This window comes from Pararge aegeria, chromosome 6 (assembly GCF_905163445.1).
Source record: "Pararge aegeria chromosome 6, ilParAegt1.1, whole genome shotgun sequence".
Taxonomy (NCBI): domain Eukaryota; kingdom Metazoa; phylum Arthropoda; class Insecta; order Lepidoptera; family Nymphalidae; genus Pararge; species Pararge aegeria.
Window position 1 is genome coordinate 14,008,688 of NC_053185.1, and position 144,179 is coordinate 14,152,866.

Below are 144,179 nucleotides of genomic sequence, written 5' to 3' on the forward strand. Positions count from 1 at the left end.
TTTAAATAAGTTAAGCAATCTAGCAGTTGTTGCATTTTCTAGTAAAATGTCGACATTGAAATCGCCACATACAATTACTTTCATTCAGATACTGGACTTATACATGATTATAATATACATATTTCGTTTAACTACACTGTATTGATATTAACTTAGAACTGTCAATCAGCTGTCAATTGTCATTCATTTGTCAAGTGTGGTGGATTGGTCGATCACTGCCCAATACGTTTTAATGTTTATTTCATGTTTCTTAAAATTCCGTGACGATGAGACGTGATTAAGTAAGCCAGCTATGTGTAGCTATGTTACATATTAGTCTGTTTACTAACATTTAAAATGTGGGTGAAACCTCAAGAAGTATTTCTGAAGACCCCTTTGTGGTAACAAAAATTGTTTATTATACTTTTGCTTATCTCTTGTGCATTGTAATTGCTTTGTATTTATTTAGTGTGGTTCGATTTCTAATACATAGTATTGTCAATAGGGATAGTGACGAAACGACGTTGTATTTCGTTCTTCAAAGGCGGAAAGGACATGGAAAATCGAAAGGTCTTTCGTCGTTACTTGTGGGTACATTGGATAGCGTACGTGATACCAAACCAGCGCCTTACCGGATTTTGCATCAGACACCAAATTCCGAAATATACTATGGTACATTTTGTTATTTAAATTTTTTTATGTTTACATGTAGAGAGTTAGTGTTTTAATCTGCTTGAAGAAGCAGCTATGTAAGATTTAAAGTAGCAGTGCCAAATTAAATGATACCGAACGAATGTAATTGCGACACTCTAGTTTGCGAACAAGTATAGATTGCTATAGAAACAAATCCAATTTTTAGCTGGAAATCGTTTAGCCTCCTCAAGGCATACATGTGATTTGATAGATCATATGAGTTTGCTAAAGTATTATATCAGTGTGTGGTGTTTTACCACAGTATGGGAATTTAAATACTCATCCAACTAATCCCAGGTTTGAGATCAGGTTGTACATGACTTGTATTTAATCTACACATCCTGTGTATTATTTATATAGACCAGCTTAACAAATAATTAAAATGTTTACCAACCAACATAAGAATACAAAATTTCTGTATCTCGATCAATATTAAAATCATACTGAGTGTGGAATAGTTATATGTTTGTGCCATAAAGCCTGCATGTTTGAAACCATTTACATTGGTTGTTAAAAAATGCATTGTAAAGTAAATTAGTGATTTTAACGGGTCAATACATGCTGTCTTAATTGACTAGACATTCTAGACACTAGCTAGGTTGTGAAAAGTACATGCCGAGTAGCAACTGAGATATCTACGAATGAAAATGCACCCTTATAGTAATTAAAACTATAAATCTAGTACATATATTATGAATATAAATTTTTGTATATCTATTCTATACTAAACCAGTTGCTAATACACTAATCAACTTGTACATGACTCATAGATTTCACCTCTGACTGCAACCAATTAGGTTAAACAAGAGTACAACTGTATTATACCATCATAGGTGATTGACATTCCCATCTGTATCTGAAACATAATAGACTTAACATTTACTTAATAATATTATAAACATTTCTATTATATAAATAACAAACACTACAGTCCTTTACTTTTCTTTAATTATGTAGAGTAGCATTTGACTGTATTTGCAACTTATGTTGTTATGTGTGTATTGTAAGTGATGATGCAGTCTAAGACTTGGGGTGCTTGCCTAGATACCTAATCACTCTTGATTTAGAGATACCTATATTATAGGTATTGAGGAAGATGGTAGCGGGAAGAGTATTACTAATCTATGTTGTGAAGCATTCATACAAGTATCTTGTTAATGTTGCACAATATTATAATAATGGCTTAAGAATGCTTACTGTTGGGTGATAATTCGGTTTTACAAATCGGTTATTTTTGTCAAGAAATACTTTTTTGGATTCCGTCAATTTAACTATTAGTACTTTTAAATGGTGCAAAACGAAGTTTGTAGTCAGTATCACTCAGTTACAAAAAAAACCCAATTTTGTTAATTAATATTTATTTAAACATAATTTAATAATTTAACAAGATTTTAGCTCTTTTAATTTTTATCATCTTTCTAATCCTTTGTTTGTTATGTGCTGCTATTATGATGATGCTTTGATTATTCAATTATGATGTGATAAAAAAAGGATTTTCTTACCATGCATTTGAGTGGCTTATATAAATAAAATATGTGAAAACAATTGTGACAAACTACTTTATTTGTGAAGAGTTTCTATGCTTATGCAAGCAAGCTACAGGAAAATACTTAATTTCCTCAAAATCTTAGGATTTTTTATAAAACTGTCCATTTACCAGCATTTTATTTCCTTGATAGAGGATTTTGGTAAAATTGAATCTTAACAGATACCTATTTCATTATACCTTTGTATACGTCATATGTCAAGCCAATCTGTCCCATGGTTTTTTAGCTATGTGTTCATAGATTAATATTAATAGAACTATCTTATTTTTATGTAGTGATAGCAACAGCGCTAACTGAGCAAGAGATCCGTCAGGACTGGCAATGGCTATTTGAAAATGTGAGTCCTACATTACACTCTTTTGACACTGAGGAGGAGATAACAGAATTTGTCTGCTGTAAGATCAACTCTATAATTGCTACAGAACAAGAAAATTTAACTGAAGGTAAGCACTATGAAAATACATATACAGTCCATTTTTTCTAACAATGCAACTTATTTGCAAACTTTGTTTTAAAAATAAATAAAAACAAGTGTGTTGAAATAAATGAAAAACTTTTTAATTTTATGCAGATTTTAGATATGAATGTATGTGTATATTATTGTCTAAAATTTTATTTTTTTAATTTACAGATGAAGACACATATAAAAATGTTGACTACGATTTTCATCAGCGATTTTCAATGCCAAAAGATGAAAAGTTGGTGTGCTATTATTCATGCAGGTCAGTGTAAAAACAGGTTCTTTTGTTAACAGATTATCAACACACAGTGTGCTAGGAAACCCAAAACTATGTATTGCAACATAATAATGTCTTATCAATGAACATACAATGAAAGTGGCATAATATACGCAGTGCCATATTTTTCGTACTATAATGGTGAGCCAGTTGATCTTTCCAATATGTACTATTTATTGGTAAAAAATAATAAACAAAGAATTAACAAAATTAAATTAATAGTTTGGTGTTTATGCAGCATCCTATATCGAGTATAAGCGGCGCGGTGCGACGTCGGTATCAATTGCTGTCGTTTCATGTAGCCGAAAATAAACATCAAATATTTTTTATTTATAACTCAAGAAAATAGTTTAATTTAATATAGTACAGTTGTCTGAAAATAACAGAAGAAAACATACATTTTATTAATTTTTACATTTGAAATTGGAAAGTTAACTGTTTTTAAATTCTTCCTTGCTTACAGTATTGTAATATGTTTGTTTCAGTTACTGGAAAGGCAAAATGCCTCGTCAGGGTTGGATGTACCTTTCCGTCCACTATATGTGTTTCTACTCCTACATATTTGGGCGCAAAACCGCCATAAAGATCCGATGGGCTGATGTTACCGAACTAGCAAAAAGCAACAGCCTTCTGTTCCCGGATTCAATAAAAATTGTGACAAGGGATGGAGAGCATTATTTCACTATGTTCCTGAAGAAGAATGAGACTTTCGCTCTTATGCAACAGCTTGCCAACATTGCAATGAAAGAGTATGTTATTTTTTATTGTGTATATATATATATACACAATATATATATATATATAGTTATTTATATAAGCAAGACAATTAATAGTTCATTTGTATTCAATTAACTGTAATACACGAAAACCAGAAAACTATATGGCATAATCTATAATTTTATTATTCACGCAATTCTGCAAACATCCAAAAATCGCTATTGTAAGAAAGGTACCTACCTTTTTACGAGTGATTCAAAGTGCATAATTGCACGTGACAATGTATAGTGTGGGTACAACGAACTGCTTCGTGGAACGTACTTCAAATATTTAAGTAAAAAATAAAACATTGTTGCTCATAAATTAATTTTTAAAACTTAATTTTGGAGACCTTATAGTTCACTAACAATTTTCACTTCATTTTTAAATTGAAGCCCCGTAATCCCAAAGGGAGTGTTTACGTGGAATTTTAATTTTTTTTGGATTTTTTTTTATTTAATATAGTTTGAGGTAAAAAAAAAAAAATTGTATGTTGCGTAGTTGACATCTGTTGTTCATGCTCCGGTATATTACATCACATACGTACATCTTTTATTATACGTACATACGTACATCTTTTATTATCTTAAAATAACCTCTGACAGTACATCTTACAACGTCTGACATCTTGAGTGACCATTCAATGCTACCAACGTATAACAACAAAAAAATAAAAACTACCAATTACTATTATACACATATATATCCTTATTAGGTTGATTGATGATGATTGGTTGATGATGAAGATAAAACTATTTTATTCTGTTTAAGGTTAATCGACGACAAATCTGGCACATTCAACATAGACAAAGACCTACTAACAAAACTAAGCAAGAATGTCCAAAAGAAGCCATCCTTCCTTAAAAGAGATTTGGATGCTAGAAAACAATCTAATTTATACACGCTCAGATTTCGCTTGCCCCACTCTGAGAAACTCGATGGAACTGAAGAATGTACTTTATGGACGCCGTATAATAAGAAACATAACTGGGGAAGGCTTTACTTGTCACAGAATTTCATCTGTTTCGATAGTCGCGTATGTATTATCAATCAATCCTACCCTACTAATGTATGCTAATTTTATCCAAGTGGAGCCTAATTTTGTATTTGACATTCCGATATCGCGTACTCTCATCTTATATTTATTGACGGACGATTGGCGCAGTGGGCAGCGACCCTGCTTTCTGAGCCCAAGGCCGTGGGTTCGATTCCCACGACTGGAAAATGTTTGTGTGATGGACATGAATGTTTTTCAGTGTCTGGGTGTTTTTATGTATATTACAAGTGTTTATATATATTATTCATAAATATATTCATTAATCTTAGTACTCATAACCCAAGCTACGCTTACTTTGGGGCTAGATGGCGATCTGTGTATTGTCGTAGTAAATTTATTGTTATTTATACTCTTATACTTATATATTAAGCTGAGGAGTTTGTTTGTTTACTTGAACACGATGATCTCAGGTATTACTGGTCCAATTTGATAAATATCTAGGCTATATATCATCACGCTAAGACCAATACGAATATTTCAAAATCGGGGTGTTTTTTCCTTGAGAGCTTCCGCTACGTTCGCTGCGTAAAGTTTCGATAAAATCATGGATCACAAAGTAGGTCAGTTAAAAATTTAAAAAAAAAAGTCAGCGACAGCATATCTCAATCTTTTAAGGTTGACCTATACGCGGACAAAGACGCGAGGGACTGCTAGTTATCTATAAACATAGAACTAAGAAATTAAGATTCAATTAATCTTTCAGCTAGCTATACGATAGTACATTTATAACAAAAATAAACAAAGGCCAGGATTGTGGACTAAAGCCGAAACCCTTGTAATTCTGGGGGGAAATCCGCTCTCTAGTGGGCCGGCTATTGGTTGATAATGCTTATGACAAAATTTATTGGTGGTGATTACTCTGACTGAGAAATTAAATTGTCAATTTTCAAATTGTTACCTGACATAAATACATTATATATGAGATTACCTTACTCGTGTTGTACATTACATGAAGTGATTGCGACAATGTATTAAGACCATACGTAATTTAATGTTTCTATTTAGTGTCACATTAAAGATAATGTACATGACGACATTATGCCGACAAGCTCCAGCCCGTATTTCACACTATATATTGCATTTAAAAAAAAAAATAGGTAACATTGAGAACAATTGCATTTTTGGCCTAATGGTAGGCATGTTTAACTACACGAGGTCCCGAGTTAGATTGCCTGGTCGAGTTTAGACTAACTATAGTCGTAAAAATTTAATAGGCCCGTTTTGACATTTGTGCAAGACCATAGAATATAACTTGGAACAAAACTGAAAGAAACAATAAAATAAAAATCAATTACATACAGTGTTTTAAAAAATACGTAAATTTTTTTGGGACGTTAAATAATATGAAAGAATATATTGCGAGTATTCTTTTTGCGCTTACTTTATAGTAGCATGCAATTTATAATTGATGCGAAACGTACGAAAACAGTTACGTTCTCAGTCTTTTTTTTTTTTATTCTAGAGTTGTAACCATTTTTTTACTGAATATCGAAAGCCGCCGCGCTTGGTTCTCAAAGCCGCAAATAAAATTTTGAATTGACGACACTGGGTTCTAAATAATGAGTCTGAGTTGATGTATCTGACCAAGCGGCACATGACTGAAGCGTCCCCGCGCGCACTGCGCAGTTTTTCGTTCCCCATCTTGTAAAGTTGACTGTGCGCTCGTTTGAGTTTGATAGGTATATACTGTTTACTATTACTTGTGTTCTACTTTGGATATTGATTTAAACATAGTGATTTGACTCGATTTTTGTGTTTGTTGTTATATAGTACGAAATCTGTTTCAACATGTTGAAAAGTGGACGTATAATCATCAGCCAGTCACGCGAATTGGTTGTGAAGTTAAAGGAATACTTTGAACGAACGAACACTTTACAAAACATAATCATATCAATCAAGTACTGATACAAACTTGAATTGATTTATCGTGAGTATCGAGTACCGAGTCTTATGGTTCCATAACTAGTTACGTCGCGATGACAAATGTCAAAACGGGCCTATTACTTTTTTTACGACTATAGGTATTGTAACGGACTTAGTTCCTACAGTCCTTAGTTCCTACAGTCCTTAGTTCCTTAGTTTAAACTAGATGGCGCCACTCGTTCTTTGTCTCGCGCTATCGTTGTGTTCAACTCAACATAGTGTGAAGTAAATTTAACTCGTGCGTCATGTAACACAATGTGACTGTGTACGTTTTAACGGACCTATCACCATATATTGGTTGCTGCCTCTGAAAGTTTTTTTTGTACAAGCAATAAGTACTACTGAATAGATTAACATTCATTGTAACTGTTAAATAGTTTACGTTTTGGCAGGCGGACCCCCCTTGTCGTGAACGGACCGTTAACAGAGATAAACAAGTACTAATATACTGTGTTATTACCCACTGGTTTACGTTTTTCCTTTGACATTTGCTGTTACCTACCTACCCACGACTACAGTATTTAATTTTTTGGTAAAAATTCTGAGTCGGCCAGCCGGAAATAATGGTGTCTGCCACCGTGATTCATTTGATATAGTAAAAGTCGTTAACCCACCAATCCGCATTGAGGCAGCGTTGTGAGTATACGGTCTAGAACCCTATCTACTATAAGAGGAAGCCTGTACCCAGAAGCAGAACAGTGGGAATATTCGACAGTAGAAGTTTTCATAACAAAGTTGTATCAAGAATCTTATTAATTTTTTTATTATTTATTTACTGAAGAAAATGGTCCCTTAAAAAATGGTAGTCTACAAGCTACAAGAATAAATAAGAAATAAAGGTTGATTTACCCCAAACATCCTGTTATATTTATCATGCATATATGGCTTCACTTTTTAATATTAATATACAGATAATTGCTTTTTGTTTATTTGTAACAGAGTGTAGATTGTTTTCCATATTATCACACAGTTGTCGAACAGTGTAAGTCATACCTATTAATTTAGCTATTATCAATATTATGTGTACTACAATGACTCATTATGTAGAACAGATTGCAAATATCACATAATTTATAGCCTTACGTGCACTGACTGGGTTTCTGCTTTCCTTCATCATCATCATCATCCGAAGCCTTTTAACGTCCCAGCTGGGCACATGCATCGTCAGAGAATAGAATAGACGTTTTTAGAGCATAGACCCACCACGTTGATCCCATGCGGGTTGGTGGGCTCCAACGACTATTAGAACAAGCAAGTGATAATAATCTGGAATATAAATTTCCTTACTCCGGTCTGGTACTGAAGATTCTTTGACAGAAAATACACAATAACATTATTTTTAGCCCAAACCGAGACTCGTGATCTCGTGATCCGTAGTTGGAAATGCTAACGACTAGACCAACGAGGCAGTTATAAAGTTTCTTGCAATACTTACAATAATGAAGCGACGGGATCGGAAGAGGCGGGATAGTGTCAACTGTATTTTTATCTACCATTACCACACGGCAAAAAATCTTATCATATTCCAACCAAAACATTGTCTCGTATTCACTTAACAATAACAGTAATTATAAATTCAATATAGTCTATATTATTGTCAGTGGCGTGCATAGAGGGTAGGCACAGGGTATGCAGATGATGGGAAATTGAGAAAATCTTCAGTAAGAGTTATAAATACTTAAGGGTAGGCTTTTTGTAACTCTTACAATGCCTATCCTTGAGTATTTATAACTCGTACTGAAGGTTTTCTTCATTTTATATCATCTGCATACCCTGTGCAGAGACTCTATGCACACCACTGATTATTGTACTAGTCAATCCCTTCCATTTGATACCTATATTTAGGAAGTTTTGATTAAAAAATGAACTGAATGAACTTTTGGCAGCCAAGCCATTTTGTGATGGGCCTAATTTCAACAAATATAGATAAGTCCTCTCCTCACTTATTTAACTTTCGAAAAAAAACACAAAATCAACATCCGTTCAACCGTTTGGAAGCTACGAGGCCACAGACAGACACGTGTAAATTATAACACCCGTTGATTAATAAGAGTTTCAGCATACTTAAAGCTGTTAATTGATTCCCTTAAAAGTTAAATAATAAAACTCTTTCTAGGTCTCGCATCTTGTACGTTTAACGATACCGCTCCGTAACGTTTATCAAGTGGAGCGGGCGGATTCTGGGGGCACGGGCAGTTCGGTGGACTCCGGCAGTATCCTGATCACAACGGCACATCACACCAGCTTCTTGTTCGGGAATATATCCGATCGGGACTTTCTCTGCTACAAGATATCCGAGCTGTTGGCGAAGCTACCAAAGTAAGCTTTTCTGTTTTCTGTCAATCAAATTAAACTGTTTTATTTTCGATTTCATCTCTAGAACCTTATGTTAATTAACTATATATTAATTATACGAAAAATGTTAAAGTTTAATTGCATGGCTACTAAAATATCAAAAGCATGATAATTTTCTTTTTAATTTGCAGTGGCCACGTTTAAAATATTCACATTGAGCAAAAAATCATGGCATGCCAAAAAATTAACATCTGTAATTTGCATGCATGCATGCATAATACAAAAATAGTGATTTTAAAATGAATTTGTGTTTTATTCGCCATCATTACCTATATTGTGTAGTGACTATATAGTGACTTAACTTCTTACTACGGTAAACATTGAGATTATCGGCACGCAAGTATAGACGCGCCGGCGTCGCAGCGAGGGGGGGTGGGGGGGGGCATATATTTAATACCAAGTGGTACAGCCAAGATGATTCACTATAAACTTATTACACACGATAGAACTTTTTAAACAGATTTGAGATAAAATATCAAAATATAAGCCTAATACTCTTTCATATTATTATTCTTTTCAGTAGAGTTTCTACATCTTAACCTGCCTGCAACTAACGGACTTCTATTAACGTTCACTGGATTGGCTACTAACGATTTTGGGAATATTCATGTGTTTCAAATGTATTTTGCTAATAGTTTTCTTGAACAACAGTGATGTGTACAGGGAGAAGTCGTCGAAGGCACTGAACCGGCCCGAGGAAGGGGAGTGGACCCCTCAGCCGCCACTTATGACCTTGTTCAAGACGCACCAAACATCGTCCATAAGGCAGATACAACAAAAGAAGGTAAGTTCCAGCCTTCTCTTGGTCGTGTTTTAATTTAATCGTATATATACATTTGACGGCCGACTGGCGCAGTGGCCAGCGACCATGCTTTACTTTTATAACCGGAAAATGTTTTTGTGATGAGCAGGATTGTTTTTCAGTGTCTGGATGTTTATCTGTATTTTTATAAGTATTTAGGTATATCTATATATATATAGAAGAAAGTTGTGTTAGTTACACCATTTATAACACAAGAACGGCTGGACCAAGTTTTATGATATTAAATTTTTTGGATTCCTCTTAGACTGAAATAGGATAATAAGTATTAAAATATAACATTCATAAAAAAAATGATCCGCTGTACGAAGTTCGCCGGGACAACTAGTTATTCATAAAATTATTCATAAGTCATTTCAGTATCCATAACAAGCTACGCTAACTTTGGGGCTAGATGGCGTTGTGTGTATTCTCGTAGTATATTTATTTATTTTATATACCTAGCCTAGCTAGATAGACTATAGAAGTCCACTGCTGGACAAAATGCCTCTTCTAACGGAAGGGTTAGTCCATTATCCCCACGCTGGGCAGGCGGATTGGTGATCGCAGATGGCACTAGTCGCACAGAGGAGGACGCTGGTGCCCGTTTTCCATTATACTGCCTTAGTCGCGCACGACACGCGTAGGAAGAAAAGGGGTGGTGACAACTGTATTCCGATTTACCTTCACCACATGGTACAATAATCGGTTAATGTTGTTATTATTTTAAACATAGGTTCACCTTATGGCAATCAGAAGTAGTAGCTTATAGCGAAAGAATTATGTCCAGAGGTGGATGAATAATGAACTTAAAATTGTAGCTTCGTTTTTCCAATCCAAGTTAAACGTCACATTACCTTACAAGAGATTTCAAACTTTATATTGTCAATGTTTGAAATCTCTTGTCCTTTATAAGCAAGCGAGCTCTTTATAGTGAATGTTTATAAAGAACTCGCTGTTGCTGTTATTATTTTGTTATAACAATCCCACGGGCATCCCAGGATAAAAGTATCCACTTTCTATCTATTTAGTGCTAAGATTAGTGAAATGGTTCAGTAAAATTATAGTCAAAATTAAAACTGTTTAATCGTTCATGTAACCCTTAATATTATAATAGGATTAACGGACACACATTCGCATTTATGTTTTCATATTGAATTTATAGGAAAAGCAATGGGAAGACCATATGGCCGAAGTGGGTCGAGGTGTAAGCATGTACAGAACAACTGAAGGAAGTGAACTGGTCGTTAACGGCATTCCGGAATGCCTTCGGGGCGAACTTTGGGGTGTTTTCTCAGGATCTATACTCCAAAAAGCTCAGAACAAAGGGTTGTATGAGAAATTAGTAAATGACGCATTGTCCTCGAAGAACCAAGCAAACGACGAAATTGAGAGGGACCTGCACCGATCACTGCCGGAACATCCCGCCTTTCAGAATGATGTTGGTACGTTAAAATTAATATCATGAAATATCACACTAAGAATATGTAAACTACATAAATTAATTGATTATTTCGGTACCATGCTGCGTAGGTATATTGAGTTAATTTGTGGGTAACTTAAATTTAACTTATCACATTAACGATCTGAATTCTAAATCCTTTTACATGAAAACAAACAGGTGATTTGCTTTTGTTCCTATTAAATTATCGACCCGATTCTTTTATCGATAATTTCAAGAGTAACCTCTATTTAAACATAGAATTCCGATAGCTTTCTATCAGAAATAATAGCTGGGTTAGTTAAGTTACTAAATAATTGGTTGATTTGCATTTGTAAACCCCCGACGCAAAAACGACGGGGTTTATAAGTTTAACGCTTCTGTATGCGCGCGCGTGTGTGTGTGTGTGTGTGTGCGTGCGTGTTGGTGTGTGTGTGTGTGTGTAAATTAATCTGTCTGTCTGTGGCATGCGAACAGACGAACCTTTTTTGTTTGAAGGGTGGATGATGAAAATATGCCCAAGATGGCCGCTGCCACAAAATGCCGGGTTAAATATTTTTCTCTACTCCCCAAATATGGGTATCAAATTAAAGGCCTTGACTAGTACAATACTGTACACTTAGTTAAAGGAGAATGAGGAATATACCTATATAAAATGTATACCGGTGTTGTAGTTTTTTTTGAACTTTATTTATTTTATTGGTAAATTGTCTCCTTAGAATAACACTAAATAATATGCAGTTACATTAATTAAATCAACTTATTATCAAGGGTTTTCTCATCTTCTGTGTAGGTATATCGGCTCTACGCCGAGCCCTTTGCGCGTACGCTCTGAAGAATCCCACAATCGGTTACTGCCAAGCGATGAACATAGTTGCTTCAGTGTTGCTGATATACTGCCCCGAGGAACAAGCTTTTTGGTTGTTAGCAACTATTTGTGAAACATTGCTCCCGGATTATTATAACACCAGGGTCGTTGGTGCTTTGGTAAGACTTTTTTGTTATAATAAAGTACGCTACAGACAGCAGAGATTTGTAGGCAAATTAAAAAGTAAAGAGAGAAATAAAGTATCTTAATAATAATAAAAAAAAAATGTGTGAGTCGTCATAAGACGCCTGGCAGATGTGAAACACAGAAATTTACATGCATAATGTGTGCGTAATAGTTATATGCATAAAATAACAGATTAAGCTAGGAATCAGATATGGCATAATGAAAAGATAAAGCATTACAAATTAGTTCTATAAAATAATGGCTATTTATTTTATAAACACTACAAACCACAAAAACTAAACACTATCTATACTATAGGTATGCGAGCTCAGTATTGCGCACAGCCACTTGCGCATGGCATTGCAGCGCCACGTCTAACACGCTATTACCTATAGACTACGTATAATACATATATTCTATCATACAGCGTGGCGATGCGACGCCACGGCCTGTGTCGCCACGCCAAAAATCAGGTTTACCCTCCGCCAATAGATGTTTCACGCCTTGCACCTAAGATGCCACCCAGCGCTTCCGCAAATTTAACTCAACTCAATGATCAACTAGCAGAAATGCCAGGATAACGCTTGTCATGTGAGGCACAATCAAGTAAATGGTTCAAGCTCAGAATTACGCTACATTGCCAAGAATGCAGCGCTGATTTTCAGCTGGAACCTCAAGCCAGTTGACGCCAAGGAAATATAATGGCCATCTATAAAACTAGACACACAAAAAAATAAGAAAACAAAACGCAAAATAAAAATAAATAAAGAAGTACAACTTGCAACATATTATATAATTAATATTATATAAAAGCCCAAGCTAGTATAATAACCATGCAATATGATACATATAAATACAAACATATATGCAAAACGTTTAAGGATTAATTGAAAAGTCAATTTTGAGGATCGAAAACTTTAACAAATTCATATATTTATTTCTCTGCATTTGCGTAAACTGAATTGAACGTCACTTTAATTCAATCCGCAGGTTGATCAGGGAGTTTTAGACGAGCTGACTAAAACTCATTTGCCAGAACTACACGCCAAGTTGGACGAACTTGGCATAATGAAAATGATCTCATTATCCTGGTTCCTTACGCTCTTCATAAGCGTAATGCCTTACGAGTGCGCTGTGAATGTTATGGATTGCTTTTTTTATGATGGCGCCAAGGTCATTTTTCAGGTAAATTTAATTACTATTTTTAGAATGTGAACTAAGCTTAATTTGCTACGGAAAAAGCAGGAGAATCTGTAAGGTGTCTTTCATAATTTCTTCAATCTTTCTATCCACACCAAACGGAAATCTTCTGCGCACTTTTCGCTCCGACATCCGGCATCCTCAGGAGATGTTGCCTTTACAATATTTAAATCCAATCGGATCTGAAACATGGTAGCTTACTATGGGCTTCATTACTTCTTATGAGGCCCATAGTAAGCTACCATGATGGCTCAGAGCCACTCAGCGGATTATGGAAGGAGCTATGTTAGAAGATTTCCTACGTGACCAAATCAGAAATGAGGGACGTATATTAACGAGTCGCGAATCTGAAGTGGCAATGGGCGGGTACATAGCTCAGAGAACCGATGGAAGTTGGGGTCCCAAGGTGCTTAAATGGTGACTCGCATCATAAAACAGCGTTATTCGGCCCCCGCGAGATGTACAGACGAGATAAAATGAGTCGCTGGGGGCCGCTGAAAACAAGTGGCCCAGGAAATCCCTACAAAAGACCCATTTCCAGCAGTCGGGTGTTGTGTTGATGATGAAAGCAAATCCATGATAAGAAATAATAAACATCCGACCATTTTTGTATGCATAAAATACAACCAAGGGTTCGTAAAATGTATTTCCTTGAATTTCATTTCTTTTTGAATAGGTGACCTTGACAATTTTGGATATAAATCGTGAGGTATTACTGAACTGTGCGGAGGATGGACAGGCGATGCAAGTGTTGAACGATTACCTCGCTGGCATTTATAACGACGAGGCAATGGCTTTGTCGACAGAACCGAGGACTGCGGATAAGGTAAGATTTTTTAGTAATTGAATTATTTTCCTCGACACGTCAAAATATAGATTATTTTTGTAGTAAAACAAAGAAAACATCTTTAAAACTCTTTTCAGCGATCAACTCTTCTAAAACGCTTAATAGTCAACTTTATCGTATTTTGATGACCTCCCTGGTGTAGCTGTGGTTTCAGGTGGGAGGTCCCGGCATTTGGGAATTTATAATTTTCTCTAATCAGCACTGTTGGGACGATTCGGCCGTGGCTATTTACTATCTTATCGACAAAGACATGTGCGTCGCTTAGAAACCGATTAGGGGAATGAGTTTAATATAACTGCCATTCCCCTAAAATGTTAGCCCGTTACCTGCATCATACCAGCAGGTGAGATTGCAGTCATGGGCTAACTTGTAGTAGAATAAAAAAAAATTTTTGAAGGGGCTTCGAACAGTGGCGTGCATAGAGGGTATGCAGATGATATAAAATAAAAAAATCTCCAGTATGAGTTATAAATACTAAAGGGTAGAAGTTTAATAACTCTTACAATGTCTATCCTTAAGTTTTTTATAACTCGTACTGCAGAATTTCTGCATTTTATGTCATCTGCATACCCTGTGCATACCACAGGGTATAAAATGTACGCCACTGGTTTCGAAGTTTTGTAAGCGTTTCTGTCTGATGGTTAATTTTGAAAGTTTTAAATACTGAATATACTTTCAGACGATAAAAATCCAAGAGCTAGTGTACCAATCTTACCGTTCGTACGGCGGTACCGTCAGTAGCGAGTGCATTGAACACTTACGATTGAAGCATCGACTACGCGTTGTTCGACAGTTGGAAGACAGCCTCGAGAAGAATACGCTGCGCGCTTTACAGCAGGATAAACTTTTGGATGCTAACGAATTGCAGGTAATATTAGGTTCTATATTAGTCGCATTACGTATTTCTCGAGCTTTCTAGCTCAGTTATCTTATAAGTGGGAGATTCCGGTTTGTATCCTTGGCAGGGTAACTTGGGAATTTATGATTTCTTTTTTAATCCGGACTTTGGCCGTGGGTAGTTACCACCATGAATGTGTGCCACCACCACCACCATGATGAAGATGTGCTTAGAAACCGATTAGGTGTGTGGGATTAATATAACTGCAGTATCCCTAACCATCTCAGACTTTATTATAACTTACCACTTTATGAGATTTTCTGAAGAAATGTATATGAGATATATTATTTTGTGTAGAATAGAATAGGTCTTAGGTAGATGTCATTTCAATATCATTTACGAAATTAAAGTTCTCAATTCCACTCTTATCGATGATTTTCTGCGGGGAAGAGGTGGAGACGAAGTGGCGGTAGCAAAGTTGTTAGGACTTCGGCGTCGGCAATCGGGGGGCCGAGTTTGAATATCAGCACGCACCACTAACTTTTCTAAGTTATATGCGTTTTACGTAATTAAAATATCACTTGCTTCAACGGTGAAGGAAAGCATCTTGAGGAAACCTGCATACCAGAGAACACGATGGAGACATCGTGTTCTCAAACGCGTGTGATGTCCACCAATCCGCACTGGGCCAGCGCTGTGGACTACGACCTGGGTCGATATAATGTTGATATGATGAAGCCAAAATTTCTTATTGTAATGTTTGGTATTTTATTCAAGGAACTATTGAGCATAATTCGCGAGGAACTTTTCTGGGCTAAACGCGTGCCGTGCGAGCGCCTGGAAGCGCCCTACGAAGCATATCGACTCGACTACGGGCAATTTAAGACATTGTTCTCGGCTTTATCACCATGGGCGAAAGGGGATTATGCTGATGCGATTACTACTAGGATGTTTAAGGTATGTGTAAAATAATCACGAAAGATACTTTATTTGTTCATAGATTCATTTTATTACAATCCAAAGCCTAACATTGGGCCATTGGTAAAATGCACAGTGACCGTGTTTTCTGAGTCCAAGGCTTTGGGTTAGATTGACAAATGACAAACATTTTCCTGTTGTGGGAATCGAACCCATGGCCTTGGACTCAGAAAGCAGGGTCGCTGCCTACTGCGCCAGTCGGCCGTCAGAAAGTAAATATAGAATATAGTAATCATACTTACATTGTTAGATAATAATTCTTTAGCCTATTTGAATAGAGAAATATTTGACTTGACTTTGATTTAATGTTCTCAATGGCGTGTGAAGTCTATCTCTCTTGGCTATAGTACACTTTACTCTAAACCCTTTTCATTCTGGTGGGAGACCCGTGCCCTGTAGAGGTCTGGTAACGGGTTGATAATATCGACGCATACGAGCAGAAATTACTGAGAGAGCTATATTCCAGCTGATGGACCACGACGATGACGGGCTAGTCAGCGCTCGGGGCCTGAGCGTGGCAGTGGGGCTGAGCACGAGAGCGGATGCTCAGCGGAGACTGAGGGCGCTCTACTGTGCGCACGCGCCGCCACTGCTTTCTCCAATAGAGCTCCGACCCACTCACTTCACCGAAACTGGAGAAGAGCTGGCCACTGATGCAATCACCTTTTTTGATAGGTTAGTTGAGTTTTACTAGCTCTAAGGCTGCCTTTTCAAACTCAAAATTCATTTATTTCAAGTTGGCCTAATATAAGCACTTTTGAAACGTCAAGTCTGTCTGTTTGTAGTGACTCTACCGCCAGTTCGGAAGGCAGATTCTACCGAGAACAAGCCGGCAAGAAACTCAGCAGTTGCTCTTTTCCAACAACAACAATTTACATTTTACATATTAACACATCACACCGCCACATCTCTCGATAGATTATCCCCAACTAATAAGTACCATACTATTGCTTTTTTTGTTTAAAAGGTTAATAATTCGGGAGTATTCTTAGTTAAGAACACCCCCGAATTATTTACCTCATAACATTACTCATAACACGATTCCTCATAACCTCATAACACGAGTTTCATATTATGTTTCATGAAAATCGTCACAAAATGGCAGCTAATATTTTTTTTCACAACTCTCTCAATAAGGGTATCAAATGAAAGGGCTTGACTTGTAAAATACTATACACTATGACCACAGAATTAAGAACATACGAAAACCGTGTACACGACTAATATTGAAGCATCAACTTAAGAGTTGTTTCTCGAGCAGACGGTTAATTACTTCATACCATATACCGTATTTTATTTATATATATTTTTATATTATTAAATGGGAAAATGAGAAAATGTTTATGAGCTAGCAAAATTCCGCGGGTTTAAAGTGAGACGAGCGCGGGGCGTTTTCACTGTTTTTGGTCACGATGCACTGCATACAATATAAGCCGAATGAATATTCTGTATTTTCTTAATTCTGTCACTATGACAAGTTTTAAATACAAGATGGCCGCCACCAGAAAATAAGGAATTAATTTTTTTTTACAACTCCCTCAAATTAAAAGGCTTAACGAGTAGAAAATATCAGTATCAAACTTTGATATAATTAGTTTTTTTTAATTGATATTATTAGTTATTTAAATCGTTGTTTTCTATTTCAGTATAGAAAATCCGTCCACACCTGAACCAAATATGCAGCGGTCGATAAGCGTAGTTTGCGGGGACGGAGGTCACATGGACAAATCCTCTGACAGCGCTTATAGCCAATGTCGTAAGTTATCATCGTCACCATCACTAGAAGTCTAATTTACCTTCTATTTATGGATACAAAACTCGTCTCAAAAAGAGATATATACAGAGTTAAATTTTGCATCATCGTCATCTCAGTAATTTTTGATCATCGTCAACTTGGCTCCTCAGTGTGAGAATGAGAGGCGTGAGTATACCACATGCCACTAGAAAAGTACTGTAGACATACTAACGAAACAATCCGGCATTCCGTAGTAGTACTAGAGCTTTTTTTTGACAGAGCTCGTCCGGGGAAGTACTACGTCATGGTTATTTCCTTCGTTAAGCATTGTCGGTTACGGCGCATGAGGCTTAACACCTACGCCACAAGTTGACGGTACACAAGGGACAATTTGTAGGATGTTCTTTGCATGCGGACTGTTAATCTGTTTGAAAAATCATTGTATTTAGCTATTTGAATGTAGGTTTATAATAAATTTACAACACCTATCTGCTCTCGCTCATCTTATCCTAATCCAAAGGTTGCCTGGCAGAGATCGCTACTAAGCGATAAGGCCGCCTTTTGTATTCTACTTCTGTCTTTGTATTTCTATTGTTTTTTTTATTTTCCTAACTTCATAGTGGTGTTTAAATAAAGAGTTAAATTAATAAATAAATAAAAATCGTTATCCGTAAGAGCAAGACATAAATACCATTTCAGACTTTTTTTTAACCTTTTTAATAGTGCGAGATCCGATATAAGAAATTTATACCCTCTTCTGTTATTTATAAGTGATAAGAAATAATACATAGATAATAAACTTATTGACATATCGCGAACAGGTTGCTTAGTCAAATCGCGTGCGGATAGTATTATTTTTTTATTTATTTTTATTAAATTTATTAACTCTACTTCCCTCGTTAGTTATTTAAAAAAAGCGCACAATAGTTGAGAGACATATCCTGAAGAGTTTAAAAAGTTAGGATAGGTTTTATTTCCCCTGTGCCCAACTCCACAGGAGTTGCCATATATATACACTCTTATCAGTTTATTGATGGTATGTTATATGAATAAATAATATAAATATACTACGACAATACAATACAATACACACATCGCCATCTAGCCCAAAAAAAAGCCTTGCTTGTGCTATAGGTACTAAGATGACTGGTGAATATTTTTAGGATTATTATACATTATAAATAAATACTAATAATATAGAGATAAACACCCAGACACTAAAAAGCACACATGTTCATAACACAAACATTTTCGAGTTGTGGGAATAGAACCCACGGCTGTGGACTCAGAAACTAGGGTCGCTGCCCACTGCGCCAGTCGGCCAATCAACCAATCAATCAATGAAAGCTTATTTTAGTATATATACCGGATCTTAGACTATAAGGTGTGCAATACTGTAGTACATTATTTGATCTATGTTTGTAGATTCAGCCAGCGTTTGCAATTTATTGTATGTAGACATTCGTATGTATATACTAACTAGTGTACCCCACCTATTCGTTTTTGTTTTCAGTTTTCCTAATCCAAAGGTTGCCTGGCATAGATCGCTACTTAGCGATAAGGCCGCCTTTTGCATCTGTGTGTTTGTTTTTTTTTCTTGTTTTTCTGTTTTATCTACGACATCACATTAGTGTATAGGTGATTGTTTTTAACTTACCGTTAATTATTACTACAAAAAAAAAACTCATTCAGAATCCTGGCAACCGGCGGATTGCGTGCGAGCTTGTGCGTTGGCTGGTATGCCCTCCCCGGCCGCTTCCACTCCGGGGACTCCCCCACCGCCCCGGTCTGCGCCGCCATTGCCGCGCCCGCACTTTTTGCGGTTGCTCGCCGCACTACACGATCTGACGCAACACTCGACACCGTTGTACGAAGCCGTCGCGAGAGCAGGTATAGCCTTTCATCACCCATTATTTATAAATACTATACAACTTGTAAAATAAAACCGAAATAATACTTCAGAGGCTTTAGAGGTACTTTATTTACTGTCTCTGCGACTTATCTGTGAAACCGAAACGCTAATAGTTTTTGAGTAAACCACTGTCATAGTTTTTTACCAAAATAAATCAGATACAGCCCTAACATCACATGCATAAGTAAAATCGGTCGTGTCGCGTAGCGTAGGTACTATGCACGTGACGGTATGTTAACTTCAATAGGGTTGTCATAAACACTTAAAATGTTTTAAATTAGGTGTAAAAAAAAATATGCTTCTTTTGATTTAATATTTTTAAAGGGTGATTCCTTATGAAATATACTTATATACCATTCAACAGTATTTCGTAATTCCTTTACACGTTGTAGATTTATACCTGCATATATACATAAAGCCACAAAATTAAGAAAATACAGAATCCTCATGCAGCCATTATTGTATGCTATGCATTGTGTCCAAAAACAGTGGAAACGCTCCGCGCACGTCTTTCTTTACACCCGCGGAATGTTGCTAGCTCACAAACTTACGAGTACGTTAAGCGAACGGTGAAATAATTACTTTCAACTGCTAAATGGATTGAGTGACTAACTGTTTGTCCGAGATAAACTACTAAATTGGAGTGGTTTTTGATGCTTCAATATAAGTCGTGTACACGGTTTCTGTATGTTCTTAATTCTTTGCATAAAACATATAAAAACACAAAGTATTGACAAATTTCCAGTAGCAAATAGTACTGCCTAACACGACTTTTAAAAATAGCAAGGTATTTAGAGCGAGGAATATCATCTTCTCTTACAGTGAAGCATTCCGAGTGGCTTTGAGAGTTATATTTCACCATACTGAGTTTATTCTCCCTATATCCTACCAGTGATACTTAACAATATTGAACATAGACCTTGAGGTCGACTGTTGAAGAGCGACAGCACATAGATACGGTCATTGTTATGAGTGGACTCAATTGCGCCAGAACCTTAAATACGTTTCCCAACCGACTCTCTGGTTTCCTCATATATTCTCTTAAGAGGATTTTAATCTAAGATTTTCGTAGTTAATCAACATTACTTAAAAATATTTCAATGGGTAAATACCACTGCAACTGGGTCGAAATATCGACAAATCCCATAATATTACCGTGGTAATCAGCCGTTGAAGTATTTTTACCTAAAATACATTCAAATTACTGTATACTGTTTATAACTGAATTACTTTCTGTTTACTGTATACTGTGTGGTTAACTCGAAAGATATCTCAAAACAACGCCGGCGTGTACTCGATCATCTTAAAACTGAATACAAAATAGCATTGTTTAATTCTTCACAGGCACATTACTTCTGCAATTAGGTGAACTGAATCAAAGGCCTGCTATGGATCGTGAGATTTCTCAAGACAGTCTATTTTTGGCTGCCGCAGCCCAACCGATGCCTGAGGTTAGTGAGGGGGCGTCCATAAATTACGTGAGGTGTTTTTGGTAGATTTTCTGTCTCACTCCCACCTGGTGAGATTATTCAACCCAACCCATCCCCCAATCTCACGTAAACGCGTTGGATTGTTATTGTACAAAGACCAATGGACCAAAATAGTATAATTTTTTTTTGTTTCAATGAGAAAAAAAATTATGTGGCAATTTTTCAACGAAAGATTAGATAAGATTTGACTCAACCCCTCCCCCCTTAAACGTCTCAGGTATTTTATGAACGCGCCCTAACATGAATTATGCTTAATCTCTTATATTGATATTAATAACCTTAAAAAAAATGTTATCACCTGCTTGTAAAACGAGTTATAGTAGTGTTATTATTTCGCTGCAGCCTCGGTCATAAATCATTCGAGTGTTTCGCTCTCTCGAGTGTTGGCTCTCACAGGCCCTATGGCACGGCTCCTGTTCATTACTGCAGTCGATGAGTGATATCTGTTTTTTTTGTGTCTTTCCTAACACCAAGTCACACTCATTCATGCTATATGTTGTACTTGCATCTATTGCTTAATTGTCACAGTTTAGATTTGTAATCTAGATTTTGCCTTATTTTAGTAAAACCCTTAAACAAAATAATTTTTAACGCTGTTGGATAACTAATAAATAGATGGGTGATAGAAATAAAAACACGATTAAGTTTTTTTTATTATTAATAAAATTAAAAAATAGCATATTAAATATATAAACAAAAGAACGTATATATAAAAATAAAAATTCAAAATTTAAACTCTATGTCTGACTAAAGTGTTTATACAATTTTAGTTATACGATAACTAGAAATGTATAAACACTTTAGTTTTTAATAATTAGTAAGTTCAGTACCCATTAGTTGCGCTGCATTTTTAATGAATCCAGTATGTTTTACGTCGTTACATTGATGATTCCGTTATCGATAACGACCTTGCGCGCACTCAACTAGCGCACATCCCTAGTCCGATTATGATTTATGACCGAGTCTGCAGCGAAATAATAACACTACTATAGCGATATTCACACTACAGAACTATAAGAAGAAGAAAGTAGTCTGTTTTAAGGAATACTAAAGTTTTTTTGATTATTGACCTATTTGCTGGATTTGACGACCTCCCTAGCGCAACGGTGATCGCTCCGAATTTAAGTTGGAGGTCCCCAGTTCGATTTCCGCCAGGGGCAATTTGGGAATTTATAATTTCTGAATTTTCTCTGGTCTGGTCTGGTGGGAGGCTTTTGTCATGGATAGTTACTACCCTACCGACAAAGACGTGCCGCTAAGCGATTTAGTGTTCCGATGCGATGTCGCGTAGGAACCAATTAGGGATATGACTAACATACTCGGTAACGGGTTAGCCCGCTACCATCTTAGACTGCATCATCACTTACTACCAGGTCAGATTGCAGTCAAGGGCTAACTTGTAGTTCAATTTAAAAAAAAAATATTAATGTTTCTGAACGATAAACTAGTCTCTTATATAAAAAAAATATAAGCAGCAGTTGGTTTTGAAAGTCTTTTTGCAATTATTAGAAAGTTGTTTTTTTTTTATCAACTTCAATTTATTTGTACTAGGATTGCATATTTAATAAGAGGTTTAACACTATGGTCCATTGCAGATCGACCCAAACGGCAACCCAACTGAACCAAGCCAAGAACAAGGGACACCGCCGTCTCCTTCAAAGGAAAACGACCCACCAGAGGAGGGCGTGTGGTCGATAACTCTAGAACAATTCCTAGCTACCATGCTTACTGAGCCATTGTTAGAAGATTACTTCAACAAGCAATTTCCATTAACGTACTCGTTGGAAGCCCTAAGACAAAGAGATCGACTACAGTCTGTTTCATAGCTCAAGATAAACTTGATTTCTTTAGACCTAAGCGATATTCATTATATATAAAGAGTAATTTGACAATAGGAGTACAACTTCAACTATGTACTTAGGAGTTGTGAATGATCCAAATAAATTAAGCGTATAGTCCAACCCTTTTAATGAGCAGCTTCGCATATCAGATGACGTGTAAACTTGGTACGAGCAGCAATTTAATTTAGATCAAAAATTATTATTGTAAAAAAAAAACATTGTTCCAACTGTAAAGATCATCACAGAATTGGTAAGAGTGATATACTTAATCGGAGATAAGGGTAAAAAGGAGACTCCATCGAGCGACGGAGTCTTCTTCACCCGACCTAGTTCCGATAGGTACATTTTCTATGACTTTTTTGTATTGGTCTCGGCTCCCTTGCCATGTATTCACTTCTCATCAGTGAATCCATCCTTTAGGGATAAGCAAAATTGAGTCGTGTAGTGGTCTCAAGTATTGTGACAGTGAGTCAATTTTTAATTTAAGTACCTAAGTTAATTCTTTATATTTGAATTCCTATATATGGACTATTAAGAGAAAAGGGAGGAAATGTTCTGATCACGAGCAATGAATTTAATTATTTTACATGTTAAAATAATATAACAAAAACTTTGTATGTATGTATTAAAATTAACATTCCAAATTCAAACGGATGCATCTTTCAAAGTGAGAAAATTAGGAATTTCTAGTTAAGTTACGTTTTTGCCAGAAAAATGTTAATATAGCAGATAAAATATTATGTTTATTATAAATATATTATAACAACTGTCTTGATAAGTTTAAAGAGTGAGCATTGTTTGTTTTCGTAAGGTAAAGCGACTTCGTATAACAATTAAAAAATTTTTTTTTTGTATCTGATATATTATTTTTATCATAGCCATATTAGAGTAAGTTAATATAATGCTTAATTAATGTTATTCAAACTAACCAAATGATTATTCGTTACTTTTGATTTGCACTATAAATTTTATATTAAAATATGTGTATAGAAACTGAGAGAGAGATAGAGAAAATGTTAAAAAATAAAATTAATAGAGTACAAAAAAATGTTTCGATAATTTTATTAAATTTGCATTAATAATACAATAGAGTATCCTCACTGTAATTTTCTAGAAACGTTTCCAACAACTTGACGATCTTCGTAAAAACTGATTTCTTGATGCATAATGTACATATTAAAATATCATATGGAATTACTATATCCTACGTTAAATACGATGTTAAGCTTCAATCCATAGAGGAATGTACCAAAAAATTATATAATATATTATACTTATATTTTCGTATGCTTCGTATTTTGATAACAATGAAATGTAAGTTAGTGTTGACGTTGTTAATTGCTAAGTTTGAAATCTGCACCATACTCAGCAGAAACAGTAATATGCTATGTAATAAATCTGCAGTTATTCTCAATTTTATACCAAAATTCAGGATTTGGAACTTTGGTAATAAAACTCCGCTTGTTCAGCGTTTGGCTCCATTGCCTTAGTATCGGTGGGTTCTTTGATGGAATCCTAGCGGTGCCGATTTAGATATTTCAGGGTCGGTTCGTACCTTTCTGGTGAAAGGCGATAATATCGCACAGTTATCAAACATTAAACAAATGTATTTACATTGGTCATAAGCAGTGGCATGCATAGAGGATATGCACAGGATATGCAGATTATAAAGAATAATAAAATCTCCAGTACGAGTTGTAAAATTATAGAAGGATATTCATTGTAAGAGTTATATAAAGCCTACCTTTAAGTATTTATAACGCGTACTGGAGATTTTCTGCATTTTATATACTAATCTGCATACCCTGTGCATACCCTATATGCACGTCACTGGTCATAAGAACTGCCTTGTACTTTGCAGGTGACAATTGATTAGTTTAAGTGTCAAATGTAAACAGAATCAAAAAGTCCATTTACACCCTGATTTCACCAGACACTTTGCATTTGCTTCAAAGTGTACCTAAACCAGGAAAAGACAAAGACGGAACAACTTTATATCTTGAGATATACCTATGTAAAAAGAACTTGGCCAAAGTTGACTTTGGGATTAATACAAAGTCTGTACTGGTAATTATATCTTCTAATATCAGCTATATTATCGATAATATAACTTAAAAAAAAAGATATGTATAACAAAACAAAGTTTTGTAAATTTATGCGATATAAGTGAAGCTTTTAAATTTTTAGGTGCACCTTAAAATTTAAGCGCAACTTAAAATATGACCTTAAAATTATTTCAGACCCTCACCAAATCAAACATGATGCTAAATCATAACATAAGTCTGTTTTGTAAATTCCAACCTTAGTACGTGAAGGCATAGTCTAAAAGTTCTGAGGAAACTATGATGTCGTTCTTATGAAAAGGCGACTCATTTTGCTAAACTGAGTTTCAGACTCAGTGCATAGTCTGAGATTTTCTTCCTACGTTAAATTATTCTATCCAGTGAACCTTAAGTACGATTTTTAAGGTATCGCAAGAGCGCCATCTATTGACAATACTGGCGTCGAGTAGTCAATCTACGATTGGTTCGAAGTTGATAGTAGCGCCCTCTTTCGCACTTATAATATTGGTACGGACTACCTATTCTTTATTTGTGTGAGCAATATTTTTTTTTATTAATACTAGCTATATATTATATAAACGGTAGTTAACTTACACCAGATAGAATAAGTTAACAAGACGTAGGCAGAAAATCCCACATTTGGCAACGTTTCTTTCGAAGGAAACTGTAAACGGATAAAAACGATTCAGACACGCGGTAGAACAACTTTACAGATGCAAGATTAGTTTGAAACTAAGTTTTGGCAAAACGTAAAAAAAATTGACGTCGTTCGAGCGCCAGTATGACGTTCAATAGAATTGTATCTAAGTAAATGTCTCAAATCTATAATTCTGTCAGTCTTGATGTGGCTTTTGTATGTTATTTACTCTAAGGTCTGTCTAGATATGGTTTAAGTCTTGTATATGAACTTTAATAAAACCCTTTTTGTTTAATGTTAAATATCATTTTATTTCCTTTGGTAAATCATTCACATTGTATTATTCAAAACTTAATAATTTATCTTTTATATTCTAGAAAATTAACAATTATTGTACACATTAATTAAACTAATGTGCTAATGGACGTTGGGGTTCCAAGGTGCTGGAATGGCGACCCCGCACAGGTAAACGCAGCGTTGGTCGGCCCCAACGAGGTGGACAGACGACAGCAAACGAGTCGCTGGGAGCCGCTGGAAACAAGCGGCCCAGGACCGTGGATTTTGGAACTCTCTACAAAAGACCTGTGTCGTAGCTGTGGACGTCGATCGGTTGAAGTGATGAGGATTTCAGTTTGAAACATTAAAAGGACGACTAAGGCTACATTCACACAGGATTATATTGTAGGTTTTTTGCTGAATAAATCTTGAAAAATCTCTTCAATTTTTTCTTAGAAATTTATATAAGGCTTTAACTATTGTCAGTTTTTGCTACATCTTATAAAACAATGGCTCCCAACGCACGGTCATCATTATTGTCATTACAAATATTGATTCATATATTAACAATCATATACTATTTCATATACTATCAACACTTCAATTCTTGTAAACACCTCGCGGTCACACACATCCATTATTATTATATGGAGATTATTGACAATAATATTGATGTGTGTGCGGGTAGCCGATGTCAATAATTTGGATGCTACATCGCAATCGATCGAATCGGAACTGAATTTTACAGTGTTTTATCGGCCGGAATTAATAATCTAATCCAAAATCTTAAGATGGTAGACTCTTTCCTATAGATACGGAGAATATTACTGGATTAAATCTGTAATCTAAAGATTTTGGATTCGATTTTTTGTTTTGCGCGGTAAAAGACCAGTCAAAGCTACCACATCAATCGATCCATGACTGTCGGATGGTACCTAAGACATTTATCTTAAAAAAAATATTCGAACCGAAAAATCTGTGTAGGAACCTTTACACGCAGTCTCGCAAACACTATGGACGATACTACAATGTTATATGTTGTTAAGCGTTACTTAAAGCATCGTACTCAATTATTTAGCAACGGTATCTCGAAATCGATTAAATTCTACTATATAACGTATTAAAACTTCGTGTTTGATTGACATGTTTTAATAAAGTTTCGGATCCACAGCCACAGAATTAAGAGATTACAGAAACCGCGTACATGACAAATATTGAAGCAACTAACTTAGTAGTAGAGTTTCTTGAACTGGCGGTTAATTACTTCCTTAAATTTAACAGTAAACAGTAATTATTTTACTAATGCTCTAAAAGTGTACCATTAAATAGGGAAAATGAGAACATTTTGTGATGTAGCAATATTCTGCGGGTGTGAAGACAAACGTGCGCGGGATGTTGTCACTTTTTTGGGCACACTGCACTTCATGCAATAATGGCTGAATGAGGGTTCTGTATGTTCTTTATTCTATGCCCACAACGATGATATAATTTCTTCGAAATACCTGCAAAACTAAATGATAGATAGTGACAGCCCTTACATCAAATTATCGCCTCATATCTCTATATAACTGTACATATAATATACAAATTCTAATAATTGTACGTGGTTACACTATTAACCGCCCCCCAATGTCATAAAAAAATTCCTTTTATTTTCTTCCGTGAAAAGGACTTGCGAAAGAATTTGTGACGTACCTTGCCCGTTAATTATTTTTGTGTAAATTTCAGTGTCCAAGCGTGTTTCGATTCGACTATAGCTTTATCGGGTAACGGTATGAGGGCAACACCCGAGGAGATCTTCCACTGAAAAATAATAATTAATGTTTCATCACATTTACACAGGGTCGATTCTTGATATCGATGTCAAGACAAAATGCATTTTATGACGTAAATTGTTATATATCTCTTCATGCAAGGACTGACAATTTCTACGTCACAAATTAAGATAAGAGTTTTACTGTCATACAGTAGAAATCTCAACTGTGGTTGAATGCAATTTAGATACAGAACCGAAGAGATTAGAAATAATACAAAATAATAATAATAATCTCACTGTCACTGATGAAGCTTTCCTCATCAGACGAGAGTTGTGTCCCCATTATCTCGTCAATAGAAAAAATACGAGTAACGGGTAGAGATGACTATCTCGTTGTGCGCATGCTAGCCTTACTGAGAGACTTTAGAAATTATAAATTCCGAAAGTACCACCGCCAGGAATTGAACCCGGAACGTTGCATATAAAAGACCACAGCCGCACAAAGGAGGTCGACAAACTTGGCTTGAAGGTTGCTTACCCAGCGCAATCGGTTGATATGTGCTGTCGCAATTACGACACTCGACAACTAAGTTATACGTACACTGCATTTATTTGCAAATCAAAAATTATCTCTATTCAAACAATAAATAGGTAGCAATACCCACTTCAAATACCACTTGACCCAAATGACTTACGTTCAAGGTTCCTTCATTGCCAAGCAACTGGACTTTATAAGTGCCCGTGTGTAGATACGGCGCAATATCGCGCAATTTCAGCATATTGTCTCTCGGCCAGTGGAGGAATACCGCGTACACTGATGTTATTACGTCAGACGGTTTAGGACGCGACGTAGGGCGTTCAGCGTCATACTCTTGTTTAGTGCACGTGTACCAAACATTCGCGTTGTATGTATCGTTTTGATGAATCCACGGTGAAGAACCGTATATCGCTTCGCCGTTTATCAACAGCCAGCGGCCAAGAGTCAGTAGTCGTTCTTGGAATATCGGCGCGATTGTGCCTTCCTTAGTTGGTCCTATATTTATTAGAGCGTTGCCTGAAACAACGAGTTTCTCCATTCACTGACACCCATTTAAATTAAGGCTAAAACTCTATGGTTTCTACCCTTTTAGCTGTCCATTTGACATGGTCAGTCATTGGATTCAAGCAATAAATTAAGTTCAGTATTTATAAAAATCATAGATTATTTTGAAATATCTATGTCTAGGTGACCATAGTCGTAATGAATGCACGATAGAGGTGTAATTGAAATAGAAGAAATTGGTTGATTTCGCTTAAAAAATTAATGGGCCTAAATGTAAATCAATTGGATGAAGTTAAACGAAACAGATCCAACCATCACTATCCAGAAATATTAATAAGAAGCCACTAGAAATGTGTACGCGTCACCTTGTCGCCGGGAACGAGACTCTGAGCACTCTTATTTTAAAAAAGCATTAGGTGAATATAGCGACCTTATTGTAATTGATTTAAACTACATTGCCACTTACGATCTAAAACTTGTCTACGCCTTTGTGAAAAAAAGAAATGTATGATTCTGAATGTACTCAGAATACTTAAAGTTTTATATAGCATTTCCCAGTGTCTTGTTAATAATATTTCTATGTGTCCAACCAATACTGAGGTACTTTTGAGACATTTAGGGTCTTACAAATAAACTTATCATAATGTTGTAATACAAAACAAACAAGCACTGCATTGCGACGTTACGCCACATTAATTTCAAAGACTCTCGAATGTAAATAAATTTGGGTAAGATCCTTATCGTTTAATAACATCCAATTATTGTCAGTTAATGTCCTCGTTAGATACCAACAAAAATGACGACTATTTATTACGTAGGTACAGTAACATATGGAACAAATTAAGTCTATCGGTAAATAGGCGTTACAATTTTGTGATAAAGCTGCGGTCATTGATCTTATTTTTGACATCACCCAAATTGTACTTTGATTGTTTATGATATTGATATTCATTTATTTTGCAAGAAACATCTATTTATAGGTATAGCTTGTTTTTCTTGAGTATTAATTTTTTGTGGGTTGTTTGCGAGTCTTCAATTAATTTGAATACGCGTTTTACAAGAAATACTTGCGAAAAATGTTATCTAGATAAGGATACATAGACTGGGTTGGTGGAGTCTACCCATCCCCGCTTGGTCAGTGTGAAAACCTTGGAGGTGGAAGATAAATGTTGAAAATTTGTGGGAAAGAGATCCATTAATAGATGACAAATGGGTTTTATTTGAGTTTAAATCGCGAAATCTCAAATAATAAAATTAAAATAGCAAATAAAGATCAACTCACTCAAATTTACATAAATCAAAACCCCAAAAATAAATTCAGATTTACCACGCTATAGCACTACTATTTAGCTTTTAGTATTCCTACAAACCCTTATAGAACTTTTACAACATTGTACTCTTATCGTTAACTCTTCAGTACTATTATGGATATGTTTTAGATGAACTTACCTCCACAGCTCACAGTTGATACCACTTCTTTCAGCAACTGATCAATGGAGAGTATTTCGTGCAATGCCATATTCCTTCTATAGCCCCACGACTTTGAGTCGAGCGTGAAAGCGTTCTCCCATTTATGATTCTGCAGTTTACCTAATGTTTATAAAAATAATGATGTACGAAAAGTAAAATTTTTGTACACAAATCGGTAGACTCAAATTATTGTTAGCTTTAAACCATTGTACTACTCTATATACCTTAACTATGGTAAGGTTAGTCAACGATGTAAATGAGGAACAGAAAAGGTCTTAATATAAGTCCCTGGGGGACCCCTATTTTTACAGCTGACATTACTCAGCTTGCTGTCCCCTTTTTGAACTATCGTTTTAATATCAATAAATCTGGTATCGGGTAATCTATAAACCCAGCGGTGTAGTTGCAATGATTCATGTTGAGTACAATTTCACACAAGTCCCAAAAAACAAGTATTGTAATTTGAGTAAGAGTGATTAAAGAAAGGACAAAAAAATAAAAATATAACAATTAAATCTTATACTGAGCTTAATGCAGATACAAAATCAATTAAAAATTATAAAAAATATCCAAATAAACTTACCAGGATTATATCTATCTGCACAGTTATAAAAGTCACCATGATGGCAAGGGATACCAATACCCCATCTATCGTTGACAACTATTTCATCTTTAACTGGACTCTCATTGTACAACCAAGCAAGCAAATCGGTTGAATTCCAATATGCATCAAAGGCTTCCCAATCACCATCCGACCATATCACAGAGGGCTCATAATCATGAACAATCTGTTTAAGATCAGGCCACAACTTTGTCATTGGATAGTTTTTAGTTAGATATAAGTTTTTTTTGTCTTCTAAGTAAATGGGGTTGAACCATTCATATAGAGAATGGTAAACACCGAATTTTAAGTTGTTCTTTCTTACAGCTTGCGCTATTTCACCGACTAAGTCACGCTTTGGTCCAACTTCCATTGCATTCCAACTAAATGAGCGCCTTGATGGGAATAGTGTGTAACCATCATGATGTTTGCTTGTTAGGATGATATACCTGAAAAATATTAATCAACATCATTATTAGTACCCATATTTACATGCTGATATTATTACTAGAAGGGTGTAGAACCTTCACTGCTCTACTAATATCTAGGTTTGGCAGGTGCTACATCTTTTTAAATATTATGATAAGGTTTTTAAAATGTATTTCGGAGAATATCTTAAACAATACTCTCCTATATCAAAATAAAACATTGAACTCCTTTAGTAATGCTTTTTAGAACTGGCTTTAATATCAGACTGAGTCATAATTAAGTAAGGCCAGAAACAACTTGTAGTATATCAAATATATAATCAGTAACATGAAATATGTTTTGGGGAGAATATATATTTTTAAGAAAAATTAACAATGTTAAACTTTGTTTACAAACTTTGACCAAAGGGTAAACTGGCACTTGACCCTAAAACCTTTTAGTTCACCCTTTTTTTTTTATGAATTTCATTCTTTTTTATGAATTTAATTAGCCAGAATAAATTTTGAATGACAGTTTGTAATTGAATTGACAATATTGATTTCAAGTGGTGTTAAATTTACAATGACAACAATTTTATGGTTCGCTGGTATTACTTACAAATAATAAGGGTTAAAAACTATTTCTTACTTACAAAATAATTTCTAATTTTGCCCTTAATTTAATAAATAATAAATAATAAAACAATATTCTTTAAACCCATTCTATAATATTACAATGTTATATGAAATGTTTATTAGCTTTCTTTCAGCAGCCAGAACTTTTTATATAGTTGTAATATTCATTGTATACCTACTTTGCTCCAGCTTTATAAAATAATGAAGCCCAAGCATCTGCATCAAAGAACTCTGCAGTGAACATTGGTGCAAAGTCTTGATATGTGAACCCTGGAGGATAGTTTTTGTTCATAAACTCTATCGACTTGTTGTCACCAGCTAGAACATAAAATGACAATACATCAATTCCTTAGATGAACACAAGTTGTGTTATTAAGTACCTACAAAAGACCTTGGTGCAGCAGTGGATTGTTTGAGTTGTTCTATGGTCGAGAAGATGATGTGTTTATCACATTCTGTGCCACAGGAGTCCCAGCTTTTCATTAGATTCACAAGGCAAAAAGCATGCTATGTGGATAGGAAGGTACTAACTTTTTCCAGAGATTAGAAGTTTTCATTGAGTTGTCAAAGTCAAACCCTGCTTACTGCCATTGCTTTAAACCAGCATTATTTTAATATTATTTAAAAATTTAGTGTCTAAATATAATCCTCATTTTAAGGATAGCTTCTGATGTGGCCCAGCAAAGCAACCGTCAGCACTCAGGGTTACGAGCTAGATTATAACCCCCATATGTGCCTGACTGTATTGTATTTTCAAGGATTAACGCGCTACGTAAAACCAAGCACCTATTCTACTTACATTTCCAGTTGCTCCAGAACCATTCAGATCCGAAACTCGGCACAGAATAAACTCCCCAGTGCATGAATATACCAATTTTTGCCTTATCGTACCATTCTGGTAAAGGGCGAGTATCCAAGTCCTTCCAGTCTGGAGCATAGGGTTTACCCACATGTTCAGCTATATTACTTTCCACTACCTTGTAATCCACATTTAATTTAGCGTCAGTCGTGTAAATAACGAAAAAAAGAAACAAGAGTCTCATTGTCACCAGAGAAGTATTTTCCTAAAAGCAAATATCTTTAAAATTATCTTATTTTTTAAAATATTATAAAAACAAAAATGCAAAAATATTTTAATTATAATAGGTCAAATAATAGCAGTTCTAATGTTTCTGTAACTTCTAAATTGCACCCTGTTAAGAAAAATGCTCTGTATTTACATATTTATTTTAATTTGACCGCCACTCGCCAGTAAAAACCCGCAGATTAAATATTATACCACAGATTACAGAAAAGTAAACCGAGACTGAGCCTGAACTCTGAAATTATAATTGCAACCACGCCTTACGAATCTGCAAACGAACATTTCAAATAGACGCCAATTCTGTTGTACACAAATCTCTAAACTAAATTGACTGGTCTAAAAGTAGATCTTATAACATAAATAAGTACGATACTTTTAAATAATTATGACAGTTAGACGTCGCGAAGTTAAGGAGTTCTGCAGGTATGGTACGGCTATCATCAAGGACATTTCGGGAAAATCGATTATGTATCGATTTTATCGAAACAAAAAAAAATGTCATCTTGCGAAGGCCAATGACCTACCGACCCCTAATCATTATCACATCAAATACTAACACTTAATTGTACACCATATATAAAGCAATAAAAAACACAATTGAAAGAAAGAAATTAAAGGTACAATAGGCGGCCTTATCGCCGCTAATCATACACTATTAATTTTGAAAATTTAGATAAATCTTTAAAGAAGGAAAATAATCTTGATATGTGATAAAAGGTACCTACTAAATCTACCTATTTGTAATTACAAGCAAATTAAATTGTAGTAGCGAAATTCAGCGACCGATTTAAATAATTACTTAATTTTTTAGTATGTAAGCGATACATACAAATAAAAAACTACAATTTTACCGGGATTCCCGTTGGGGATACAGATTCAATGTTTCTTAGTATGTCTAGTGAATAGCAGCAATCGAAAAGGCCGCCTTTGCGCATATTTAAATATACCTAACTATAATTTACCTTTTATTTTCCTACGACCAAAAGAACTTGCACCGTCTTTTGTACTTAATAGCTTTGCAAAAAACAAATTAACTATTTTTATTAAACTTACTGCCTTTTATCTCTAACGAATAGCAGACTAACAGCGGTGGCGGTTACCGAACAAGCACTAACTGATATAAATGTAGGATTACGTCAATATTAACCGTTAAATTATCTACTGCCTATTAAAATATTGACCGCAAATAATACTATCGTAAATATTTACAATATTAGAGTAATATTTCAGGACTCTTTCTGGTGCAGTGTTGTTTATAGTGATTTTAATATATTTTACCTTTAACTAATTATTCAGTTTGTAGATTTAAAATGTACCAAAATCCAGAAATATTGAAGTATTTATCTGCCTCAACCGCCAAGAAGTATGGAGGATATAACACAAAGGAGTTTCCAATAGGGGAGTTTGTTACTGATCGCCTACCTCCACGGAAAAACGTAACCAGAGGAATCCTGTCTTTCAAGTTCAAAAAGTACTGAATTTTTCAGCTGCTTACAAATCCTAAAAACTTACCCTGTGTAAGTTTAATCATTGTTTTTATTTCTTAATAAGGATAGGTAGGAAATTTTATTTTTTTATCGCCCGGGGAAACATTTAATATATATCTACTCTATGGTTCTGGAGTTGTGGCATATTTAGCTAAGAGGCATCATCAAGAAGTTTAAATGAATTACACCACAGATATTATGTTTGCTTGTTTAATTTATTAAGAACATATTTTAAGACAATTACTAAGGTACACTGTTTGACATACATTACTGTTGAAGTTATAATGTTACGACAACAAAAATTGTTGAACGACACCACAATTTTAAATCCATAATTATGTATTCATTCATTCTCAGCCTACTGATGACTAAGCATAGAAGTTTATGGCATAGACCCACCCAGCTCTGATGCAGCTTGATGGGCAATTGGGTGGATAATTTTTACACAGTGTTATTAAATCATCATCTATCAATCATCTACAGCAAAAGGGGAGTTCCCTTTAGCTGTAGATGAAGATAGCATACTTAAACTTATGTTAATACTTATTTATAATTTAAACATCACTTTTGTTACCAACTGCTTGTATTATAAAAATAACATGCAAGATTAAACTATTGCTATAATATGTCACATTATGGGCAATCTGGTCACTTACCAAGACTTATCATTATTGAGACCTTTGCTGTTGACTAGATACTATTAATTTATTACCTTCAAACATATCAACTCACACCTACTCAACTCAAATAAGAGCTTTAAAATTCAATCTTTATATAAATGTATAATAATAATAATAAAGCTGGAGTTTGTTTTTTTGTTTGAACATGCTTATCTCTGGAACTATCAGATGGATAAACAAAAGTTGATAGCTCAATTCCTCAGGAAGGTTTAAGGGTAATTGATAACATGCTAAGGCTCTTTGTAACCAAACAAACATAGTGATAGCCAGGTAATTCGACGCGCTGGTGGGGTAGGTACATTGTTTATAAACTTTGTTTCTTGATGCTCTTGTCGAGGCGGTTAAAGTAGCTCTAATTGCGAAAATTCAACTAATTATGGTAACTTTGCTTTACATTATTATTATGGGTGCAGCCCTTATCATTATGTGACATGTTTTAAAAATTTTACACAATTACCTTGTCTCTGGAAAGCATTAATAGAAAACACCTTTGTTATATTTTATACCCACTTGATCATCATCAATATCGTTATCATATCAAGCCACTACCAGCCGTCTACACTTGTCTCCTCCCCTATTAGACAATAGTTTATTTAGGCTGTAGTGCATCAACTTTTGTTGTAAAGAACTTCAGGCATGAAGATTGACTTATTATGTTTTCCTTCACCTACACTGTAAGTGATATTTTAATTGGTTAAAACGCACATACTCGTAACTTAGAAAGAAGCATGTTGGAATTTAAACTCTGACTTCTTAAAGTGAAATCCAAAGTCTCAACCTATCACTGCTCACTGGCTATGGTTATATAGTATAACCATAAATATCCAATATATTGACAAACTTACATCAAAAAGTAAAGTTACAAATAAAATGTTAACAATTATATGGAATTTTGTAATGCACTGTTTTTTGTATATTATAAGTCTATTAATTTCTAATATAACTGTCACTTTTGTCCACTTCCACACTGGGAAGTGGCTGACACTGCTATTGTTCATCAACTTTGAATGTTGAGTAGTGGCATGCACCGTTAATGATTATTTCACTGATCCCTGAAGTAGGTGTTGCTTGAGACGTTGCTAATGTTTCTATAGGTATAGTACTCATTACTGGAGTTGTATAAAGTTTCCCATTGTGAATAGTTGTATGTGGCTGTGTTGATGGTGTATAAACTGTGCATGTATGTGCAGTTTGCTCTACTCTTGGCTCATTTATCATACCCATTTTAACTTCAAATATAATGTCTTGTATTTTCTTCTTTGCCACAAGTAAGTTCTTTTCTCCTTTTAAAGACCTTAATTCATTGGCAACATATTCTCCAAATACTGAAAACTCATCCCTGTTTACAGATGTTGCTGGGTAAACAATTTCAGGTTTATAAGAGTGTAGCAAATCAGTCCGAGCTATTTTAGATGGTGGTGAGAGATTGTCAAGTTTACAGACTGAGTTCTCTGTTGGTTGCAAAGTGATGTTAATTTCCGGATGGTCCTCCTGAAATAAGTAATCATTGTTTGTTAATACATGATTAATTATTACTATTAAAAGTAGAATAAGTGTTCATTCAATATAATTAAATTATATAAATTAAACAAAACTAATAGGTTATAGATAGATTAAGATGCCCCTGACTCATTAATATATTTCACACATCTCAAGGCAAATCTCTAAAATATTGGCATATTGGATTGTACCTACTTTGGCTACAAACAAACCTAAATAACTGAATGGACAGGTCTGAAAGAGGTGTTTTACTAGTTTTCCTGATACCACTATTTAACGAAACATATATTTAACATCAGTGAGCCAGCCTATCTATCGGAATTGTCTAATCCCAAATAATCTCTTTTAAAGTCAAAACTTTTATGCAAATATGTCTAAGTACTGGAGGCTATTGATAATATGCACATTCTTACATACAATGGGGGAACAAGTTTGATCCCTGACATGAACCACAAATTAACAAAGTTTATGTGCAATTTAAGCCATTAATCACTTTTAAGGAAACCGGCAGTCTGAGAGTTCTCTATAATGTTCCCAAAGGTTGGAGCAGTCCACCAATCCGCATTTTGCCATCGTGGTGGACTATAACATTCTAAACTCTTCCATTCTGAAAGGAGACCCGTCTCCTAGTGGGCCAGTATAGGTTGATAATATTGACATACTTACAAACCACTATGAGATGTGATGCTTAGTTGAATTTTCAGTAAATGGTGCTACACTTTCCAATTTAAAACTATAGGTTGCAATGCACTGGAAGGAATCGATCGTACTGAAAAGAAGTCTACTACGACACGGCAGTTCTGTATAATACTCCAGCTAATATTTCGGGGATTCTATTTGCCAACTTACCGATTGTAAAACTCTATATGGTTTATTAGAGTCCTTCATAAAGTGTAGATATTCGTACGCGTACCAATTGCTAATGTAGCTTTCATTCGGGCCCTCGCTATTAGCCCGTACTTCACGAGCAGACTCCCTGTTGTATTGTGTTCTAAGATGCTGTATTTTCTTGGTAGCATCAGACACTGATATGTTCAGTAGGTCAGCTATTCCGCGCAGCTCCTCCTTACGTTTCTGTTTGTCCCTGCGGGTATCGCACAGGGACGGATTCCATAAATTTGCATTCAGCTGCAATAATTCGATTAGTTTCAAAGTTTTGTCTTTCGACCACTCCATTAACATTTCACGAATCGCTCAACCAATCAGAAACATAAACAGTGGATTTTCAGTAATACTGGAACTAGCATTTGACGACTTTGACGATCAATCGTTAGATCGTTTGCTAAACTAAACGCACTCTCCGATAGGAACAACGCCGCCTTGACGCCATATTTTAAAATGCCCGACGCGCCGATTGATTAGTTGCGCGAGCGATCCAGTGTTGCCACAGTAGGTGGAGTGTGAACATTCGGATTTCAGATTTTTTTAAAGAAGTAAATTGTAATAACGGATAATATGCATCAAAAATTGACCGCCATCTATTTGCACATATAAAAAAATTATAATTTTACGGTTTCCATACTAATAATGTGGCTGTAATATGACGCAGTGGTATTTTGGAGAAGTCTCGGGTTCTATCCAGAGAAATTTGGGAACTTATAATTTCTGAACTTTCTCTGGTCCGCTGGGAAGCTTCGCCTGTGGCTAGTTACCACCCAACTAACAAAGGAGTGCCGTGGAGTGATTTAGTTATTAATTCTTACCATGATCAGTCCTTTAGGCTTTTTTGAATTTAACCTTAAATTTTGAAATAAAAAACGTATTATCTAATTCATTCTCATTTATTTACAGACTACAATGTGTGAGGCCTATCACATTATAAAACGAGTGCTTTATTATCATAAAATATTTACACTATTTACATGTCACTATAGAAATGCACTATTCAACTCATAAATACCTAAAATAAAACAATTTCATAACTTCTAATCACAAACTCATACAGTAATATTCAATAAATAAATATTAGGTAGGTATGTATATATAATTTTTTTATGCTTTGAACTTTGAATACAGCGTTAAATGCGTTTTCGTAATATTTTGAGTGGTTATTTTTTATTTTTAAAACAATAGTGGATATAAAATAATAGCATAAGTAAAGAATTGTAGGCCACCTGCGAAGTTTGATACAGACATCTATATCATAGACTCAATAAAATTGTTTTACTTAACGTACATAAATTAAAAACTTAAAAATAAGAGTTCACGCCTCCACTTGTTACTAAATAAGAGGAACCAAATAATAGGTAGATATAACAATAGAAATTAAAGAACACATTCTTTTATTCATCGATAATATTTGTAAGTGGTTACCAAATTATTTTTAATAGATTCATCGCATGATTTCACCCATTAAAGTTTTGTTGGATTGACATCTTAAATTATGGTAACCCTAAAACAAATATTTCGCTAAAATAATTCCTATATACAAACAAAACAATTAGTTCATTTTATAAACCAACAATTATTCTGTATTTTTTATCATAGTTAAATTAAAAGGATTTTCACTCTGTCATAATATTATGTCCTAGAAATTAAAAATATTGTCGCTGAATTAATTTAAACCATTTACATCAGGATCATTGACAATTTTCACAATATAAATAACCTAAAAATACATCACAAGGTGTAATTGGAACATTAAAATGTAGTTCACATAAATAACAACAACAAAAATAAAACAAGGTTCTATACGGAATAAACATAATATAAGGTACAATAATAATTAATTATTATTTATTTACAGTTCCCTAAATTTACTCTCAACAAAAATCACTAGAGATTCGTTTAATAATTTCAAAATATCAATTTTAGAAGGATTGACATCAAATATACTACAGTCGGTATGAAACAAATATGATATTTAAAGAATTTTGATGTGTTACTGTTTGAAGAGTTGCTATTGTGATAATAAATTAGAAATTAAGCTGATATTAGTCATAATTATTATAACATATCTTATAAAAGTCAATTATATGAAAGCAGTAGAGCCATTAAACTATTGTACATTCATAAAGTAGTAGATGTACTGGGAGGTACAATAACCAGTCAGTCAATATCATTATTATCAATAATTTAACAAATAATAGACATTATATTTTTAACAATTGACAATAGTTTGTCTATTTGTTTACAAATTGGTGGTCGTATCGCCTTGAGTTTACTGTGGAAAGTCCAAACTTTTCGCATCAATCGTCCGTTTTTCTGATCCTTATTTAGGCACACAAAAGGTAAGGAATCGGTCTCACTTCGACGGTAAGTCTACGCATCAACAGCTCATGTAACAACTAAATAAATACTAGCTACCTACGCCTGTACAATGTCTATGATAAAAATTTGTACGAGAATTCGAAACTATAATTTACGTTATGTCAAGCGGTCGGTGCTCACGCGCTCTGAAGAATCCCTTTTCAGTGCGACACTCTCTGATGGTGACTGTTTGGAGGTTAACTGTGACGTCTGTTATGAAGATTTGGTCAGCGACCGGTGATCGCGCCATCCAGTATGCTGCCCCTCGTCGGGGAGGGGGAGGAGGTGGGTTCGGAGTGGCGATGGGTGCCTCACCCCAAGAGTCTTCATCTTCGGCTGGTGGGGCAGGTGGTGGGGGCCGTGCACCTTTCGGTTCGGCGGGCGCTGTTGCTGTAGGTTGAGAATCGGTTCGCCTTTCTCTTTCCGGAGGAGTATGGGCGTCTGCTTCCTCCGGGGAATGCGGGGCTCGTCTAGGTCCCGTTCTCGGTGCGGCGGCTTCGGCTGCAGGGGAAGCTGGCACTGGGGCACCACCCGGGGGCGCTGCCGGTGGTGGGGGTTGGGCATGCGTTCTTCCACCGTTCACTTTTGTGGAGTCGTGTCGCTTGGCTGGCGGACTCATTGTAATCGTGACGCCTATCTTGCCCGATTCCCTCGATAGCACTTCTGCCTTGCGTTTCCCGGGCGCGGGATGACGCTCCTCGGAGCCGCTGCGCGCTCGCTCGACGGGCGAGTGGTCTCGTTCCCTCTTGCGCCCCTGTCTTCTTATTTCCTCGCCTTTTTCGAAGCTCTGAATGAGCCGCGGGTCGAGAATGTTCTCCTCCGGCTCCCAAGTGTTGTGTTTCGGCTTCCAGCCTTTCCATTTCACGTAGTACTCCACTTTGCTCTGGAATAAAGAAAGACCGAGGTTATTTAGGTAAAAGTAGGCGTAACGACGCGGGCGCGCGGGTGCGCTAACGTGGCGTGACTGGCCGGTGGCGTGCACCGTACCAAGGGTTGCACGTAGCCTCGCTGATTATATTCGCGATTCCCACATTTTGAACGGGTTAAAACTTTAATGCTGTTAATTCAACTTGCTGACTTTGATAAGTTATGCAGTCGAGTATTTTGACTGTTAAATATATTTATAGGAGACTAGTTTTTGTCCCCGAATACGTTTGCGTGAAAATAGAGGTGTATTTTCCTGTGGTATTTATATTCTCTGACCCCTGAACCACTAAAACGCAATAAAATAGGTATGTGAAAAACCAAAACCAATCTATCCCTAGGGATTCAAAGTGGCCTATAGGCTTTTCTAGACTATAATAGATCTCTATTTTAAATTTCATACAGATCCAACAGCTGTTCTGGCGGTTCTAAGTAACAAACATACATCCAAACTTTTGCATTTATAATATTTGTATATTTAGATAGGATAGGCTTTGTGTATTATATAGTACTTAGTAGATATTGTATAAATGACAAGATACCTACTTATTTGTTATTAGTGTAGATTGCGTAATTTGAATAGAAACTCAATATAAACTTAAGATTGTATTAGAAGCAAAGCGCGGCACAATAATATTAATTTATTCCCCAATTTAATTGATAAAGAGAGTGTTGAAGTATAGAAGCAGGTATGTTTAATAACAAATAATTCAGTTAAACTCATCGATAAAGTACCTAATTTTTTTTAACTTAGCATGCACCTTAACTGCACATTCCCTTCTCACTTATACCTAACTACCACTACTACTACTACTACAAAAAAACAAAATATGTATTGGCTTTCGACAAAAAAGGCAGATACGCAGGTCGGTCCGGGTTCGCAGTTTCGGAGCGCACCTGCCCGGAACAGCTGTCGGCTATCTCCCCCGGGATCGAACCCGAAACATACTCCGTGACACCAAATGCCGTTACAAGTCTACTAACATGCAATACTTATGGACACAGCAGCTAGAAAATAACAGTAGGTAGAAAAAACGTGATACTAAACGAGCATTAGGTAGTGTATCTTAATACTAAATACCTATTATGCTTTTTTATTTAGTCTTATGTAGGCTTTGGCTATAAAATATAGCATAAGGAAACATACTAAGAAGTAGGAACATGAAATAGATAGATAATCATAAGTGGGAAAATTTAAACGTCTGGCAACATTATTTACCGTTGTCACTAGTCAATTTTTGTTTTAATCTGTTCTCGTAGGGAAATGGCAAAGGTATATCACCGTACAGCCATTTCTTAAGTGTTCAATATTCATATCTTTTCGCTTCGAAAGTTCCCGCCTTTCTCCCGTCACCCTTCAATGTTCAGTTACGATTAACCAAGCAAAAACTTGTCAACGGCTGGATGTAGAGAATTTATTTTTTAAGTTTATGCTTACACCTTTAAATTAAGACTGGTGATGTATATTATGTGTGATGAGTTAATAAAACAAACCGTTCAGAAACTGTACTAAGTTAAAAATGTTTCTGAACGCAACCCGTTTATCTTTATTGTACTTATAAGTTGTTTAATATTATCTGTGCAATTCAGAATAATATTTTAAATATAAGAAAAAATACCCTACCAACGCACTAGGTAAATACTAAAGATAAAAGAAAAAAAAATAGATACCGCAGTAGGTACCTACATAGACAAAGTTTAATAGCCGTGATAAATAACAATCCCATAATGGACACCTGTGGCGACACAAATTACAAAGAAAACTGTCTAATACTCGTATAAGCCTGATGTTTATTACGGGCCTTTCTCTTTTATCAATTTTCTATTCGCATGGGAAAAGTAGTTCTGTGCTGTTAGGTTAAAGCTCAAAATTCTTTATGGCTTAATAGACATAGGGCGTTTCGCAAGCTCCTACCTGTAGTAAACTCTCGCCTCTTATTGGTTTTAATAATGAGGGGTGAGTTGGGAGCTACCGTACGGCGTGACTTTGTAGTGACGTCGTTCTAGCTTCATTTTAAGAAGACTTTTGAAGAGTGTCTTTTTAATTATAAGCTAAAGAAGGATAAGCTAGTAAGTTAACATTAGAAGAATAGAATTGAAAAACTTTATTGCATCATCACACAATAGGGAAAACACGAGACAGAAATAGTACTTAGTGATAGGGTGCAAAGGCAGTCTTATCACTAAAAGTGATCTTTTAAAGGTAACCTGAGCGTGCGAAGACGATAAAAAAGGAGAAAGTGGATGGTGAAAGTGGATGTAGAAGTTATCTAAGTCGTTTTAATTTCCAATAAATTACGTGTTTTTTTGCTATTATAATAATGCCTTTATTACTATAATATAAGCGTTGGCTAAAATTATGTTTTATCTACTTGAAATGGTAGCTTCTTATTAGTGTAGATACCTATTATAGTACGTATGTGAAGTTATCTTTAACCTAACTGAGAAGGTAATAAAGTTATAGGACGTCAATACAGTGAATCATAGGATTCTATCTAATATAGCCATTGTTTACAATAGGCTCTTGAAAATTATAATGTTTCACCGAATGCATTCTAAACAAACTAACAAAAGGCCATGTTAAAATTATAAGATAATGTTTCACCGAATGCATTCTAAACAAAGTAACAAAAGGCCATGTTAAAATTATAAGATAGATGCCCGCTAAATCAAACAAATGGACATGCAAGAAGAAATAATGCCTACATTCCATAAAAACTACACATGATGAAATTTCAACATATCTACTTAATAAAATTTATTAACATCTCAGCAAAACCCCAAAGAAAATTTGAAAAAAAAAAAAACAAAATAACTTGCAATACTTCAACCAAAGTCCAATAAAGAAATAAATAACCATTTCTGTCATTCAATCTCCACATCTAAGGCCCTTGATACGAAAATTAAACAAAAACGTTGGGCATTACAGAAAAAATAAAAAGGATCATTGGGACGTACACGCAAGGTGAGAGCGTGCGGCTGTGCGGCGATTGGCCGGCGGGCGGGGCGAAGGGAGAGGGGCCCCGCCCCCGCTCCATCTGCCTCCACCCCCGCAACGCCTGTACCGAGCCCACCACAGAACCTATGCGGCCCGCCTACTTACTATTTACATAGGCGTAAAGTCGTTTTTTGCTTAAACTGGGCGTATATATAAAATGGTGGTTTTGTTATAGTGGCATTGCCATGGGCGTACCACGAGTCGGGAATCATAGACGCCAATTAGAGCCGATTGCTATAATTAACGAGTTAATTAAACAATTATAAATACGATACGCAGGTGATGAGTTAACTTTATTTGAAAGCCTCCGAGGCGATTCTGACATGGGTTCAGCTGGAGATGAGTTATTTGGGTGTACATCGTATCTTTTACAGGGCGATTATTGGAATATAATCTGTTAGTTAAATCAACAAACAGTTTATAATATATCCCTACTGAAGCTTCCACTTACGAGAGACTTTCATTCTGTTACATTTTTGTGATGCCTCACATACGAATACGTTTAAATTAGAAACATTATGACGTTAGGCTCTGTGAGAATAAGATTATTGCGACGCGACGTTTGTTTTAATAGGCAAGAACTTTGGCTCTGAAGATTATGACGTCACAGCCTGGTGGGAAGAGAGCGATTGGGAGACCAAAATTGCACTGAATAGATAGAGTAGACGGGAATGCACAAGCCTCCGGCATGCGAAGCTGGCGAACATGGGCACAAGATAGAGGTGCTGTTGATGCTAGTGAACTTTTGCTCTGTAAGTCATAACCTAGTTGTGATGACTATTAATAGACTGTTAATATAGGAAACTAAGGACTCGTATCTACTTATACCTACTCTGTAAGCAGGGGCGTGCATAGGATTTTTAGACAAGGGTCAATTTTTTTTTTACATTAAACTTTGTGGCTCTCCTCTGAGGCAAGTAGCTAAGTTCAAGTACCTTGGCCACATAGTAACCGAACGCCTTGATGACGACATGGACATCGAACGGGACGCCGGACATCGATCGACGGGAACGGGGAGCGCCGGGCGCTGTCGGTCCGAGGCAATATGCTTGGCTCGCAGTTTTGCACGGTGTACCACGCAAGTAAAGCTTGCATTATTTAGAGTTTACTGCCAATCATTTTACACGTGCAGTCTGTGGACACACTATACGCAGCGAACATACAGCGCCCTGCGAGTTCAGTACAACAATGTGCTAAGGGCGGTGTTGAAGAAGCCACGACGCTGAAGCGCGTCAGAGATGTTTGCGGAAACGCGGGTAGATGATTTCTACGCGATCATCCGCAAGCGTGCTTTTATTTATTTATTTATTTAAGAGCACTAACAACATGTATATTACACGTTTTTTAAACATAGCACACACACGAACACATGGACTGATATGCACGTAAATGACAAGTGCACATAGCATTGACAAAGCGTCATATAAACTTAATTACTGAGTTTTATCTACTTTGGAAATAAATGTAAATTTTTATAACGCAATGAAGAATTTTGAAATGTTTACACGACAAGTGGCGCCACCGTAGTTGCGTCAATGATGAGCAGGCTCGTCAGCAGCACCGACACCCTCCTCAGTTCACTGGCATTTAGGCTGGACAGCTCTCTCTGGGGAAGCTCGGATAGTGTGCACACGCGCTATAGGGGTGTTATAAGTTAGACTATATAAGGAATTTTGTGTATAGAATGAGGTTGTTTTTTAGTTGTTAAGTACTAACATAGGTTTAACTTTATTGTTTTACTAACACGATATGGACAAATGTCCGAAATAAAGGTTATTATTATTATTAAAAAAGCAACAATATAAAACAACGCAGAAAAACACTACTGGTTTTAAAAAATGTTTAGGTGAAGCAATGTTCTATTACACCTATCGAATAGACATATATAGCTGCTGCTTAGTCATGAATCGGTATCGTAGAGTTGGATTCATTGTTTCCAAAACCCTCTGAGGGTAGGGTATGCGACTCATTGAGCTATGTCAGTTCTTCTACGAATCTCCACATTTCTGATTTGATCACGTAAAGATACTCCGAGCATAGCTGTCTCCATCGCTCGCTGAGTGACTCTGAGCCTTCTTATGACGCCCATTGTTAGCGAGCATTTTTCAGATATTTGCCGTTTTTTTTTTGAGATATTTGCCGTGCCACTTTTAAATGATGGCTAAAGACGTTTAAAATGAGAACTCTTTATCTATCTAGAATCTTAAGGACTTGTTCAGTTTGAATATAGGTACCTTAGTTCTTGTGATGGCTAGAGGCGCTTAAAACAGGAACCTAGGGACTTATATTCTGCAACATTTACGATGTCTATTAAGATGATTGAATCAGAAACCTGAGCTTTATGACTTTTTGCTGCATAAGTGATGAATAAGATATTTGTGATTACTACGTAGATATATAGGTAGGGACGTTTATATCAGAACCAAGTACGACGACGAGTTGCGCAGAGGGCAGCGACCTTGCTTTCTGAATCCAATGTCGTGGGTTCGATTCCCACAACTGGAAAATGTTAGTGTGATGAACATGAATGTTTTTCATCAGATATGTATATTAGTACCTATAACACAGGCTACGCTTACTTTGGGGCTAGATGGCGATGTGTGTATTGTCGTAGTATATTTCTTTATTTTAAGTAAGTAAGTAACACCGAATCAAAGAAGATTCCTAGGCATAACGAAATCATTCGTTATAATATCATTTGCTTTAACGGTGCAGGAAACATAGTGAGGAAACCTGCATGCCTGAGAGTTCTCCGTTATGTTATCAAAGGCCTGTCGAGTTCCCCAAACTACGCTGGGCCAGCGTGCTACTGCCTAAACTCTTATGGGAGCCGTGCCCAGTAGTGGGCCTGGAATGGGTTGTTATGATGATGAAGAACTGAAACCCTCTCTTCTATATTAGTCTAGCCTGTCAGAGGTTTATTGATAGAAATGGTTATGATATTCAATTATTTTTATAAAAAAGACAACAAATCACAATTCAATCACACATTTACATCGTTAGCTCGGGGCCCGCATATTTGAATATCGTTACACTGATACGCCACGAACTATTGTTATAAATCAGTTCACGCTCGTTAATGCCCTTGCAACCTCCCTGGCGCAATGACAGCGTACTATAACAGCGAAGACGTAGATTTGAACCCCGGGAGGGGAAATTTGGGAATTTATAATTTCGGAATGACCTGGTGGCAGTGGCGTGCACAGAGGGTATGCACAGAGTATGCAGAGGATATAAAATGAAGAAAATCTCCAGTAAAAGTTATAAAAAACTTAAGGATAGGCATTGTAAGTGTTATAAAAAGCCTATACAGTATTTTGTGTATCATCTGCATACCCTGTGCATACCCTATACCGCTCCGCTTTTATCTCTCACAAGATAGAAAAATGAATGTTTAAATGTAAAATGTAAATTGTTGATGTTGGAAAAGAGCAACTGCTGAGTTTCTTGCCGGCTTCTTCTCGGTACAATCGTTTTGCGTTTCGAACCGGTGGTGGAGTCACTACAAACAGACAGACTTGACGTTTCAAAAGTGCTTATATTAGGCCTACTTGTAATAAATGAATTATGAATTTTGAATTTTAATTATATGCACGCCACTGTCTGGTGGGGGAGGCTTTTGCTCTAACAATAACAATTGCTCTAACCAGGTTGCTTCTTAAATATTTTCTAATGACAATTTGACATGGTAATAACAAAAAGAACACCCGGCTCTTAGTTTGTTGTGGGCTTCTTCTTAGACCAGGGCGCGTTTGGAACCCTCGTAGCTATAGTTTTAAGTTTACGATTGTAGTTATCGCTATCACTACTCACTGCTATGTACACATTTTGTATATAATCAACGCATCAAAAATGCCATCTATGTGCCTATTTGAATAAAGAAATATTTGACTTTGACTTTGCCGTGGGTTTGACCGGCCCACTACAGGGGACGGGTCTCCTTTCTCAATGAGAAAGGGTTAAGGCCGAGGTCCAACACACCCAGTGCGGATTGGTAGACTCCACACTCCTTTGAGAAAGTTTTGAAGAATTGCAGGTTGCCTGCATGCCTGAGAGTTCTCACGAAGTTTCCTTCACCGTTGAAGCTAGTGACATTTTAATTGCTTAAAACGCACATAACTTTTATATAAGTTAGAGGTGCGTGATGGGATTCGAACTTTCGAAAAAGTCCTACCGGGCCAGTGGCGTGCACAGGGTTTTTCACCAGGGTCTGCATAAAGAAGGCAGATGCCATAAAATGAAACAATCCTTCACATTAATGGGTTACTAGCTGACCCGTGCAACTTCGTCTGCACCAAATCGGTTATTACTGGAAAACACAAATAAAATGTAATTTTCTAAAAATGAAGCTAGATCGATTTATCGCCTCCGAAACCTCCTGTATACTAAATTTTATGAAAATCGTTGGAGCTGATTCCGAGATTCCAATTATATATATATACTCGTACAAGAATTGCTCGTTTAAAGATACAAGATACAAACATTTTAAAGTATGCAGAGCTTTTGTGCATGTATGAAGTGCACGCCACTGCCACTTGGCTATCAGCGCTTCAATTTGGCTTGCAACGGGTTAATAATATCTATAGTATTGACAGCATAATTTACAGTAGAACTAAATATAAAAAATCTATCTAGAAGTGACTGGTGGAGCGCAGTGGGTAGATAAAGTAGTTAATTAAAGAGCGGCGTTGGATCTCTGCCAGGCATAATAATTGATTGCCCGCTGCAGATCAGAATGCAGGGATTTTACTAGCACGGTTCAGCTGGTGAGGTTAGTTTCGTAACGATGCTTTTCTAATAAAATCAATTGATTATTTATTTATATACGCTTCGTGGGATTGAGTATATGCTTTTATAATCTTTTTGCCAGGGTAATTTTGGACCTGCCAATGCATAAGTTTAAATGTGTACACATTTATACACTATAATGTTACACATTTAATTCATCAATCTTATTTTAACCACGATTGATGAATATCTTAACGACATGGCTGCTTGGAAGCTGGCTCCGATCTCATCTCTCACAAGATAACGAGATAGAAAATGTATTATAGTAGGTATACTTATATATTTTTTCATTGTAAACTGATGTTGAAAAAGAGCAATCTGCTGAGTTTCTTGCCGGCTCTTCTCGGTGGAATCTGCCTTCCGAACCGGTAGATTAACTACAAACAGACCGACTTGATTTTTCAAAGGTGCTTATAAACTGAACCTACTTGAAATAAAAAAAAAATAATTTTGAATTTTTTAATTTTTACAGTTTAGTATTTATTAGGTTAGTTAAGGGCCTAATTCACATCTTATGTTACAGTAATTTTCTAAAGTGGGTAAATAATTAAACTTTTGATATCTCTAACTTGATATGTCCGAGATATTTAATTAAATCGAGTAGCATTTTAACAATTAATGTGCTGGTAAGTCTTATTAATTTAATAAATAGTTTTCAAGAAATAATTTAAATTATGTTTGCTTCGCAGTCAATGTTCATGACATTTTGCCGGCGGGTATTTTGATTTTTTTAACTCCTCGTAGAAAAGTATTAAAATATAACATTCATCAAAATAAAATTATCCGCGGTACGAAGTTCGCCGGGACAGCTAGTTTTTAATATTTTCTGTTTATATTGAAAGTTAAATTGTAATTTGCGTTGTACCAGGCAAGCATGACTTGGTTGGTTTTCGCTCGTAATTGCAGTGCGATCTCAGTCGATGCCCGCTGGGGAGTTGAATAATTAATTAAATCATCATCCGCCTAATAATCCACATCCCACTGTACCAGACCGCATCTGTCAGTATAGAAGAGGGGTTTGGAGGTTAGACGAACCACGCTACTTAAATGTAGGGCTTTACAAATCATTTTTAAAATGAATCTGTAGGTACCAGCGGATGCACTATGGGGCTTCATTGTAAGATCAAATTCAAATTAAAAAATATTTTATTCATGTAGACCTTATTACAGGCACTTATGAAGCGGTCATACATTTAACATGTTAGTGTTGGTGATAACTGCATTCGTTAACTTAAAACTAAAGCTAGGAGGGTTCCAAACGCGCCCTGGTCTAAAAAGAGCCCACAACAAACTTAGCCAGGTTTTTTTTTGTTATGACCATCTCACAGTCTAGTTTATGTTGAGCCATGAAGTTAGAGCATTTCATACCCAATCTTTTCATTTCAGACCCAAAGATTGGGTCCTTAATATTATAATAGGATTTTTCTATAAGCTTAGGTTTTATATAAACTTTGAACTTATTGAGAGACATCTCAAGGATTTCATCTGGTAATTTGTTATAAAAAGTTATACAATTATCCTTAAATGAATTTCTAATTTTATGCAGACTTGTAAACTGCACTAGTTTATTTTTACTTCTAATACTTATTAATATTGTTACAGTCCAGTTTATATTTAAAATTTGTTATATTTTTATGTAAGATCAGAATTAAGAATATGCAGAATCCTCAATCAGCCATTACTGCATGCAGTGCATGTCTCCAAAAAACGTAAAAACGCCCCGCGGACGTCTCGCTTGACATGTTGCTAGTACACAAACTTTTCACCTTTTCCCATTTCCCCATTTTATGTTAAACCTTTAGTAGGTACATTTGAGGTTTAAAGAATTACTGTCTACTGCTAAATGGAATGAAGTGACTGACCGCCTGTTCTAGAAAAACTACTAACTATCTAAAGTGAAGTGGTTTTTCATGCTTCAATATTAGCCGCGTAAGTACACGGTTTCTGTATGGCCTTAATTCTGTGATTGTAAGTAACGTTTGCGAGGAAGGCTACAACGGGAGAGGAGAACGTTAAGGATTCGGCATGCCTGAGATCTCTGTGATGTTCTAAAAGGACCGTACCCTATAGTGGGCCGGTACCTACTGTATTTATAATTATAACGAAGGTAGGTAAACAGAAGGGGCTCTATTGGGTATAAAGATCCTGCCTACTATTGAATAAGTTTAAACAATGTGTTAAAACACATTTATTTATTACAGCGAGGTTACTGTTACATTTGATGAATTTCCTTAAGATAAATGATAACGACTAAGACACCGGGAGGTATCTTTGCATCGTTCGAGTCCATGTAGGACTGAAGTGTATCGATAGTGCAGTCGTATTTTCATCGAAATACCCGCAAACTCAATAATAAAAAAAAAGAAAAAGTTTCTTGAAAACTATTTATAAATTAAATAATACTAATTATAAACGTAGCTATTTGTAAAAAACCTAATCAAATGTTAAATTTTATTTACCCACTTTATAAAATTTCTGTACCACTAAGTTGCTTGGAAGCCCATCATTCATCTCTCTCAAGAAAGAATACCTAATGATTGTAAACTGCTGAGTTTAGCGTTGGCTTAGTCTCAGTAAGATGAGCCTTAAGATAAGTCTGTAGTAATTCTACTTACCACCAATCCGGATTGGTGGTAAGTAGAATCACTACAGACATACTTTCAGGTTTCAAAAGCTACTACTAGGCGTACTTGCAACTTTGAAGTCTTTTTTTTTTGGTTATTTCGTGTGATATAATGGCTATCCCAAATATCTATATCGCACCTAGGAAATGTGTCTCCATAACCTAGTTCTATCTATACTGTGTGCGTGTGTATTATTGCCCACAACTGTCGATATTCGCTGAACGACTGCAATAAATACGGATATTGTGTGTGACATCGCTTCACTTTATCGGAACGAGCACATTTTGTCGTCTATCAAGGCACAAATTGCTACCCGGCTCTAGCTGTGGGCTGAATGGGAGGGTAGGGCGAGGGAGGGAGGGTAAAAGAGGGTGGGAGATTAATGGTCCGGGAGCGCCCGAACGAAGGCGCCAAAGGTTTGTAATTTTGGGGACAATCCTGACATTTAAAGTAATTAAACGCAGAAAAGTGCTAATGTACTAATTTATTGTACCTAAAGTATATTACCGATATCAAAAATGTTGTCAAACTTACCTTACTAACTTTATAGCGATGATGATGATGTATGGATGCCACAAATGTACATTTTTGGAGATACGTCGTGATAATATAGAAAAATCAAACCAACAAGTATATATCTTCAAGTTCAAGTCACGCTGAGCCGAGTGCCGACCCTAAATAACGTGTGTTGGGCAAGAAGATTCTCCTTGTTGAAAGTTGGTTTGCTCTTGACATATTTTTTACATGAATTATCATTCATATTCGCAGGGTCTCTCCCAAAGCAAATATACATAATTGTTTAAAAAATGAAATGTATAAAATACAGCTTCCGGCATCAAAATGTCTTAGCACCGCATCAGAGTGCAGCGTATAAGTAGCGGCACTTAACTCAGCAGATTGTACCTATACGTATACAATTGGAATAAACTGTGTTGCTGTTCACGGTGGATCCAAATACGCATGGTCTAATGTATGCATATAAACATACAAAAATAAAAGTAGGTATTCCTCCTGTATAACAAAACTCCATGATCTCTATAATCAAATCAGAAATTAGGAGATCCGTAGAGTTACTGACATATTTCAGCGAGCCGCGAAGCTGAAGTGGCAATGGGCGGGGAACATAAGAACCGACGGACGTTGGGGGTCTGAGGGTGCCGGAATGGCGACCCCACATCGGTAAACGCAGCGTAGATCAGCCCGAACGGGATGGACAGACGATATCAGGCGGGTCGCTTGGAGCCGCTGGAACCAAGCGGACCGTGGATTTTGGAACTCACTACAAAAGACCTGTGTCCAGCAGTGGACGTCAATCGGTTGAATTGATGATGATAATACTTCCTATCTTACCAAGAAAAAAATGTTGGGATGAAATTTTTAATAAAGTCCTTGAAAATGTGGTCGCTTGGTAACCGTAGACTCTGCCCACGGGGACCGATCGTGCGTTTAAACACGGATCCTCTCAAATTGCCCGAGCCACGGCTGTGAAATGTCCGCCAAAGTGTTTGTTTTGTAATTGTGAGTCTGCGAATACGAATATGACATATTAAAGTGTGGAGTGCACGTAGGTATGTTTAAGTTTAATTCTCATCCTATTAATATCCCTGGCGGGCATTTCATCGTCATCATCTTTTTCAACCGATGACCGGTTCAATACAGGGACAGTTCTCTCAGAATAATGAGAGCTTAGGCCGTAGTCCACCGTGCTAAACAAGTGCGGATTGGTGGACTTCTTACACCATTGTAAACTTCAGGCGTCCAGGTTTCCTCACGATGTTTTCCTTCGCCGTTAAAGCAAGTGCTATTTTAAATTAAACGCACATAACTCCGAAAAGTTAAAGCTGCGTGCCGGGATTCGAACTCGGCCTCATCCAAAAGGAAGACCGAACCTCAAAACACTAGGCTATATCCCCGCTACTATAGACAAAGATAATTCCTACGACTTATTTATGACTTCTTTGAAATTGAAAGACAGTTATCTAATGTAAACTGTTCAAAGACGCTAGAATAAACAACTGCTTGGGGATCCAAGAAGCGTTGGTATTTGGAGAGGCAATAAAAAGACTGGTGTTAATTGACAATGTGTCGTTGACCGCTCGACACAGCGACGCGATGGAGATAGCTTATTACTCATTATAACCAAACAAACGGTTTTTTTAGTAGACAGTCAGTGAAAATGCTATCAATTCTTGAGGAGGGTTGTCGCCAGAAATTAACACAATTTCTACAAACTCAAAGCAACGAATCAGTCTGGAAGTTTGCAGCATACAATATGTCGTTAAATATTATGGTCGTATTAAATATGGCCAAACCAGCAAGTCTGTCTTTAAGTTTGAAAAAGACTCTTTTAAAATGAAAATGGCGTACCTATGCACGCCCCAAAAACAGGTTCTTAGGGATCTGCCATTTCTGCTTAGGATTAAACTGCGCCACCTCGGAAAACAGTCTATACGTTTAAATGCTACATTCGCAAAGAATGATTATATTTAGGGAATTTTACGTTGGTATAGTTTACATTGTCCACCCCACGTTTCAAAGAGCTAGTTTGTTTTTAGACACAACGCAAATATTCAGTCATACCTAACGTAACCCCTGTATTCGGTATACCAAACAAGTAGGTACCTACGCTGTACACTTTAATTATATTTAGACAAGATGTATTGAAAGCAGACAAAAGGTAACTTGTCGGTCATGGTTAATGAAACGTGAAAACTTTGATTCTGTTGCGTTGCCTCATGTCTGTTGGAAGAGCGATTTGGCTTTGATCTCACGTTTCACTTCCGCGGTTTATATTTCTGTATTGTCTATTCTTGACTATTACGTTTTCGCTGTTCGAAAACGTAAGTAGGTATATTAATTAATAACTTGTCTTTCATAGCAGGTATTGAAATTCCTTAGCGTTGTCTGATTTTGCCTTTGTTCTGTTATGAAGCGGTCCGTAAGTACTTATTTTAAGGTCCGTAAGGTTACTTTTTCTTTATTTTCAAATTATTCACCGGTCTGTATGATATTAAAATCGTAACTGCTGAGCGCAATTTCATTCTGTAACGCCAATTTAAAGCACCTTACAGAAGTTTTAAACTTAGTAATTTAGTAGATATACTTCATATTCCCGTTTCCCATCCAACAAAAATAAAGGTTTTGCTTGAACTGGGTAGCGTGTGAAATGAGAATTTCGGAGAATTCAATGAAAATATTCTAAGTGTTTCGATTTATCAAAGTTAGAATATCTGGGAAATAAAAGTAGAACGTTATATAACAGCACGTGTATGAAACAATACTAATAAATACACTTTTAAACAAGGCACGTGTAAACACCTATCATAACCATACTCTTCATAATTCCAATCAGAGCATGTCACTTTAATAAAAGCCTCCATTTCAAGCAATGCACAATTTCATATCGGAGCGAAATTTAATATTGCAACGCTCAATGTATTTACCAAGCAAAAACGATCTCTATTTGTATTGTGTCAATGCACAGATTCCGATTGCAAAATGATGTGGAGTTTAATTTGGAACCCTCCAGAGGCGCTAAAAGGGTGGAGGCAAGAGGGAGGGAAAACGGATGGCTCTCGGGCCTCCGGCAATTGATGTAATGATCGCGTGATTAATATTCCCGTGAATCCGATGACTGTTTATATGGATATCGACGTCGCTAGAGGGATAAATAAGAATAACTATTTATGTTATTGAATTTGGAATGACTTGAGTTTTCAGGACCGATAGCCTAGTGGGTAAAACTTCGGCCTCGCTTTTGGGGGCACCGAGTTCGTTTCCCAGCACGCAACACGTTCTAACATTTTAGCTGGCGTCACACTTAGTTAGATTTCCGGTCGGTGTAAAAACGCGAGCAATTACGGCAGTCTACGATTAATTTCGAACTTATAAATATAATAAAATATTTTATTTACAGTTATAGGTACTATATATTTATATTTATAGGTATAGGTTGAATAAAATTTTATTCAAGGATTGTCTTTGTTGTTGGGCAAATTCTCAAATCTTTTGACTGACTCGTAAAAAATTGTAGATTTCCTATTAAATTACTGTCATTACGTTCAACGTAATTTTCTGCTTTAAATATTTGGCAATTAAAATTATTTTAATTGCCGAATATTTAAAGAAGTTTACAACAACAATTAAAAATGTAACACATATTATAAAAATGAAAACTCCAAACGCAACAAAAGAGATAATAAGAAATAGGTACCCTACTTAATAACATATTTTAGTCCGACACATTGCACATAAAAATCTAATTAGGAAAACAAAGCTATCCTCCTAGAACGAAGATATTTATTCTGTACACGCGCGGACCACCCCGGAGAAGTCGTCTTCGGAACGTGACGTGTCTCTATCGACTTTTCACAAACTTTTTGTGCGAATGATAATAAAATTCTTATCAATTAAAAAATACCATTGAAGCCGTTCATGTAGGTTTTATCAATATTAATTATCACATACGCACCTTTCATTTAATATTTTACTTGTATGTAATATTAATTTTTCCTTGGGCATGTTTGGTTATTGGTAGTTTGTTACCAGACACACAGTAGGTAGTTATAATATGAAGGTAATGCATTTAGAATAAATATTTCCGTCTGGCCGCTTAAATACTTCAAAGTTAATTTACATAAATTATCTCACTTATAAATAAACAACACTTTTATTTAAAACAAAATAACATTTATGAAAAAAAAAAAACTTTAAACCCAGGGCGATATCCGCGTATTCTTTTGTAACATAAATACTAGGAGTGCAGAAATTGTGAGGAGTTGTTGTTAGGTATCGAGAGAGGCATGCCACGCGGTGTGTGCGACGAGTAAATTGATATGTCAGACAAGGTAAGCGAGTTTGTGGGACGGCGAGGTACACTCGGTTTGGCGTTATGCAGACTTCGCAGTGCGCACGTCAGTCTTGATTCAACTGTTGTTGGGGAAGGATGTGTTTGGAATCGATTCGCATGTAAATGCTACAGACGCGGTTCATATCAGGACGCAATTAATTTATGTGCGTTTTCTCCGGTAGCTGTTTCACTAGGAATAAATGCATGTTTAACAAAAATAATTATATATTCCTAGTTCAAAAAATTGTTAAAATTAAATGTCAGAACATTCTATTATTATTGATAGGTTTTATGTTTGATTGTTACTGGCCCAGTAAGCAGTGGTAATGAGAAATTGTAAACAATTTAGTGACGGTGCGTGCACTTAGCGGTCCGTATCCACGGTCATCGACTCTGCGACAATTAAATCGATGCACTGTCAAGCGACGCGCCATACTTTTATAATTATTTGAACTACTGAATCGATGGGGACTGTTGAGATTCGTGTTTATTTCTTTGTATATTTTATATACGTAGGTCATTATTAGCTACTACTTTCATTTTCCATAATCACACATCAACAAACCGTAAGTCACTAATATATAAAATTGAGATTATTTACCTATTTAATGGGTGAATGAAAACATAGGACATAATTTTCGAACACGGTTGATATCTAAACAATAGGTATAACTTTATAACATAACGTACCTCAGACATGTATCTAATCAATAGTAAATTCTGAGGCTGATATTGTCAGATACCTACTATTGATTTCAACTGCTACCGTTTTTATGCTCTACTAGTATTTTTTAACCTCTATTTAGGTCGTATTAAGTGTATTTTTTTGACCCAGATAATTTTTATTTTAGTCAGTCAATTTGTTTTTTTTTTAAATAACAATGGCCTTTTTCTGGATATGTCTATGTGTATGCGCGACTGTCGGTTTAGAAGTTTAAATCAATTCGCTTTCGCATTTATAATATTAGGTAGGTACCTACTAGGGATTTCATTGGCAATCAATTCACAGAGACCACAAACAAACATTCGCGTGTAATACTTTTTTTCGCTAATATAATTCTAGTGGTAGGGCCCACTGGCACATTGCTACTGATAAAAAAAACCGTATTTATTATGTTTAATGCTATACTTTATATGGAATAAAATATTCATTTCGAAGTTACGTAATAGTAGTTTTTCCACAAACCTATCTAGAATCTCGAACAGGATATCCGAACAAAACGATTCCACAAGGGCAAGGTAAGTGGTACGCTTGTTCAAGACACAAAAGGGCTCCGGACCCTTAGCTTCCTTCAGTCGGAGAGCAAACACTTGTACAAACTAATTCCCCTTAAAGGTAACAAAATAGACACAGAATATATATTATAATAGCTAAATACAATGACAAATCGTATTTTTTTTCGTACAATCCTTACAACATTATGAATGCGCAAGTGTGTATGTTTGTTTATTTGTTTGTCCTTCCTTTACGGCCTAGGTAAGAAAAACTAGCACCAGACAATTATTGTCCCACCCAGGGTCTTGAAACCAGGACTTTATGATCCCTCATCGAAAACGTTTACCATTAGACCAAGGCAGCCTATTACTCGTGAAAGATACTTGTCTATAAGCACCCAATTAACTTGATTTTTGACAGTTAGTTGAAAGAAGGATCAGTACCTAACATAGACAACTTTTAATCCCACGAAAACGAACGGTTACCACAGGATTTGTAAAGAAACCCGTAATAAATGTAGGAGGGGAACGCGGGCAACAGCTAGTATTAAAGCGATTAGCTAGGTAAAGAGCTATCCTTTAAATATAATATTATAAATGTGAAACTGTGTTTCTCATTCACGCAAAAACGGCTAAACAGATTTGCATGAAATTTGGCAGGCATCTAGCCTTTGACATGGAAATGAACATAGGCTACCTTTTATACAGACTCTTTAAGTAGTTCCCGCGGGAAAATGGAAATGGAAAACGATTTTTCTTTCACGTGAATCAACATCTGTTTAACACCTATCGATTAAATGAGACCATTTTAATGAGCCAATGTATCGAAATAACAGTACACAAATCTTCAAATCAATCGGACCTGTGACACTTCTTGGCCCCTTTTGTAAAGTAGCATAAAATGCTATGATGCCATAGACAAACGTTGTTTGGCGTCGAGGGTAAACAACTTATGAAACGAGTCAACAACTTTCTTATACCAAAAAGACAAAAACCCTTTAAAAAAAGGCAAATAAAAACTTTGAATAAAAGCTATGAAATTTGCATCTCCAAATTGTTCGTCTGTTTATGATAATCCCAAAATAAAATAGCTACCATGCAATAACGAAGTCATATGGCTGTCGAAAGTAGAATCGTAATTAAAACGAAGTAAGTAGGGTATGGAGTCATCATATAAATAGGCTAATAACAAAGAATTGAAATGTTTTGCTCTATAAAACTCTCTTCTCTATTCTTAGTCGTGCACTCTTGGAAGAGTGGTCGTAGCGTGACCTCGTGACCAGTTGCCAGAGTCAACGATTTCACCGTATATTTCCAACGAGTAGGTGACCGCCCGCTAGCCCTTTTTCCTTCACAAAACTACTAAGCTCAAAATACCCGTTTCCTATCATGAAAAACAGTAAGAGACCTGTGAATTTTATACTCTAGTTTAATCATAAGTACTATAAAAAGGCTTGTTACTTGTTACCCGTTTTTAGGCTAGTTTTTACTCCCCCAAATCTGGCAACCCTGGTAATAACTCAATTAAGGGGATAACAGCCCGCGGCGGGATGTGTGCCCGTAGTTGGGTCGGGGCAGATAAGAAAAAAACACAATGCCGAACGGGTGGCACTGACACGGGCGCCGGGGGAGACATAACAAATATTTCCCGATAGCCTGGACCCTCGTCCCGACCCTTCATAACAGCGTTACTGATTACATTCCATTGTTATTTAGTATTAAACAATGTACAAACATTGTATTTATGAGATTGTTAGTTAAGGTCGCCACACATGAGACACGTGGACAATGGCTATGCGTAAGTGGTGGTACGTACATTAGGTAAGTTTTCGTTAACTCTTGTTATGGCAAGGAATTTTTACCACCACATATTTTCATTGCTCTGAAATAAATATGCTAGCATGTCTTTTTAAGCCTTAGCAAAATTGCATATGATCACGACTAAGATTTTGTCATATATAAAGGGAGATGCTAAGAATGAATTATGGGCTCTGAATGAGAATGTTCTTATTATACGAGGCTCTGTGGCAACGGCTGTTGGGAATACCGTTGCCACCACCCCTCCTTTTTCGACGGGTGTCGTACGAGGCGACCATGGGACTGTAATGGAGAGTGGGCAGAAGTCCTCTGTGCTACACTACCATCTATTGCGATCACCATCTTAGATTTTGGGATTATGGGTACTACATATGTTTTTTCAGGTACCTACTGATATCAAAATATATGATACAATACAGGAACACAATAAAATTTTGTATACGTAATTTGATTTTGCAATCACACAAATTGATACGCATGCGTGACCACGGTGTTTCAGCCAATAGAAAAACACAGTCATAACCTCAACGCTCACAAGTGGGTGTTGTATGAGCATGAATCCACACAGTAATATAACGGTCAATCCATTGAAATGTCACCCTAAGCCATTAAAGAATGTAGGTTACAAGATGACGCACTAACCGTGCACCGGAAGTCCGACGTCATACATAATAATGTGACGTGGGAACTAGCATCATCTCTCTCACCTTTAACGTGCCTACGCCACTAATTACAGTCCCTATCTAAATCAGATAAGGCGGGCAATAAAAAAATCCAACCTTTCCATTCTATATTTACATAATAATGCACGGGACATAACGACCGCCCGCACTCGGCTACGTCTCGGCAGCCGGCAGCGTGGCCAAGACTCAAGAGGTGCATTATTTTAATGACGGCAGAACAATTCTGGGAGGGATACTATGATCGCTTAAAGCTGTATTATTTAAAAAAAAAATTTTTTGATTTATTTCACTATCAGTTAGTCCTTGAAAGCTCACCTGGGTGTTAAGTTATGATGCCTAAGCCTAAGATGGTAACGGGCTAGCCTTTTAGGGATAAGCAGCAGGGGTATTATATTAAACCCCATAATCGATTTCTGTGTGACATCGTACCGAGATGCCTGATTCAATTGGATTTTTGTCTAGTAGGGTTTTAACTAGCCAACGCCGAAGCCTCCCACCAGACCAGACCAGAGATAGTTCTAAAATTATAAATTCCAAATTGCCCCTGCCGGATACCGAGCCCAAAACCTCCCAATTATTTATATTAATGAGCTTTCACGCAATTTTAATAGGACCAATTCAGTAACAACATATTTAATCAATGGACTTAACAGTATGCATGCCCTGCCTATAAATCGGTGTACGAAACCACAAATTGAATTGAAAACCCTCTACTAAGCGAACGGTTAAAACAAACAGATTAACTGGTTATAAAATACCCAGTTATTGTAAAATAAAATATTGTAGTATTACGTATGATATATCAACTTATATCTGACGGCCGACTGGCGCAGTGGGCAGCGACCCTGCTTTCTGAGTCCAAGGCCGTGGGTTCGATTCCCACAACTGGAAAATGTTTGTGTGATGAGCATTAAGTGTTTTTCAGTGTCTGGGTGTTTATATGTATTTTCTAAGTATTTATGTATATATAATTCATAAAAATATTCATCAGTCATCTTAGTACCCATAACACAAGCTACGCTTACTTTGGGGCTAGATGGCGATGTGTGTTTTGTCGTAGTATATTTATTTTTATTTTTTTTATTTATTTTATCTCATATGTACTTATTCGTCAATCAGTTACCTATAGGTAACTATTATAAACTTAGCCATTTCTCATGGGAAAGCTGGTTATAAGTTATACTCGTCTAACCGTGTCGATACTTTGATGTTGCAAAGAAGTTTCGAAAGAAGCGAAATATAAAAAAAAAAAACGAGATCAGTATCACGGATAAAGGTGTCGTGTTTCAAATGCATTATATTGAGATTAGTCGTTTTAATATCCACCTTAATTTTATTATATTAGGATTGAATTTGCGATGAAAAGCTGTGATCTGATCGTTAGTTCCCAGCGGTATCTGCGCGCAGTAACGGAATGTCTCATGCGTCAGTGTGCGTGACGGACAATGACGTTTGGTGTTGTCAGCTTTTGGGATAATTACCACATTTTGGAGATAAATCGAAGAGAGACTGAAATTCTATTATTTTGCCTAATAGTAATATATGAATCTTCAAATTATTCTTAACTGCAAATTATTTAAATGAATCTAACAAGTCTAATGATAGTAACTGTATACACGTCTGGTTACAGAATATCCCTTCCCCGCCAAGCATATTCTAAGAATATTTGTAGCTCTTTTTCCAGGCTTAATTTAACAATACCAGATAACGATATTTTATATTAGGCAACTTATTTTTTATCTTCAGCGCTATTACAGGTATGTTTATCAAGATTCCAGGGTAATTATTGTTACGTAGTCGGCATCACCACATTAATTGTGCGGGGCTTGCAGTTTCCCCATTCACCACTTTAATATTCGGAGCGTACACGTATGCGATTAAGTATGCTTTCAATAAATATAGGGGGACCTTTCACATAGAAAAAGTTTTTATATCGCGAAGGGTGGCAAAGAACTGTACCTACCTACGCAACGTGTACATAATAAGGCCCTAGTAATAATTTATCGTGTTGAGCGTAACAGGGAAATGTGTAGAGACCTTCAATTCGACTTTAAATATAAGTTCGAACTTGGCTGTCAACAGTGGATGGCAAGATAAAAGCTGATCCAAGTGGAAGCGTACACCAAGTGCTTCACCAAACTGTGTCTTTTCACTCTTATGATAGTAAGAAACGAAGAAGCAAAGCGTTGCGCGTGTAGGTACGTATCTACCTATATGTCACTTTTAGACACTACACAAAGTTCGTGATGGTGCCGGTTATAGATATACAATTTTTGTTTACGAGTTACTTTATTTTTTATCTATCTAGTGAACTTTATGGATTTTAGAATTAAAAATGAATATAGGTGGATCTTTTGTTTAGGTATCTAGATATCAGTATACCAAATTCGCTTACCGTTAAAAAGGATTTAGACTGTAATATTATAGTTTGAAACTTGTCTGTTCATTTCATTTCAATCATATCAAGAAAGAGGACCTAATTCAATTGTTTATGTAGGAGCCTGGAAAAATTAAACCAGTTTTATTTAACAGTGTTCTTTACGCAGATAAGAAAGAAGAGAATAAGGTCAATATGAACATTTTTCAAGATATATGTTGCCCGTAGATAGTCGCTTAAATAAAGGAAATATTTTAAAATTAACTATTAACCTAAAGTACCTAAGTAGGTAATGATTTAAATAAAAATTAAAATATATGGGACGACTCCATTCATTTCTCTTTGCCCTTCAAAGTTTTTTACGCCATTCTAATACAGGGATGGATAAAATTACGCCGAGGTATTGTCAGGCGATTATTTATAGAAAATTTGGTGGCTTTGTGTTCGGCTTCCAAGTGCAGCTATTCGTGTCAAATTGTTGATATCCTCGCGTCGCGCGTCACTGCCGTTTCTCTTTTTTATAAGATGTTAATAATAAAGACCGTTAGGTTTAGGTTCTTTCTTATATCAAATTCGTTTTAACTTAAAAATAATTATGTTCCTACAAATTACCGCAGCCTTTAAGTTGGCTCTGAGACGTTCGTAGGTAAGTAACATGTAGGTACAATGTCACTATCGAAACCCAAATCCCATATCTGTCAGTTAACTGAGTTTTTTTTACATCATACAAACTTGCGTGAAAGATGTGTTCCTATTTTAAGTATGTACAACAACAGTATGTACAATTTACAATAGAAAGCTTCAAAGTTTGTTTACATTATAAGACAAGTGAGACCAAAATACACTAAACATAAATCGTGCGTAGGTTATCGTGAGGGCACACACACCTACTTCTACTTAAGGAAACCAGAAGGAAGGAACTATGCGCAGTCGCAGTGGCTGTTGTGAAAGTCGCAATACCTCGCGGAATCCTTTGATGTTAAGTTCCTAAAGTGCTGCAGCAAGTCTAGCACGAGACAAACATGTTAGCCCCAGAATACATTTACTCTGGAATTAACTTTAACTTTTTCAAACTGCCAAAGCACGGCATCTCCGTTTGACACTATATATATATATATATATATATTTGAATATTAGTGCCCATTCTCCGAGAGAGAGATAAGAATGTCTCCTAGTCGTCTAGCAGGGATTTCACACTTAGAAACGACAGCGTCGGTAGACCCCTTAATGACCCAAACCCAACAATTACGTATTAAAAAGCACAGGACCGTCACTGGCGTGCAAAGAGGGTATGCAGAGGATATAAAATGAAGAAAATCTCCAGTATGAGTTACAAATTCTTGAGGGTAGGCGTATTATAACTACTTCTGAAGATTTTCCTCATTTTATATCATCTGCATACCCTGTGCATACCTTCTATGCACGCCACTGAGGACCGTTGACTGTGGAAATTTGTACAAGACAGTTCAGCTGTGGACGTCAGTGGCGTGCATAGAGGGTATGGGGATGCACAGGGTATGGAGATGATATGAAATGAAGAAAATCTCCAGTAAGAACTATAAAAAACTGAATAATAGGCATAAGTATTTATAGCTGGTACTGGAGATTTTCTTAATTTTATATCATCTGCATACCCCGTGCATATAGTGTTGCCCAAATTCAGTCTTGGTCTTGCAGTCTTGGTCTTGTTCTTGCGTTTTTGCAAGACCAAGACCAAGAACAAGACCGCGTATTTTTAGCAAGACCAAGACCAAGACTGACCGTGCAAGACTTGAGCAAGAACAAGACATAACCTGCAAGACTCTTGCGTCTTGCAGCTAGGACTTAGCGCTATTTCACGGAGTAGTTAGGTGTAACAGTTCGGTGTATAGGTAGGTAGGTACGCTTAGGAATTCTATGAGACGCAAAAAACTATATCAAAGAATATGAAAAACTGGACCTATGCGCATTACGACTAATACCATAAACATAGCGAATAAAAAAATATCTATTAAAATCAAACTGAGTGCATGCATAGTTATGTTTTAACCATCGGCACTTTGATAATGCGGCATCAAAGGTTTTGTACTTACTTCTCAAAGAAATTTGCCGCTTTTCGGAAGTACATGGTTATGATACACGCGCCGGCGGCTTCTTTTGAAATCTAAAACAATCGTTGCCGCCGCGCCGAAATCATAACATTTGACACTATTCATGCAAAATAATTTCGAATTTTAAGAGTACCTACAGGTGTTCCAAAGAATAAATAAGTTTCAGAGTGCTTAGAATGAAAATGAATACATTATACTGATCACGCAAGTAGTATTATGATTAGGATAAAATGGTGAGGATAGGTAGTAGATGTCATAATAATTCATTCTAGTAAGTAATTATAATATTGATTACTTATATGGTTTTAAACTAATTACTTAGGTACTATTATTGTACATTTAGTCATTATATTTCTTAAGTTTTTACAAGTTGTTTTAGCAAATGTAAGCTTATAAATCATAAATGTTTATTAAGAAACAGTTACTTCCATGGAGAACGACATATAGGTCAGTTGATTTTTCGAATTTCTTATCAAATCTTCAGTTATTTATTAATCTGCTTGATCTTTACTATGGCTATGTTAATTCAAGCTCACAATGTTCCAATTCTAATACGTTTTTCTAAGATTTAAAGTAAACTTTAATAAATAGTAATAGACTAATAGGTAATTGCAAGACTTGCAATATGAGTGTCATATTGAGAATATGAGTGTCATATTCTCAGGATATGATATTTCAATGAATGCAATTTTTTTAGGTACTCAAAAATAATTGAAATTGATAACCGCTGATAGAAGAGTGATCGGGGGATCAAGTTCTATCCCTGGCACCGGTTAATTGTGTAGCGTAATCAGCCAGCGTGGTGGACTACGAACTAAACCCTTCCCATTCTGAGACCTAGGCTGAGACCCGTGCCTTGTAGTGGGCCGGCAATGATGAAATTAAAGAAACTACTTTGTAGATACGTAATCATGAGGCTGGTAGCTTTTTTAAAGTTATTCCGTAGATAAATCTACACATCTACAAGGTCATATTTTAGCTTTAAGTACCTACCTACCTTAATACTTATCCAATCTGTATGAAGTTTGAAGTTTGAGCTCAAGATTTGCCTTTACGGTGCAGAATGGAATTTTATTAGATTCGATATCAACACGACATGAAAAGGCTGTTATTTGTCGTTATTTATTGTGTAGTCGTTCATTAGACCAATATTTTTTAGAATTCAATATGTAGATATTAATATTATAATATCATTTTGCGCATTTACAATAGCGCCATCTAACCAGCGTTTCCTGAATTATTTCGTATCCAGTTTGGTGGTTTGGTCAGTTATCGTAGTAGCAGCGGTATTTTAAACCGTTGATAGAAACAAAACGATAAAATGTCTCGTAAACCTAATTACTTTTATTATTTGTTTAAGCATCGTATAATATTAATATTTTGATGTTTGTTTACAAGTGTGTGCGTTCTTACGGCGCATATTCGCTCAACAAGTTCTAGTCTGCGCTGATTGGCTGACGATAATGGCGGGGCGCATGCGCACTCGACGTGGGTTCGGTCTGTGCCGAATACTGGCGCGTTTACTTCGAGATACCAGGGCCACAGCGCTCTGAAGGAGTTTCTAAACTATTGGCATTTCGTGATTGAAATTTAGACCTTACGACCAAGGCGTAAGAATTTTTATTGTATAATTGCAAAGTCTCGTTTATGTTAAGCCGTTCTGACAGATAACAAAGTAAACCAAGAACACTGTAAAATGGTCTATATAAACAGTCGCAATAAGGTTTTATTTAGACTTATAAACTTCTAGTACGATTATTAAAAGAAGTTTCCTAAATTTGACACGGGCGCTAGAGAAGCGGCTTTTTAGCTGTGAATGGTGACACTGAATAATGAAGCAATGAATGAAACAATTCACAAAGGCATAATAGCGCTTACTAATTATAATGTTCGCTTTTGTACTAATGTCTAGACTTGGTATAGCAAAGATTTTGTAAAAAAAAAAGAATTAGGTTATCGTATGACCAAATTGGTAAAATGTGACTTCCGAACGATTGTTAGGTATTTTAATAATCTGGTGAACATTTACCACGGTTTTTTTAGTTTGCTTAAAATATATTTCGTCCCTTACAAGATTTGGTGAGAATATTTGTTGATAGAAGATACTGAAAGTAGTGCCCCACCACCGTATGGTAAAAGAAAAAAAAGGACTATGATATCCTAGTAGAAGATATATAAAAAGATACAATACAGTGTAGGTAGGTTTTAGAAAACAATAGTTCAGTCAATTTTTCAATAATACATAATACAACGTCAGCACTAAAATAAAACTTATTCCCATGTCAAAATCTAAGTATTGAAACAGCAATACAGAAACTATGACTTCGACTGTCGATAATTTTCTTTATTACCACAAAATTGTATTACACCGCAGATGGCGCTATTTCTGCATTTTTACATCCCCTTCAATAGATGGCGTTAGTGGTAGATTATTTAGGACTAAAGCAATGTCCTACCAAGTAGGATGGTACATCGAATATACTGCAGTCATAAATGAAAACATTATTTTTTATTACGCTAACAGAATTACACTTTGTCGCAAATCACGTGCTAAACTTCACACTCCGTAGGTACCTAGGATGGAAGCAATGTTATATTCAGGCTACACAAACATCTTTTTAGTAGGTACGTTATAAAACTGTATTGGCTTAATTTTGTTCCTATCACAAATTGTCAAAGTTTGTTATAGGACTTATGAGTTGGTATCCTAATATAGAACAATCACTAGGTACATAGATAGCATAGCTAAGATTTATAGGTAGGAATTAGCTAGGAATTCTTTTTAAATGTTATTTCCCACTTTGTCGCATGTAATATCGGAACAGAATGTTAGAGGTTCCATCAGTTAAAATTTGAGACTCGCTCCCAGGTTTCAGACAGGTTGCCAATCAGTTTTCTAATTACATAATTTGACACCATAACGCAACTGCTACTTTCAAAAAAGTTATAGAGTACGAGCCGGAAACTTGGAAAGTCCTGACTTCTGTCTTATTTATGAGGAAACAAGATAAAATCGTAAAGAAACTAGATGAATGCCGTCTGGATCTTGCTTTGCAGTGCTAAGGCATTAAGTCCCCATCGAGGGTTTTATAAAATATTATTATTAGAGATAGAATAGGTACGTAAACTATAAAGGGTTTTAGTTACTAACCACTATTACTAACCTATAATTATTACTGTCTATTATTCTATTGTGTACCCTTTAGGAAGGTGTTACAAAAAAACCAGCGTAACAATATCTATTCATAATATATCGATTTCACACGAATTGCTGACGATTTTAATCTATTTATTCTATTGAAATGGTTGCCGTTAAATGTCAGGTATTCTGTCTCGGAAAAAAAGTTTTTGCCGGTCTTCATCTATCACAATAAATTAACGAGGCTCACGGCTATGCGTTAGGTTAAGTTCCAGTCTAGCACAAAAATTAGGTAAGCTGTTTTGATACCCCTTCAAAAAAACAAAAAAACTTTCGTGAAAGAGTGATGGCTTATGTTACAAAATTTGTAACAATCGCCAAGCATTCTGTATCGTCTTTAAAGAAGTAAAGAAGTCATGCTCTACTTCTTTGTACTAAAGGAGAGTATAATAAATTGTGAGAAAGACGATAATGTGCATTTAAAAAGGAAACGAATTGTTTTACCCCACAAAGTGTGGAATAAGGGCAACAAGGTGTGTGTGTGTTTCTATCTTGTAGCTTAACCCGATCAAGGACGTTACGGACGACGACTCATTTTACACGTTAAACAGGATTAGTCTGAAAATGAAACGCAAGTTAATTTCCAAAGTAAAAGGGAATTGAAGCCCATAAGCTAATTTTTTTTTACCACCCTATATGTCAAAAAAAAATGTTGATAAGTTGGAAACAAGATCATGAAAGTCACTGCTTTTATTGAATTAGCTTTGAATCACAGTTCATAAATTATGTTAAAATCTCAGCGCAAGGATCCCTAGGAGTGAGATGACAGCATCCAAAGTGGTAAAGTGGCGGATTCTTAACCTAACAGGTTTCATTTATTCTACTCTAGATGTTGCCCGCGACTTCGTCTGCGTTTGTTTTTGTTTTTGATGTGGCATTAAATTTAGTAGTAATTTAAAAAAAAATTAAAGTATTCAGTAGGTATCGCTAAGCCTTGAATGAGGGGTTTGCTGTTCTCCACTGAGGAGTTCCTTCCTCTATATCCAACTACAGTTTGGACAAAATTAAACACATATTATAACCTCTATAGTACAAAAATAATTACTCTCCCAAAGGAACCGAGCTTAATGTCGGGATAAAAAGTATCCTATATTACTTCTAACACTTCCAAGAATATGTGTACAAAGTTTCATGAGGATCGGTTAAGTAGTTTTTGGCGTAACAAACAAACTTACATTTATAATATTAGTAGGGATTAGTTACGTAGTATAAATGAAAATCACGCAAATAACGTGGTTAAAATTTTAATACCTGAACGTGTACTGTAAAGGCCGAATCTTCGCGGTAGGAAATTGTGCCTATTTTCACATTTATGTTATTGCTTTGGTTATTCACAAAACATCTAGCTGGGTAAAGATGTTGAATTATAGGTATGGCTTTTTGGCAGTGGCGTGCACAGAGTTTTTGACTAGGGTATGCTTAAGTAAGGAAGATGCCGTCAAAAGGAAAAATCCTTAGCATTTATGAGTTGTACAAAAATATTAGGGCAGGCAGTGCTTTTGTGGATGTGTGAAGTACACGCCAATGCTTATGGGCCATATAATATGAAAGAATCGATTTAGTTGGTTGATAAACTACGTTGCCAATCTTCTCTTACCTTGACTGCACACGGGATTGGCTGAAAAGTAGGTAGCTACACGACATGCTCCTTACGCTAAATGAAGGTTTAAACTTAGATTAGTATAGAACGGTCTCCGCTTGTCGGAACTATAGATACCTAGACATCAGGACCTTTTGAAACCATGAAGAAACATATCATTATCTAATCGAAAAGCTCTTTTATCCAAAGCAATTTAAATTAATAAAATTATTTTTCTGCATATAGTAGAATAGTTGATAACTTTTAAGCATATGGTTCAGAAAATATAAATACGTGAAATCAATCATGCAATTACAAAATCAATCATTTACAGTGTAATAAGTAAAACCCCATACCGAATTAAAAACGTGCTGTAGCGTTGGTGTAGTTACGCAGTGTTTTGTCCCTTTAAGACACTTTACACTAGACAACGTAGGTTTTGTCAATAGAAGTGTGACAAAACTCTAAGCCACCTTTATTAACAAGAGGAGTTATAGTGCAGGCATTCCGATTTCTTTCGATTCCTATTCTGGTAAAAAATTTGTGCACGCCATTTTAATCAAGGAAGCACTGGCCCAATTTATAACCTCAATATAGCAACGGTTACATGGGAATGACTGAAATCCTTATGCGTCAAAAAAAATCTTACCTGTTGGACTTGTGTTTTACCCTCTTTTATAATAAACAAGCTTTCGGTCTACAGAAAGCTAGAGAAAAGGGGACGTATTATTTTAGTCTTATTTAAAATTTATTTTATTTATTATTTTTATTTTTATTTTTATAGAAAATAGCCATGACTACCTTAAAACTTTTTTTTAAGGTAGTCATGTCTAAAAACTTTTAGAGAGGCAGAGGACCTACTAGATACTTTATGCAGGAGGATTATATCATTTTGTATAGGATACATAAATTGGTAGGTACCCACCCCCTAGTCATTATAGTCACATAGTCTTTGTATAATCTGTCTGTTTCACTCAAACTTTAAGGGTGTAGGTGCGTATACCTACTAGGTATATGAAGGGTATATTTTTAGATATTAAAAAAAAAATATTATTCTTGCTCATTATCTGCTGAATTTAATTCAAAAATTCCACAAACATGTCTACAAATGAATCCAAAAGTGTTTTATATACGCCTAGGCACCTATTACTGGCGTAGGTACCCAAAATTAAGTTTTCTATACCTAGGTTACCTATCTTCTTGAATTTAGTAAGCATTGGAACTAAGATCAAACAACTAAACGTAGGTCTGAATTACTTTTTTTTCTCTGTACGTAGGTAATTTCCCTGTGTTCAGTGATGATGTAGTCTAAGATAGTATTGGGATAAAATTTTAGGGTACGGACGTTAAATCGCTTGGCGGCACGTCTTGGCAGTAGGTTAACTGGCTACTAGACAACCAGACCAGATATCATAGACAATTTAGAAATTGTAAATTCTCATACTGCCCCGTTCCAGAGATCGATCCCGGCACCTCCCCCTAAGACCACAGCTCTCACCACTGCGCCACAGTGTCAATATGCCGCCAAATATAATAAAACATGTGGAGTAGGAACAAAACCTGTCATAACATAGTAACTTAGGTTAGTAACAGACACCAGTTCAGGTCACAACGCCGTCCCCTTACGCGAAACTTGTTTACTTTCAACTGAATATGATCTCGAGAACCATTCATAAGATTTGTGTTCCATGCAGCCCTCAGTTTCCAAATATAAGCCGGGGCAAGGGGAGCCCTGATAATAATAAGGGACGAAAACGTGCGCTCAAAAGGCGTCCAAAAACCCTTGCGATAATTTCTCACAGCTGCTCTCTGGATAACAAAGCTTGGATTAAAGTTCGAACGCCAAATACCTACCTACATATCATCATATCTAAACTGTAGTCCACATACTGCTAAGTAAATATAGTTTATATCTCTAGCCGAATAAAAGTATTGACAATTCGTCGGATAGAAACGCGTTATCAACGTAGGTTACTAGGTACCTACAGAGTACGTAGATAGCTATTTTCTGTGTAAGAAAGTGCCAAGGAGTACCTAGGCACTTCAGTAAGTATACTGCAAACAAACAATGAAAGCTTCCAAAAATAAATTATAGGTATGCTACCTTTATCCAACTGGTTAGGTATTGCATGTTTATTACTAACCCTATAAGAAAACCTTACTTTTTTACAAACATATCTTTTTTAATTGATATCGATTCCTATTTCAAAAAGGGTTCAAAAGTTACACAGATTAAAAACCAGCCAGTAAAACAAATAATAGTAAGTAATAATACCTAACTAATAGTGAGTTTAACTGACTGCTCATCAAACCCAACAAGATAGGTACTCCCTAGGTATTTATATTTCTATTATTTTTTTATTTCTTTAACTTCATAGTGGTGTACCAAATAAGGAGTGAAATAAATAAATAAGATATATCCCAAGGGAAGTAATTTTAATGCTTTGTTTACATACTTTATTTAATACCTATTATCTAGATACTTTCAAAACAAGCCCACGTGGTAGCTAGCTTATTTACGGTTTCCCGCGGTAAAAGTAAACATAAATACTATCACGTGTATGAAACCTACAAAGTTCAAATATTGTCTATGGTAGGTAATTCTGTGGAAAAGTGTGATTTTACTGCTACGGATTAATTTAAAAAAAAAAAAGTGGTGCATCTATTTTCAAATACCACAGGTGTAGGTACCTTTAAAAGCTTTTTTCCCCCGTTACGCAGTCATGAATCCTATTAATAAAGATCCTATAACAAACCTCAAACTCCTTGTTACTTTTCTTTAGCAGTTTAGATTTGACTGTGTTGCAGGGGAATTGTTTTGTATGGAAAGTTGAAAACAAAACAAATTGTGCATATTTTTATCAACAAAGCGTTATTCAAGCAAGCATGTTTGTTATTGCAAGCGAAGCGGTGTTTTAATTGCAACACGAATAAACACTGCGACTAAACCAACAACCAATATATTAGGCGGGCGATATGTGATCACGAACGTCAGTTTTGCTGCGTTCTCTTTCGCAAATGAAATAAGCTTACCTTTCTAATTCTTTTCTTCATAATCCGCTCAGCCGCGTAGACGCTGTCGCCGAGTTCCATCTTATGCATCCCCAGTTTGGAAGGCGGCACAAAATAGTATCAAAATCCAAAAAAGTAACACTGCAATCCAAATTATTGTGATCCGATCACTGCATCCAATTTGTTGAGCACCGCAATCCGTCACACATTTCTCTATCACGATTCACACCGTGCACTGTCACTGTTCAAAGTTGCCGCGAAACGCTTGTAACGGCGACACGCACAGCAACGTCCTCTCCCCACGAAATCGCAGAAGTAACTGAAGAAGGGGGGAGGCAGCCCCCGCCCCGCGCGTCTCGCGACCTCACGCCGCTGTACCCCGACAGAGTGCGCCACGCATCCACAAACACCCGCTCGATATCTGTAAACAAGTTTTATTTTCATCAGTGTTATGAATTTTCAGTCTACTTCATGATTTACAATAAAACTTCAATTACTAAACGATTATACGGTTATAAACAACTTATGCCTAACAATGTTGTTCAGTAAGATAGTAAATTAATTAAGTACATAGTAGGTATATAAGGGAAGTATATTAGGTACATTACAAGATCTAATTAGTAAATTACAGGTAATTGTTGATCATCAATCCTTGTAGTGTGTTATCTCAAGTAATACTTTTGTTGGCAAAGCGACAAATGAGTTCGTCATTGAAATTGTTTTAGTATGGTAGGTATACAGTCGGTGAATGCGTCTCGCTCGAGTCGTCGGCTCGACGGGCGATTCCCCACGGCGCGGCGGTGGAGGCACGGGCGCGAATGCGACGTTGCCGCTCTGCGCCAGCTGCGAGAGAAAGACCGAGCGCCTACCCTATTATTTACGCGCGGCGTTGCCGTACCGACCGGCCTACGTTGATTACGAGGACACCGCTTTTACGTTCGATCATCCGGCACTAAAACGCTCCAGTATATCACGAATTTCTCATGATATCATAAACTTTATTACATTTTACTCAAACCCTAGGTTAATATAACAATTTATTACTAGTATTTGCGTGAGTACCTGAGTATATCAGCTGAGGTCCTATTCCGCCAAATTAAGCACACATTCCAATAGATAAGCCACTCACTAGGTCCATAATAGTTAATACCGGTTATGTATATTTCTGATGAAAACGACGAAAACGACCGTGTTACAGCACGCACGTTTAGTAACTAAGGCATTTTCGGTCGTATCGAATCGGTTCGGCATTCGTGAAAGGTCGGTGTTTGGAGGCAGGGGTGCGCGGGAGGGGAGCGACGCGAGCGAATGAGATTGTGTGCTTGACTCGGGCGGCGGGAGACGCAAGATAGCGGCCAATGGCGACGCAGGAAGCCGCGCCCCGTCCGCGGCGTACTGGCCGCCACCTATCGCCTTCTCGCTCTCTTCGAGTGCCGTGCTGGATCTGTGCTTTGTTTTTTGTGACGAGCGGCTCACATAGAAAAATAAACGGACATTTTGGATTACGTGCGACGCGAAGGGTCTCCGGATGCGGGTGCGGCAGGCATATTTATTTATTCTGTCGGTATAGCGCTAGGGAGATATGCAGCGATAAATATACACAGCTTGCACCACACATCACCGCAATACGAGCGTTACAACTTTTGATTTGTCACGTTTGATTTATGTTCTTCGCAATGCTTTCATTGATCATGTAGGTAGATATCTGAACATAGCATAAGCTAGTAGAGATACCAATTTGATGTTTATACTGGTAAGATAACTTCATTTAGGATTAAATATACCTAGAAAACAGACGAAAATATTCTGAGAAGAAAACTGAATAGTCCTACCTCACAGCTACCTACCTTTGTTTTTTTCCTTTTACTCCTTTGGTTGCCGGCATGGCTAGTTTGTTCGCGTGCTTTAGCAGGTGGACTCGTTACTTATATCCCCTGACAAGGGATATAAGTAACGAGTTCAACTGCTAAAGCACGGGAACATGGAATAGGATAAGTTTATCCCCGTTTATTATTACACATATATTATTTGGATATTATTTCCACGTGTTCCCCAATGCTCTGAGAGTTGATATAGCTGTGGGAGAAGATACATTTTTATCCTTTCCCCGGGGAGATAAGATCATTGTCTCCTGCCCATGCTAGCTGGAAGTGATCGCTATATAGCGATAAGGCCACTTATTTGTACTCTCTTGCTCTTACATGTTTATGCCACTCTAGCTGCTTTTTTCTTTGGTGTAGCTTAGACGGGTCGCCGACATGCATTCTACATCTAACCTTTCGATAGAATAACTAAACAGTGTGTTGAATCGGCTTCGAGGCACGGGTGTCTTAAATTCGAAGGTTGTACCCAAAATCTTCTATTTAATTAATTACTTGCATATGTCTTCATCAGTGGCATCACAAGGGGGCAGAGGCACAACCGGCCCCAGCAGCCAGTGTCCACGCCCGACTTTTCTGCGGAGGAGCGGATTAGAGTCTACGTCGTCCTCTCTCAACCGATTGGCCTCCACCTTCTGCACAATCTTAGGTTACATCATCACTTACCACCAGGTGTGATTACAGTCAAGTATAATCGCTATTCTATTTAGGAATTAAAAAAAAACCTGATATATAAAAAATATAAACCTCGGACTTTTACCAGTTTATAATTTCAATAGAGTCTAGGAGTTTTATATGTCACAATTCTCTTTTTTTTTTTTTTTTGAAAATTGAAGTTGTGTTAGTTACTGTACAAAATCTTTTTTATAAATTTCAAATGCATATAAAAATTTTCGGAACTGACAGTATTTAAACCTGCGACTCTCTGGCAATCGCGGCCTGAGCGCTTAAGCTAAGGCTCTCTTACCGTCGATGCCGAAATTAGTATATGCCTTTCACATCAGTCTTATAAGGGCTGTATTATAAAATTGATAATTCCTCCAAGTTTAGGTAAAAACACTCTTAAAAATTATAAAAATTGTAAAAAATCTGTTATTTTTCTAGTCTGGTACGTTGAGAATCTGGTACTACGCTCTGAAGCGATCTTAAGGTGTATATGGCACTCTCTTTTATGTAACGACAATATAAAATTTCTCAAGAAACTGTAGGGTTTTTAAACGCGACGGCGATTTGTAGGTACGCCTGTGTACAGAGGAACGTAATAGAAAAACCAAATAGCTCTAGCAATTATTTACCTACTTGGCGACAGAACTCCAACGATAGTAGGTCAAACGGAAGCGCGTCTCAACGGAAGGCCAATAAATTGCTCTAACTACTGCAGCTTCTTTTTAGACCTAAAGGCTGTATTGTCTGTCGTGTTGTATTGGATAGTGCATCACAGGCTCGACACTCGCACTTTATCAGATGCGTCCACTCTCGCCTAACCTCTCGTGTAACTAACGCGGTGCGCTCGGGTGTGTTTTGCGTGTACAATGTATGTTTGCGTGTACACAATATGTTTGTGTATTGAGGTGTATGCATTGTTTGTGAATATATAATATACATTACATATTATTATATCTATTTGTTTAATAAAACTTATTAAAAACATATAAATTATATATTCACAAACACTACAAATGCGATTAGACGCTACTATGCGGAGGCAATACAAAACCGAATATCTACCTTTAGTAACTACTTGCTTAATCGACAGTAGGTATGGCCTAGGGTAGACAGCAGATCGATCGCGCCCAGCACCTTTTTATTTATTTATTCATAAGACACACCAGCAATTAATTGTAACTACATTCATAAAAAAAAATTAGTGTTAGAATTACAAATTCTGTCTAGTGCCATTACAATAATCAATTATAGGTGTACTGTTCAGACGCGAAGGCGATATCTAAGACAGTCGCATCCGCACGTTGGTCAAATCCTTAGGCAAGTCAAAATAGGCATAGTCAGGAGTTTTAGCATAGCGACTAGGGTTTTAAGTATAGATTTTGTTGCTTTTAGACGCTTACACTCTAAAAAACGAAAGCCAACTAAGAGAGATTTTTTCTTAGTTGCGTTATATAAATTATAACAATTATTATAATAAACATAACAGCAAAAGCTGATTAGTTATAGCAGCAAGTTCATTATAGATTGAGCTAACAATGTACGTATGTTCATTGATTCTAACAAATAAATACGTTGTTTCTATTATTATTTACTTCTTTGCAAAATGATCTACATTTTTAATTATATAGCTTAAACAAGTACGTAAATTGAATCAGTTAAGAATATGCCTTAGTTAAGAAACAATAATAGGAGCAATACAGTTGCCCAGTCCATTGAATTATGATAAACAATCATTATCATCTTATTTGATGTATCTATGTTCTTGTTAGGCTCGTATGGAATCAAGATGCTTGATCACAACAATCACTATCTTGTTAGGAATAACCAATTTTTTTTTAGAGTGTAGACACTTGTGCATAAAGGCCAATGTATGAATGAATGAATGAATGAATACACTTTTATTGTACACCAAAGAAACAAAAAGTAATAATAATAATAATAATAATTTTATTCACAAGAATGTAGGTACATACAGTTTTTAAAATGTAAAGTAGTTATTATAATATTTATACAAACAAATGCGTGCCTCACTAATTACATTGGTGTGTGTAATAAATGTATGTAATGGTGCCATTTAAAATCTACTGTCCCTGATTTAGGTAAAAACCTGTATTACAGGCGACAGTGCTCTCCTTAAATTGTTGTTTCGATGGTTGAGTGTATGATTGTGCGTATGTGAGTTTGCGTCGCATAGGTAATTGTGCACGCGTATATGTTTGCTTATACAAGATAGTTATTATATTAAGTTATATATACATATATAAATTTGTTTTGCAGGTGTATGTGTGTGTTTGTATGTATGTATGTATTTATATTTGTGTGTGTTTGTAAGTAGTTACAAAGATATAAATACAAATCAAGAGAGTACAATTTGGTGGCCTTACCGCTACATAGCGATTTCTTCCAAATAGAGTTAAATATTTGGTTGTTTAAGCGACGGCAGCCTATAGATAGGTAGGTATGCGAGGCCAGCCTAAAGTACAAAAAATATAGAGCTGGTATTTGGTAGGTGTAGCAAATCCGTTAAGTTGAACAGTGTTGGTGTGGTGGTGTTTCTACACCTGCCAACTGTCAACAGCGTAAACACCACACCAACACCTGTCAACCAGTGGTGTGCATAGAGGGTATGCACAGGGTATACAGATGATATAAAATGAAGAAAATGTAGTTATAAAAAACTTAAGGATGGGCATTTATAACTCGTACAGGAGATTTTATTCATTTTGGCCGATTTGCGCAGTGGACAGCGACCGTGCTCTCTGCGCAAGGCCGTGGGTCCGGTTCCCACAACTGGACAATGTTTGTGTGATGAACATGAATGTTTTTCAGTGTCTGGGTGTTTATCTATATATTATAAGTATTTATGTATATTATTCATTTAATTATTCATCAGTCATCTTAGTACCCATAACACAAGCTATGCTTACTTTGGGGCTAGATGGAGATGTGTGTATTGGCATAGTATATTTATTTATTTTATACAATCTGCATACCCTGTGCATACCCTCTATACACTCCACTTCTGTTAACAGTGTTGGTGTGTTGGTATGTTCTTTCTACACCTGTTAACTGTGGAAGATTTTTTTAAGAAAGTCCTGGAATACGGGGATACTTTTCGCATCTTGATAGGTTTGCCTGTGCAGTGGCTCTGGCATTTTTGCTGAATCAAGAGTGCCTGACTTTTATGCTGTTATAAGAACACGCGTGGCTTCCTTTTGGGAGAGGAAAAGGTTATCACAAAACAGTATCATAAAACGATTTAAGTCAAGTTAAATCAGATATTTATTTATTCAAATAGGCACATAGATGGCACTTTTGATGCGTATACTTATTACATGTAAAATATAACAAAGAAGTGAGTTAATGGCGATAACAAAAGTCGTCAACTTAAAACTAAAGCTACGAGGGTTCCAAAAGCGTGGTCTAAGAAGAAGCCCACACAAACTTCGCGGTAGTTTTTTTTTGTTATCACCATCTCACATTGTCACTTAAAATATGCAATAATTTACACCCAAGCATTTTTATCGTTGACGTAGTCCTTTATACAGTTTGTGACGGGATGCCTTGTCATATCTTTACATATTGGCTATGCGTTCACCAGAGTAGAAATAATAGATAAATATGTAGCCATGACGCCGGGGCAGAGTTCTTTTAACCTCCACAGTTAGTACTTATTACTCTAGTAGTTATGGTTTATTATTATTAAATATTAATTTTATCTTATTTTATTATAATTTATATATTTTGTGAATTTTATGTATAGTACCTACCTACTAGGTAATTTTAATAAAACTTTGCCTTTAATAAAACTTTATTACTATATTATTAATACTTATTTTGCACTTTGCTTAATAAACCTATACTTAGAAAAAATACTAATGTTTCAATAAACTTTATGTTAATAAGCGATAAAGCGTCTTACAAAAACATACAACTTATTAATAAAACTTAAAGTTTAATTCGATTGAATTGACTGAACAATTAACTTTTTTATATAACGTTCATGTAAGATTCTTTTACATTCACACATACACACTGGTAATCTAATAAAAGCGCGTTAAAAAATGACCACGTCCCGTCTGACCGCTCATCAGAAGAGATCGTTATCTCGATAGCGGACCCCCGCGTTAATGTGTTCGTGGGAATTAATGGCTTAGAAAATACGTAACGACTTCCAAACCGAATTCGAAAAAGAAATAAGTTTCGATGCGGAATATTTTTTTATTTGTTTGTAGGTATGAGGATCTGAGACTCGTAAGTAAGAACCTATCTAGATACATAATACGTATCTACCTATACCTACTTACAAATCATTAATAACTACGAACATGGGCTGTACAAAACTGCACTATTTTCATTCTCATTTTTTTTTTTATTCAAGATCCAGTTCCCTGAGATTTCTGAAAAAAGTTCGGGACGAAATTGAGAAGACACTTTCTCTGGCAAAATCATTTAAATAAGGCTTCCTTTATTGATAAATTTGGCGCAACGTCAGAATAGTAAGATATGCATATGATATGTTTTGTCATACTTCAACTGATAGCACCTTTGAAATGTCAAAACGTGACGAAACATGTTAATAAGGGTGTATAGAAGATTGTATAAGTACCTACACGAAAGCCGCCGACGCGCGGTACGGTCCGGCGGCTTTGTTGTTAGCGGTTTCACATCTTGTTGCAAGTTACGAAATTAGCAACTACCAAAATCCGCAGATATTTGCCGGCCACAAGTCGCGTGGATACTTACGCACGCTGTCGATATGCCGAGTTTGAAGACGCCGGGAAACAAGCGGCTAGGTGTGGCTCGGGCTTTGTTAGCAAGTCGGCGGCTTTGGTGTGTGCTTGTGTATGGCTGCATCAACTCCCATTCAAACAGCGTAGAGGGCTCTTATCCTAGTCCCCTTTAAAAACGGAAGCTTGTAGTTCAAACCCTCCCCCACGTGAAAAGGCAGGCCAGCGAAATAAATAGGCTGAAAACGATTAATTATACCATGCCAAAGTAAAACTTGGGCTTACCCACTGTTTATAAAACTCAGCAAAAATACTGAAAATTTTAGGACGACGGGAATTTCCGTACAGGATGTAAGATGTGCTCCAATAGAGCGGTTTTTCTAACCACTTGAGATTTGTAAAGGTTAGAAATACTCTCATAATTGCAGAGAGACCACGCGCGACGGTAATTTCTAGAGACCAAAGAAAATTCTGAATAGTCAAATGTACGACAGAACCGCGATGCTCTCGGCATTTTATCGAAAAAAAAATTTTTTTAAACACAACGGCAGCGACTTGTAATTTTCACCAGTAGTGCTGGTATCCCGGTTTTGCCGCCTTCCTAAAAGAACTGGGACTTGTAGGTATACTCTCGATAAAAGCTTGAACAGTTGAAGCTATCAGCAAAATAGTATAGCTCGACCTACCTAAGTGCATCAATCTTCAATGGGACCACATTTGAATCAGAATTATACCAGGTATGTATACCTACCTAATGAGCTATTTTTTATCCCTTTTAAGTATGTGTGATCGTTAATTATCACGCATAATGTGTGGTAGTCGAATATTGTGTTAACTATAACTAGTTAAGTAAGTAGTTAAGTTTTTTACTTCTTCATGAATTTTCATATTTATAAAAAGTGTGTCATTCGTTGCGTTCAAGTTTGCGCCTCGTACGACCAATCACAAGACTGACGATCTAACGTGCGCCGCCTGTGATTGGTCGCACGTTTAACGCATACATTAAAGTCGCTAAGGATGCAGGTTGGCTAAGTGGCAGTAATATCAAAGCGCAAAGCGGCGTAGTTGGAAGAGGCAATGTCTGAACAATTCTTTGTTTCAACCGACAGACGGCAATACCGGGGCATAGATCTCTTTAAGCGGTTTTAACACTTCTCGGTCGTTTGGCGCGTGCGCAAAGTTGTTCTTTGCAACTCGCTTGATCGATTCATTGTGCTGGTCCATACATAATATTGCTTATTCTGGAGATTCGGAGAGCTAAAATAAGGCCACCCCGCCGGCAGGGGACTAGTGAGGATTGCGGCATTCTTGTCATGCTCCAGATGACCAATTGAACAAGTTTTGCTCTAGGTACAACAACTTCGCTTTACACGCGTATTTATCATGTAAGACATCATCTAAGACAGAATTTATAAATTAGAGCTAAGCGGTGATAGTTATCGTAGCGGTTATCATAAAGTTTGAATAGAAGTTAAATCGGAGGTGATAGCCTCGTGGTTAGAGCTTCAGCCTCTCTTTCGGAAAGACCGAGTTTGATCACCGGCACGCAGCTCTTGTCTGAGCTATAGGTATGCGTTAAATTATACAAAGCAATCAAAATATGACTTGTTTTAAAGGTGTTCCTACACCTTAAATCACCATGAGGAAACCTTGCCTGAGAGATGTTGGCAAAGGCGTGTGGTGTCTACCAATCCGCTACACCATACACCCACCCTAAACCCATCTCACTTTGAAAGGTTACCCGTGCCCTGTAGTGGAGTGGATGAAAATGATGATGAAAAGTTCAAAGTGCATCAAAAGATATTCAGGGGGGTAACTGCCCTCCCTGAAAACGCTCATGCTGCTATCCTTTTTCTAATACTTAATCTTTTCCTTTTTCTTCCCTGTAGATAAGGCATTACTAAACTCAATTTGTCATCTGAATACGTTCGATTACATTGATTATTTCCTTCCATAGATAGTTCGTATTTCTACCTAGGGCTCTCTTAATCAATAGGTAGAAGGAGACTTCGTAACACTTTTTCCCGAAAGAAAAATCCACTGGCTAGATAAAAAAAACCTCTTCTCATTCTCTTCTTAGGACTACATAGTATAGGTATCTTGAAGCATAAAACACAAAAGTGTGTGAAAAAAAAAACACCGGCAGTAAATTGTGTATAATAATCACAAACAATAGCTCATTATCTGTAATTATCTGTTGGCTAATAGATCATAAATAATGACAAGGTTTTACAAACCAAAGAAAAACATAACAATAGCTTAAAGAGCGAACATAAAACTCCTTTTTGTCAAGGATGCAACGTGGTTTTGAATTTTAAACAAAAAAAAAGGTTCAGAAATTAGAAACTAAAACTAGACCAAAATTGGGAAGAACCTTTACGTTTATGGATATAAAACCATAGAAAAATATTGGTAATAATAACAAAAAAAAAAAAACGATTCGCTTCCATGTATGAACGCCTTTATCTAAGGAACTTCCACATACACAAAAATTTTTTTTAAAAAGATTAGGTATTAGAAAAAGGATAGCAGCATGAGCGTTTTTAGGGAGGGCAGGGGAGGGCAGTTGCCCCCCATGGAAATCAAGCCGAAACTGTATGGAGTTTTTTAATAAATGTATGGCGGCCAAGAAACAGACAGACAGAGATAAATGTAAAATTTCTTGCCTTCTCCTAGACTAGAAGCTGGGTACGCCCATGGATAGCTACTATATTCGATTTTTGAAAAATACAGTAAAAGTAGGTACACCAACATGCCTCGGAGAGCACGTTACGCCGTCTTATTGCATCAGTCACGGTTATTATCATAATCGAAGACAAATGATTCCTTATTCAAATAAGTAAATTTATTTTTTTAGCTACTTAGATATTTTTTTATTTTCGGAATCAAGGTATTCTATATATATCTTCTTATAAAGGATACTCTTTGCACTTTGTAGGACGCGGACGTGTTCCTTGCATGCCCTATGAAACTTTGCTCTATAAAGGCGATGGTTTTATAATTATTATACCTTCAGAAAAGGAAAATGTGATACCTACGTTGAGGTTTATACATTCACTATATACATGCGCAAAAGCATTGCCTACCCTAATTTTTGGATATACCTAACTCTTATTATATTTGGATTTTTCTATTTTATGCTTTCCTGCTTATGCATACCTACATACATACTACATAGGCAAAAAGATATATGCCTATGGGACTTTTATTTCGAGTAGGAAACGTGTTGTTCGTTGTCATTTTGAACATCTTAGATTTTGTCATGACGTCATACTAATCTGAGTTGAATAATGAGTAGTTTGGGAGACTACTACAGAAGAACGGACTTGCATAAAAACATAGACTGGCAATTTCGGAACCCTCCTGTGGTCGGGTAATAACTACCTAGCGTTCGGTCCCGATGACGAATGCGAAGGGAAAAGGTTTTAGTAACAATTAAACTGAAAAGCACCCTGTCGTCGAAAGCCCCTTTCCCTTACAATGCATTTAAAATAAAAAGCGCTTTAAAATTCACCATACAACAACGAGGAGACCGCTTCAAGAGTATGCAGCGCTTTTTTTGTATGGATTGGTTCGTCCGAGCACGAGCAAATAAACGAGCGTTTTGAAATCCCGCATTGAAAAAGCTGCGGTTTGAAATTTAACTTAATTTTCTTTAGCAATAAGATTGAAAATCGCTTGTCGCTCGTAATCTTTTGTGTTATGTCTGGCTTACATAGGGGTTACCAGTTGAACAAAATTGCGAGCCGTAATCAAGCTGACAATAGGCGTTCTGGGAAAGAGCCGGTTTTTGCGATGCCTGTGCAAATTTCTCAACATTGTGAACCTCCATGTGGTTTTAGCTTTAAGGCGCCGTACTTTGCCCGGAACGGTTTGTAAGTGTAAGTCGCGTCACGTAAAAAGTGCATTTTCTTTGTTCCCCTACAAGTCCAGCCTCAGACTGCTCACCTGGTGATAAGTGATGATTCAGTGTATAACGGGCTAACCTCAGGGGAAAATCAGTTGTGAATAACCCCATAACACTTTGTGCCGGAGATTTGAACCGGAGCGCGAAATCGATTTAAGGCACGTTTTTGTCGATAGGGTTGTAACTAGTCACGTCGATGCCTTCCATCAGACCAAATTAGCGCCCAAACTGTCTCAGTGCACAGGCCTCCTATGTTATATTCAGATACAGGTTAGCCCTTGACTCCAAACTCACTTTATGATCAAGTCTAAGATGGCAGCAGGCTAACCTGTTAGGGGAATGGCTGTATCCAATGTTCTACACATTGGACGCAACCATTCCTCAACATTATACCTGTCTGTACTGCTCAAAATGGATTTAAAACTAACTGTATCACTATAACTAACTGTAACTATAATTATAACTAACTGTATAACTGCTCAGCATATGCATCATGAACACAAATCGCGAACTGACAAAGTGCAAGTCGATTCGAACTCCCAGAGCTATTTCCGCCCGGTTGCATATTAATTTAAATTGCACCATGGCAGATGAGAATACAGTTATCACTACCCTTTCTCTTACCCTAGGTGTCGTACGAGGTGATTAAGGAAATCCTTTTCCGTCTTTGCTACTTCCACCATCTACTGCGATCAGCGGCGTGCATAGAGGGTATGCAGATGATATAAAATGAAGAAAATCTCCAGTACGAGTTATAATTACTTAAGGGTAGCTTGTTAAAACTCTCACAATGCCTATCCTTAAGTTTTTAACAACTGGTATGTGTATGTACTATACTGGTCTGTGCATACCCTCTATGCACGTCACTGACTGCGATCACTAAACCGTCTGCCCAGGGCTAAAACTCATTCTTCGGGAGAGGTCTTTAGTCTAGGCTATTGATGATGCAATGACGCATATTAATTTCTAAATCCCACGGAACCATCTATTTCCTAAGACTAAAAAGTATCCTATCCTATGCCTTTCCCTAGAATGCAATCTATCTCCTAGCCAAATTTTATTGAAATCTACTTTGTGTTTTATGCTCAAAAATTGTAACAAATATTTTATTAACTATAATAAAAAATAGACTGCAATTAGGTAGGGAGCTGTACTTTATTGTATATTTAACATTTTTGCCATTGTTTAGATTACATAATCGTTTGTCAGCGCCCTTTTTATGTTTCCCTGTATATACCTATTTAATAATTCGTTGCAATATTAAAATATGAAAATTAATGCATTAATGTTAAGATGCAGCTGATACATGTTCTACGAAAGTAATTAAAATGACAACGACGTAGGTATATTAAATTACGTAAATATGGAAGAATTCATAAATATTTTTGTAATAAAGTTCGAGAAGTATTTGCAACGAAGATAAGTACACGTTAATTTATCTACATTAAGTGTACCTTGGTAAGAGCTTAATTAGTAGTTGTAAGTGGGCATGTACTTGGCATATTTATAGAAAGCTATGTTTATCGACAATAACAATTCCACGATTCTCGACATGACCGGACCTAGGAAAGAATGTGATGAATAATTCTTCCAAAGCTTTAACATACAATCAGTGGCGTGCACCTCGTACATGCACTAAAGCACTGCCTACCCTAAAATTGATGTATAACTCATATAGGAGGAGGATTATGCCGTTGTAAGCAATTCTCCTGCTGTATGCATACCCTGGTAAGAAACCCAGGGCACGCCACTGCATACAATTCCTAAGCATTTGGCCTATTTTGTACGTTAGTTGTTAAATGCTCAGAGTGGTTGAACAACGTATTCAAAAACGTATTCAACAACGTATATAACAATTTGCATTCTGTGTACCCAATTAAAAAAAAAAACAATATTCATAATTGGCTGACAAAGCCCACCTGATGTTAAGTGAAAACCATCGCCTATAAACAGAGCGGCCCTTCGTATAGGACATGCAAGAAACGAGTCTTGCAATGTGCCCTGCGTCAATTAATCTGAGGAATAAACAGACACGGTGGTCAACTCCACGCAGATTCTCCAACTGCGCGGGAGATATTTTAGTGCATAAGTGCATGCGCAAACGCAGGTGCACTTTTTATCTGTCAGATCCGACACGACCGGAAAGAGATCTTACGCAGTACCGGAAGCTTAAAGAATTTGTTGATAGAAATTTAATAAGGTATCTACCACTCATTGGCCCGACAATCAATCGAACTCAGAATCTCGTGATCTGCTGTCGAATATAATGACCACTATACCAACAACCAACCAGATCCACCTTCTAGGTTGTAAGCGCTACGTGCCTTTAACAACACCGGCAACCAGCTGATAGCAAAACAATATGTAGGTGAGTAGAGTGCCTTTGATTGTTTCCGATCAGGAACTCCTACCTATCTATACTAATATTATAAATGCGGAAGTTTGTTTGTTTGTCGTTACTCTACGACTTAACTGAGCAACCAATCGTCTTAATTTTTGGCACAGTGTTAGTTGAAAGGACGGAGGGTAATATTCCCACTGACGGATTGTTAAGAAACCGTGATAACCGTGGACGAAGGATGCAGGCAAAAGCTAGTATCTTAATCAAACAAATATAGGTAGGTATCTACTTATTCAAACATGGGGGTAATGCAATTTCTTACGTTACGGATGCCAGGACAAATCCTAAGCGTAAAGAAGTATTTAGAGTAAATGAGTGTAACAGGTGTTGCAATCCTTATGTTTTTTTATGGTAATAATTGACGAACGCCAAATAACGCTCAAGACGAAGGCAGCCTTAATACTTAACTATTCAATGACTTCACAATAGGTAATAGGTATAAAGTTCAGAGATAAGTTTTGGAGGAAATTCTCTAGTCTATGGTTCTTCGGCTCAGGCGCTTGCTCAGAGTGAAACGGAATCATTCGTCAAAGTAAGATAGCAATCTTCTATCTTCTATATATATATATAATGAAAATGGTCTTCGTTTGAGGCTCAATCACGCCTAAACCACTGATCGTATCGACATGAAACTACCACCATTCGATGCGAAATTTTTCCTAGATGGTTTATGGCTATCTATTTTTTGAATTCCAACATTCCTTCATTTTTTTATTGCTGTTTTACTTTTATGAACATTTATCCCGCTAATAAAAACAAAAGATAAGCATTTTCTCTTGATTCTTTTGTTTTCATGGATTTCAACAGAGTGTATTAAACGGATTATGGTTTTTTACATTCAGCTAAGCATCTACTCACGGTAGTGGAGAACGGCTGGACCAATTGGGCTTTTTTTTATCTTCAGAATTGTCAGGAGAAAGTTTTGTATGTAAGAAAATTTTAAAAAAGCCCGATAAAAAGTTAAAAATTTCGATGATAATCGAAGAATTCCCATCTATATAGTCACTCACCACGAAATCTCGGGAACCATAAGACTTAGAAATGTGAAACTTGGTAGGAATATTACTTTTGCTATGAGAGGTCAGCTATGAATAGATTTTAAGAAATTCATTCCCCAAAGGGGATTGCTGGGGCGTTAACAATGAACAATTCCCGTTTTTAAACTATAGCTCCTATAGACTTCAAATTTGGTAGGAATCTTCTGTAAGAGGTGAAGAAATAGGCTATGAACGAATTTTACGATAGCTCACCCCACAGGGGGTTGCGGGGGTGGGTATTAACAATTAATATTTTTAATTTTCCAGCTAAAGCTCCTACAAGCTCCAAATTTTGTAGGAATTTTCTATAAGTGATGTAAAAATGATTTATGAACAAATTTTACGATATCCCACCCCAAAGAAGATTGCGGGGGCGTTAACAATGAAAATTTTCAATTTCCAAGCGATAGCTCCTATAGACTCCAAATTTAGTGAGAGTATTCTATATGTAATATAAAAATGATCTTCGAGCGGATTTTACAATGAATCACCTCCAATAAGGTTCGCGGGGGTGGGTGTTAACAATAAAAAATTTCTATTTCGAAATATAGCTTCTAAAAATTCTAAATATGGTAGGAATCTTTTATTATTTACATAAAGAACATCTCAAAATGGATTTCAATAAAGTCTACTTCCGACAGAAATTGCGGGGGTGGGTGTTAAAATCTAAAATTTTTATTTCTAACCTGTAACTTCTACAGACTCCAAATTTGGTGGGGATCTTCGTGTATGTAGGGATATTCGTGTATTTTCTTACAACAATCGTCTTTTTGGCAGCGGAGAAAAAGTCATTGAGAGGTTTCAAAAACTTAACTTTACATGTAGCTATCCAATCAACGGACTAAGAATTTTACATTCATTTTATTTTTGCAGACTACCTAACCGACGAATTCTTTTATTGCGGGATCGCGGAAATGTAACAGATTAAAATGAATGCATTTTCCAAGCACATGAGATGTGGAAAAGAAATTTAGTTACTTATTCCAATAGAATTCATAAAAAACATGCACAATTAATTTTCTATAAAAAATTGATGTCACGGAGAAAATTTTAGTTGACAGAAAATTCGTCGCACTTGAACCTAGACAGATTTCAACTTCACATATGAGACTTGCAATGACTTAAACTTAAACTTTCAATGCTCATTTCAAATTTTTTTCTTCATGTCAATTATTATTAATTTTTGGAAGAAAGGCACGGAAATGTTATAATGATTGCACATTGAAAGTTACAATGAATATTAGTGAGAAAAATCACCTGGATGAAAGATACAGGCTAAATCGATGGAATTTGGAATTTGAGTAAGTCTAAACAATATCGATGCTTACAGTTCTATCCGCGGGGCCTATTTACGTTCATACAAAAATAAAAAAAAGGAGAATAATAAAAATATGAAAGAAATAAATAAAAATTAAACATAAAATGTAATTTATTTCCTTTTTCAATTCGCCCAGCGAAGCGGGCTGGAAACGGCTAGTATAAAAATGTACAGAATTAAAAACACATTGAAATATGGGTTGTGCTAACTTTTCGTAACGTACTCGTAAGATATTACATAACCACTCCACTATGTTGACCAATGTATTATTTCCCTTTTATCTCCCTTTTTCTAAGTAGGTAAATAAAATTCTAAAAAACTCACCTTTAAGCCGTAGATTAGGTTTGATTATTATAGAGCTTAAGGATTTGGAAATAGTGACATAAACAACACTTGAAAATTAATGACAGCAACGAAAGAAAGAAGTTTTTTGGTAGAATAAAGTAAATTGGTATAGGTACTTACCGACCTGCTGATTAATTCGTGTTATAGTATCTTTATGTTTTTTTTTTAATTTTAATATTATTACGGAGGTAGGTATAATTATTTTAGATTGACTATAATATCCATTGTATCTACTTAGGATGGAACCAAGTGACTGAAGTATTTGTCAGTCAGTATGTCAGAAGAGATTTGACAGCAGTAATCAGTATTTAAATTTTATTCTTAATTTAAAGATTATTTATAAAGCTACTTGACACTGGCAAAGTACATTGTGCTATTTCGGCACTACGAAAAGCCATAAATCAAAAGAAGAAGATGAAGAGATTTGACAGCATTAATCAGTATTTTAATTTTAATCTTAATTTAAAGATTTAAAGACTATTTATAAAGCTACTTGACACTGGCAAAGTACATTGTACTATTTCGGCACTACGAAAAGCCATAAATCAAAAGAAGAAGAAGAATAGATTTGACAGCATTAATCAGTATTTTAATTTTATTCTTAATTTAAAGATTTAAAGACTATGTATGAAGCTACTTGACACTGGCAAAGTACATTGTGCTATTTTGGCACTACGAAAAGCCATAATTCAAAAGAAGAAGACTATTTATAAAATTGTCTTTGGAATTAAAAAATAACAAAAGTTTTTACTCGTATTTATCTCAATGGATTTTCTTATTTGACAGGTATAATTATAGCAAATTAGGTATATAGATATCGCAACAAAATATAATGAGGTACAGGTGCACTAAATTTAAAAAAAAACGTGGGTTTTTTTGGAGCAGATAGCGCAGTTCCTTTGCGAGTTTTTAAAATAAATGAAACCAATAACGTCTATGCCCCCAGAGAATAAATTTTGAACCCCTTTCGAATTTCGAATGCGAATAGGATGTGGAATGCAGCAGACTCGAACGAAGAGATAAAAATTCAGAGCGAGTCACGGTCTGTCTTTTTAATAAAATTACGTTGTGAAGACTCTCGGATGAAACGAGGGGTGAGCGAGGGTGAGCGGGAAAGGGCGCAGGGAACGGAAATTGAAAAGCCAGCCTCGGCTTCATAAATACCGTGACCCTACATCCCGCTTTCGGCGGGACAGCGCCCTGTTTTTGTTTATGCAAGAATATTTTATTATAGGCACCCTAATTCTTAAATTCATTAAATTAATCGCACTAAGCTATTATTAAAATATTCGATGAACTAGCATAGCTTTTTTGTTTGTCTTCTCGTTATAAATAGTTTTATCCCCTTTTATTATAAACAGAGTAGCAATCTCTAACTTATGAAACGTTTATTGAAATTAAAATATAAGATTTTTATTCTAGATTAATTTTCTTTTTTAATGAATTGAGATGAGAATAAACATTAATTAGGTATTAATTAGGTAGGTACATGTAAATTTTAAGCCTTATTGGGAGAAACGGGTCTTTCAACTTTAAGTTAAAAAAAAATGGTCCCTCTACTCATGTATCCACCCTCGCTTATCCGCGGAACACGCACTCTTATGGGTGCAATGAAGTGTGGCTGTGATTCATAGCTGGCGAGTTTCCATGTTTGAACGCGTAATTGGTATAGGTTGTTAATTAGTCGCAGTGTTGAACTTTTAACATTAATTAGATAGCAGTTATATTGCGTGCTGCGTGTTAGATCGACATGTATAGAGCGGAGACTAGCTTTTTAAATAAAAAAAAATATTTTGCTGCTTATTTGTAAGTCTTACGTATAAACATTGAAACTATGGCCATAACTAGATATATTTATGTTTCATGTGTAATGTACATATCTCTACTTACTTCCTTAGTACTATAAGGAATTCTGCGTTGCTGCTTTAAATAAGAGCAAAGAAAAAACTTTCTTTTACATTCACAATATTAGGGGGAGTTACCGTAACGCCGGACGGCACTTAACACCGGATGAATGATGTAGCTTCACTAAAAAAAAAAAATGTCTAACAAATGGCAATACCACTTGTTTTACTATTTTGTGTTCTATTCCATTAGGAAACTCCTCTAAACTATAACTATACACGATAAAATCAATAAAGCAAAATTATTGAAATGTGGACGGAAAAAAATTATATTTAACTCTCCCTTTGTACATTTAATAAAGTATTACGGGTGAGGATAAAAGAGCATGACGTGGTATGGTTAAACAAGCTCAGGGCGGCAGGCTCAAACCGTTTATCATAAACTTAATTAGTTCAACAGTTATGCATAATTGCGTTTAAATCAGTTGGGCATGCCGATTGACGGCCCTGTGCTTTTTTTATGTAAAAACGTATTGCGCTAGCGTTTTTCCTTTCCAAATCACACAAGAAAGTCAATTCCAGTTCAATTAAGTGTTTGAGAAGATCTCTTAGTTCTTCACAGGTACACGCGAATAACGTTAAACAAGTTCATAACAACATTTCATAAAGATAACTGTTTGGTTTACTAGGTCAGTTATTTCTGCGGAACAAATTTGGTATTTGTATCTGACAAATGCCTTGATCAATTCTACCATATAACTTGTGTATCCACATCAACACCATGATTAGACGTACCAAATATTTTGTTTGGATTAAATAACAAAACTGATCAACAAAAATTATCACCTGTTTTCGTTTAGTTTTACTATGATATCTACTTGTTAAAATCAGTGATCAAGTTAGCTTTGTTGCTATAAAACGAGTTGCCTTATTTTGTTGGTAGCGTTTTTTTAAAGGAAATGGTTGCGCGGAAAATAAACTGTAACACTTGGACAAGCGCGACACGAAGCTCGCAAGTTTAGCGCAGGAAAAATAAAAAACATGAACTCTGTTGAATTGGGTGGAAAGATAACTACATCATTTAACAAACAAGCGAGTGTAAATAGCAAGTTTCCGTTGGTTTTACTGTGATTGCCATCTATTGTAAGGTGTATTGGTGCGTAGTTCCCACAAAACCTACTGTTACGACTGTTAATTTGTGGCGATTATATTTTACAAAAATATCTTTAATTTTACAACTTACAAATGAGTTCTTAGTACCTGTACGGTACTAACATAAAGATTCCCTAACACCGGACAGTAAAAACGTTGGGTTTGTGTGTCTTTATGACTGCATGTTCTATCGCAAGTTATCTTGAAGTCATCTTTATCTCTATCTCTACATACTTAGTATTATTATAAAACAATCTCCTTCTGCATTATAATAATAATAATAATATTCACGTCGCCAAACTAAGAGTAGCTTGTGTTACGGGTACTAAGATGAGCGATGAATATTTTTTGAATAATATACATGGAAACTTATAATATACAGATAAAAACTGAAAAACATTAATGTTCATCACACAAACGTTTTCCATGCAATACCGTCCGTTTATCCGGTAGCTCCTCATTCGACATGCAACAGATTTTGGTGCTTAACACGCGTTTATGACTTGCTATTGCCTGCGTTTGTCATCCGCGTTTATTATGGGATTTTTTTAATAGCTCGCTAAAAAGTAGACTGAGTTACGCTCTGTCCTTTAAACTAACTCACTTTACAATTAGCCCGATCTAATCCTTACCAATATCTATTCAAAATTATCGTCGTCATATCAACAGATAGCTGTCCACTGCTGGACATAGGTATTTTGTAGGGACTTCCAAATTCCGCTTAGTTTTAGTGCCGCTTACTTCAGCGGCTCCCTGCGACGCGCTTGATGTCGTCTGTCGTTGGAGGTAAACCAACGCTGCGCTTACCAGGGCTGCCATTCTGTCAGGGATCCCAACGTCCATCCGTTCTATGAGCTATGTGCCACTTCAGCTTTGCGACTCTTTGAGCTATGTCGGTGACTCTGGTCTACGGATCTCCTCACTTCTAATTTGATCGCTAACTATTATAAATGCAAAAATGTGTATGTTCGTTTACGCCCTAATTAAGCAGCCATTCATCTTGATTTTTGTTATAGGGTTTGTTGAAAGGACGTAAAGTAACATACTAGGAATTTTATAATTAATTTTAATTTTTTTTTATTTAGGTATAATTTTATTTTTTTTGGGATTTTTTTATTTATATATTTTTTATTTGATGTTTAATATATATTTTTTTATTAATTTTTTTTTATAGCCCAGGAAAGCAAAGCCTTCGCACGGGATTTGTAAAAACCGTAAAAATCGAAGTAGATACGCGGGCAACAGCGACTCCTATCTAATGAATGTCCTACCAAATCTACCACCGTTATTAAAGCAGGTGTCTAATACCCGAAATTTGAATTGCATCAGTTTTCACGGCCCCTTGCCGCGTACAAAGGAACTTTCTCCACCGCAAACGATTAATCCGAAGCATTGAGGCATAGACAATCATTGTGTTGTGGAGGAATCTAATTGTCGGCCACGCGCCACATGGCCGGCATATGGCGGCTAATGTGTACCGTTTACGGCCAAATATACGGCTATTGTAGACACAATGAATGGCGCGAAGATTTGTATTTATTTGCGAGGGTAATTACATAGTAACAATACCCGGGGAATTCGTCCGTTTACATTTTCATAAGATTCCATACAAACCTTCGCTATTGTACACAATATACCCTGACCCACCGCGTCGCATTGCCAGCCCACCCTTTTACTACGTTAACTGGGCAGTTCGTATTCCATTCCATGAAAACCCAATCATTCATTCCACGTGAAATTAAGTCCTAAACTTTAATCCCCTAAAATTTTGTCTGTTATTTAAAACTTTGAAAATTAAAAAAAAAGTTGAGACTTTCTCAAAAGTTTTGCTATTAATTGGATTATAATATGATTATAATATGGATTTAAAAAATGATTTTTTAAATCCGTCGAGTAGTTAGACGAGATGAGCTTATTAATATAAAAAAAAAAAAAATGGTTGCCTGTAAAGTCGGTATACGGGCGAAAGTTTTACGTGACAACGACTTTGAGTGGTAAAATAATTTTAATGTGAATATTCATTCGTATAGTAGGAAGAAGGATGAAATAATAGTAACAATTTAAAACATTTATTTATACAAAGAATTATATTTAAAACATTAATTTATACAAAGAATCTCGCACTGAATTTCATATTAAACAAAATTTTATTTTTACCTTTACACATACATACGTATTTATATACAAATATACATACAATAACTTGCAATACATTTGCGTACAATGAAACAGCGTTTACTACAAAGGGACGCGTGCCTTTCACTTTTTATGTCTGTCACCATGCCCGAGTGGAAGGGACGCGTGCCTCTCACTCGCTCTCATTGTGAGCGCATAACGTGAGCGGAGCGTAACGCAGTTTCTTGAAGTGTCACCCGGCAAACCAATTTATAAGACGTTGTCACGTCAAAAAAACTCTTCAGCGTTTTTATTATTATAAGGTAGGTAAAAAATAACAGCTGATAAATAAAAGTCGGTTTACATAAATGACTTAACAATAAGTTTTTTTATATGAACTAGTAATACTATTAATAATTGGCAGAAATGGTTGTAGGTGTACTGTCCCTATTGTTGTGGTGGGGAGTTGCCGTGTACTACGAGTACTAGAGAATCGAATGTGACGAAGAAAATAAATCATATTACTCACATCCTAGGGTAGCTGTAAGAGATCTTTTACAGAGATAAGCTTTCTATTGTACGTTTCACGTATCATATGTTCTCATTCACAGTTTATGGTGCATTATTAATAAATAAAAAAAATACTTCATTGATTGTTAGTGGCCTGGGCGTACTTTTCCGTAGTGTAGATAGCTATAAAAAACAATAAAACTAAATTACACAGAATTATGTACATACAGAAACCGTGTAATATTACTAATATTGAAGCAAGCAAAACCACTCCACTTTAGTAGTGTTTCTCTATTAGGCGGTTAGCATTTCATTTAATTCCATAGTAGTTTACAGTAATTATTTTATCTCGAATGTTCTGAAAATTTACTATAAATCGGGAAAATGAGAAAAATTTGCGAGCTAGCAACCTCCCGCGGGTTTGAAGTGCGCAGGGTGTTTTCATTGTTTTCGGACACAATACACCTCATGCAATAGGTAGGTTGAATGAGGGTTCTATAATTCTATAAGAATTTTCCTATTTCTTTGACGAATTAATTAACTTGTATACACCTGTGAATAGAGACATTCAAACAATAATAGTTCCACATTAATAACCTTGGTCAAATCGTATAAAACGAAGAAGACTACAAAATGGTAATACAACTTAGGTGCAAGAACTTTTTGAATATATAGGCTTAGAGTTAGTTTTTTAATTCCTAAGGTTAGAATATATTAATATGATTATGCAACTAAGTAGATATATACTTTGGGCTCGAAAGTTTCTTGGTTCAGAGGACCTCAGATTAAGCGACAAGTTACAAGATTAGATTTTTTTAAAGTAGGAACGTTTGTATACAAAATGGATTATCAAAAAAACTCTAATTATAAGGCCTCAAAAATTATTTCTGTAGAAAGATACATTTTCAGCAAGTAACTTGTTTATTTTAATAGACAAAATAGATGATAGTCCAAAATTAAAACAAGTTTGAATAAAATGTGTGGCGCTCGATCACGCGATTAGGCGTTACTGGGTAAGTTTACGTCTTTGAGTACGCGGTTCTTAAACTTTTATATTATAATACTAGCTGTTGCCCACGACTTCGTCCGCGGTTGTTTTGGTTTTCAAATCAGGTTTTTACATTGTATATGCGAGAAAAAAATGGGTGTAGTTTTTAATAGAACTTTCCAATTAAGTTTTGTTTAGGTGTCCTTAATTTTTTTAATCTCACGACGATATAAAAGATTGTTCTAAAATCATCGTAGACTAAGTTGCTCCTTATTTCATCAGCTACCAGCGAAAACCCTGTCAAGATCAGTCCAGCTATTTTAGAGATTAGCCAGAACAAACATAGAGACAGACAAAAATTGCGGAAAATGTTATATAGGTACATGTAGTAAAAAACGGTTATTTCAATATTACAAAAAGACACTCCAATTTTATTATATACAGTATAGATTACGTTACGACCCTCGCGGTCTCGGCTAATGCAAGTGAAACTACGGGCAACAGCAAGGACAATATCATTCTGTAGTCTGTGTTGCTTTTTTCGGTGTTTTACACTGCGGAAACTGTTTATTTTCTCTGGTTAAAAGGTATCCTCCAAGATATTATCATAATGCGTACACAAAATCGTATGCGTAAAATCCGTACGTAAACAAGCGAATAAAAATAGTTAGACTTAGAATTCAGTTTGTGTCTCTAGAATAAAGATATAACTGAGGATATATTTTCTATAACCTTTTAAAGCTGTATTTTGGTTATAAATGATGTAATAATAAAAACACAATCAGAACCGCAGCGAGGCGCCCTTCCTCAATGACATTACAATGGACTCATGATGGATTGCGACCCTTCTCGCCCCGCTATTGTGGTGTCTGATTATTTTCGATACCTATTATTATAGAACTAACTTTTGCCCATGACTTTATCAGCTTATTTCCTTTTCTAGGGTTAACCCTGGCCTTCTGTTTTTTTAAGTACTTGTCATATGCTAAAAATCATAGCTTATATATTATTATATATATATATTGATCTGTGTATTGTGTGAACTAAGATCCGAAAAACTGAACGAACTTGTGTTTACCAATTTTGATTTAAGGTGATGGGTAGGTACCTACTGCTTAGAAAGGATGAAAGAAAATAAACTATGAAAATAATATGAGAACTACATTTTAATAAAACACCGGCATATTTAGCGGAAAACAAAAAAAAGGTCCACAATTAAAAAAATATGGTTTTATTTTAAAATCTACTTGTAGTAAGTTACTTCTTTTGTTATTTAAAGTTTCATTTGTTTTACTTAAAATGAGATCACATTAAGAACAGATTTTGCGAGTAAAGGCTATTTGTGAAAAATGGTACATTATGGAACTTTTCATGTAACCGGCACAAATGAAAATTAATAATAAAATAACACTTAATTAAATTAGAAAAATGGTGATTAATATCGCGTATTTCCTCCACGTGCTCATATTAAAGTTTCTACCCGTCTAGGCATACTATTATGTTATGGTCTCCTAGTAGTATTTAAAAATAGTATAGTATATAATATAGCAGTTAAAAAAATACAGGTATGTTATTACTTTTTACCATATTTCTGACTAAAATTGGTTTTCCACTTACAAAAGGAGGCAAATTCGCTTGGTTCGTTGTGGTTAAAAAAATATAAGAGGCTTTCTATTGCAAACAAATCTAAAAGTGTTGCTGTCCTTTTCACAATGTTACCCTTGAAAAAGGGTAGCACTATTTTTTGACTTATCAATTCAGTTTTTGAAGTGGTACTTCTTTAGCGGCGCTAGGAAAAATCATGGGAGTGAAATTATACGATGTAACGAATGCGCCATCACAAAAAAACCGACACCGATATTTTAGTTTTTCAAAAAAAGGTTTACACTTTTATTTGTCAAAGTCTGCGGGCTCGTTCCGGTGATTTAATTGCTTCAATTGTATTAATGAGAGCGATAATGAGATAACTAGATGATAATGCGTTATAATAAAACTTTCAATGAATCAAATACCTTGTTTCTATTGTTAGTGCCGTTTTCTCTACAAACGTAGAATAAAGCGTAAGATAAAAAAATGTTTGAAAATATTGCACGACTCATGATGTGAAGCATCAGAGAGTGCTTCGACGTGCTTTTAAAAATTTTTTTCGCCTCATTTCGGCGGCTATTTTTATTATTATAGCCTTGTTAGTTCACGGAATCAAGATATTTTGCATACTATTGTCGAGATAATTTAATGGAGATTAATTCCATACTTTTAAAAAATTGATTTACTGCAATAGAATTGGAAAAAAACACCAAAATAGGTCAAAAATATTTCCAGTCCGTCATGTGTGAAACCCGAAAACACTCTAACTTGTGAAAAAATCCATTATTTGAGTTAAATTTAAAAAAAAAAAAATTGTAATCGACGATTGTAGGTCACTGAATGCGAATGATTAATTAATTCAGTGTAGTTTAATTGCAAATAATAAAAAACGAAAACTGCAAGACTGTATATCTATATATATCCATGTAAAATTAACATGGATGGTGATATGTCTATATCTATTGATATTATGTACATTTTATTCCACCAGGGGCGCCTGTGCATCACTTTCCTAGTACCTACAGCTGTTTTAAAATTTTTTTTGTAATATTTGATAATTAAATGAGCATTATGAGTACCTAGTGCACTTTTGGAATTTTTTCCAAATTGTTTTTATCTGCTACGCCAAAGAAGTATAACTTCTAACGCTTGTACATAAGTAGGTACACATACGTTTTTTTTTTTAAATTTTTTTTAGCCCTTGACTGCGATCTCACCTGCTGGTGGTGGATGGTGCAGTCTAAGATGTTATGTTGTTGTAAAGTTTTTTTATTGATGTACAATAAAGTGTATTTCATTCATTCATGTTACCTAACAGGTTAGCCCGTTAAAATGAATGAATGAAACTGCTATAGGTACAGCAGTTATATTAAGGCCACACCTCTAATCGGTTTCTACGCGACATCGTACCGAAACTAGCCGGTATGGTGGTAACTAGCCACGGCCGAAGCCTCCCACAAGACAAAACTGCGTTTAGCCCAGTTCATCTATGTGCGGCACAGAATTGGCTCAATAGGTACCTTGTTGTAAAATAACAAAATGCACTAGCAGCAATAGTCCCTACTTAATATTATAAATGACAATGTATGTTTGTTTGTTACGCTTTCACGCAAAAACTACCTTACCGATCCTCATGAAACTTTGAACACATATTCTTGGAAGTGTTAGAAGTAATAAAGGATACTTTTTATCCCGACATTAAGCTCGGTTCCTTTGGGTTTGACGATTTAAACCATAACTCCGACAAATTATAACCGATTTAATTAATTATTTTTGTACTATAGAGGTTATAATATGTGTTTAATTTTGTCCAAACTTCTAAGCGGACAGCAGCAAACCCGTCATTCAAGGCTTAGCTGAGTACTTTAATTTTTATTAGAACTACAACTAAATTTAATGCCACATCAAAAAACAAAATCAAACGCAGGCGAAGTCGAGGGCAACAGCTAGTTACTTATATAAGTATATCAATTTAATAAACGAAGTGGCAAGATCGTGGCCAAGTGCAAACCTGTTATCTATTATTAAAAAACTGTTATCAAAAACCTTGACCTCAAAGTAGGCTGACAACAAATTATTCTTTATCTCAGTGAAACTAAGAATTTAGTCAATTATCGTGTTGTAGGTACCTAAGTTAACAATCGAAGGCTAATCTATAATTCCGTAGCTAATTAGGTATATATTATAACGTGCTAGGGTAAGCGGTGATAGCGCATTGGATAAGAGCTTGACTCCACTTCCGGGGGGCCGAGTTCGAATCCCAGCACGCAACTCCAACTTTTCTATGTGCGTTTTAAATAATTAAAATATCACTTGCTTCAACGGTGAAGGAAGACATCGTGAGGAAACTTGCCTGAGAGTTCTACATAATGTTCTCAAAGGTGTGTGGAGTCCACCAATCCGCATTGGGCCAGCGTGGTGGACTACGGCCTTAGCCCCTTCTCATTGGGGGGACCCGTGCCCTGTAGTGAGCCGGTAATGGGTTGATATGATTATCACGGTGATGATGGGGTACCTAAATTATCAATCGTAGGCTATTCTGAAATTCGGTAGCTAATTAATAATTATACCTAATACTAGGAACACGCCCCGGCTTCGCACGGGTGCAATGTAGTATATTCAAATGTTATTGTATTAGTATGCAGAATTTTGTTATTATTTAGATATATTAAATATACTTAGTAGTTATGAAGTATATTGTACCTTTATTTGACCTATACCACAATTAAATCATCTTACTCACATCCTGGGGTAGCTGGAAGAGATCTCTTATAGAGATAAGCTTTCCTTTGTACACTTCATGTATCTTATGTTCACAATCACAATTTATGGTACATAAATAATAAATAAATAAATAAATGTATGTAAGTGTGTATGCAATTTGAAATTGTTTTTCGAGAGCTTGAATGACACGCGCGCTATCCGCTCTGGCCCCGCTTTTTTAATCTCCGATATCCTCCAAGATATTTATTTTAATGATATGCTGTAAAGGGCAACTTTGATCCACACGAAATGTAAAACGTTTCTAATGTATTTAATTGGATAAGGAAGAATACCTACTCTATTGTTTAAAATAGTTTTGTAAATAACCCATATTTTTTTTAATTGGGTTTCCATTGCGAATTTTTTTTTAGACCTTTTTAAGGTTTACAATACCTTTGTACATTATTTTGATCCATCTTGTAGGGTTCCGTAACCGTTTGCCATGTAAGCGCATTAAAATGTGTTTATTGACGATATCACATTAGAGGCCATTCAAATTAACAATGTGTCTTTACTATACTATGTATGTTTATTACATATAAAACTTACCCTTGTATCACTATATCTATTAAAACAAACGCATCAAAATCCGTTGCGTCGTTTCAAAAACAGGGACAGACAGACATCGGGAAGCGATTTGTGTGTCTTGCCATTTTTCTCTTTTTGTTTTTGTTTTAATAGGTACTCTATCACAAATGACTGCCAATAATATGGCTTAGTATAGTCTAAAACAGTAAACGGACGGGTGCCCGACTTTGAATGTTTGAAAAAAAATTGGCATCCCTCATTCTCAACTAAGTATCCATTTTTATTTATAAATAAGTAGGTCTACTATCGTTCCATTTAGCTATGAAGCAGCGATAGCTCAGTGGGTGGGAACTCGACTTCACTTTCGGGGGCCGAGTTCGTATTCCAGCACGTCTAACTTTTCAAAGTTATGTCCGTTGCGTAGTGTAAATATATATTTGGACAGACAGACAGCGAGTAGCAACGTGTGTATCTTAACATTTTTTTTTTGTTTTTTTTTTTTAAATTAATAATTGATGGACCAAGCATATGGTACCTGATTGTCAGTCCGTATAAACCAAGAATCACTTAGCAGCAGTGGCGTGCACAAGGTTTTTCACTGGGGTACGCACAAAGCAGGAACATGGCATCAAATGGGTAAAACCTCCTTATATACGAACTTTGTAAATATTTTAGGGTATGCAGTGCTTTTGTGCATGTATGAAGTGCACGCCACTGCTTAGCCGGGCTTGCAAGAAACACCTGCAAAGTGTTGGCCTGTGTCCATCAAGAAAGACGTAAAGTAGGTACGTAGATGCAGTGGCGGTACTGCCATAGAAGCCAAAAAGCCCGGCTTTAATTATCAATCGAAATTTTGTATCATAATTCGCTTGTAATCAGTAGTGTCATTGAGTTTATGCAAGATGAGTTGATGTTTGTCATTTGGCACAATAAAAAATAGCTTATTAAATATTTTATGATGAGTCAAATAAATCATATATGTAACTGGGCTTGCTCTAAATCTAGACACTAGGAACGCCACTGCCTAGATGACCTCATTTGCCTTTAATGAAAGCAATGTAGTGATTATGATGATCGTTATCATTGTATTGTATTGCCTGTAATTAAAATCAAAAGTAGTTTCACTCCACACATCCAGTGTAAATAAATAAATGTAGTAAACGGGTGCGGTAGTGGGCCCAATTGCCCGCAATACAGGGCGCTATGGCAGGTATGTCTAAATGAGTGTACGGGCGCACGTTTGGCCGCGCTCGGAGCTAAATGCTACCCGGCTCGCTCGGCAGGATTCCGGCGACACGTTAATGAGCACTGCACACGCACCGAGACGATTCCTAGGAATTGGATTATCGAAAATTTCTACCCGAGCAAGTTGCTTTACTCATTTCTCACATTACAGTTCAATAAAACGATTGTCCGCACCCGTTTCAACAAAATTACAAACTATAACTGAAAAAAGGATTGGTCCTGACGGACTCACGGCCCAAACCGAGAGAAGAAAATACTCATTCAGAACCCTAAAGATGTATCTAACTTCAATAGTTTTTTTTTTTTATTCTAACTTTAAGACTTACTTAATCTCACGGGATATCAGAAATTCTACGCAGACGAAGACTCTGGCAAATTTGAAAAGTTTATCTACTATTCAAAGTAAAATTTTCGCATACAAGCTGTCATAAATCAAAGTTTACCTGATACTATTTCATCATCATCATTATATCAACCAATAGACGTCCACTGCTGGACATAAGTTCCAAATTCCACGGTTTTACGCCGCTTGGATCTAGCGGCTACCTGCGACGCGCTTATGGCTTCTGTCCACCTCGTTGGAGGTCGACCAACGCTGTGCTTTCAAGTGCGGGGCTGTCATTCCAGCACCTTTGGACTCCAACGTCCATCCTTTCTCCGAACCATGTGCCCCGCTACTTTAGCTTCGCGACTCGTTGAGCTATGTCGGTAACTCTGGTTCTTCTACGGATCTCCATATTTCTGATTTGATCACGTAGAGATACTCCGAGCATAGTTAGCGACTATGTTTCGGAGCCATAGGAAACTCTTTATCTTTCTCTAACTGCGTTATAGATAGAAACATTCACAAAACAATCTGGCACATAGGTAGGTACCCATGTTTCATCAAAAAGGTACTCGAATATTTTAAGCCAGTTACAAATTGATGTTTATATACTAATAGCTGACCCGCACGGATAGTAAAGATAAACATCTTTCAACATATTTCAACAAAATGAGTAGTTTGCGAAATATGTATATATCTTGACTTGAAGCTTCAAATGCCCACTATTTTAAACCTTCAATCACGTAAACATTACCAATCTCCCGAGGACCTAGACTCCAGATCCACCTGTTTTGCTTTAAATTCTCTATCACAAATTACTGTACACTACTAACAGTATATCGCGGGCTGATGGGCACCTCAGAGTTTGAAGAGTTTGAGCCCTAGGGCTCGGCGAAGCGAACGGATCGTCGGCCTGAGGACGACTCATGCGAGGCACGGCTCAGACGACGATTGGAGTGACGGATTTTGGACTGAGGCTGTGGTGTGAGCCCATGTCCGGACGTCGTCAAAAGTCGGGGTCCTCGTCTTCGCCAGCGAAGACGCTGTGCAGAGGTTGATTAGAAAGGAATAATAGTCTAAGCCTAATAATTACGATTGCAAAGCTTTTTTAATTTTTAAATAATTTTCAACAATAAATGAATGCGCCAATCGCCAAATACCTAAGAAGGTAGACATATAGGTATATGACTACGCAGACTTATTTGAGATCAACCAAATACAAAGTTTTTCAGTAGGTTATTTAAAAATTACGAAAACATATATTAGTCGGCGCAGGTATGTATTATGTCTGTATGCACCAGTGGCGTGCATAGAGGATATGCACTCCAGTACTAAAATCTCCAGTAGGTACCTACGAGCTATAAATAATTAAGGGTAGGCTTTTTGTGACTCTTATAATGCCTTAAGTTTTTTATAACTCGTACTGGAGACTTTTCTTCATTTTATATCATCTGCATACCCTCTATGCACGCCAATGATATACACGTATTATTTAAATTTGCCAACAAAATGTTTAAAATGGCAAGGTTTATCTTTATAGGTATGATTGTCATGATAATGAAATGAATGTTTTATGTCATAAATAATATTGTCTGCCTAAAATTGACTATTTAATTGAGGTATATACCTCTATGGCATAACTAAAAACTCATTATTTTAGTAGGCTTTTGTAGTAGGTATATGCTACTTTAGTACTTACGTATAGCGAAACCATTTAGTCGGCGCACGCGTATAAAGCAGCTCATTTAGGTTTTTTCTTCTGGCTTGCTATAAAAACATATAAAAATCAAATCTTTCCTCTTTAATATTACTTGATGAACTTGTTACGAATTGTATGGACTCTGAATTGAGTAACCCGGTTTTTTTCTGGATTATTTAAGATTTCAACGTGCTCTCTTTAAATAGTTGGCGATCATATTAAAAGGCTACGATGTCTCTTATGTAATATAAAGAACCGACCAAAAAGATAAGCCCACTGACCGAAATTGGAGCAGCGTGGTAGGTATATGCTCTAAAACCTCTCTACAATGAGAGATCAGGTCTGTTTGTACCTAGCAGTGGGACTTTTACAGGTCACGGATGATAATGATACCCACTTATGTTAATATGAGATACAGGTAGGTACCTAAGTACTTTCACAATATACCTATTACAAACAGACACTGAAATTTTATTTCTGAAATTTTATTAATGATTAGGTACATGCTGATTTACACTTTCCTTTAAAAAAATGATTTTAACGAACTTTTACTGTAAGGTGGATTACTATTTTTTTTCTTTCTATGAAAAAGACAAACATATATCGCCGTACAGCCATAAGCAAGCATTACCATTTAGCCAGAAATATGGTCAAAAATAACATTATTAATACTTTAAGTTCTTTGAAACTCATTTAGCGGCATTCAGCAACATTTCATAATTAAACTACATGATAGTAGGTACTTAGGTACAAAAATGGTACGGAGGTCGAACGTCCATGTTCTTTTTATGCAACACCTTAAAACTAAGACATAGTACGATGATTAAATCATTACCATAGCGTCTCAGCATCACAACCAATTAATCACAATTCATATCAATTAACATACGTCCCTATTATGATCGGAACGTCCAATACAAAGCGAGCACGTATACAACCGCCATACAACTGACAAACAATCGGGGATTAAATCTAAAATCATAAATAATAACCATCGTAAGCCGTTCCCACGTCACCTGGCGACGTCTCTATAAAGCCGTATTCACGCACTTGACCCTTTCAGTGACGAGAAACCGGGACGCCGAATAAAATTATTAAAAACCGTTGATATCGAAACTAAGATAAGCATTCGTGCTAATTCCGTTACACAATAATAATCCTTAATTTAAGCCATTTTAAATATACTGCCATCCTGTTTAACAGAGATCATTATGATAAGGACCTACTATATTTCAAAGACAGTAGTTAACACAAGATTCGCTCGCTCCCAATCGATTAGTCGTTTTCTCGAGTAGTCGAGTAAAATTGATCTTGTTTGCATTGCGCTATAATTTGCATAAAAATCTTTAGTGCTCTAGTAACAGAACGTTTGTAAAACAAAAATCAAGCGCAAAGGATTTGCAACTCTAATATGATCAATGTTAGGTCTATTTTACTTCGATACAGTTTAATACTTGATTCGATAATTTTGATTGACATGATCTTCTGATTTCATGATTTCATAACATGAATTTTGATTCGATTTGACAAAACATAAAGATTTTTCTTTGCAATATTGATGGTGCTATTTTACAATAACATATTACCTATTAGATTTTCGCATAGGTAGGCGTTTTCGTGCGTCCTGTAAACTTTGGTAAGTTATCAAAGCGACTATTTGTAACGTATAATTAGTAAACAAATTAAGTTTGTACTTACGTAAACCCTTCTTTTTTATAAAAAGTAAGAATAATAATTGTAATCAATAAGTGCATACGTACCCACTGTCTTGCACGATAACAAATCTTTTAACATTGTAAATATGTAATAGATATGGATAGTTGTTTGCAATAATTCATAATACATAACGAGTTAGAAAATCCGTAGGATCATTCTCTAATGAAAATTATTATCCTTTCACTCGGTGGAACATAGTAGGTAGGTACAAATTGAGGAAAGGCGTGCATGGTGAATATAATAGCGAATAAAGACTTACTGCAGAGAAAAAGTGTCAAGAAAATGTATATAGAAGGGGTAATTTAATTTAAGTGGGAATTCAAATGGTAATATAGATAAACCTTTATAACTTTATATTACACAAGAAGGATCTACTTATTTATTTCAATTTGTATATGATTATATGGAAAAGAGGGGCAGCCTGCCACAAGTTCTAGTAGTAATAATAGTAACTTAATAGGATGGCACTAATTTCGATGCATTATTTTTCAACTGTGCGGAAATAATTTTTGTTTTTTTTATTTTTGATAATACTGTAATAACAAAACACCCGAATGAGTGTTTATATATTTAAAGTGGCCGCTGTCGCTATAATACATCCGCGACATGGAAGAATGACCTCTACAAGGGACCACCCCAACAAATAATAAAACACATTGTTACACACCAAAACATACCTAATACATAAACAACTTATAAACTGAATTAGGGTGTAATGGCGGCCTTATCACTGATGGTGATCTTCCACGCAAACTTAAAGTGGAAGGAGAACAACAGTTTCAAATAATAAGCTAAATTTCTGGATGCCTGGTATTCTTCTACTATTCGAAATACCAGATATTTTTTACCGCGCACTTGCAAATTATGGAACAATCTCCCATCTGATGTGTTTCCTCCAAAATACAATCTAGGGTTATTCAAGGGGCAGATAAACAAACTCCTTAAAAGCTGGCAACGCATTGGTGGCTCTGGTGCTGCAGATGTTTATGGGCGGCGGTGATCACTTAACATCAGGTGACCCACTTGCTCGTTTGCCCGCTATTATTATAAAAAAAACGATCACGTATAAATCTATAAGTAAAGCTGTTGAATTATTCTGCTGATATTTTAGTTGTTCTCGAGATATTGAACTACCCAGCAGAAGTTCAATATCTCGAGGATTCTGTACCTATCCAGGATTATGAGTATCGACGATGAAAACGAACAAAACGATACCCTCTCACGGTTCACGCACACTCGCTCACCGCAACCTCATTTGGACGTATCAAATGCTGAGCGAGGACACACATACGCACTGTGTACGTATGGCTTACACACACAGGCTTGCCGTACTTCGGTGGCATTCGTATGGATTCGTTTCGTTTCGTCTATACCGACACGCCGAGGCGGGATAAAGGTGTATTAACATCGACTTTACATTCCTTGATGTTGTTTTGATGATCTGAGCTGCAGCCGTAATGTTGCCTTTTTAAGTTACAACTTCTTTAGCCGCGTTGAGTAATTTTTGCTAGCGGAAAAAGTTATAGGTTCCCGTCACTGATGACCTCGACATGCTCGAGAAGTATATTATACACATTGAATAGAAAACAGTATTATCCTAACAATAAAGATGATTCTGAAACTAAACATCAACGTTTAAATAGTTAAGTAGCAAGCGTAAGTATCTTCGTCGGAACTAAAACTTAGATTCAAACCTTGCTTACAAATTTTAGCGCTTCTGGAATCAATATTTTAACGGACCTGGGACCGCAAATATTGTTAGGGATTGTGTTTTTTTTTCTGTTTCGAACTTTCAGTACCAGCTCATTATTAGGAAGTTGGCTTTGTCAACCCCCGTGTATCAGAGACTCGTAGTGTTAGACGTAAGTAAGTACTTTTAATATACGAGGATCTGTTTGGATTGAAATAATTAGATATTACACCATACAGATTCTCCTGCAGTTAATTTCCATAATACTATACCTTCTTCATTCATTATCATCAGCCTATGTGCCAAATGCACTCAATGTGAAGGCACCTTTACTTCTGTAGTTGTTAGTATATGCTGTGATACTCTATATGGTGCGCGTATTTTTAGCTCTGATGCGGAGAACTGCCGACGGCGGGTTACGTTTTGCCGCGTTTGACGCAAAGTAGCCGTATCATTCTAACAACTTGACGCCAGACAATCGTGCTTACTACAGCTAGTGGCGCATACATACATACAGGCGAAAAGCACTGCATACCCTGTTGTCTGCTGTTATTCCTAGCTTATCAAGCGGTAAGCGTGTTCGACTACGAATCACGCGGTCTTAAATTACCGGGTCTATGGAAAATACTTGTGTAATAGGACATTGATAATGCCGACCCCACGTTTGAAACGTTAAATGTTTCTATTTGAAGTGACTTTACCACCGGTTCGGAAGGCTGATTCTTTTGAGGAGAATCCGGCAAGGAACTTAGGAGTTGCTCTGTCCTGAAATCAGAATTTTCACAGCAGACAGACATAAAACACTTTAATGTGGCATATTTATGAGAAATGTTGTGTACCTACTTTATGGTCTAACTTTTTAGACGTACTAAAGACCAGTATATTTGCAGTACAAAGTATTTTTGTATGCATTTTAGAAAGCGTAGGATATTTTATCTCTGCACCTATAAAATTTCTAAGTAATGTTCGTTTTAAGCAATTAGAATATCACTTGCTTCGACGGTTAAGGAAAACATCGTGTAGAAACCTGAACGTTTTCTATAATTTTCTCAAGGGCACTGGGCCAGTAAGTAATGTGCTGATGATGATGAAAAAAAAGATTATCTTTCCCACACACTTTCTCTTTTATATATATAGATTTATTTATTACACCTTTGAGAAAATTATTGACACTCTGACATGCAGGTTTCCTCGCGATTGTTTTGTAAATGGAGGTTATATTTGACTGCGTGAAACGAACATTACACCGGAAAGTACGAGTAAGAGGTGTGTGATCGAAAGGGAAGCCAAAGTTTTACCCACGCATCACCGCTTTTAATCATAATATAATAGATATATCACAGAAATTGTCGTCAAAAGCAATGTGCCCCAACTTTATGCAAAGTAGGTACGTAAATACCAAACTCAGCAAACGCGCCGTACTTGGTCATGTTTCTTACGCACGAACAAAGGACAGATAAAACTGGCTATGACTACTACTAACTGAACCGTGAAAATGGTGTCGAGTCTGCGATGCTACTACGAAACAGTGTTTCGTCATTGTTTCGCGTCTCTAAACACGGAACTGGATTCTCTAGTGGAAAAAATATTCATAACTTCCAGCGCAACTTCGGTTTTGTACGATATCTGATTATTTTCAACCATTTTCCTGGCGCAGTGGTGGACGCTATGGTCTTGAGTATCTTATATCTTTAAACGAGTAATTCTTGTGTATATATATATATATATATACATATATAATTGGAATCTCGGAATCGGCTCAAACGATTTTCATGAAATGTAGTATACAGGGGGTTTCGGGGGCGATAAATCGATCTAGCTAGGATTTTTCGAAAATGACATTTTATTCGTGGTTTCCGGTAATAACCGATTTGGTGCAGACGAAGTTGCACGGGTCAGCTAGTATCTTTAAACGAGCAATTTTTGTATATATCACTATATATATATATATTATATATATATACAAAAATTATATTAATATATATATATATTTGGAATCTCGGAATCGGCTCCAACGATTTTCATGAAATTTAGTATACAGGGGGTTTCGGGGGCGATAAATCGATCTAGCTAGGATTCATTTTTTCGAAAATGTCATTTTATTCGTGGTTTCGGGTACTAACCGATTTGGTGCAGACGAAGTTGCACGAATCAGTCGGTCCAACTTTCGTGTAAGCCTATATGTATGGCTGGCAAAAGAACTTAATATAAAATTTAAAAAATACAGTTTATTATATCGTGTAGAATAGCGGAAGAAAGTTTGTATAGGGAACTTATCAAAAGTTTTAAGTCACGGGGAAATTTCTCACATATTTATGAAGATTGAGTCAGCATTTTTGTTTACTTCTCCGAGTGAATTATCCAAAGAAGGGGGATAGAGTTCAAGTTAAAATTCCTGTAGACTGTAATGCAGACCCTTGTCAGACGTCACTTTTGAATAAGGCAATTTAAGGGAACGCTCATCCCTGGATCGTTTTCCTAATCCTTTGTTATCGAGGAAATTTTATACGGGGAAACCTTTTCTTTTCTTTACAAGCTCATTTAGAAATAACACCGTAAGACCGGTGAAATATGTGCATCGATTAAAAGAGTTTATTTCTAAATAGCGACCCACCCCAAATTGTCGCGAATATAAATTAGAAAAATGAGTAAAGTTACTGCCTTTGTTTACCTTATTACTTTTTTACAATATTTGCACCTGACCTTTCGTTACACAATACGAACCAAATGCGCGGTCGAGCGATTATCGGCTTCGTGAATTATATTCTCGGTTGCTTTAATACCTATGATTTTCTTTAAAGTATTTATCAAAATGTAGAACCTACTATAAAGAACTCAGTCTTCATTAATTTCCCAAAAACACTGTCGTATTCAATTGGACTCATAAATAATCATGGAAATCGGTATAGAGGAGTAATCCCGTAACAAACATACAAAAAAAACAGACATTCGATTTGAGAACCTCCTTTTTTAAAGTCAGTTTACCATATTTACAGCAGAAATATGGCTACAGTCATCATCATCATCATATCAACATATTAGCCGCCCACTACAAGGCACGGGTTTTCCTCACAATGAGACGTACTTAGGTACGTACGCCCTTAGCGTAATAAACCGGTGCTATTCAAAATTTGTAATTTGGATAACCTATTTCGTGATATCATAATAGCTACTAATGAAACTTTCAAACAATGAAATTGGCTTGAATTTGGACTGGGTTAAAAATGATTGTAATTCGCTTAGTCAATAGGTTCCTTACTAGTTTAGGTTTAGGAGCCTAGTCTGTAAAAAATAACCAATGATATGGAGATTTTCCTAGAAGTCCACTTAGGTGCAGCCAGTGGCGTGCATTTCGTGTAAGCACAAATTCACTGCCTACCCTTAAAATTTCATATAACTCGAATAGGAAGAGGATTTTTCCATTTTATACCATTTTCCAGCTTTATGCCTCCCTGGTCAATAATCTTGTGCACGCCACTGGGTACAGCTAGGATAAACATCCTAGCTGTGGCTATCTGGACCTACCTAGTTGTATACTACTAGGTACTTGTATTTTTACGTTTTCCTGTTATTGAAATACATAGTTGCATGCCATAAACACATGTCGTAGGGTTGAGGAAAATTTCCCCATTTAGGTACAATAACATACATAACTAGCTGTTACCCGAGACTTCGTCTGCGTTTCCTAAAGCATATTTTGCATTTTTGTTTTGTATTCTTTCTTGAAAATAAAGTCGGGGGTAGTATTTAAAAATAGCATTTTCAATTACCTGAGTTTTTTTTTAGTTGTAAAAATTAAGTAAAATAAAATAAATATAATTTTTTTGTTAATCTCGCGATAACTTCTTGGAACGATTGGAATGAATTGAAAAGTATTTTACTGCTCAAAAATGATGATAAAACTATTTATTTCAATAAGAATTAATACTGCGATACTAACGTAATCCACTTTTGTTTCTACCGTCCATCTAATCAAATTTTAGAACTCAAAAGCTACTCTTGCAATTTAACTATGATAGTTATTATATTTCTTCGCAGACTTTTTTGTTGCTAATAATAAATTTAATTATATATATAATTATAGAATACTTTAATTATGTACTATATAATTTTTATGTATCATCAACAGTTTTCTCAGCGCACGCCAAGTTATAAATTTTATAAGTAAAATTTTGCTACTTTGGGTATATTATTGCATTTTTCTTAAGGATCTCATTTTTTTTTAAACTTCTAACCTACTCGTATGTTACTGAGTGATAGTTGAGCTTTTTTTTGGCGAAGAAATGGTTTACACAGTTACAGCACAGTATTTTCGGAGCCTATTGGGTACAAACAAACAGATAGAAAATTCATTCATCTTTATAATATTAGTATAGGTGACATTTAACTTTAATATTCCTATTTGTTGTTGAAAGGATAATCAATCATAATGAGTTAAAATATTACTTGGGTAGGATAGTAGTTAGAAAACATTACTTCAAATAAAACTAATCTTATATATGAAACTAACGTTTTATAAGGAAGACACACTTTGATTAAACAAAAATTTAATACAGGCAATTAATTCTTCATTATCAACTTTGTTGTCCGGCCATCAACGGGGTTTGTTTTGCAGGTCTAAATTTCCAAAACGAAAAAGTTGTACCTAACCAAAAACGAACTGTGTTGTCTCTTGTGACAACGCTGCCACACATCTTTTTCCTCCAAGCCTATTCTGCCACGATGCTACTATTTACTCGTAAATAACGCGATATTTCAAGTTTTCAAAAAACCAAACGAGGAAAAAATAAACAAATTAGGGCTTTCAAGACACAAAAGCATGGGTAAATGCTGAATAAATTTGAAATTGGAATTCCTAACCAAAGAGAAGATTCTTATTTGAGATTAAAGTGGCCAGTACGACAAAATGCCAATTATGTAATGATGTAATATTTATACTTTCTTCTAAGGCTGATTCAAAAATGTGGTTTCTTCTGATTGGTCTGATTGTAATGCATTATCGCACTGGTAAGCGCAGCGTTGGTCAGCTTGGCAGCTGGACGCAAGCGGCACAAAACCGTTGAATTTGGAACTCCCTGCAAAAGACCTATGTCCAGCATTGGACGTCTATCGGTTGATATGACGATGAGGCAATGCGTCAAAGCATATACCTGCTCGCCATTGGTAATGACCTATCTATAATTTAATCTAGTTAATACTAACTATGTTTATGCATGTTAAAAGGGGTAATAATTTGATTTAGCATCGGATTACAGCAACAGTGTCTGATTTGTCTGCCTTCCGCAAGCTAAGGCAACATACTAGCAAAACCAGCGATTACTATTGATTAGGAAGATTTAACGTCATCCATCTTCGAGCGCGCAAGAACTGCCACTGTTAAATTATGTATCTCGTGTCCCGAAGCCGCGGGACTTTTAACTTAGTTGTCTCGGGTCCCGAAACTTTCGGGTCGGGGCTTGGGACATGGTTGTTGAAATTCCAAGTTTCGTTCATTCTTTTGACTGCGTTTACTAGGTTTTTTACAAATCCCGTGGGAACCGTTGAATTTCCTACGATAGAAAATACTAAATAGCCTATGTGTTACTTACTCTCCGTCCTTTTAACTAACTCTATGCCAAAAATCAAGTTGGTTGCTTAGCTAGGGCACTATGCAAGGACAAACAATCAAATAAACACACTTCAACATTAATAATAAGTATTAGTACCTACGGATTATTTTCGAAAGCTCATACATAATAAATACACACATAATAAACTTTATTAGCTTTCCACTCGCTTTCTACACTCTGTCATTGAAATTCACAATCTATATATGGATACGTAAATTCTCGTTAATCCGCTTCCCGACAACGGCTGTAATGTGTTTTATGTCATAATTTTGTATTAGAGATATTGATGATATCTATTACTCAGCTCAGCTCAGTCAGTCGTCAATTCAACTTTAGGAATCAACTTGATTTTAACCATAATTGCTTTTTTAATTGATATATCTAGCATCACATAACTTGATTAAGCTTGAAGGCCGCCTTCGGATTAAACAGAGTTAAGTTATAAGTTGTTTGTTATTAGGTTTCCTTCTCTGTTTACAAAATAACTTTATCGTCTTTGTTATTAAACCGTTTCGCAGCATTAGGACATTATTTAGCTTGATGACTATGACAACATTTCATAAAAAAGTATTTTCTAGCGTCCATAGGTTTACTTTAATTTTATTCCAAGAAGTTTCGAAGGAGGATGTCCCGGAACTTTTATTTGACTTTGATCATGGGTGGTCTCGTATCCCGGGACTTTAAAAATGTCGAGACTTACTAGAGCATATTTATGATGACCGTAGAAACGCAGACGAGGCACGTATCCAATAGTTTTGCGGTTGCTAAGTAAAAATTTTCACATATAAAAAGAAACAGTAACATATATTTTGCTTTATTTATTTTTTCTAAAATTGAAATAAATTGTTAGGAAACTGTAATTTTACTGAAACGAACTACATTACGAAACGAACTATTTTATTCGCTGTGAATTGTGTGATAGTGACAAAGATTTAAAAATAACCTTAGTTGTTTGGTAAATCAAAAATGTTTGATCCTTAGTTTGAAGTCTCTCTTATGAGTCGAAACTACTTTAATGCGATGCGTTTTGGCATACTTTTAGTGGAAACAAAGCTTATCTCGCAGTCCATGCCGCAATCACCCCTATTTAGACAGTATTAACGCGTATTGTTCCGTTTAAACCGTAAATCTCTTTGTTTGTTTTTGTTGTTTGTTGTTTAGCTGTTGGATTATGAGTCACCAACCTAATTTAGTAGCGATTAGAGAATAGGAGGAAATTAAACAGTTTATCCAATTTATTAGTGGTTGTTATGTTGGTACGCAGTCATCTGGGGATTACCAAATTTCAGATATTTAATTAAATTGATAACTTAGGTACCTATATAAACCTCAAATCAGATATTCTTAAAATTCAAATTTGTTTTAAGTAGGCCTAGATTATAAGCACTTTTGAAACGTCAAGTCAGTCTGTTTGTAGTGACTCTACCGCAAGTTCGCTAGGCAGATTCCACTATGGAGAGCCGGCAAAAAACTCAGTAGATTGCTCGTGTCCAACATTATTTTATAGTATAAAAATGTTAAAACTTTTCTGTTTTTTTGGGAGATCAGACCGGAGTGGTCTGCTTCCAAACAGCCTTGTCGTTTAGGAATTCATCAATCGTGTAGTGTTTTAATATATTGTTTAAACTTAGGTAAATTTAGATTTTATATTATTGCCTTCGGTATCATGTTATAAACGCAACGGAAACGATTTCTGTACTTTTCTCAGACGATATGCAAAGATAACTAATTTATGTCCGTTTCTAGTAAGTCGATTGTTTATATCGACTTTTTGTTTATAATAACTTATGTATAGTTTAATAAAGAATATATTAATAGTTTCCTTCAGTTATTGTTCGCAAAAGTCGAAAAGTGCTTTTCAATAATTAGTAGGTATGATAACTAACTCTATTGGGAAAGTACGCCCGTTATTTATAGAGGCTCCCTTTTCACTAACGACGGACAAGGCAATCCCTAACCAAGTACCTAACGCCTAATCTAAGGAGACTACTATTAGACATACATCTACAATTCACCAATAGTTATCACCTAAGAGTCGATAAAACGTTTTTATTTTCCAATTAATATCGCCCTTACAATTTCGCATTCTACTTAGGCGATGCCTAGATTTAGTGAAAACGGGCGTTAGGTCTAGAGGAGATCTATAATAGGCTATTGATAACATACGTTTCATTCCAAGATTCAGAAGCTTTTGAAGAGTTTTATAATTTTCCCGCGCGCATTGTTATAAAAGCACATTGCCGTCTCCAGAATGCAAGCTTTCCCTGTGCCAAAATTCAGCACACCAACTTTTTGCCTCCTAAACACTAATGGAAGGAAATACATACCGGCCGTGTTCCTTGCATGACCTGCGAAGTGTTGCTCAGTTTATAGGCAATAGTTTTCTATTTACCATTGCTTGGTTCGTCAATTGTTATTTACTATAAAATAAGAGATTATTGATCACAAAATTTCTGCTCTGACGCGCTTCTTGTGATCGATTGCACGCTGGACGCAAACTTGAAAGCCGCTAAAACGTAGCTTGGGTGCTGCGATTTGGCCCTAGGTTAAGCTGTTTTTTTTAAATCCCCGATGCAAAAACGACTGTTGGAAGTGTGACGTGTTCGTTTGTGTGTCAGTCTGTGGCATCGTAGATTGAAAACGGACGAACCGATTTTAATTTCTTTTGAAAGATGAATTAGTCGGGAGTGTTCTTAACTATGTTTGACGAAAATCAGTGCAAGATGGCCGACGCGCTGCAACAGTACGACAAAATACATATTTATTCACAACACCCTCAATATTGATATGAAATGTAGGGAATCAACTAGTAGAATAATTATAATAATTAACACTTTGTTGAAAGTCTAGGATTATTTTAAAATTATTAAATTTTAAATTTAAATAGCGAAGCAAAAAAGCGTCAAGCGTGCGGTATTTATCCCACCCTCGTACTCCGGGCGAGGTGCATCGCTCGAGCCGGACCGAGTGCGATCCAATATTTGTTTTTCCCATTAGATACCGGCCACGAGTAATTTACATTCGACCGATAAAGGGCAATACGGCAATATTGTTAGAAAGCTTCGGACATGCGTGTGAAGTTACAGCGGTGATACCTTTTTTTAAATACAAAGAATATGCCTTTTTTATTTCTGTACAATTCATAATTTATAGCACATTTATTGTATAAACTGTTTACATATAGTCTTATGAGCTAAAAAAAGCTTACAGTTTTTCATTTCAGCGAGCAGTTATTCAAGCAGCGAGCTTACAAATAGTAATACTAAAAAAGCGTATGAACCTTAACGCTCTTGTCATTTCACTAAAACTAGTTAACAAGAAAGTTTAAAAAACAATTTAAATAATTATGTCATTTATAATAAATGCGTGTTTTAGTAGATATATTATTTCCACTTGTGCGCCAAACCACTAAGAGTTGATAAAGCTGTCGGAGAAGATAAAGGAGAATGCCGGAACACGGTTTCGTTTGGTGCCTCATTCAAATTGGTATCAAAAATTAAGTTTTATTTTTTAAAAAAACCTCTCTAATCCCAACCCTTAACTTCGACAGTTTAAAAATCTTTTAATGAAATAGATTAGAGGTTCTAATATATTGTGAACAATACCATCAATAGCTAGGTACAATAATCGCATGTGTCAAAAATAACCTTGATTCACGATCTTCATTTGCATGTAACTCTGAAATCCGGCGAACCAGAGTTTTAATGTTTTTGGCAATGTTTTGTAATTACTAAACCCTTCAAAATGAGATAAATTTCACGAAGGAAATCCCATCCAGCATTCTCCTTTTTACCCTTTCCCCGCGGAGATAATTGTCTCCTGCCCATGCTAGCCGTGCAGGTCATATTGCAGTCAAGGGCTAACTTTTAGTGGAATAAAAAAAAACGGGAGCGAGCAATATGAATGGATTTTTTTCCAGAGGGGGATAAATAGGGTTTTTAAGTTTGTATCGAAGTCTGTCAAATTTTAATTTTAATCCGTGTAACATGGTGCAGTGGCTCCTAAAATTAAATTAAAAAATATGTTTACCACAGTTTTGGAAAATTCTACCCCAAAAGGGTTAAACAAGGAATGAAATACTAACACAGCCTCGACCAGCCGTTCTAGAATATGCTATCCCCATACCAAAATTCGAAGTCAAAGTTATTTCATTATTCAAATAGGCATAGAGATGGCTCTTTTAATGCATAAATTACATGTAAAATATGACATTCCTAGAAGTGAGTTGATTGCGATAACTAAATTCGTCAATTTCAAACTATAGCTACGAGGGTTCCAAACGCCTCCTGGACTAAGAAGAAGCCCACAACAAAATTAGGCGAATGTTTTTTCATCTCAAATTTAATTCAGAACACCAACTAAACCTAAACGAAAATCGAAGGAAACATTTACCGATATTCTTTATAGCTAAGTGAAATTACTCGTGCATGAACTACCCACCGTTTGGGAGATAAATCAATTGACTTGGATTTTTCGCAAAAAGTGTGGCTCAGGAAATTTAATTAAGAAGGTCATTTGAACTCTATAGGCTCGTGCAAATAAACGTGGAATAAGATCGGTATACGAGTAGTTAGTTATCCAATGACATTTTTATGAGCTCTCAGTTGAAATGTGACGAAACACTGAATGGTAACGACGTTATAATTTCCATGTTAATTTGAAAGACCTTAGTGTGATGTCAGCATCGATTTATCCACGTTGCTTCGTTCACACTTATACGCATCGTGAGTCAAAGGTATTTTATGCCCCCAGGGCACATTCCACTAGTTTGTTATTTGCACCCGCTGTTCAAATAGTTGCAATTAGTCGACTTAAACGATGCATACATTCCTTGCAAGAACCTTTTTTCATATGTTAAAGTTTGTGTGCATCCTTTAAAATGTAAATTCGATTGCTACATTTATAATATAAAAATATGAAGAATATGTGTGGAAAAACTCTGATACGTGGTCATTTTATTTTAAAATATCTATTATTTAAAAGAATTGCGGAACGATGCTGATAAATGTGACTGCTGCCTAACCAGTGCTCGTCTGGATCCAAGATCAGATCCAGTAGTCTTGTAGGATTTAACCTATAGTAATTATACTAATCTCACAAAGAATGAATCTACCTGCATTAAAATTTAGGGTTTAATGGTGAAGGCCTAAACCATTCTCAACCGAGCCCTGCAGTCGGCCTGTAATAGGTTGATGATGACGACGAAGATGACTATCAGAAATAGCAATATAAAAAGATCTTTAAAGATAGAGAAAGGAAGTCCGGTAAAACATTTGTAGGTAGCTAGTGCAATAGTTTGGTAAGATACAAATTGGGTAACAATTTACAATACGTGTATTATATAATATCCTTCCTTTTTAGGTACAAAATGAATCAACTCAATCAATCAAATATAAAAAGTCCCAAGCAATAATTTAGAGACAGATAACATATATAATACATATTATTGAGGTATGGAAGTAGGTAGATACAATGAATACGACCAACCTATCGTTTTCTAGACACGGGACTGCAACTGGAGCGATTCGTTCAACTGAGTTCCAACAACCAGAACATTTACAGCATACGCAACCTGTTGCATTGTACGCGAGTTACTAGGAACACAGACTCAGCAAGGAGATTTCGCGTTCGATCGTATTACCAGTTATGGAGATCTCTCTCGTGATATAATAAAGCTTTCGCGCTAGATGCATTAGAGTTCAAATTCAAATACACAAGAGTCTTTTTATAATGGGCTTTCAATCCACAACAACGTGCCTTGTATCGTAGCGATCGCATTCAGAACATTCCGCAAATGGAACACGATGAATGAGAGACTTGATATGTTGTTAGTTTTTTGAATAAATAAGCATATATTATATTATATCATAAAGAACCGTTGAAGTACCTACCTAATTAAAATAATTATAAGTATTATAGTAAGATAGTTAAAGAATTTACTTTTAATACCTACTTAGTACTTGGTCGTTTTTAGGTAGGTAGTGACTATTTTATTTTTACACAATTTTTTTTCATAATTCGTGAGCACTATTGCACTCAAGCTGTCTGCTTCTTTGCTTCTTAAAGAAACTAAGAGACGCCTTGACTTGTAGTAAAAAACTGGATTTAAGGTAACCAACTACATACTACGTTTAAATCGATTCGTGTCAAAAATCGTTGCTGCTTAAATAAAAGACGGATCCACGAACAAACCCAAACCCATCTTATTACTTAAATATTGGTGCAATTTTCCAAAAAATTGGTACCTTATAAATAGTATACGATATCTACTATTGTCATGACTGATTTCCTTCTGCCCAGAACAGCTAGAAGGAAAGTCGGCAGTCAGTATTTTCAGACATTATAATACAAAGTTAGTAAGTAGTTTTAAACCACGCAAAGTGAATGACAGATGCGGAAAAATCCGATTGATAGCTTTATCAATCAATCAGATGCAAATCCTGGTCCAAGTGCATCTTGTAATAGAACGGGACTGCGACTATTGTCATGACTCGTAGGTCTCATCCTGATTTTAAGGGTATGGAATTCTAAATTCTAAATTTTGAATCAAAGAACTGTTTATTGGTAGATACAAATATCAGAAATAAGTAGACAACGTGTATGTGTTAAATAAGACACGGCTTCATGGTCCATAAAATCACGAAAGAAAGAAGTGGTAGATGGTACTAACAGATGTTGGCACTTCAGTAGCTACAATATCTCACTTACCTACGAGGATAGGAGTTTGGTTTGTTGCTAACACGAAAATCCCCCTGCATCTTTCATACGAAACGCAGTAGGTTTAATCTTCCTTTAAAAAATAGGTACCTAATATAAAAATAACATCGTTTGTTTCTTTCATCAAAGAAAATCAATATATACATAAAATAAATCCGCAAATGGCGCGAGAGCTGAAACCAACCGCTTCAGACACCATTTGCCTATAAATAGAGCAACACTTCACTGAAAACACGACCTATAAAGTACCTATTGCAAAGAGCAGGTAAACATATAGCTTTTATATTTCTGGCAGAAACGGGCTATGGATGGTTGAAATCAAGAGCAAACACTCTTCAGACTCCCATACGAATATTTACGCCCGCAATTTACAAACCACTCTTCAAATCCGTCATATTCGATACGAAAGAAGGCATTGTTTCCCAGCAGTGAAAAACAAACCTTTAACCATAGTTACATGGCTGATTAAAGCCTTCTATGGGTATAAAGTGATAAGAACTGCTAGAACTAAACCGGCTACGTACGTACGTACCAAACGAAAGATAAAATATCTTGGACCTAGATTTTAGGGAAAGTATTGATATTGGTTTGTATCGGTAGCCTATGTTAAACCTCAGAACCCACAATTACTATTCTGCCGATATTTCTGAAATTTGTCGAATACGTTTGTTAAACTTAGTTAGGGTTTCAAATATCAGAGCGTGATAAAATAAAATGCCCTTACTTATATTATGAATGAATGAATGAATACACTTTTATTGTACACCAAAGAAAAAAGTAGTTACAGAGATAAACATAGAGCAAGAGAGTACAATTATGTTACAGTAAATGACGTTTCAAGAGAAATTAGACGATTCAAAAGCATCTATAACTCTCTTGAATCGTCTAATAAAGCTTTCTAGTAGATTCTGATTTCCTTCTGCCCAGAACAGCTACAGGAAGTCGGCAGTCAGTATTTTCAGAAAGTATTATACAATGTTTGTAGTTTGACACCACGCAAAGTGAATTGCATATGCGGAAAAATCCGATTGATAGCTTTATCAATCAATCAGATGCAAATCCTGGTCCAAGAGCATCTTGTGATAGAACGGGACTGCGACTATTGTCATGACTGGTAGGTCTCATCCTGGTTTTAAGGGTATGGAATTCTAATTTGTGAATTTTGAATCAAAGAACTGTTTATTGGTTACTTACTTACTTACTTAGATACAAATATCAGAACTCAGAAAAAAGAAAATCCCGAAAAAAGAAGTGATAGATGGATCAGTTGGTACTTCAGTAGCTACAATATCTCACTAACCTGTTAGGATAGAAGTTTGCTTTGTTGCTAACACGAAACAGAGATAACTTCTCGAATCTTTGTTCCAAACAAAGGTTCCAGAAATAAGAATGTCTGTATCCCATATAAAAGCACAGGAAAGAAAAGATCAGGTACGAAATTAGGAATCTTTCTAACAATGTGCGAGAAATTGGAGCTCCCTTTTCGATAACTTCCGTTGCATTATTTAGATTTGTACCTAACATCCTTTATAAAATTGTTGTTTTTCAAGGACAACACAGATTTCTTGTTGATCATAAAACTAGTGCTGTAAAGATATATTAGAGGGATTGCAATATTCAATTAGAAAACCTATACTTTGGCAGGCCACTGCTGTATTTTTTAGTAGCTCAGTATAATTTATAGCTTTTTTGTCGTCAACTTAAATCACCAAGAATCGAGATTGCAGTTTTAGAGTGAAGTGCACGCTACTGGATGGGAATTTGGGATTTGGATTCTTCCATAATTTTTCGACAAATCATTTTTACTGTCGTACAAAGTACTGTTTAGTTTCGAATATAATAAAGATCTCTATCGCACGATAAAAATAACACGTCAAGCATTTATATAAAGACCACCTACCAAATACAATACGTACAGGAATCAAATAAAGAAACTCCAAATGTCCCAACAGCCTCGAACAATGTCGGCTGTGTATGTTCAGAATGACAATTGATCTGTGTTTTATCGACGCATGATCGCGATGGCCTCGTTCTCATTGAATTTCAACAGGCGGCGATCACGAGCGGCTCATCTGCATCCCGCATTTAAATTTGTAATCAGATTCGCAGGACCCTTCATCCATCATTCATTGCTTCCACTCGTCGATGCCTATTAACATCCACACCAGTCGCCAACATCCTTTGACGGTGCCTTCCTCTAATCAATTAAAGGATGTACGAAAAAAGATGAGATCGCAGTTCTCGGTTCTCGACTCGCCAGTAACCGCTCATTATTTCTTCTCACACGTTTTTTATTGCGGCAACATTATATGTGGGTGTGGTTGTAATTTCCTTTCACCGACGTAAGGGCACACACGCAATCTTGCCGCCGGATGAACGGTTTCCGACCTTAGGCTAAGGCTGATTAGGTTCTGATTTTTAATGGCAGGGGCAACGTTGATGAGGAGATGACTGTAAAATATTAACGCAGCCATCCCTTTCCGCCCTGTAGGGCTATCTCTGTCGCTCTCGGAGCTCAGCCGACGTGAATGTTTTACGCGCGCCGGGGGGCAAAATGTTCGTTGTTTTGGCGGCAAAACGCTTCGGGGACCGCGTAACTTAATAATGTGAATGCTAAGAAGGGTGATCGTTGCAACATGTTTTATTTACGGAGTTACTATCGAATCTTGTCGGTTTTCCGAGGAGGCGCGTTTTGTTAGCCGGTGCGTCAGCATATTCGACGCAACGTGTGCGTGACAGCTCCGGCGTTATTGCTTTTATTTGCACAATAGTAATCCTACTTTGCTTTGGCAACAGCAGCTCATCTAATTAATAAATATCGAACTAAAATCTATTTTCCATGTACGCTCGCGGCTACGCCAACGTACTGTGTACCTAGAATTTGTGTTTTAAGTAGTAGCCTGAATGAAGAGACCAACCCAAATACCACTTTTACATTTTAAAACCCAAATATCACTTTTACATCTTAATATTACTAAGAGGGTTTTCGTACTAAAAATCAAAAATTTTAATAGTATCTGTTCAGACTTTTTAATAAGTATAGTATAATTAGAATTGCGCTTTAGACCTGCATCGGAAGCTTAGCATACACCCTCCGGTCTTAAAGTAATCGATAGATTAGTAACATGTATATGGAAAATATCGCGTCTCCTTTAATCTGCTGCTAAAGTACTACCAACTTACTTAATGAATAATCTCTCTCACATTAATCATTATTAGTTCATCATTATCATTAATAGCTTATAACAATTCACTTCTTAACTAAAGAGGTCTGGGAAAGACCACAGTAGATGTTAGTAGTAGCAAAGAGAACGCTTCTGTGCCGTTCCGGCCTACTACAGAGCACGAGTCACCTCCAACAATGAGAAGCGTTAAGATCGTAGTCCACCACGCCGGGCCAGCGGGGATGGGTGCACTTCACACGCCTTTGAGAACATTATGGAGAACTCAGGCATGCCGGTTTCCTTACGATGTTTTCCATTAACGTTGAACCAAGTGATATTTTGATTTGGTTCTTAAAACACTCATAATTTAGAGGGTTAGGTTTGTTAAAGACAGAGGTGAGTGCTGTGATTCGAACTCGGCCCCCCGAAAGCCGAATTCCTAACCACTAAGCTATCATACGCTACGTTATTATCTATTAATTAATTTATAGTAGGGATTAAAAGGCCTGAAGTCTCCGCAAACAATTAACCTCGATTAGTTTGTAAAAAGTTTTAATCAATTACTTAGTTAAAATGGGTTTATTGCTCCATTTTTTTTATCGATTTTTCTATTCGGCGGTTCCAAAATTATATATATAAATTAAATAAAGAAAAAGGTAAACAACAATAAACTATTAACAAGACTGATTTTTCTCACAACAAAGTATAACTATTTATGAACAATCCAAAACATGGGACGTGGAACTAAAGACATCCGTTGCCGAGCGCATTGCTCAATCTGACGTCAACTCTATTTAAACAAAATCCAATTCTAACTGAACCATTAAGATAGTGAGACGAGATAATTTGCGCTAACTAAAATAAATGGCCGCCCGGCTCCTTCTCATACAATATTAAAATGCCAAACGAAATCATGCATTACCCCAATTTAGGCGCGCAATTAGTGCACGCAAGCGCTTGGGGGGATGGGGAGGCACCCGGTTCACCCACTTTGCCCGCTTTGCCCTCCGAGGGGTGGAAGGGGAGCGGGGCGATCGGATGGCCTTTGTGCTCCCCTTTGTTCTGTTCCATTTCCACAACGATCCCCGGACAGAGGAAATGAAATTGGAAAATGATTTTGCTTTTAGCTGATTGCGGCCTTTTTTCAAACGAAAGCACTCAAGCTCAGAATAATATTAATTCGATTTCCTCGTGGATTTTTTTACCCGCTGCACTGAAATATTTTTACGCGGTACTTTCTAGTGAAAGTTCCATCAAAATTGGTTCAGACTTTCAAATACGAGCCTAGTCAGACGGCGAGACAGTTTTTTATATCGAGGCTATTCAAAAAGTTTACTTATATGCTTTCGCAAACTTAAAAAATATACCCAAATGTTTGAACGTTAACTAAACGTTTTCTGGAAATCGCATCGGGACTATAAACTCAACTTATAGGTACATTCAATCCTAAAAAATAATACTGCCAGCGCTTTTCAATCTACAAGCGTTTACTGCTAAGTTTTACGTAGGTATACCTACCTATCTTAGGTATACTTACGTTAAACATAGCACTGATAAAGAGCTACTAATGCCATACCACGTCGTACCTTGCCATGGATAGATCCATAACTACGTGACGGCAGATCATGCTACAGTTGTCAGCACCTCTCCTTTTTCCTTCCCTCCTCATCGACTATAAATGAAAATGAATATTTTTTAATTTAACAAATGGAATAATCTTATTAAATTAGTGTATAGTCATCGGTTCTTGATATATCTACAAAGTTAGAACGAAATCAGACCGTTTGAAGAGAGTCAAAATCAAGACCAAAGAAGTTGGTAACAAACATATATACAGGTAAGGCTAAAATAAGGCGTGTAAAAACAAAAAGAAGCCCAATTTGTTCAGAAGTACTATGTGCGTTTAGAAACGGTGATAGCCCAGTGGGTATCAACATCGTGAGGAAACCTGCGTGCCTGAATGTTCTCCACAATGTTCTCACAAGTGTGGAGTCCACCAATCCGCACTGGGCCAGCGTGGTAGACTACGACCACAACCCGTTCTTATAGTAATGGTTTGATATGATAGTGACGATGATTGTAGTCATCATCATCAAAACAAAACATATGTAACCTATAAACCTGGAAATTTAGATATAGAGCTAGTAAAAGTTCTACATTGATCCACCGGGAAATACGTGACTGCGCGAATATCTGGAGAATTGTGGACTTTCCGACAATAAAGCTACAGTAATATTTTAGATAGCTGAAAGCTTATTTCACCGTTCGTTTCGGTAACTAAGTTTAATTAAATAACGTTTTGCTATACGTTAAATGTTCGAAAAGCATCCAAGCAACCAGTTAAGCACTCACTGACTTTTGCTTAGTATGATCGCGTTCAGTTTCAACGGTGAAATCGGGCCCTAGTCAAAACTCCGTAAATATTCCTTGTTGTGTCTACATACTTTTCTTTAAAAGCAATTAACGTCCCACTGCTGGCCACAAACCTCCTGTCTATAGCAGACAGGGTTTGTGAGCTTAGACCCACCACGCTGCTTTAATATGGTTTAGTAGAGTTTAACCATTATAACATAACTCATGTTAGTGATAATTACAAGCACTAACGACGCAACTTACTTTCCGAGGCGCAGGGGTTTTCCCCATAAATTCTGTCCGGGTAATTATACGTAGACTTTTTTAAGAGCCTTCGTTTTCGAGCCTTACAATTCTTAGCCCATCCTGAAACTCGAATCCACGACCTCGTGATACGCAATTAAACGTGCTGAGCGATAAATCAACGAGGTGATGGGTATATGCTTTTATAACATGTACCTTTACCTAAGTTTAAACAATATATTAAAACACATTGAACATATCGTGGTTACTACACGATTGATGAATTCCTTAACGACAGGCCGGCTTGGAAGCAGGCCACTCCACTCTCATCTCTCACAAAACAGAAAAATTCTAAACATTGTTAAACTATAAAATGATGTTGGAAAAGAGCAATCTGCTGAGTTTCTTGCCGGCTCTTCTCAGTGGAATCACAGAGAAACAGACTGACTTGACGTTTCAAAAGGGATTAAAAATGGCCCTACTAGAATTAAATGAATTTTGAGGTTGATATCAAAACTATATAAATATTTTAAAGAGAAAATATTTGGATTTCATATGTTGAAGCTGTGGTAGCCTGCTAGGTACGGCTTTCCTTTCGTGGATACCGAGTTCGAGCTCCGGCACGCACCACTGACTTTTGGGAGTTATGTGCGTTTTAATTTAAGCTAATTAAATATCAATTGCTTTAAACGGTGAAGGAGAACGTCGTGAGGAAACCTGTAACCTGTGGCATACAGATGCGTAAGAGTTCTCCGTAACGTTCTCAACGGCGTGTGAAGTCTACCAATCCGCACTGAGCCCTTCTGACTCTGAGAGGAGACCCGTGCCCTGTAGTGGCCGGTAAGGTTTTCATGATGATGATGATGTTGGTATTTAATTATGTGTACCAATTGAATTACAAACATAAAATTTCACTTTCCTATAGAAGCTACATTTTCAGCGAGTAATTTATATATTTTAATACAGTAATAATAATATTACAATAAAAATAGACTAAAGTAATACCTACTTTAGTCTATTTCACTTTCCTATAGAAGCTACATTTTCAGCGAGTAATTTATATATTTTAATACAGTAATAATAATATTACAATAAAAATAGACTAAAGTAATACCTACTTTAGTCTATTATTAAATTATTTTAAAGCAAGCCACATGAAAAGCGCTACGAAGCTGCTTTCTTTACTTAGGTAAGGTATACTATTATAAAATTAGTAGGTGTTTAGTAGGTACATGTAAATAAAAATTCAGGATGTCATATTATATATATATCTCTTAGAAATAAGCCAAATTAACGAATATACCTAGAAATTAAAGTAGGAGGTTATTTTAAATTGTCATTATGAGGCATAAAATATCAGCCATTACAAAAAAAAAGCATGGCATCACTACGTAGATAAACCTTGCCCTTTATAGCATGTTATTTGGACAGGTGGTTTAAGAGATAATTCAATATTAAGACAACCCGCGCAGCATCGCGGGCGTGGAGTTTACGCATATTAGAACAGTCGGATCGGATAATATGCTGAATATAATATTTCATTACGAAACTTAAGACTCATAGCTAACGAGGGGAACAGGGGGGAACTGGAATACTAACGGGAAAACTCTCTGACTCTCGTTAGGTGACACTTTGCATACCTCGCACAATATTAGGAACGCTCTGACGAATCTGGGCTCAATTCGCAATTAGGCGTCAGTATTTCGGCCAACAATTTACCTACTCTGATCTCGTCAAATGTCTGAAGTGTTTTCGAGTTCTGGAACTAAAAAAGAACAAGCAGAATTCTATTCTTCGCGGATCAGACTTCTCCTGGCGGACAGTTTCTGATCATATTACTTAAACGGCGAGCCCAAATGCTCTAAATGGTCCTGAGACTCCAGAATAATGCATTACTCTCTGCTACACTCTATTGCGTAAAGTATACGGTATAAACACGGTTGTCACCACCTTTTTTCCGCGGGTGTCGTACGTTGCGAGTAAGTGAATATATCTACTGGAGAAGTGAGAACCCGACTGCCAGGTGACTATAGGGAAATCGTCCCGTGGAGACGCCTTTGGTCCAGCAGTGGACTGTCATCCATCAACAGCCCACAAGCGTCCACTGCTGAACATAGGCCTTTCCAAGAGCGCTCACCACACACGGTCCTCCGCCTTTCTCATCCAGCCGCTTCCAGCCACCTTTTTAAAGTTATCTGTCCAGCGGGCTGGAGGTCGTCATTGAGTATTGATAAAACTGCATGAAGCGCCAATTTATTACTCAAGTTCTATTTAGATTTATAACTTCTCCGTCTGTCAGATATTCGCTCATAACTTTCGTAACGTTGAAACTTAGCAGCCTCTAAACTTTGAGGCCAGGTGATTATCATATTTTACTCTCAAGAATTCTCTTTACCGTCAAAAAAACATGTCCGAAGCAAATATGTATCGCATTATTAATACCTTGTAAGTTGGGTAATTGAAGACATTTAATTAGCACGTTACGAGCAGTAATTATGCCCCATTATGAGTTTTAACAGGCCGTTCGTATGCTACCGTGGAGTTGTTGAAACGCTGTTTTTGTTATTTGAGTTATTTCACTACGCGTATTATATCCACATAGCTTATATTGCCAGCCCATAAAAAGTTAGGTGTGTCACAGTTTTTATCCGCTTGGAATCGACAAATGATTTATCACTAAATAGACCGTTGAATTAGCGGTAATAGCCTCGTGAAAGTTAGCCGGCTTCGGCTTAACTTTCGCGAGACCGAGTTCGAATCCCATCTCTAACCTCTAACTTTTTAAGTTACGTGCGTTGTAAGCAATTAAAATATCACTAGCTCCAACGGCGAAGGAAAACATCGCGAGGAAAGCTGCATGCCTGAGAGTTCTTCATAACCTCAAAGGTGTTTGGAGTCTACCAATCCGCACTGGGCCATCGCGGTGGACTACGGCTTGGAACCTTCTCATTATGGTAGGAGACCCATTCCCTCTAATTAGACGGTTGATATTATGATGATGAGGCTGTTAAAACCTGTAGTATCTTAATCATGATGCATGACGTGTGATTTATATACCATGTGATATATTGATCACTCGTAATAAGGTCAAGACTATCACGATGGTACATACCTGATCTAACCTACCATTATGATTGCTCTTGCTGTTTTATGTACTAAGAATATCAAATCTAACAGAGAGCTCCTAACATAAAGCTGAAGATAGAGTCATGAAGTACGCTTTTTCGCGAAGTAGGTAATCGTATTGGCTTAATCCAGATTTAACACAAAAATTATCATAATTAAGCTTAAGCACAAAAAAATAACACGTAGGTATATTATCTCTGTCGTACGTCTGCGCTATTACAGACATTAAACAGCCACAAAATATCCATTGCGTCACAATATTAGCTAGGTACGTGAGTTAATACGTGAGCAAAGAGTGCGTGATATAATTTTACATGTCGATTTGCGAGACTTTATAAACGGATTTTATATGAAAATTGTTCTGTTCTCTATTTTTCCAGCGACATATATCCACAAATTTCGTATTCTAATCTATGTCACTAACTTCTTCGTATGCACTAAATTGGTTCGGTTTTTTCGAACCTCTACAAAGTGTTTTCGTAGAAAGTGCTGATTCTCTTTATGTGCATACCTACACGTTTAAATGAAATAAAAAGAAGAATAGATAAAGAAAGACTGAAGCAGTATACAAAAGCCTTCGGTCTTATTATAACTATACAATTTATTAAGGTATGAAGTGCAGTGATTTACTTTCACACTAATTGTGAGTGGCCTTTGGAGTATACCCAAAAATTCTTCATCAGATCCTCATCATCAAAAATTTAACTTGTTCCGAGGAATTAAATCATACGCATTAAAACCTTTCAAATGAAAAATGAGTATTCGCAAAACGAGATGTCGGCAAACCGATCCTCGTCTTTAATAAAAGTCTCTTGGAAAATAGTGCAAGGCTTTTCACACTGTTTCCTGTTAAAAACGACGGTAATAGTTTTACATTTGTCACTTTAGTGTGAATGAATGAATGAATGAACTCTTTCATTGTTCAACAAAGAAGAATAAAGTAGTAACAGTGTTACAAACATATTAGAGCAAGAGTTTACGAGTTAATATAGTTTAGTATTCGATTAAAATTGAGTTATAACCATTATCTTGTCTTTAGTCTGCGCGTGCGCTCTCTTGCACGTACCCGGCGAGTAATTTAGCAACATTACGGCAGCCAGACGACATGTAACTGTAATTCCTCTACATATAGCCACGACAGATCATGTACTCTGTGGCGTAATGAACATTCTCACGGCCAATTTTTCCCATACTTTGATTGCGTTAAATAATAACTTTGCATTGCTTAATTACCTACGCTATGCATTCTTGTTTCGGGCTTAATACTTTTATATTAACACTAAAATGCCCGTTTTCAACCTAGACGTCCGCTAAATCGTGTGCTTAATGATTTAGGCGGTGTGTATAGAAAAACGTTTCACATGAAGTTTTAGGTGACAACTATTTATGAGAATGGAGTTCTGTCCTCCACAGTGGGACGTTCATAGTTCTACAGTTATTATCATCAGATAATAACGATGTTTTGAAGTCCGTGGTTTTTAACGTATTCGTGAAAACTTGTGCGGATGTTATGTATTTAAACATAAAAAAAATAAAATTATTTGTGAGATGGTGATAACAAAAAAAAGACTATTCTTAGACCTTACTATTCTTAGGTCTTAGATTCATAAGTGCCGGTGATAACAAAAAAAAAATAAAATTATTTTTTTGTTATCACCGGCACTTATGAAGGCACTTAATGTATAAAACATTTAACATGTTAACACTATTGTTAGGTTATGGCGATAACTGCATTCGTTAACTTAAAAATAAAGCTAGGGGGGTTCCAAACGCGCCCTGGTCTAAGAATAGTCTTTTTTTTGTTATCACCATCTCACAGTCGAGTTAATATTTAGCTACGAAGTTAGAGCAATTCATACCCAAGCTTTTTTATCATACATGTAATCATAAATATTTCCTCTTACGTTTAATAAACTTTGAACTTATTGAGAGACATCTTAAGGATTTCATCTGTTGATGTTTGATGGTTTGAAATAACTGTAATTTGTTGTAGTGGTAGAGCTTTTTGTGACAGAGCTCGTCCGGGTAAGTACTACCACCATGTTTATTACTGCTTAGAGTATTGTCGCAATGCTGTGTTCCGGTCTGAAGGGCGTGGTTTCCGGTGTAATTACAGACACATGAGGCTTAACACCTATGCCTCAAATTGATAATAGGCGATGGTTTTCCACTTACCATCAGGTGTGCTTTCGGTTGGGTTTGGTCCATCAATTAATAATTATTAAAAAAAAAAGTATAAACCGAAGACGTCACTTCTTTATTCGTTAATTAAATTTTACTAGCGTACCCAGCCCGCTTCGCCGGGCTAGATTTTGCTTTATTTTATTTAAACAATAAACTTACATCATTAAATTTTTAATTTAAGTCTCATAATATGTTAAATCATTTATTTCTCTCCGTATTCATTCTCTTCTATTCTCTTCTCGAGCGGGTGAAGACCATTATCTACACCTATGTACACCCAACAATAGAATATCATCATAGTAAATAAAAGCTGTATTTGACAGTTCAAAATAAGAGTGCTCCGATCGTCACCGAACTTTACAGGATTACTCGCCAGGTTAATCCGGAGATTCCTTGAAAGTTTCATTGAAATCGGTTCAGCTGTTTCGGAGCCTATACGGAACATACCCACACACTTTCTCTTTTATAAGTACCTATATAAGTATAAGTATATAGATTTATTGTCTATCAATAGGTAGGTAAATAAACTATCAAAACGATAGATTTGTTCTTTCTTATTTCGTTGCTCCTTTCCTTTAAATAGGTTAAATAATTTCAGAATACATTTAGTAGATAAAATTGGCCCGCAACCAATTTTATTTTTAATAACTAGCCACACAGTGTTCTCGTTACAAAAAAATGGCGAGTGGTATAAAAAGTCCGTATTTTGCGGAGGTAAAAGCAAAATCTCATTAACACAGGTTGACCTCGAGCCATTCAAAATTAGAGCTATTTTATTGGTTTTTTTATGATTTCGCATTCTATTATGCATATTTGATTGGTCTATAAAGTATCTGATTAATGTATCGGGCTATTTCAAAGGCCAAGCGGATGTGCGCTATCTGTCAAGGTGATCGCCACGCGTCGCTGTTGCATTCCTACTTGATTCCTACACAACAACCATAGTAGGAACATTGTTTTGTCCACAGAATTAAGAACATGCGGAAACCGTGCACACCAATAATACTAAAGCATTAGGAAACCACTCCACTTTAGAATGGTTTTTCGAGAAAAATCACTTTATACCATTTAGCAGTTGACAGTAATTATTTTACCTCCAATAAAACGTTCACCATAAAATGGGAAAATGGGAAAAGTTTTATTATTAATTATTTATTTAACTCTTTATTTGTACACCACTACGAAGTTAGGAAAATAAAAGAACAATAGAATTACAAAGACGGAAGTAGAATACAAAAGGCGCCCTTATCGCTTAGTAGCGATCTCTGCCAGGCAACCTTTGGATTAGGACGAGATGAGCGAGAGCGGACAGGTGGTGTAAAAAGTTTGTGAGCTAGCAACATTCCGCGAGTGTAAAGTGAGACGTGCGGGGCGTTTTCACTGTTTTTAGACAAAATAAACTGTGGTGTTGGAATGGCGACCCCGCACAGGTAAACGCAGTGTTCGTCGGCCCCCAACAAGGTGGACAGACGACCTCAAACGAGTCGCTGGGAGCCGCTGGAAACAAGCGGCCAAGGACCGTGGATTTTGGAGCTCTCTACAATAGACCTGTGTCCAGCAGTGGACTTCAATCGGTTGAACTGATGATGATGATAAAACTGTAGGTAAACAATCATGGCTGAATGAGAATTCTGTATAAGTATTCTTAATTCAATAGTGTTGTTGCCGTAGGAGGAAAAATACGAGTAAATATTATGTCTATTGTGTCCACCCACTGTTTAGTGCCTACTATACAAATAATTATGATTCCGTTATGCATATTTATGTAGATATCTTATCGGAATCGTAATTTAAGTATTAGGTATAATTTTTCAGTGTGTGCTTTTTAAGTTTTTTTTATCTATCCAGCACCCATGTGTGTGGGTGTTTATATGTATATTCTAAGTATTTATGTATATTATTCATAAAAATATTCATCAGTCATCTTAGTACCCATAACACAATCTACGCTTACTTTAGGGCTAGGTGGCGATGTGTGTATTGTCGTAGTATATTTATTTATTTACCTTGTGAGCTGCAATAGGCATAATAAACGATTGTGATTTTTTTTAAAGTTATATTTCTTTTAGCGCGCTATGGAAAAATCATGAGAGTTAACTTTTACGATGCAAACGCAAACCATCACAAAAAACCGACAGCATGAAGTTATAAGGTTTGACAGTGTAAACTTTTAATTGTCAAAGTCTGCGGCTCATTCCGGCGATTTAATTGATTCAATTGTACAAAAATCTCAGATTTTAATGTTGCGTGAAACTTGGTTGTCCGATAATTTAATTATGTTTATTGTATCCATTATTTTAATGAAGAAATAATTGTATTGTTACATTTAACTAAACTTTATTTAATTAGATAATGCGTTATGATAAAACTTTCAATGTATTAAATACCTTTTTTCTATTGTTAGTGTCGTTTTCTCTACAAACGTACTCGTAGAATAAGGCGAAAGATAAAATTCTTGTAAAGATTTTTATCTTGTTTCACCAAAGAGGTATAACTTGTAATGCGTGTACATAAATAAGTACACACACGTTTCTTTTTTTCGTAATTTTTGATGTTTTAAAACAACAAACTGAGTTCTTGGAACTGCAACGGTTAATACAAATAACGTGGGGGTCCTTACCTAAGGCAACCAATTTGTTTTCAAATCTAAAGTTTTATTTTTGTTTCTTTTTACCCTGGTCGTGACGTGTTTGCAGCTCAGCACCAGATGGCAAACAGAGATGCTGCTCCAGGCGCCAAAACAGACGAGCCAAAAACTGACCTTTTAAAAGAATTCGGTATTCTGAGTTTAAACTTCAATTGACTTATTTTTTTACAGCCATTAGTCAGCCTTTCAACCTTAACGTCCTACTGCTGCATAGGCCTGATCTCTCATATTAGAGAGGGTTTTAGAACACACACCCACAATGCTGCCCCAATGCATTTTGGTGGGCTTTAACGACTTTTCATAATTTAGTAATGGCTGGTACCGACGCGTGCTTTAAGCGCTCTCGGGGTTTATTTCATATAAACCCCGAGAGCTCTTAAAGCACGCGTGCACGCGCAGAGGGGCTGCTACTGAGAATTGTTTAGAAAAAAAAAATAATGGGTAATAAAATAGGTTGATCTACATTTGCATTGTCACCTGTTTGAAACACTTACCTCAAGTCTACTACTTGAGGTAACTGATTCTTATTTGTAAGGATTCATCCATCGAATTCATTCATTCATGCCTAAAATTGACGATTGAAAATAGCATTTAATATTTCTTTGCCATAATAGATATGCATTATTAGGGTTAGGTGTTTATAAGAGATAGGTATATAGTATTTATTTTATCAACTAAGGACCATTAAAAAGTATCACCAGTAAGAAGAAAAGAGTATTAAGACAGCGCACGCGAATAAATCGGGTCGCGAAAATTTTTCTTCTGGTTTACAAATACTACTATTTCAGGCTGAACTCGTATTATTAGTAAAAATAGCCTATGTTTATTTATTTTTAAGTTCGTTTTGTGTTAAAATCGGTTCAGTGGTTCAGATAGTATTGCTATTTATTAATCCAAAAACTATACCTAAACCATTAGTTCACTGTTATCATAAATATGATTATAACGATGTTTTAGTGTTAGACTTGGAGAGCACTTCTTCCTCCCAAAATACAGGTTAAATATAGGGGCAGAAGTTTCTCACCCTATATATCGATAGAACTTTATCTTAATATAGATTGTTTTAACAACTGCTTAGATCATTTAACCGATAACTAATGTGTCTTTCTTATACCATTATAATTGTACTTGTTTCTTTATGCCCAATAAAGGATATTATTTTTATTTAGAAGCTTTCGCTTGGTTGTTGGATCAAGGGTCGGATACAGAAGGCAGTAGTCCTTGAAACGGCGCGTATTGTGACATTCCAAGATATTTATAGGTCTCCCCTTCACGAAGTGATTTGAGAATAATAGTTTCTGAAAGAACTATATTCTCAGAGCTCACAACCCTATTTGGGGAAACCGAGGGTTTTGTCTGTGCAATTATGGACAAAGTCATCAAGACGAGAAACTACCGGAAACACATTATGAAAGATGGCACTCTAGACATATGTCGAGCGTGTCATCGTCCTGGGGAGTCCCTCAGGCATATAGTTTCCAGGTGTTTATTATTTATTTTTATATTATTATTAAAGGTGTATTGATTAAAATTAAACATATCCTTTCACTTTATAATATTTGAATAGAAGTAGATAACACAACAATATAATTTTGTAATTAACTTTAGAAGTATATGCAATATCCTTTGCTGTATATTAAATGCTTGATATACCTACCCACTCATATAGCTATAAAGAATTGAACGAGAAGTAGTGAACGCTTAACGGCGGCTGGACTTTCTTCAAACACAATTTAATACTTAGTTCTGTTTCGATATGTGGCCGGCTCGCATTGAGACACGTTTATGGGCCATAAAGTAATTTTAATCGACCATTAGTATGCCGCCGGCGGCCGTCAATTAGGCGAGTGTCGATATCTCGACTAGCGTCCACGCCGTACTCGGGATTGGGTTCTCGCTGGACTTCAGACTGTGAATTACTTTCCTGGCTTCGTAGTTTAATTCCTTAAGAGAATCTAACCTGTAGATACCAAATTCATCATTATCAAACCACTAGTCGTTCTCTGCTTTCTTCGTCCGCGTTTATTTCAGTTCTTTGCAATACCGTGGGAACCGTTTGTTTTCCTGTGATAAAAGTATATGTAATGTATAAAAATGTATGTTATTATATCACTGTCCGACGTTACAACTAACTGTTTGCCAAATATTACGATGATTGGTTGCTTAATTAGGGCGTTAAGGATGAACAAACAGACAAAGAAACACACTTTCTTATCTTATACTGTACTAATGTATAAAGCTGTGCTATGTTTGTTTACTTGAACGCGATGATCTCAGGAACTACTGGTCCGATTTGAGAAATTCTTTCAGGGTTGGATAGCCCATTTATAGAGAAAGGCTGTAGGATATATATCATCCCGCTTAGACCAATAGAAGCATAGCACCAATGCAGAATCTTTCAAAATCGAGGTTTTTTCTTTTTGAGAGCTTCCTCGACATGCGCTGCGTAAACGGTTAAAGCTTCTATACAATCATTTAAGACAAAGTTGTTCCCCTTTAAAAGTTCTAAAAAAAAGTCCGTGACAGCATATGTCTACCTTTAAGGTTGAGTTATACCCCGACGAAGTCGCGAGGGATCGCTAGTTTATAATAGGTATTAGTCCTACTATAGCAGAGGAAGGGGACAAAAATTATATGCACCGATTATATCCCCTGAAAGGGGATATAATTCACGTGTCCACCTACTAAATAGTAGAAGTTTACCCCCGTTTATTATTACACATTTATTTTTACTATTACGACGGTTAGCCAATCGTAATTGGTGAATTTTACTCGTTTTTGAGAACATTATAGAGAGCCTTTAGGCATGCAGGTTTCCTCTCGTTGTTTTCTTTCATCAAATTTTCAACAAATCAGGTAATATTAAAAACAGCGTACCTACTCGTACATAATTTCCAAGAGTTAGGGGTGCAACAGAGTCCAGGTCTTTTTTTCCAGAGGAAAGAGAGACTACAAGCTTAAAATTAGCAGAACTATAATGCGCTGTGAAAGTTTCAATGTCTTTGAGAATCATATGAATGAAATCTTAACAGCGTTTGGGTTTTCTCTATTCCCCGGTTCATTTTAGCTTTCGCTACTACTGGGAGTTAATAAATAATTTGATCAAACCTTCCCTTCCGACCTAATAATAAAGTTAGTAGAGCCATCCGTGCCACCAAGGTAGAGTTGATGTACCTACTAGGTACCTTCATTTAATTTTCGATGGGAAGACTAGTTACATTATTTTCTTATGTTAATTAATTGAAAACTTCGGGCTTGCATAGATGTATATTTTCTCCGTAGGGTTTTAAAAACCGGCTTTGTATATTTTCGTTTTTTTTATTACTTTTACAACCTTTGCAATAAATGTGATTCGTGGAGTCATTCATGAAACATCCCCGAAGGACCTAACGGTATCAGAGCGAAACAATAACGAATTTTGAAAAATCTGTGTGGTGCGTCAATTTTCTAGTTGCCGCGGATTGTAGGAAAGATACTTTTTTTTTTATAGTTTTTTTCAGTAAACATTGAAGACTCTTATACAAATAAATCATGCACTGAATGCAATGAATGCACTGAGTTTATATATATTTTATAAATGATTATTGCACCTTCAACTGCCTGTTAAGTATTTATAGATACTATCTTGAATCTGAAGGTATTTCCGAGGGTCTATACACAATAAATTTGTCTAAAGTGCTGTTTCATGGAACCAGAACTCTCAAATAACTTTTAGTTTAAGTAACACTTATGTAATGGAATTGTAGGTCTTCAAAAGCAGTATTTTTTTTTTTTTTTTTTATTAACGATAGGCCAGTATTAGTATTATATATTTCGCTTTTAGTTTAACAACAAGCGGACCCGACAGAGCTGTTGTTTTCAAATTAATCTGGAACCCATCGAAATATGAACACTAAATTTCATCCAAATCGCTTCAGCCGTTTAGGAGTTAGTGGCTATAAACATACCAAAAGTCTATTTTTCTTACTCGTAATGTAAACATTAGGTAGGTACTTGTATTATAATGTAAACAAACTCTTAGTTACAAAATAAAAAAAATTAAAACACCTCCATCCCACACATACATAAAGAAAATCTCATTCTTTTTTTTAGCGTTTTTATTTATTTTATCGCAATATTGGGTAGAAGCAGGAGTTACTTTGCGGAAATCCATAATATATTATGAAAATTAAGCTTAATTTGCTATAGTCCACGAACAGCAGGAAATAATTAATCTGTATGGTGTAATTATAAATTACACCATACAGATACTCCTGCTGTTCGCAGAGTATAGCAAATTAAGCTTAATTTTAATGATATTTTATCGCACCTATTTTTGAAATAAAACTAAAATTTACAGCAACTTGCTAGTTTACATATTTAAAGCAACTTGATTACCCAGAGCACATTCGCTGTGCACACACATGCGGCACTGGATAAGACAAGTTTGAAAAATAGAGTAGGTATGCAGTAGTTTCGGACCCATGCAACTTTCAAAGGACATTTACAGCGCACGATCTGTCAATCGCACTAAAGTAACATAGGAAATGTCTTTTAAATTTCTTTTCAATTCTTAAATTTTCTAATTTTACACGCAACTTTCTAATTTTTATCTGAAATAACTTTGCGCGCAGTGCCTAGGTACGAAACAACTTTATAAAAGATGAATGTAATCGGTAAAGTCTTTCTCAAGGTTTGGCGTGAGATTTAGATTATTATATAACAATATTGTTATTATTTTTAGTCCTGAAATCCGTAGTTTTAATATGGTAACAATAGTTTTACCTAATGGATCGTGTTTTCACGAGCCTGCTGAATATAAACTGTTTCGTTATCTTTTTACATAACAATGAGTTATGTTAACTTGGGAGATTTAAATGTAAATTTTAGCAACCGAACGGAGGAAGTTATCGTCGGAATAAATTGTTTATTTTAACTAAGCTAATGAATATGAACCAAGGCAAGCATATATGTTCTGAATGTTTAAACTATTATTTGTAGAATTTCATTTTGGAGCCGGGTGACATGTTTAAAGTGAACAAACTGATGTAGGTACCTACTTGACGTTTCAAATTTTTTAAAAAGCAGGCCTTCTTGAATTGGTGCAGTTGTATTTATTGTCAGTGCCATTAAAGAATACCTACTTATTATTTAGTTTGTGGTTTGTATGAAAAGTTTAGATTATAGCAATTTACTTCTTACCTACATAAATAATCATAAATATCTATTCTAATGTATATACGTTTATACCTGTATTTATGTAGTTGTTACGTTAATGTGTATGTTCATGTAAGTTTATTTTATTTTCTTTTCATTTTATACTTTATGCACCATCCACTTTCCACCTTATATCGGCTTCGTATACGCTCGGTTTGCCTTTAAAAGATCATAATTAGTGATAAGGCCGCCTTTGCACTCTACCACTAAGTACTAATAATGTTCTCTTTGTGTCTTTCCCTACAGTGTTTTGTTGCAATAAAGTTTTTTCTATTCTGTTCTATTCTACATAGTAAGAACGCAATAAGCCTTTTATCTAAAAGAAAATTGCTTCTGAGATATAATATATAGTTGCAGCATAACAAACATATAATAATCTAAGACTCCTGGTATTTCCCGTTCACACTCTGGTTGCTATTCCCATACTGATTTAACTCCAACCGGAATGGGCGTGGTTTATGAAACCACTTCTGTAGGCCGGGGCCCAGTATTCCTTTGTAATCTAACAGTAATTTGACTCTTTTGTTTTAAACGCTTGCCAGAAAACAGCCAAGGAGAAAAGTAATATAAAGAATTAACAAGACAAAGTGACGAATGTTTATAATTAAAAAGGTGGTTAGTGTTTTTTTCGACTTCATTGTTCTGTACTGGTATAACAATTCCGATATAAAAATATATATAAAACAAGCCTTAATTGCTAAATTTTGAAATAAATTAATAATTAATTAAAGATCACTACGACCGACGATCGATTTTTTTACCAGCATAATTCTTCCACAAAGGTCACCTTTAAATTTATTTTTCTTTATACCTTGCAATTCTCATCCATTCTTGATCAGCAAGGTCACAGTATAAAGAACATACAGAAACCGTGTTCTCGACTAATATTGAAGCATCAAAAACCACTCCAATTTAGAATGGTTTCTCGAACAAACGTTTAGTTACTACGTACCATTTAGCAGTTGACAGTAATTATTTTACCTCTAATTCTAAACGTTCACCATAAATGGGAAAAATTTTGTTAGCTACCAACATTGTAATTTGTGTAAAGTAAGACGTGCGCGGGGCGTTTTTACTGTTTTTGGACACCAAAACACTGCATTAAATTTATAAAATTCACAATACACTGCATACAATATTGGCGAAATGTGGATTCTGTTTTTTCTTAATTCAATAAAGGACATATCATTGTATGAAAGTTAACAGATGCTGAATTGCAAGCAGATAGCTGTCGTTGCTCTTGGAGGTACCTATCTTCTTTTGCGTTAAGCGCTTTCAGCTTGCACACATATCATCCCTATCGACAAACGAACACTTACTCTATTTTTTATTATCTGCATACCATTCAATCTGTTGAGTGCAAGTACCTAATAAGATCTCTACCCCTTCTGATTGATTACGATTTTATTTAAGGATTAACGATTGAACAGAAAGGAAATCTCTTCGTAACAAAATTGCGCCACCCATTGGCATCAATGATGGGTAAGTTACAAGTATAATGCATTTGCGACTTGCGAGATGCGCGTGCGCTGCCCGAAAAAAACATGCGCACCCGACCTGATCCGACCAGTTTGGCTTTCGGAGAAGCGCTCGGGGAAAAAAAGCACTTGCCATTTAGCGGGAATGTCGTCAAGGATTTCAACTTAGCAGGCTTATTATGCTGAAACTGACATTTAAAAAATAGCTTACCTAATTCTTGTACCTATGTATGCTATTTTTAACAGCCTATAATGCATTTTATAGGCTTAATATAGTCCTCGGTTCTCAAGGATTTAGTTAGATACTGCCATGTATGCAGGTAAACTAGTAAGTAAATCCTAATTATTTTTACTTACGAGCAAATCACGTAATATATATAACTCCATACCTTGATGGTTATAATGTTATCAAATTCTAAACCTACTTAAAAATCACATTTCAAACGTAAAATCCTATAGGTATAGTGACCACCGGTTCGGAAGGCATATTATACCGAGAAGAAGAAGTAAGAAACCTAGGATCAATGCTTCTTTCTAACTTAACAATCATTATTCTATTTCGGTGCTCTTGTGAGAAAGGCAGATTTTACTCAGCAGCAGGGCTAGTCGAAAACATCCCCCGATTATACCCTGTGACAAGGGATATAAGGAACTTGGAATAGGAGAAGTTTACCCCCGTTTATTATTACACATATATTATTTAGAAATTTTTTCCACTCGTGCGCCAATGCTCTGAGAATTGATAAAGCTGTGGGAGAAGAAAAGTGTTTATCCTTTCCCCGGGGACATAATAGTCTCCTTCTCATTCAAACCGTGAAATGCGACATTACTTATAGGGTGGTAATTCAATCTCGTGAGAGGAAAAGGAAGAGCTGACCGCTTCAAAGCAGTCATTGAACATGTTATCAATTTATCATCAATAGCCTGTAACTGCTGGAGTAAAGGTCTCCCCCAACAGGAGAAAGCAATAAGTGGAGAGGTGGTAACAACTGTACCTATTCTGTTCTGCAGTCAGCACACGGCACATATAAACTAAGTCCGCCAACCCGCATTTAACCAGCTTTGAGGCATACGGTCTAAATCCCTCTCTGTTGATAGGATGAGAAAGATGATAAGGACTAGACGGTAGGATACCTTTTAAGTTACCATGTCTAGCATGGGAATTCTATTGGCAGAAACGATTAAGATTAACCTCAATATAATCGATGTGATGCCATTGCTCGAAGTAGGTATCTCTTTGGAACGAATAAGGAACTCGGAGGAATTCCGAGTCGCGAAGCTGAACTGGGGCATTCACCGAATTAAGAACAACACTACAGTAAAACAGAACCCTTATTCAGCCATTTTTGCATGCAGTGCATTGTGTTCAAAAACTGAGTAAACGCCCGCGCACATCTCGTTAACACCTGCGGAATGTAGCAAGCTCACAAACTTTCCTATTTTCCCATTTTATGGTGAACGTTTAGAACATTATATGTAAAATAATTACCGTCAACTGCTAAATGGTATGAAGTGATTAACATACCTACGCCAAATAGTCGCGAAGTTGAAGTGCCAATGGGAAGGGTATATAATTCGGAAAACCGATAGACGTTGGGGGTCTCAAAGAGCTGGAATAGCGACCTCGCACCAGTAAACGTTGACTCCCGGCACAGACTTCAAACGCGTACCAGCCACTGTTCCCAAGCGGCACAAGGCCGTGGTATTTGGAACTCTCTAAAATAGTCTAATGTCTGTTGGACGTCCATTGGTCGACATAATGATGACGATGTAGTGGTAACCTAACCATAGTTATTTCAGTGTACGTATAAAATAAGTACGAAATAATCTGATCGGCGATTACATCCTAAACTCGTTAAGGTATTTATTTTGAAGTCTTGATGAAAGTGGTAATCATGCGGTGATTGATGTTAGATTCGATTTACGAGTAGATCGCTGATGGGACTCTAGCAAAAACTAGCCCCCATTAATATCCCAAGGAGTTAGTAGTTTTTATTTATCCAGGTACATACCTTACTAGGTATCTAAGTGTAGATATTGATTATTGATAAAATAGTAGTAGTAAATAGTAAATAATTAAGAAACTCTAACTTGTGATGTGATTATCGATGAATGATTTGTTTCACTGTCTATATTGACAGTAAACACACACACGCACACACAGTATACAGTATACTACACACAGTATTTATTTATACTACAACAATGCTTTTTGACCTTCATATTTTAATATAATTTTTATGGAGAGCTGCACTACCTATTATCTGAATATTGGCATATTAACTTGAGTTTCCTTGTTAAACACTCTCTAATTGAAATGTTAGTAAACCTACTCTTATTATTAAAGTAATATTGTTTTGTGTTTATCGGCATGTTTTAAGTACTTAGACTTGTGTATATTATTCATAAAAATATTCGTCAGTCATCTTATTACCCATAACACAAGGTACGCTTACTTTGGGGCTAGATGGCGATGTGTGTATTGTTATAGTATATTTATTTATTTATGACTATAATATTATTTATAACAATGAATCTCTTAAACCACAATTTATGTATGTTTGTTTATAACTTATGTATGAACATATCCAATTGGAGCTAGGAGTGCGTCAGGGAGATGCAATCTCCCCGACGCTGTTTACCACTGCGTTGGAGGACGTCTTTAAGCGTCGGGATTGGTAAGGGCTTGGATACAACATCAACGGCGAGTACATCACTCAAATTCGGTTTGCCGACGATATAGTCATAATGGCAGAGACCCTAAGCGATCTTAATATGATGCTCAATGATCTCAGCAAATTCTCTCAACAGGTGGGTCTATGAATGAACATGAGCAAGACGACGATTATGTCTAATGCCCATGTTCCGCTCCAAATAGTTATTGTTGAGAGCACTGCACTCGAAATCGTCGGGGAATACGTATACCGTCGACACACAATCCAGTTAGGTAGGTCTTATTTCTAGAAAAAAGTAAATCGCCGAATCTAACTCGACTGGGCAGCAGGAATACTCCGTGCCCGAAGAACAAAGTCTTCAAGTGATGACCTATGGCGCTGAAACGTGGTTGTTAACTATGGGCCTCATAAGAAGGCTCAGGGTCTCTCAGCGGGCGAGGGAGAGAGCTATGCTTAGAGTATCGCGTGGAATATCGTGATCAAATTTGGAATGAGGAGATCCGTATTAGGTGGACTAGGTGAACGAGGTGGACGGACGACATCAAGCTAGTCAAAGGGAGCCGCTGGCCCCAAGCGGCACAAGACCTCCCTACAAAAAATATATGTCCAGCAGCGGACGCTAATGGTCGACATGATGGCGACGATGATGATTTAAGAACATATTATGTACTGTATCGCTTAAACCTTGTTTGGCCGATTATGAGTAAGCCGAGATAAGTATATATTTGTCGCGTCTTCGGTCTTATAGCTTTGCACTGCCATGGTCATAAACAATACCTACTAGTATTATAAACTCTGCTACGTACAAAAGTGAGCAAGGAAGCTCTTAAATATTTATTTCTTTAACATATATTTTCTTTACATTTTCTCGTAACGAGACCCTTATTTCATCGATATAAGGCTCATAATTCAAGATATTAAACACGCGTGTTTTTTTATATATTACTAGCTGTTGCCCGCGATTTCGTCTGCGTTTGATTTTGTTTTCTGATGTGGCATTAAATTTAGTTGCAGTTCTGACATGACATTTATAATATTAGTAGGGATAGGGATAGTTGGTACCTCACGAATATGGACCACTTATAATTTAGGCAGGTAATACAGATTACTTTTTTAAACCAACAAAGAGGTTATATGCATCTAAAAATAGAAGGTATTTCCATAATGAACAAATATTTTGACCTTCTCAATCGTGATAAATGAACGTTTTATCAAATTATTCACAAATTAAAATTACTTAGTAGTTATTTTTTAAACATGTTTTAAAATTAAAAATATTCCCTTTATTATATTTTTAATGTAAACTGAATGCAGCGAACTATGCTATCTGTAGGTATATCGGTTTAACTTGGCACGCGAAAAAAACGCCGTCGCGCCATTTTCCGTGATTTATGTTTTGTTAATATTTTCGCTGTTTGGTTTATCGTTTGAAATGTCCAGTTTTGAAATGGAGCAATAGCAGCTTATACTCCGCCGGGAATAATAAACGGGGCACTCACTAACCGCGAGTGACTAACCTATTTCGACCAAAATCTAGGGAGCGGCCTACGAAACTTTCACACAATGGAAAACAGCAAAAATGGTCAGTTATTTACCGAGAACGTATTTAAAAGTTTATCACGTTTTTGTAAAAAGATGTAAACTTTACCTTGTAAAGTTGCAGATTTACAACAAAAAGTAAGTATTCAATGTAATAAAAATAAATAAGATTCAAACTCATAAACGACTACCGTATCGCTACCGTTTATGGCGCAACAAACATATGGCGTTAATGGCCATAGCTTAGCGTATAATGTTGTTAATAACTTTAATAGTATCTGCTATAATTATATTTGTACACTCGCGTTTCATGCTCTATAATTGCCGGTTTTGTTAACTTATTAACAGCTTTTATCATAATTAGTTTGGGCGTGAATTTGACGCAATTAAGTAGATATTTATTTACTTTAGTAAGTTTTTTTCTGATCGTTATATCACTGCATTTGATTTCAATATCCATCCATCAATAACTTCTAACAGTCCTCTGCTAAACTAAAGTCCTCTCCCAACGGAGGGTTTGGTAATAACCGCCACGCTGCGTAAATGGTCGTCGCTCGCGGTAGGTAGTAGTTCTACAAACCCAGGATGTGACCAGACATGGATTTTATCATGCAATATTGCAATTTTCATTTGAGTT

The 144,179-nt window shown here is 36.1% G+C and overlaps 4 protein-coding genes across 11 annotated transcripts; 1 reads left to right on the top strand and 3 right to left on the bottom strand.

Moving 5' to 3' along the window:
- The first annotated feature begins 204 nt into the window (after positions 1-204).
- LOC120624356 (TBC1 domain family member 9) lies at positions 205-23,485 on the top strand. 2 transcript variants are annotated; one of them, XM_039890843.1, is made up of 19 exons: positions 205-380; positions 485-651; positions 2,495-2,662; positions 2,851-2,941; positions 3,442-3,705; positions 4,484-4,748; positions 8,809-9,011; positions 9,699-9,831; positions 11,012-11,291; positions 12,081-12,274; positions 13,272-13,466; positions 14,158-14,307; positions 15,008-15,196; positions 15,944-16,123; positions 16,611-16,819; positions 17,791-17,900; positions 19,572-19,769; positions 21,136-21,242; positions 22,877-23,485. In XM_039890843.1, the coding sequence occupies exons 1-19, from the start codon at positions 337-339 to the stop codon at positions 23,105-23,107; spliced, it is 3,378 nt and encodes a 1,125-aa protein (XP_039746777.1). In that variant the 5' UTR covers positions 205-336; the 3' UTR covers positions 23,108-23,485. The 2 variants fall into 2 exon arrangements, with proteins under 2 accessions (XP_039746777.1, XP_039746778.1); XM_039890844.1 differs by having other exon boundaries at positions 9,711-9,831.
- Positions 23,486-26,331: 2,846 nt separating this feature from the next.
- On the bottom strand, positions 26,332-34,192 carry LOC120624518 (tissue alpha-L-fucosidase). Of its 5 annotated transcripts, XM_039891111.1 has the most exons (8): positions 33,359-33,391; positions 32,810-33,074; positions 32,190-32,328; positions 30,950-31,416; positions 30,346-30,486; positions 28,550-28,908; positions 27,794-27,901; positions 26,333-27,608 (listed from the first exon to the last, which is right to left on the bottom strand). In XM_039891111.1, exons 1-7 carry the CDS (start codon positions 33,374-33,376, stop codon positions 27,806-27,808), a joined length of 1,485 nt encoding a protein of 494 aa, XP_039747045.1. In that variant the 5' UTR covers positions 33,377-33,391; the 3' UTR covers positions 26,333-27,608; positions 27,794-27,805. The 5 variants fall into 5 exon arrangements, with proteins under 5 accessions (XP_039747044.1, XP_039747045.1, XP_039747048.1 ...); XM_039891110.1 differs by having other exon boundaries at positions 26,332-27,901; XM_039891114.1 differs by lacking the exon at positions 33,359-33,391 and adding an exon at positions 34,148-34,192 and having other exon boundaries at positions 26,333-27,901.
- Positions 34,193-34,775: 583 nt separating this feature from the next.
- Positions 34,776-38,098, bottom strand: LOC120624637. 2 transcript variants are annotated; one of them, XM_039891293.1, is made up of 3 exons: positions 37,611-38,098; positions 36,482-36,752; positions 34,776-35,933 (listed from the first exon to the last, which is right to left on the bottom strand). In XM_039891293.1, exons 1-3 carry the CDS (start codon positions 37,941-37,943, stop codon positions 35,929-35,931), a joined length of 609 nt encoding a protein of 202 aa, XP_039747227.1. In that variant the 5' UTR covers positions 37,944-38,098; the 3' UTR covers positions 34,776-35,928. The 2 variants fall into 2 exon arrangements, with proteins under 2 accessions (XP_039747227.1, XP_039747225.1); XM_039891291.1 differs by having other exon boundaries at positions 34,776-36,752.
- A 425-nt stretch (positions 38,099-38,523) lies between these two features.
- Positions 38,524-73,358, bottom strand: LOC120624761 (polycomb group protein Pc). Of its 2 annotated transcripts, none has more exons than XM_039891474.1 (3): positions 73,229-73,358; positions 72,188-72,587; positions 38,524-40,893 (listed from the first exon to the last, which is right to left on the bottom strand). In XM_039891474.1, exons 2-3 carry the CDS (start codon positions 72,254-72,256, stop codon positions 40,123-40,125), a joined length of 840 nt encoding a protein of 279 aa, XP_039747408.1. In that variant the 5' UTR covers positions 72,257-72,587; positions 73,229-73,358; the 3' UTR covers positions 38,524-40,122. The 2 variants fall into 2 exon arrangements, with proteins under 2 accessions (XP_039747408.1, XP_039747410.1); XM_039891476.1 differs by lacking the exon at positions 73,229-73,358 and adding an exon at positions 72,796-72,869.
- Positions 73,359-144,179: the final 70,821 nt, after the last annotated feature.

Coding starts and splice junctions, on each gene's coding strand:
- LOC120624518 (XM_039891110.1), bottom strand. Junction 31,417..32,189: donor TTTTATAAAGCTGGAGCAAA/GTAGGTATACAA, acceptor AATATTTTTCAG/GTATATCATCCTAACAAGCA. Junction 28,909..30,345: donor ATCAACTGTGAGCTGTGGAG/GTAAGTTCATCT, acceptor TCGTTGTTTCAG/GCAACGCTCTAATAAATATA.
- LOC120624356 (XM_039890843.1), top strand. CDS start 337: ATGTGGGTGAAACCTCAAGAAGTATTTCTGAAGACCCCTTTGTG. Junction 3,706..4,483: donor GCCAACATTGCAATGAAAGA/GTATGTTATTTT, acceptor ATTCTGTTTAAG/GTTAATCGACGACAAATCTG. Junction 16,820..17,790: donor GCAATCACCTTTTTTGATAG/GTTAGTTGAGTT, acceptor TTTCTATTTCAG/TATAGAAAATCCGTCCACAC.
- LOC120624637 (XM_039891291.1), bottom strand. CDS start 37,943: ATGTTAATGGAGTGGTCGAAAGACAAAACTTTGAAACTAATCGAATTA. Junction 36,753..37,610: donor CATATAGAGTTTTACAATCG/GTAAGTTGGCAA, acceptor TACTTATTTCAG/GAGGACCATCCGGAAATTAA.
- LOC120624761 (XM_039891474.1), bottom strand. CDS start 72,256: ATGCATAAGATGGAACTCGGCGACAGCGTCTACGCGGCTGAGCGGATT. Junction 40,894..72,187: donor TGAAGAAAAGAATTAGAAAG/GTAAGCTTATTT, acceptor TCTTTATTCCAG/AGCAAAGTGGAGTACTACGT.